This window comes from Pecten maximus, chromosome 18, assembly GCF_902652985.1.
Source record: "Pecten maximus chromosome 18, xPecMax1.1, whole genome shotgun sequence".
Taxonomy (NCBI): Eukaryota; Metazoa; Mollusca; class Bivalvia; order Pectinida; family Pectinidae; genus Pecten; species Pecten maximus.
In genome coordinates this window covers 28,070,998-28,215,176 of record NC_047032.1, presented here as the reverse complement: position 1 = coordinate 28,215,176, position 144,179 = coordinate 28,070,998, and the positions used below count along the sequence as shown (strand labels likewise).

The 144,179-nt window shown below is 36.8% G+C and overlaps 9 protein-coding genes and 3 long non-coding RNA genes across 20 annotated transcripts; 6 read left to right on the top strand and 6 right to left on the bottom strand.

Moving 5' to 3' along the window:
• Positions 1–15,505: 15,505 nt before the first annotated feature.
• LOC117316347 (protocadherin Fat 4-like) lies at positions 15,506–22,767 on the bottom strand. Its single transcript, XM_033870887.1, has 9 exons — positions 22,755–22,767; positions 22,525–22,713; positions 21,629–21,825; positions 19,828–20,035; positions 19,135–19,381; positions 18,312–18,680; positions 17,988–18,091; positions 16,374–16,446; positions 15,506–16,133 (listed from the first exon to the last, which is right to left on the bottom strand). Exons 1-9 carry the CDS (start codon positions 22,765–22,767, stop codon positions 16,118–16,120), a joined length of 1,416 nt encoding a protein of 471 aa, XP_033726778.1. The 3' UTR covers positions 15,506–16,117.
• A 22,324-nt stretch (positions 22,768–45,091) lies between these two features.
• On the bottom strand, positions 45,092–71,962 carry LOC117316346 (protocadherin Fat 4-like). The gene is made up of 19 exons (XM_033870886.1): positions 71,914–71,962; positions 70,285–70,368; positions 67,369–67,536; positions 66,806–66,884; positions 65,981–66,141; positions 65,089–65,253; positions 64,375–64,493; positions 64,033–64,195; positions 55,553–55,714; positions 54,197–54,334; positions 53,088–53,210; positions 52,421–52,609; positions 48,666–48,862; positions 48,026–48,233; positions 47,230–47,476; positions 46,743–47,111; positions 46,205–46,308; positions 45,816–45,888; positions 45,092–45,602 (listed from the first exon to the last, which is right to left on the bottom strand). Exons 1-19 carry the CDS (start codon positions 71,960–71,962, stop codon positions 45,587–45,589), a joined length of 2,814 nt encoding a protein of 937 aa, XP_033726777.1. The 3' UTR covers positions 45,092–45,586.
• A 13,418-nt stretch (positions 71,963–85,380) lies between these two features.
• On the bottom strand, positions 85,381–88,913 carry LOC117316142 (MORN repeat-containing protein 2-like). Its single transcript, XM_033870646.1, has 4 exons — positions 88,783–88,913; positions 87,227–87,313; positions 86,624–86,867; positions 85,381–86,186 (listed from the first exon to the last, which is right to left on the bottom strand). The coding sequence occupies exons 1-4, from the start codon at positions 88,790–88,792 to the stop codon at positions 86,081–86,083; spliced, it is 447 nt and encodes a 148-aa protein (XP_033726537.1). The 5' UTR covers positions 88,793–88,913; the 3' UTR covers positions 85,381–86,080.
• Positions 88,914–89,059: 146 nt separating this feature from the next.
• Positions 89,060–105,498, top strand: LOC117316141 (dihydrolipoyllysine-residue acetyltransferase component of pyruvate dehydrogenase complex, mitochondrial-like). Its single transcript, XM_033870645.1, has 11 exons — positions 89,060–89,238; positions 90,282–90,591; positions 91,111–91,389; positions 92,171–92,317; positions 93,092–93,177; positions 93,559–93,699; positions 100,935–101,016; positions 101,568–101,648; positions 102,662–102,736; positions 103,179–103,243; positions 103,755–105,498. The coding sequence occupies exons 1-11, from the start codon at positions 89,123–89,125 to the stop codon at positions 103,882–103,884; spliced, it is 1,512 nt and encodes a 503-aa protein (XP_033726536.1). The 5' UTR covers positions 89,060–89,122; the 3' UTR covers positions 103,885–105,498.
• Positions 105,499–107,207: 1,709 nt separating this feature from the next.
• On the bottom strand, positions 107,208–120,078 carry LOC117316724 (U11/U12 small nuclear ribonucleoprotein 25 kDa protein-like). 9 transcript variants are annotated; one of them, XR_004529986.1, is made up of 8 exons: positions 119,961–120,078; positions 117,922–118,155; positions 109,621–109,744; positions 109,244–109,349; positions 108,353–108,427; positions 107,759–108,190; positions 107,566–107,676; positions 107,208–107,529 (listed from the first exon to the last, which is right to left on the bottom strand). XR_004529986.1 is itself a non-coding variant. In XM_033871479.1 (6 exons), the coding sequence occupies exons 2-6, from the start codon at positions 118,123–118,125 to the stop codon at positions 108,133–108,135; spliced, it is 567 nt and encodes a 188-aa protein (XP_033727370.1). In that variant the 5' UTR covers positions 118,126–118,155; positions 119,961–120,078; the 3' UTR covers positions 107,208–108,132. The 9 variants fall into 9 exon arrangements, 4 of the variants coding, with proteins under 4 accessions (XP_033727370.1, XP_033727374.1, XP_033727373.1 ...); XR_004529983.1 differs by having other exon boundaries at positions 107,566–108,190; XR_004529985.1 differs by having other exon boundaries at positions 107,594–108,190.
• On the top strand, positions 112,899–113,182 carry LOC117316728. Its single transcript, XR_004529990.1, has 3 exons — positions 112,899–112,938; positions 113,008–113,052; positions 113,123–113,182. It is a non-coding gene; the product is annotated as an uncharacterized LOC117316728 (long non-coding RNA).
• On the top strand, positions 113,494–114,557 carry LOC117316727. Its single transcript, XR_004529989.1, has 3 exons — positions 113,494–113,609; positions 113,680–114,378; positions 114,519–114,557. It is a non-coding gene; the product is annotated as an uncharacterized LOC117316727 (long non-coding RNA).
• LOC117316726 lies at positions 115,062–116,775 on the top strand. Its single transcript, XR_004529988.1, has 4 exons — positions 115,062–115,243; positions 115,594–116,057; positions 116,128–116,686; positions 116,757–116,775. It is a non-coding gene; the product is annotated as an uncharacterized LOC117316726 (long non-coding RNA).
• A 46-nt stretch (positions 120,079–120,124) lies between the features above and the next one.
• Positions 120,125–123,704, top strand: LOC117316824 (DNA-directed RNA polymerase III subunit RPC10-like). Its single transcript, XM_033871602.1, has 3 exons — positions 120,125–120,269; positions 121,297–121,384; positions 122,554–123,704. Exons 1-3 carry the CDS (start codon positions 120,159–120,161, stop codon positions 122,679–122,681), a joined length of 327 nt encoding a protein of 108 aa, XP_033727493.1. The 5' UTR covers positions 120,125–120,158; the 3' UTR covers positions 122,682–123,704.
• A 7,681-nt stretch (positions 123,705–131,385) lies between these two features.
• Positions 131,386–140,562, top strand: LOC117316769 (androgen-induced gene 1 protein-like). Its single transcript, XM_033871536.1, has 6 exons — positions 131,386–131,558; positions 133,274–133,423; positions 135,814–135,915; positions 136,757–136,872; positions 137,774–137,925; positions 138,629–140,562. The coding sequence occupies exons 1-6, from the start codon at positions 131,400–131,402 to the stop codon at positions 138,676–138,678; spliced, it is 729 nt and encodes a 242-aa protein (XP_033727427.1). The 5' UTR covers positions 131,386–131,399; the 3' UTR covers positions 138,679–140,562.
• Positions 140,563–141,040: 478 nt separating this feature from the next.
• Positions 141,041–141,835, bottom strand: LOC117316344 (saposin-like protein 11). Its single transcript, XM_033870885.1, has one exon. The coding sequence runs from the start codon at positions 141,833–141,835 to the stop codon at positions 141,041–141,043; it is 795 nt and encodes a 264-aa protein (XP_033726776.1).
• Positions 141,836–141,880: 45 nt separating this feature from the next.
• LOC117316343 (periaxin-like) lies at positions 141,881–143,479 on the bottom strand. Its single transcript, XM_033870884.1, has one exon. The coding sequence runs from the start codon at positions 143,477–143,479 to the stop codon at positions 141,881–141,883; it is 1,599 nt and encodes a 532-aa protein (XP_033726775.1).
• Between the last annotated feature and the right edge of the window lie 700 nt (positions 143,480–144,179).

Below are 144,179 nucleotides of genomic sequence, written 5' to 3'. Positions count from 1 at the left end.
GATGACAGCTGCGCAATGACACGCAGATGACAGTTCCTACACGACACGCGCCATTCTTCCACGATGATGCAGGTGTTCTTAAAATTTACATCAATGGCGGATAGTTTTCACTTGATAAACGTTGTGTATAGGGTCAAATTACTTTGTTATCAAATTATCTCTTGTTTAATATTATTTTATACGTTATAAATTAATCACAGCAATACATGTGTATAAATTTCCTAAATAATGTATCATCGGTAAGTTATATACTAACCACAGGTACATTTATGTGTATCAATTTTACTAAATAATTTCTCATCGGTAAGTTATATGATATGACAGAGATAGCTTATGTGTATCCATTTTACTAAATAGCTCTGGTAAGTTATATACTAATTACAGATACATGGATACATGTATACACTCTAACGAAATAATAGTACGCGATAGTGATAAACCTAGGATGAATGGAATAATGAGACGAAATATAAGAAAAGAGATCGACTTAAAGAATAATGTTTAATAATAATAGAAATAATAGCCCTAAGACATATTGGAAACTTCTGGGAAACCTAATCACAGATATATCTCCTCTACTAGATAGTACTACAAACGAAATGAAATACGACCACGATATGAACTACTTTAGCTGTGTGTGTACTTTATCAGATAATGTCATAGATAAAGAATTACCATGTTTTGAAAGGAAGACAGATTCTATTCTATCAGAAATACATATAGTTTCCAGTGAAGTTGAAGACATTATAACAAGAGGCCCATGGGCCTTAACGGTCATCTGACTAAATCATTGGTGATTGTTTACTTCATTGAATATCAAATAGAAAAAAAACCCTATGGGCCTAAATCGCTGATTGGCATGGAGGTTTTGGTTGAGAAGTTGTTTGAAGACTTGAGACTTGTAATCTTAAAAGGAGGTCAAGGTTATTCGCTTGAACAAACTTGGTAGCCCAATGCTACAGATCCAATATCAACTCCCTGGCACTCTTGGTTATTGAGAATAAATCGTTTAAACATTTTAGCCTAAGCAACCCCTGTGACCTTGAATATAAGTCAAGGTCATCCATTAAACAAAAACACTTTGTAGCCCTTCACCCAAGCATGGTACAGGACCAATACCAAATCCCTGGGACTTTTGGTTATTGAGAAGAAGTTGTTTAAACATTTCAGCTTATTTGACCCATGTGACCTTGAATGAAGATCAAGGTCATTCATTTGAACAAACTTGGTACCACTTTAACCACCAAGCTTTTTACAGGCACAATATCATGAACCTGGGCATATCGGTTATTGAGAAGAAGTTGTCAAAAGATTTTAGCCTATTTGAACCATGTGACATTGAATGAATGTCAAGGTCATTCATTGGAACAAACTTGGTACCCCGGTCAACCCAGCAAGCTACAGGCCTAATATAAAGCCCCTGGGCCTATAAATCAGGTTATTAAGAAGAAGTCATTTAAAGATTTTACATTATTTGACTCCCGTTACTTTGAAAGTAGGTCAAGGTCATCCATTTGAACAAATTTGGTACCCTTTCACCCTAGCATGCTACAGACTCTATATCAACTCCCTGAAAATCTTGGTTATTGAGAAGAAGTCGTTTAAACATTTCAGCCTATTTGACCCCCATGATCTCGGAAGTAGGTCAAGGTCATCCATTTGAACAAACTTCGTAGCCTTTCAACTCAGCATCCTACATTCCTAATATCAAGTCCCTGAAACTCTTGGTTATTGAGAAGAAGTTGGTTGAAGATTTAAGCCTATTTAACCGCTGTGACCTTGAAAGTAAGTCAAGGTCATTCATTTTAACAAACTTGGTAGGGCTTTGTCCAAGCATGCTACAGGCCCAATATCAGTACCCTGGGACGTCTGGTTATTGAGAAGAAGTCGTTTGAATTAAAAGTTTACGCATGACGCACGACGCAAACGCACGACGCAAGCGCACGACGCACGACTAAGGACGAAGCATGCTGACTATAGGTCATCTTTCGGGTCAGGATGACCTAAAAATTATAGATGTTAATGGGGCGTCAGGCCCTGATGGTATTAGCCACAAAATGTTAAAATTATTATCCAGTGAATCCTCACCGCTATCTTATATTTAATTATTCTCTGTCCTCTTGTATATTTTCTGGCAACCGGAAAGTTACCCATGTCATGCCTAATTTAAGGCCAATGACGGTATAGCAAAGCCTCTAACTAAAGACCCATATCTCTGCTAAATTGTATAGGCAAGCCGTTTGAGCGTGTAGTTTATAAGTATGATTATAATTTCTTAATCGAAAATGGCCTCATTTATTAATATCAGTCTGGGTTTCTAACAAAGCTTTCCACTACTCATCAACTTATTGATCTATATCATTCAATAATTACTTCATTAGAAAATTATGAACATTCTATTTGATTTGTTATGATTTTTTTTTTTACCGTGTGTGACACAAAGAGTCTAATACACAAGCTTGACAATTATGGTATCTCCGGACCTCTTCGGTGGATAACTAGTTATCTTTCCAAAAGAAAACAAGCTATTTTCATTAAAGATTCAATGTCTTCGTTTAAGACTATAAATGCTGGTGTCCCTCAAGGTTCAGTTCTCGGTCCACTTTTCTTCCTATTATACATAAATGATATTTCCTGTGATCTGTCTTCTCTGTCTAGCTTTTTGCAGACGATGCCTCTCTTTCCTACTCGTCTAATACCTTATATATTATTGAGTTGAGGCAAAAAAGTGATATCAGAAAATTTGAAGTTTGGTCCAATGAATGGCTGATGTCCTTTAACCCTACCAAAACTGAGGTCCTAGTTATCTCAAATAGACAACGTCCAATTGTTCCGTCCTTCACATTTGACAATACCCCAATCCAAATCACTAACCAGCATAAACACTTAGGAGTTATCCTTACCAATGATTGTAAATGGAACATTCTTTAGAATACATAGTTAATAAATTAACTAAGTATATACATGTATCTACCCTTACTCAATTAAAACTCATCTAATAAATTTATACGACATCGACTTGAATATGCATGCGAAATATGGGACAACTGCGGTACAATGAATTCATTGTTAATAGAAAAAAATAAATTTAGAAACTTCGAGAATAGTAACAGGGCTAGCCCATATTTAAAAACCCCAGATTTCCTATACGAAGGAACCGGAAGGTTACCTCTTGCGAAGAGAAGAGACGCTCGAAAACTGTCTTTATTTTATTCCATAGTTAATAATCTGGCACCAGGTTTTTTGATCGACTTATTGCCAATGTATATTGGCAATGTAGTTCATTATAATTTACGAAATGCACATTTATTTAGAGAACAATTCCGTTTACCACTCCCAAAAATCTCTTTCTTTCCTTCTACTTCAATACTTTCGAACCACATGCATAACAATATTAGAAACTCGCCTTCTCTAAGTTCCTTTAAGTGTAATGTAAACAAATCTATGACAGTAAATAATATATGTAACAAACATGTTATTAGCTATAGTCCCAGAACACTAAATATTCCTTACAGTCGACAACGACATCGAGCAAGTTATTTATTTTTATTAATGGAGATTTGAATGTTGACATGTTCACTATATCGCTACAACTGTCCGATATAATATCGACTTTTGGTCTTATTAATGTCATTGATGAACCTACTAGAACTGGTCATACCAGGTCTAGTCTGCTTGATCCGATCTTTTTTGACGAATAAATCAAATATCGTGACTCATCAGTTATTACTATTGAAAGATCATTTAGTGACCACGATTGTGGTCTAGTATCTATTGAAATTCCATCTTCAATTGTAACTACTTATAAACGTAAGGTATGGGTATACAAGCATGTAGATTTTAATAAATTCAATGATTTAATATCAAATTTTGAGTGGGAGAATATGATAACGAGGTGCGGGTCAGTTGATATTGCTTGTGAAAACTTCAGCAAAATTTATTTAGATTTTGCTCATATATGTATTCCATACAAAGAGATTACGATTAAACCTAAAGATAAACCGTGGATGACATCGGAATTAAGGAAAAACATAAGGATTCGTGACAGATTACATCAGAAAGCTCATTCTTCTTCTCTTCAGCATGATATAAACACATTTAAGGCTCAGCGAAATAAAGTCAACAATATGAAGAAACATTCTCGTCAAATTTTGTTATGACAATGTTAACGGACTAATTGATCAGTATTCTTCTTCTGATCCTAAAACATACTGGAGATTAATTAAGAAACTCATGAAATCCTCGGGTAACTCCCAATCTATTCCTACTCTTATAGATCTAGCTTTAGGAAATATAGTTACGAACGGCGGTGACAAAGCAAATATTTTGAATAAGTATTTTTGCTCTATAACCGATGTTGATGATAGTAATTCAGATATTCCTACTTTAGAACAAAAAACTGATAAAGCATCAGAAATTATTGATATATTGAAAGTTTTGAAATTAGGTAAAGCCTCTGACCATGATGGGATAAGCCACCATATGTTGAAACATACTGCACAGTCAGTTGCTAAGCCGCTTGAAATTCTTTTTATCCAAATATATAGAACATGGCCACCGTTATGCCATTGTTCAAAAAAGATGATAGTCACTCTACGTCTAATTACAGTACCAATATCTTTATTATCAACCGTAGGTAAAGTTTTCGAGCGTGTTATTTACAAATATATCCACAATTACATGTACTTTATAGAAAATTCTCTCTTCTACAAGTATCAATCAGGTTTTATGCCTGGTCACTCCAGTGTTCATCAACTTATTGAAATATATCACAATATCTGTTTAGCCCTTGAGGAGAAAAAACACGTTTGCTTAGTATTTTGTGACATATCAAAAGCATTTGATCGTATATGGCATAAGGTTTAGTTAATTAAATTAAAATCCTACGGTATATCTGGTAAATTGTTGAAATGGTTAAGTAACTATCTTACAAACAGATAAAAGAGTATTCATATCCAATTCATTCTCTGATACTGGTAATATTAAGGCAGGAGTACCACAGGGCTCTATCCTTAGTCCCCTACTATTCCTGATTTATATAAATGAGTTTGCTGAAGTTCTGCTTTCTGCTTCACGTCTTTTTGCTGATGATACCTCACTTATGAGTACATCTCTTGTAACGAAATTGAATTAAATATTAACCACGACTTGGAATCATTAAGTTCTTGGGCAAAGAGATGGTTGGTGGATTTTAATCCACGTTAAGTAGAAGTGATTTTTATTTCGAACTCTAACAATTTGAATTGGAATTCGAAAACAGTTTTTAAACTTAGTAATAGCCATAGACATTTGGGTGTCACTTTCAATTCGAAAAGGAAATGGAGTGACCATATTGAAAATACTTATAAGTCTGTTCTTAAAAAGTTCAATGCTCTGAGAAAATTGAAATACATGCTTAAACGTGATACATTAATAAGAATATATAAAACATTTATCTTACCGGTTTTGGAATATGCGAGTGAATTATGGGATGGGTGTAATGTGTTAGAATCAAATTTATTAGAAAGGGCCCAACGTGAAGCGGCACGTATTATAACTGGTTTACCTTCATATGCTAGTAGCAATTCTTTATACATTGAAACGGGTCTAGAGCCAATTTCGGATAGACGTAATAGAAGAAAACTACAATTACTGTATAAGATGAAAAATAATCTAACTCCAGATTTTTTAAATATTCTAGTGCCCCAATCTGTTGGTGAAAACATCCCTTATGCATTGAGAAATAGAACTAATTTTGTTATTCCCAACTATAGGCTTTCTAATACAAATTCATCCTTTTTACCTTCAACTCTTCGTCTATGGAATGAGCTAGATCATAATATTAGATCTTCTCCTTGCTTGAGCATTTTCAAAAATGCTATTTCACCAGATATAAATACATTAAAACCTGTTATTATGGTTTTGGTGATAGGAAAATTAATGTAATTCATACTAAGTTAAGGTATCAAAACAGTTCTCTCAAATATGACTTATTTCGTTTTAACCTGGTAGAAGATGCTGAATGTATTTGTGCTAACCCCTGCGAAAATGCCTTTCATTATTTCTTTGAGTGTCCAAATAACGATATACAGAGGCAATTACTTTTTCTTAGTCTTCAAAATGTAGATATTGATGCAGTTATAAACTTACAGTTACTCCTATGTGGAAATGTTCATCTGCCAGTAGACACTAATTTAATCATATTCAGAAATGTGCAAAAGTTTATAAAAACAAGCAATAGATTTTTAAATGCATGCTTATTGCTTGTTCTGTACTTCCTGCCTTTTGACTAATCGGAGAGCAATGTTACAAAAATATTGAATTTGTGACCTTTAGTCTTTAGTTTGTCAAATATTGTAATTTTGTATTTGTTTTGGGAAAGGTGGTTGCTAAGTTGCAAAAACGTGTGCCCAATCCCTTTGTACGTTTTGACGATAAAATATGTTTGAATAAAAAAACCTCTCGTTCCAGTGTGCAAACTGTCATTATCACTGCAGTCCAAGCAATAATTCATTCCTCGCCAGTTATCGTTGACGGTGACAGAAATTTAAAAAGAAAGATACTTTGCAGCCCCGTTTCGCCATTGGAACTTGACACTGAAAATAAAAGACCAACTATTATGGATTCGCCGATATCATCTGTTCTTACGCAGTATTTGAACGCACCACCATTTACTTCGACAATCACGAATATTAGCACTACATCATGTAGTTTAGCCACTGTAGCCGGTGAAAACGACCCATCTGCAGGTCCTAGCCTCGGCTACATTCAATGTATAATGATTATATATTGGATTATTGACAGACGAGGATAGGACCTGTGGCCCGTCTATCGCCACTATGCTTAAAACCAAATTTAGCTCTGAGACTTTCCTTATTCAAACCTTGCCGACAAAATTGCGCCGGTTATTGCTAACACAATCTACAGCATGGTAGATAATATGCTTTCTACAAAACTGACACCATTGGTTCTAGTTTGCTTCGTGAAACCGTTGACCAACACGTAAGAACGGCCATTCATCATCTTGCAAATGTCATTAAACAACAGGAAACTGATATAAAGTCACTTCAAAGTCGGCGCCATGAAACTAAAAACTCCCCCGAGGAACAACACTGGTAAAAAATCAAGCTGAATTAAACTGGAGCCAACAGCTGTAAGTCAAAAATCAGTACACATATCAATCGGTGAGAAATCAACTGGCTTTAATATTGCATACTCAGCCTTCATTCTACAGCTGTTATGATAAGAAATCAAAACAACAAGTTGATATATTTATGATATTTATCTACAAAACACATGCGTTTTACACAATTAATTATCATCAAATGGCACGAGAAATTGTTTACTCGTAATCGATACCTGATACAGAAAAACAGCTGATTGATTCTACCGGTGCGCATGCGCACACTGTGAATAGAACATTTTTTCTACACATTCAAATTGATAAGAAAATCAAAATGAAACCACACTTCTAAATAATGTAACAAAAGAAGTATTACCAAACCAGTCACTGATAACATTCACAGCTTTTAACAGCGGCAATTAGGTGTACGTTTTGTTTGTCCCGAATGTCTACCGAAGTGTGAAAAGAGTAAAAAACTCATCGTCACGAAAACAACAAACTCCAAACGCACAGTGCTCAGTCGCATATTCGGTCCAGAAATTACTTCTGACACCATTAAAGTGCTTACCCCACACTTACTCGCAGGCAGGATGGTTTACCTGTACTTTGTGCATATGAATGATGTCAAGTGTTGTCTAAGAACATCATGGGCACACTCCTATGTCCTGCGTAATAGTAAGAATACAGTTTCTCTACACCTGCGCACAACCTCCTGGGTGTCATGCTATAGAACCCCCAGTTCTAGGTCCCACAACCCCTAATCCCAAGTCTCCGTAGTCGTAGCACATATGTACTAGATGATTTACGTCACCAATCACTACGGAATGTGACATAGTATACGTACAATCAATTAAACTGGACTATAGCCTGCTAGCTTTTATCCAAAATAGCACCCCACCTCGCAATGATTGGAAGAATGGCTGCTGATTCTTAAAATGCTCACCATCAGGCAAGTATAAATCACACAAGTTTGACATGAGATCGTGCTTCCATAGTTTGGAGAAGACACTACCGTGAAAATTCTCTTGTAGCAAAGCATTGAATTGAGAATATAATTGTATTCCTTAACTGGAATGTCATCTTTATGTGTCCTGGTTTTCCCCCAGGAAACAATTAAAAACCGCTACATAATTGATGAAGGATGCATGAAACAAATCTTCAATCAAACTGGTAAAATTGGCCATAACACACTCACGTCATTGCCACTCACTTGTAAACAAACAACTTCAGGCTTATATCTGCATGTGAATGTCCGAAATATGATTTTGGAGCGTAGCAATCCTAAGATATCTTATGTCAAAATACAAAGTTGAGAGGCTAACACAGTGCAGGGTCGTTTCTGACGTGTCAGTATTCTACTCGTTTCTCATCATAAATAGTGAATATTTGGAAACACTATATAATAATCTCATATGTTATATCATATATCTTATATCTTATATACGATAGGATACGCTGTTGGTCATTGTACGAGAAGAAAACAACATTTCGTTTCAATTTAATCTTAAAGAGGTTTGCCCGCAGAGAGATCAGAAAAATTGGCTAATAGAAAAAGATTTTTTACACATGACAGATTGTTGGAATTGTTGAGTTTTTCATTTTATTTTCCTTATAAAACGCTGAAAAGTGATATTAAAATCTCATTTGTTAAATATTATTTATTTAATCGCAACCCGCAATAAGTCCCCGCTATAAAGTGGAGTCTAATTTGATTGACAAAGAAACAAGCACGTGCACAGTGCCGCACAGTGATAACTTCAAAGGCAGCGGCGATTTACAAAAAAAAATTGCCGTTATATTCCATACATTTCCCTCTCAGGTTGAGTTTTAAAACGTCTTTTAAATACATATTCTGTAATGGTTTTCAAGAAATAAAGTCGGAAAGCCTCTAATTTTGTCACATAGAAACGTGTACTGAAGTTTATTTAGTGATCGGAGATGTGCCGTTTACCGGTCCGTCTGCGGGTAAGCCTCTTTAACGTATTGTCTGTAGCGCCAAATGTATCTCTATCCATACATATCCTAGTACTTATTCACCATCATCAATATTCCACTTCGTATAGTGAAAATTACTGTACATTGCCGTTTTCCCTTGCAGATATAAATACGGAAAATGACAAAGATCTCTCGGAAGTAAGTTTGGCGATCAGTAAAGTTTATGGTGATTCCGGGTTCTGTAATCAATAGCGAAAGCTAAGCTGACCTGTGTGTCCATGAATGAATTCAGAATCTGACTGGAGAATATCGGTACAGCCATGTCAAATTTCGGTATTGACTACAGACTGATAGGAAGTATTGCAGGTCTGGCACATTTTACAATGGTTACGTCTAATGAAGCAATGATGCAAATTCTTTCTAATTGTGGGGCGTTACAGTAATAACTGTGTTCCCCAAAACCACTTGCAGTTTCTGATGGATCAATATGAAAACATATCGGATGAGTCCGACTACGGTTCATTAAAGACGGAACGTTGTTAATACCTCCTATGTCAACGTCAATATCAAGCTTCATTGAATACGATGAAGACACAAAGGTACACTTTCAAATAAAATTCCAGCACCTATGCTTAACACTTCGGGGAACATGAACGTGTTGAATCATTACATGCAAAGCCCCCAACTAACGGCAATGATGATCCATATTGTAACAGGGCCGTCAAATTCATTCTTCACCAGAGAGGAATTTAGACCAGGAATATTTGCAGTCAATAAATTCGGCACTGTTGTCTATATCCCTTTTCATATGACATGCAGAGGCATGTATTAAACGCAATCACTTCTTTGGCTGGCCTTCCAGTGATTTTATATCAGAACAAACTAAAACATGGGTGCTACGCTGTCCCGGTCGGAAGAAAAGTATATCAGCGTACCTACCTGGATTGGAGACTGTCGTTTGTACTTGTTGAACAGGCGTTTGTTTGGGATTTCAACACAACTAAGCTTAAGTGTCTATTGATACGGAAACAACAAACAACTAAAAAAGTTCTCGTTTGAGAAAGAAATTGATGACATAATATCCTATATCCTGAAAACCATTATTTTCCTATTGATAGAGGAATGTTCTCTCGACCTCTGGGTCCCACATCGACTTTTCACAGCAGTCTAGGTGTGTCTAGATAGGCTGATCGCATCCGTACGGAATGACTTTTGTCCCAATTATTTCATTCGTACCTGTAATCTCGTGGTAACGCGGTACAACGCTACAGCAAAACTGACCGTTCTTCAGGTATGTCATAGCTGTGTGACACTCCGCCATTCAATGAAATATTCCGGTCTAAGAGGTAACATTTAATTCTGTAGATAACGAGTTCTGGGAGTTAGAAGTGTTTTCGACAATGCTTAGGATTATAAACATGGTAATCAGTTGTATACATTTTGAGGAAACCCTTATCGTGTCAGGTTTAATCGAAAACCCCAATATTGTATATTGAATATTGTAACAAAAACATGTTATAGAATTAGGAAAGCTTGTTTTAAAAATGGTTAGTCAACTGAAACAGCTCATGAAATTACGACTGAAATAGACATGTTGTGTGAGCGATTTTTGTTGACAAACACCTATCTGGAAACAATTACTGCACCACAGTGTCCGGGATAGATTTGTAAAAACTGACGATATCATGGGGAAAAAATCACTTTTTGTCATCTTAATTCAGGAGAAAACTCAAAACTGAAACAGTTACCATACATTCGATTACAAGCTCTTGCAAGTGCATCGGTTACAGGAAAAAAATAGTAGTATCGTAGAATTCTCTCGTATCACATATGTTACATTTACCAGATATTGTGTTCCTGCGATTTGAAATAGACCTCCTTCCTATGCCTATACAATTGGAAATGATTCCACTCCAACAAGAAAACGAACATTATGCGACAGACAGTTGCTGTAGATCCTCTCGTGTACGCGTGCTTCCTCAGGTTCTGGTGTTGTATGAAGTTGGAGCAGAACATAGAGATGCTGAAGGCACGTGGCGACATGGTGTGGTGCTGCAATCTTCCAGAGATCACAAACAAAGCCGTGGCCTTCAATTTACTCGAGTTCTGCCACAAACAGTTGGAGGAATACCAGGACGCCTTCACGGCCTTCTGTACGGCATGGAAGCAACGTCCTCAGAGTAAAACCACACTAGCACACATGTTTGCCTTCCGTCACCACAGGTAGTACTAATGATGGTTACCGTCACCCCAGGCGGTACGCATGATGGTGTTCTCCGTCACCGCATGTGGTACTTTTGATAGTATCTTCCGTCATCGCATGTGGTACTTTTGATGGTGTCTTCCGTCACCACAGGTAGTACTCATGATGGTGTCTTCTGTCACCATAGGTGGTACTTTTGATGGTTTCTTCTGTCACCATAGGTGGTAATTTTTATGGTGTTTTCCGTCACCACAGGTGGTACTTTTGATGGTGTCTTCCGTCACCACAGGTAGTACCTATGGTGGTGTCTTCCGTCACCACAGGTGGTACCTTTGATGGTGCCTTCCGTCAGCACAGGCGGTACACGTGATGGTGACTTCCGTCACCACAGGTGGTACTTTTGATGGTAACTTCCGTCACCACAAATGGTACTTTTGATGCTGTCTTCCGTCAACACAGGTGATATTCTTAATGATGTCGTCTGTCACCGCAGGTGGTACTCGTGTTTATTCTCCGATCGCTACCAAATTGTTGAAATCTATAAATACCGTCTAGTGGCCTATTGCTCAAAGGTCCCTTAATCGTATTTTACTGAAGATAAATCAAAGGGATTAGCCACAGGTTTTTACAACTTACTAGGTCCGCTTGCGAAAAAACAATATACAATGATATTTATTACATGTGATGACAGCCTCTTAACTAATAATCAATATGCATATTGATATGAAATATAGGAAAAAGATGGGCAATGTGAAAGTTACTTCTTCTTGGATGAAACAAACAATGGTGATAATTAGAAACGAATTCATTGTTAATCTTTTAGAACACAGACTCGTATATATTTTAAAGGTACCCATTAATCCAATGTACAGTGGTGCAGTAGAAAGAACAGACACGCTTCTGGAGTTTCCTAACTGGACCCTTCCCAACACATGGGAAAGCTTGTAAGATTAACCATCCCAGACACAGAAGGCATATTCAAGTTGGTAAAATGAGGTATATGTATGATTATGATGTAAACATCCTAAGGTGCGAAATAAAGTAATTTGCTCAGTGTAGGAGAAAAACCACATCCAATGCTATACGAGTAACCAAACAATTTCTTGGAATGATATTTTTTCGTTTGCTATTACATTATTTTGTATTGTAAAATAAACTATATGAACAGCTTTTGATATATCTCTGGGGTAATCTATTCACAAAATAAGGAAGCTGTGTCGATAACAGTCTTAAGATGGAGATGGAGATGATATGTTATCACCAGAAAAAAATTACTTCATATTTTTTGAGAGGAAAGATACGTAGAAAAAGATTGATGTTACACAACGTTAGCATATATTGTATATATATGTATAACGACTTAAATAATGAGGATGTCCCCTTTGGGTTTTAATTCGTATCATATTGACATCACGACAATACACAAGAGCGGCTTTTGATGTATCTCGAGGAAGATCTATTAATGAAGTAGGAAAGCCGTGTCGATAACAGGTTTATTTTACTTACAATGGAAATAAAGTATCATCACCAGGAAAATATTACTTCATATGTTTTTGGACGATCAGGGTACTTACATAGTAGCAACGATGAATGTTACACAATGTTAGCATATATTGTATATATACTGACTTAAATAACGCGGATGTTTCTTTTGAGTTTTAATTCGTATCAGACCGACAGCTTAGTCTCGCCTCAATCACATATGTAAATCAACATAGATAAACAGGTTTGCTTACATACAATATCAGGCCATGGTTTCCTATATCAAAATATACATGCAGCAGTTTTTTTTAATATAAAAACAAAAAGGTATCCTCACTTGGCAAAACCATGCATCAAAAATGAACAATATTTACTCGGTCCCGGATTTATCCCTAAACGGTAAGTATCACTCTGCAATCTTTCTTAAATAAAACAAAAATAAAATAATATAAAATAGATAAAATACAATGGTTTTCAATAAAAAAAATAAAAAATAGATAAAAAACAATAGTTATTTATAAAAAGAGAAAAAGAAAGAAAGATAAAATACAATAATTATCTATAAAAAATAGACAAAAAACAATAGTTATCTATGATACTTACCAGCTACTGTACCAATAACTTCGAGTGTCGTATTAAACTAGAAATATTAGTGATGTAAATGATATTTTAATATACGAGGTGATATGGCCGAGTGCATTACAGTACATGCCATTTATGTGATATGTTGTTATCTTTAAGGGATAAAAATATCATTGTAAGTGTTTTTCATCTGTTAACGAGCATAGATCAAACTTGCTATAAAGATACCTTGTGAGTAAGATTTATAATACAATAATTAATACTGTGTTAGAGTATTTCTCCTGCTAATAAAATGTAAACCGGAGGCAGGTTTACCGATATGGTTAGAACAGAATTGAAACAGCGCATATAAATTTGAGCAATCATTAAAAAAAACCACACGGCACAAGTTACATCTTCAGCTATAAAAAATCTCCTCTCGAAGGAATCAAAAACTTAATATCAAAAGTGAAATTTGTTGTTTGTTTCAAATTTGCAGACACTTTAAGAATTAACAATATATCTATATTAAACATACGAGGGCTTATTGATAAGTTATGAGCCTGATATTGAAGTATTTGAATTTTGCAGAACATATTTTATTATTTTTCGACATAAACCCTTTCAGTATCTATACACTTTTGCCAGTGGTTTTAAAGTCATCCTCTGCATGTTAGGGTGAGGGATATGGTTTTAGGGTGCCTGAAATAGCGGTTTTCAGTTTTGGAATAGATGAAAGTTTGATGGAGCGAGATCAGGTGAATAAGGCGGATGCACAATCAATGCACAATAGTGAATGGCAGCCATGGCAATGACAGACTCGTCACCCTAACCCTAACCCTTACCAACTTTGTCCATTTTGCAAAAGCCGCTTGTCTCGTTTGCTTTTTACAGTGCTACCTCGTCGATATAAACTAACCAAATGAGACCAGTCCTTGGGTTCACGGTTCTATGTAATCAGAGAATAGTAGGACTTAAAAAGGATATCCTTGAGTACCTCCTTCTATACGAGACTCACAACATATCAATCGACCCTCGTAGTATTTCATAGTTGATAGAATCATTTTGTTCAGTTCATAATATTTATTTAAAAGTTATCTCACATTAAAGAATATTACAATCCTCAAAAGTGGGTCTGTTCTGTGGACAGAGATATCTCAACCCTCTTGTAGTGGCTATCTAGTACTCGGCCAGCCTTGAGTTGCTCAGCCAAAATCTTACACCCTGGTTGAGATGTACGATTCCATTAATTTATCAGTTGATGCTTGCAACTACATATTTAGTTAAACTATAAGTTATTTCACGGCTTTATCTAAACATGAAATACGATTAAAGGCAAAACTGAAAAACAGTGTTAAATGCTTATCATTGTTCATGATCTACAGGTATATTGTTTTCATATAAGGTCATTATTGGTATCAATGTTGTCGTAATACGTCATCTTTGGCCTCATGGTTGTCATAAGGTAACGGCCATGGTTCTCCACGTTTTCCTGATATGCAACTGATGTCATGCCATTGTGTTTAGAATAAGTCACTGGTGTCTTTTTTTCCTAATATTTATTGATCTCATAGTTTTTATAATAATCTTCTGGGGGGCCATTACGGTCAATAAATGCTGGTAAAATAGGTAAATAAACCCATATATGGTCATTTTATAACGTAAAAGACCAAAGGTCAAGGAAAACATATGTTAATACACGTTTATGATATCCTTAAGGCCATGACAGAAGTTAAAAGTAACTCACTCTGATTGTGACAAAAAATATATGTATTTTAGATATAAAATATTATTGAAACCAATAATAAGTGAAGTCTATTTAACCTCTCTCTAAAAGCATGCTTTTTTCTTTGTAGGAAATAACTTTTTCATTCTGTATCTAGATCTGGGTCTTAATTTTAAAAGATTAATAAATCCATTTGAAGAATTGTAGTTTTACATTTGTTATTAATACTTATTTAAAACATGTGCAAGATTTTCAGTAAATTTAATAGTTTGATTTCCCCCGCAATACATTAATTTCATACATAGAGAATTAGAGCTTGTACTGACTGTAGGACATTTGTAGTTGTAGGTTGTAGGTGGAAAATGGACAATTAATTCTATCAATGCAAATATATAGTCAAGCCATCTGTGGCGCAGAAATTTTAGCGTATGTACCTAGAAAACGGTACCTTTCAATACCAACGATATATATGAAAATCCTAGAACAGTTAGACGATGTATTAAACCATTATTTTTTATTTGTACACAAGTTCGACGTTAAGCCAAGGAACGAAAAACTGAATAATCTTTATTTCCTTCATATAATGTAATCATTACATAACACAAAATGTAAACAAAAGATGTAAACATCATATGGTTAACACAACATGCACATGTCTATATCATTATATTGTCTAGTCACATGACGCCGCTCGGCATTTTAATGTTTAGCATAATGGTACGCCATTGGTCACATTTCATTTATATTGCTGCACACAATAATCCACCTACCACAATTACATGCATCATGATTATAATCTCCATATTTTTCCTTCCGCAGTGCACATAGTAAACTTGTAGACGAAAAGACCTATCAATATGGTTACTATTCCCTACATATGATGTACGCATATTTTATTGATAATTTGTCTTCTCAATATGACAGAGTGTAGTCATCAAAACTTGAAATAAAAAACAATATACACAACTGCAATTGGTACAGTGATAATTCAGCTGATGGCAACGCAGAAAGCACAAAAGAAGCTAACTGAGAATGTCTATACTGTACGTTTACGGGATCATGAAAAATCACTGAAGTCTGGACCACACGCAATCAACTGCAAAGTTCTCTATCGATGCTCGACGCTGAAATGAAAATGTTTTAGTAAGTCCGGTGACATGCAAACTTCTCATTTGCTAACTAAACAGGGAAACGTTGTAGTTTAAGGGTGATAGCCACGCGAAAGAGAAGACAATTGTAGAACAATTGTTTGGCGGTTCCATTGATTATATTTGTGTTTAAACATAACCAACATATAAGAGCCACAGGCTGGATGTGTGGACAGTTTTTACACGTTGGTGTGAAAACTGATGTGTCATACTTACGCTTTGTTTCCGAAGTCGGAGTGGGACCAAATGTTCCATTCGTACTTCCCATCGTTTTTGTCTTCTTGGCGAACTGAATAATTAGATAAAGGTACATATTAGATTACCAAATCGTATAAACTATACACTGTGTAGAATTTATTAAACGAGTTCACTACATGTATATCCCGTGTCACACAGACAAGAACAAAATTAACTATCACATACCGCTATTTAACCAATGTCATGCGGAAATGAGCGAAAGTTTTTCAAAGTATCAACCCTGTTAAATGAAGATTCAGACGTCACGATAATCTATATTAAGTTCAACGGTGTATTTATTATACTGTATGAACTGCATACATTGTAGACTCATTGATTTCATTCTGACAAAAATACGATTTTACAATAAAATTTTAGATTGATATATCGCATACGCTTTATTTGATTTGTTTTCTAAAAGGAATGCTTTTAATGTTAGTGTTATGCAATGTTCATATTAATTATGTTCAAGTTGTTTAATCGTTCACGAACATACAACATCAGACGAAAGATCATTCCACAAATCTGCGGTTCTCTTCGTGAATACTTCCTGACATTCAACCGAGATGCAAATTTCAAAGATGTGCCACGTGTATACGTACGTGTATCTTCCAAATTTGAAGAAACCAACATCTTCACATAAGCTTATTATTTTGCAGAACATTACATTTGTGGTATTACCAGATAACGTAACATTTTGTGATTTATCTTGGTTTTTTGGAGACACCGAAGATGAACTCTTGAAAATGAATAAATGGCAATATATTAGTTAGTTTGGCGACCAGAAATTCAAACAAACAGTGGTATAATTGCTAGTATACTGTGCCACTCTCTTGGTCGACTTTCTTTCATACGAGTGTGAATATATCAAAGAACTTATCTGAATAGGTAATAGAGACTTACCTAGATATTTACTACCACAGGTAGAGCTTACAACTAAGATGTATGGTAGGCGTGATGATTTCAATTTCAGAAATGTTAGTTTTCCTTTTCTAGATAGTAACATCCCTGCTCCCCCTGCCTACGGTGTTTACATGTCCCAGTTGATTTGACATTCAACGAATTGTTTCAATTTTCACGAGTCCAGTCACAGATGTCGATTACTGAGGGAAAATATGGTTTCGTGAAACGCAGATTGATGGAGACCATGGGGGAGTCTTATGGTGGACATCATGCTCTCGTTTGGGAATATTCTTTATGCGATATGAAGTCAGACGTATTCCACGCTTGTTTATTATAACTATTGGTACCGTTTCCATTAACCTGGTTCTCATTTTGAGAATGTCACTTAACCTGGATTTGACCTCTATTTACATAGCGTTGTCGTCGACGAAGTAGAAGACGTTTACCCACCAGGAACACTTGGTCTTATTATCCGTGTGAACTTTTTCAATGTTCCCATGCAATCCTATATTTGTGTTGGTACGCACACGTGTTTTTTAATCCTTTTGTGGACTTGTGAGTTAAAATTTCGTCTTTGTTTCAATATAAGTATTACCTGTTGTTTCCCTATAAATTAGCATGATACTCCATATTCAAAGGTTTTCTTTCCACTCGACCAATTTTTGTACAATTATTGTTTGACATTCTTACCCCTGTTTTCTTTATTGCGTTTGCGTATGATCTTCTTTGATTTCTTTGTCTTGGTAGCCATTTTGCTGCGTTCTGGCCATTTACAATTTAATGATCTTCCTTTGCTGTTGAAATGGAATTTCAAAATTTTAAACTCATTGTAATTCAGTTTATGACAGAATCAATTGTGTGTTATCTTAAGGTAAAAAGAATATTTGCGTTTTAAAAATAATAGTAATAATAAAAGTCGGAAATGTAACTGTATATCTGCATAACTGGTGGACACCCATGACTTGTTTCGCTATCATAATAATTTATTATGTGTATATACATTCGAATACTGACCAAAGGTTTCCTAGTTTTGCAAATGCACCGGGGTTCCGTATACATCTATATATCATGTATCCAAGCAACGCCAACATGGCAGCCAGCAAGATCATTGTCGGGATAAACCAGCCCAGATTTTCTGGGTCGTCGAGGAAGTTAGAAATGCTCCCACTGCCACCAAAGTTTGGAAACGCTAGTGACGAGGCAGAGGCCGTGGTGGTGGTTGTAGTTGTGGTCGAGGCGGTTGTTGTGGTGATAGGATCAATTAGGATGACGTTAACTGTGGCCGTGTCTTTGAGGCCATTATTGTTAAGGGCGGTCAACGTCATTGTAAAGGAATCGCCTACATTGTGTGTTGTTGTGCTAAAGTTGACATTGTTGAAGACACTGAGGAGGCAATGAAACAATACATTCTTTAGCATTTATTGAGTTTCCGGAATCGGATATAAACGGGAGACCAATAAAACGTGACGTAAAGGATATAAACGGGAGACTAATAAAACGTGACGTAAAAGATATAAGTTATTCTTAACTTTTATTAACAACAAATCTATTTGAAAACAAGCTTTTTCACCCAATCTGCCATCTACATGTATCATTTGTGATCTATGAAAGCGTCTTTGGTGTCACGATCAGGGATAAACCCAAATTCAAGAAAAGTACAATGCATTTAGAATGGATATAACTTTAAAAAAACATGTTGTCACGTTGACAAAAGTACTTTACAGGTGTAAAGTCACGAATAAGTGTTATAGATATTGTTATTGATTCTAATATATTCTTATATTCTTTGTCAAACTCCCCCTGGTGGGGTGTTAGACAATAATACTAGTTCTTTTACCTGCAGCAGTCCGTTAAGCCGAACAGACCCGATCCTCCGGTCAGTGTGTACGTAGTATCTGTGTGGTCTGTAAGCACGTCGGCGTCAGTGGAGGAAAACGGACCGAATTGTGACCCCGCCCCTGTGTTGATGGGCAGGAAGAACGTGTACGTCTCCTTGTCCAGCACGGGCGGGTTGTCATTCTCCTCGTTGATGACGATGTTTAGGTCGGCTGTTACAGTGTGTCCTGCTTCGTCGGTTGCTGTTACTGTTTCCAAAACATGATATATAATGTGACTTACCATAGCAGACGAAATCTCAATTTGTTTTCTTGTTACATAATGGTAAACTAATAATACTTATTGCTGTATTGTCTTTGATGTGGAAGATTAAAATCATGTTTTAAAATGACGAATGTATGACGGTATATGCAATACAGTTTTTACCATTCTACTACTGCGTTCAGGCTCTCCATATGAATGTTAGGGATACTATTAGGGTTTTTTTCACACACGAGTTCAATGGAGATCAGGACATATGTTAAAACAGTTGTTACTTTAAGAACAATATTTATTAGCATCATTATTGAAAACTAAGATTCATTCCAACGAATCTACTGATATATGATGATCTATGTTTTTGCATGTCATTATTGAAAAACAGGGGATTTAATTTACCAGGCTGGATGAACCGTAACAGTTTGAATAATCTCACCAACACACGCGACGGTATCTGACGTCTGTTGAGTAGCGTCAAGGTCGTACTCCGCTGTCTTGGTGACGCGGCCCGTGCTGGGGTCCATGGAGAACAACCCCGTGTTGGCCCCACAATCCATGGTCAGCGTCTGTGTGTCTCTTGTGTCGTCAGGATCGATCACAGATTTGGCCAACGTAGGACTGAGGTCTGCGAAGGTCGTGGTGGTCTGAAAAGGAAGGCCGTCATAGACGTATAAACGACATAATGTCTCAGAATCGCAGACAAAATATTAACAAGCCATTGATTTACACAGAAACATTAAGGAATGGAGAATGATGCAATACGTTCCGTGTCTTAGAGAGTAAACCGTGCTTTGCTTAACCAAAACTGAAAAAATGGTCAAGTGTATGATTTGCATATATATCTTGCTTGATTTGGGGAGGCAGGTGGTCTAGTTGTAGGACGCTGTTTGGTTTGGTCTGTTTAACGTCCTATTAACAGCCATGGCCATTTTAGAACGTGCTTGGTTTTGGATGTGGAGGAAAGCCGGAGTACCGGAGAAAAACCACCGGCCAACAGTCAGTACCTGGCAACTGCCCCACGTAGGTTTCGAACTCGTAACCCAGAGGTGGAGGGCTAGTGATAAAGTGTCGGGACACCTTAACCACTCGTCTACGACGCTGAGTAGGGTTATCGAATGGTCGTTAGTTCGAGTCATGGCACGAGAGCTGCAGTGTACTTTGCCCCTCTGTGTTCTAGTCAAATGTGATAGGTATTATTGGAATTGTCATGTGTAAGCCGCTAATGGGCATCTAAATAGCAGATCCAATGATAGCAATGCTATTTTACAAACCAATAAATCACTGCTTTTGTGAAGTTTAACTTGAAGTAACTTGATCAATTTTAGTATGTATTAAGGCTAACCATGATCCTTGCTGCTGACACAATGAGTTCATATGCATCACAACATATGCATGCCGTTTTGCTCACAAGTATCTATAGCACTACACAGGAGCATTGGTTTGATTTTATAATAGGTATAAAGACTGATTCTATTTTGACCTTGAAATGCAAATTGCGGTTGTGAATATCACACAAATAAGGCATATAAGAAGGCATTTCAAACATCAAGAATGCTCTTATTAGGAAATTATGTTCAAAAACATAGTTTGGGGTATAAGGTGCATATTTCTGAAAAAGGTCAAAAACTCACCAGTTTAACTTAATTTGATATAACTTAATTTAAAAAGTCCTTCTTACTTTGATAAGATATATTATAAGTATGATATGGAAACATTGTTATTGATTGCAGCGCCCCCATTTATGCCATATTTCTGTAATATTATTCAAAGCCATTATTTGCATTTCAAGTTTTAAACAACAAAAGTGCCTAAAATCAAATACGGTCAAACAAGAGTTCCTATTGTGTGGTATAGACATAACGGTTTGGCTTTTCATGTTTGATTATTTGTGTGACTTAGAATTAATATCTGCTATATCTTACCACAAAGTAACCCTACAGAAGAAACTGTTATCATACACAGCAAACTAACAGTTATTTAAGACACTACGTGTACATGTACAATCATTTTTGCATATTACATGTCTATTTTTGTACAAATTTGTAGATTCCCCTTAACAACAAATGACAGCTAAACCTATGATGTAAATTGAATGGAGAAAGACGATGGTTGGTCGCTAAAGACGCAAAAACTACGAATACTAGTTTCTGAACCGTTGTACTAAGACGGCAATAAATTTCCGGATTATTAATTATATTACAAACTAAAATATCAAGAATTTAGGAACAACATCGTACCTCTAATCCTGAAATTTGATACGTTGCTTGCGAAAACCCCGTTTGTTGCTCGTTGACGTCAGTGACTGCTAATGTGAAGAACTTAGTGACCGAATCCTCCCGTCCATCATTGGCTGTCACGGCGACAGTGAACGAAGTTATTCCTTTACCAAGCAATTCCTCATAATCAATAACTTGTGTTGGTCTGATAACGCCAGCTATATATATTTATAAAAAAGAACAGTAGATAATAGCTACATATTTTTATTGTTGTGCTGGAAATGGATACACTTGTAATCAAAACAGTACCATACTACAAGAAAACTCTTTATTATTTAGCAATTTATTTTTCAAATATTGAAATCGTTTATAATATATCTAGTAGAATAGGGAGGACATAACATAAATTGCAAGTTATTTTTTTCCTTTTCTTTTTAAATAGTAGACGATCTAGTACATGTGAATCCACGTACTAGAACTGGTTGCATGAAATACAGATAAAACGGAAACACAGCTTGCATAGATCCACTTACAAGAAAAAAAACGTGTATGTAATAATTCGTATTCTTTTTGTATCTTTCTATCTGTTTGCATTACAACAATTGACAAAGTTTACCATTAAGCTTGACCATTAAATACAAAAAATAAAGACAATTTTACATACGATTGCGTATCTATACGTTATTGTGTTAAGGAGTTTATGATACTATACACAAACGGACAGAAAACGATAACTCCACGAGACTACCCTTATCAAATATTTGTTTGTTAAACGAGATTTGAAGACAAATGTGTTCTGTATTTTTTGTTATTTTTATCAAAACTAATTCGCCAGGTGGAAAACGAATGTGTCAACCGGCCGCCACAAGATATTTGAAAATATAGGCCTGACACGATTGAAAAAATCACAGCCGTACTTCCGGTAATGATTCTGAAGTATGTTGCGCCCTCTGCCGGTGTGAACACCGCCGAGAACGTATGGGAATCTCCAGCATTCCCGTCAGTAACAGCTGTGTCCAGTATTGTTGTTGTAACAGCGGAGTTCTCAGGAATAGTTAGCGAAAGTCCAGTAGGTATGTTACTGATGACGGGAATGTCATTAATGTCTGAAACAGAACACGATCATTACTCAAAATGGGCTATTCACCTGTGGTTTGCATACCCTTAGAGATTAGATGAAACTTGATGTGATGTTTTGTTTTATTGGTGTTCTCAATCTATATAATATTGTTATCTTTGAGATAAATCATATTCATGCAATGCGCATGCTTGTACATACTTGAAATCGTGATAGACAAGGTTTCCGGTCCTACCAATGAATATTTGTCAAATATCCACACATTGACATCGTAGGCAGGTGTCTTGTGTAAATTCATGTCTTCTGTAGCCACGATCTTACCAGCTGTAACACAGAAAAATAATTGTATTGTTGATGTGGTGATTCTAGATACAAGGTCAGTATAAGACCCAGAATATGTTTAATGAGCAAAATATTAATGTTGTGGAATTATGTCTTTTTTGTTTTTGTTTTTGTTTTGTTTTGTTTTTGTGTTTTTGTTTTTGTTTTGTTTTGTTTTTGTTTTTTTAAGCTCGATCTCAAATATCATTGATCTTCAAGTATAACTTATGCATCACACAATTTGAATTTCATTTATTTTGTCATGTTAAATCTTCCAAACCCCGACAACGATTTGATTCAGGTTATCTCGTGTCCATTGGTAAATCCATGTCTGTCTAGCTGTATAACATTTTGAAACAAGATATATGCAGACTGACTTTTTTGTTTTTTGTTCTTTTTTGTTTTCGTTTTGTTTTTTGCTTTTTTGTTTTTTTTTTCAAATCCGAACGGAGATAAAGTTAAATAATAAAAAAAAGACCGAAATTATTATGCATTAGACTAAAATATTTAATTAAAATTTCGACCAGAAGATCATTAACACCTATTGGAAAAATTCATATAATTAAATCATTGCTCATTTCACAATTCAACCACTTGTTTATAACATTACCTAATCCAGATAGTAAATTTGTTGGCAAACTCAACTCATTATTATTTGAATATTTATGGAATGGGAAACCAGACAGAGTTAAAAGAGAAATTATTACTAAAAATATGCAGATGGGGGATTGAAGATGGTAAATCTTACTGCATTTATTAACTCTCTTAAACTTGCTTGGATCAGAAGATTCCATCAAACTAGTGAAAAATGGCAGGCTATACTTAAGACTTATATCAACACTGATCTTCTTTCAAATTGTAGTTCTGAATATATTAAAATATGTGAAAATAAGTGTAAAATAAATTCTGGTGTGATGTTCTTAAGGCATTCTACTTACTAAGTTAAAAAAAACCATGATAACACCCTTCAGGAAAACATATTGAAATCCTCCATCTGGTATAACAGTAAAATCAAGATAGGTGGAAAAGTGGTGTTTTATAAAAAAATACTACCAAAAAGTTATTTTTGTTATAAAGGATATATAAAGGAGGTTGACACAGATCTGTTTTATACATATGAAGAATTCATTGAAAAATACCAAGTAAATACAATTTTTTTTACAGTATCAAGGTCTTGTATCTGCTACTAAAGAATTTATTACTTCATCTAATGCACACAGAAAAGAAGTTGCCTATCCTTACATTCCTTTCAATTTGCTTTTTTTCTTAGAGACAGGAAAGGGTAAAAATTGTTTTACAACTCTATAATCGAATCAGACACTATACCATCTGGCACTAGAAAATGGAATACCATCTTCAACAACATAGACAACCAAATGTGGGGTAAAATATATAAAATGCCTTTCTGTGTTACAACAAATACAAAATTACAGTGGTTTCAGTTCAGAGTAATTCATCATATCCTAACAACAAACTCACTTCTTTCTAAAATTGGACTAGTTGTCTCCCCTCTATGTATACTATGCAACTCTGACCCAGAAACAATAACTCATATACATGTATTACTGGAATGTCAGGAAGTGCAAAATTTACTTGAAAGTTTTGACACATTATTTGAAGCTCTTTTAATTCCTTTCTCAGTAAACAAAGTATCTTTTCTATTTGGCCTTCTATATCAGAATTTCCTTCCTAGTAATAGAGTGGATAATTAAATCATAATTATCATAAAGCAGTCTTTTTTTAGAATGAGATGTTTGCATAAATCATTAAATATTAATGCTCTTATTAATTTAATAAAAGATAATTATATGATTCAAAAATACATTGCCACTGGCAAAGATGAAAAAACAAAACTTAGATTTGAAAACGAATGAAAAAAAAATGGGAAAAACTAATTAAGTTATAATGCTTAATTCATCTGATATAGTTATTCCTTTTTATGCTTCTATGTATTTATTCATTTATTGGTACTTGTACATAAAGTTATTCTTTTGTATGCTTCTATGTATTTACTCATTTAATGGGATTTGTTTAAGTATCGCTTGTGTTTTTTCTCAGCCTCAGCCCTTCAAAAAGCCGAAATGTTATCTTTGTAATATAGTTCTATAATGTGAAATACAATGTATACACGGACATCTATTTGTGTGAGTGTTTGTCTAGTACTGTTCCTCCATCTCAATCTCGCCCCAACCTACCCTGTTTCTTTTTTCACATTTCTCTATGCTGTCTTGTTCTTTGTTATTTTTCCTTGGCAGTTATCAACTCCAATTCCTTTTCTCTTATAAATGCAATGCAATGTACTTATTGTTTTTTTTTAATCTGCATTTATCTTCTAAAAAACTTTCTGCTACTTAATTAATTTCCTTATTTTAATGTTTTACTGATATCTCATTACTTCTCATTTATTATGATTCATAGATAGTAGACATGTGTGTGTGTTTTTTTGTTTTTGTTTTTCTCTCTCTCTCTTTATCATGCTGTATTATTATATACTTATGGTATATACATGGAAATAAGCAGAGATTTTCCAAGTGTGCTATGCATCTGTGTGCATATAAAATATGAAAACCTTGAGATGTATTTTAGAATGTTAGATCTGACATATGTTTGTTTATGTATGTGTGTTTGTGAGTATACAACTAAGATACACATCTATGTATTTCATACTGGATATGTGTACATGTTTATGAGCATATCATAGGAGGTGTGTAAAGGCAAGTATGTAAATGAGATATATGTTTATATACGATTGTGTGAGCATACAAGTGAGATATTTATATCTCATACATGATGTGTTCATGTTTCGATTATGGTTATGAAATAAGAAATGTGTATCATAGGATGTGTGTGGTATATATATGCAAATAATATATTTGTGTGAATTTCATATAGTGTTTCTGTATATATGTGGGAGAAAGCAAACAAGTTTTATAAATAGGGTTTTGTGTATGTATGTGTGAGTATGTGAAGGAGTATTTGTATTTTATGTACTATGCATAAACAAAAAACCTAAATAAAAAGATCATTATAAAAAAAATTATGCAAGTAAGGCAATTGTTTCTGGCCATAACTGTTTCATTGCATCTCGGTATAAAGACTCAAAATGCTAAAGGTATGATTATATGTCATTTAAACGGTATCTTATTCCTTAATGATAAATATGGTATTGTGCTCTTGTACATTTTGGGAAATACGTCTGGAAAATCTGATAGGCTGAAAATGCGCGGCGTGCAATTCGAAGTTATGTGTATTTTGACGGAACATGTCTTACACATCTGATTAGCTAAAATTGCGAGGCGTGCAATTCGATGTTATTTGCAATACCACGTGAAAGGATTTAGACCAATCAACATCCGATACAAACAATGTAATAATAGACAACAATTTCTGTGTTATATTCATTTCCCGTAACGATTTAAAGTAAATAACATTTACTCACAACTGAGGACTTGGAATGGACAGTTGGCAGGAGTACACGTCAAGTTATAAAACAAGTTAGTTGAGTCTATGTCCACTCCGTTGATAGAGAATATCTCCGTACTGGTCGTAGTGGTCAGAGTGTCCACCGTCGCTGTATCTACACCAAGAAAACCCAGTGGTAGGTGATTACTGTTATTAGAAACAATAATTATTCATGTTTTGAAAGTTATGCAATTGATTTACCATTATACATACTTATACATACAAGTTTTCCCAGTATATTTTCACAATCAAAATATCATTTTATTGAATGTTTCAATACATGTACATTGTATAATGTCTAACGATAATTTGTTATAGGATATCATATAGGCATGGAAATTATAACATCATATGACGTGATAGGGACACGATTTGTGATACAAGTAGTATGTAATATGATTCACAGAAGACTGTTAAACTATGTTAATAGATATGTGGTATACACTTCATGTATATAATACAAGAACTTAGTTATACGGTTTTTGTTTGCTGATCATCTTGATTAAGGGTCTATGTAGTATCTGGTGGACTCACTAAAACGATACAAATTGTCTGCAGCATGTTACCTGAAACATTATGTAACTGTCGTATTGTCCATGACACAGTGCGGTTTGTAATAACTATCGCGGTCACCAATATGATAGAATATTTTATGTTATACATGCCTGATATTTGGTTTTAAGATAAAGAAAAAACAATTATTGTCTATTCTTTATACAGACTATCCCCAAAAGTACGACATCAAACCAATATTTCCCCAAGCTAACGATATCCTGTTATTGGGCTATACTCTTGGAGGGTTTTCAATTCTATATTCATTGTAATCATAAATAACTTCAAGTGATTTAAAAACAAAATAATAACTTGCTGTTTGGTGAAATGTTCGAACTATGGTACCTTCGATGAAAACAAAGAAGTTCTCCAATTAGTCGCTTAACGCTATACCGCCGTTTTCCGCTATCATTAGATACTGTACACACATGGTTTGACACGAGTAGTGCTGGATGTCGTATTCTCCTCGTATTCCCCCCCCCATTTTACCCGATGATTTTTTCTGCAACGCTCTAGGATGTAATTTTGCTGTGGTATGACATGAAGCATGTGCTGGCAACAATTCAATGACGTCACAAAAAAGGATGTCAGGGCAGCAAAACTATGAGTCAAGTCGACAATTCAAATACGTCACGTCAAAAGTGTGTTGCACTGAGTGATTCAAACCTCAGTGTAAGCTTTCAAAGCTTTCTCGTGCACATTCACAACTACATATCATGTTTATCATCACATTTAAATGTCATGGAATGTTTTTGGTGTTATCATTATTCTGATCATAATTTGAACAACCAGACTCGGGGTAAATGAAGTAGTATGGAAGAAGAAAAAAAAAGTTATTTTCTGTTGACAGATAACTGAGATTTTAAAGGAGTGAATAGAAAATCCTAGAGCAGCGATATCCAATTTCTGTATGATGTAAAGTAAACTTCTCTTAAAAAGATGCAGGATGGACGTAGATTGTTAAGCATATAGTGAAATGCAATCTATATTAATAAAATCGAAAAAAATATTTGGGATTCACAATGTCGAATACGAGAAAAGAGTTAAAACATAATTATTTATGAGACAATCTAAAAAAGCATTTTTTTCTGGGAGAAATGGTACTTTAACTAGCAAGTCAGGAACAAGGTCTAAGAGCAAATGTTAAGATATAGTATAACGTGAAGCGAACTGATAAGGAAGTAAGATGACACAACCGTCAAATGTTTCAATAGATAAACTTTTCTTCCTACAAACAGGAGTTTACCAAAAACCTGAACGGGACTATTATATGACGTGAATCATCACGAGTACTTACTTGGAAGGTTGTCCATGGACGGGGATGCATTTTCTGTAATACTGACCACTACATCTCTGTTAGAAGACAAACCAAGGTCATCCGTGCACGTGATCGTCAATGTGTACTGGTTTTGTGTGTTGTATTTTAGATTGGGTTCACCATTCAGGAATAAGGCATATGCTAAAAACAAGCCACGTTCCAAATATGTATACATGATCAATGATACAAATCGTGCTTAATGTAAGTAATTGAATTCCAACTGTTCCAGGTCTATAAACTACTTATTGCCGCTTAAATAATGGACATGAACCACAAGGTCCAATAAAATATTAAACTTGTCTTTTAACTAAATCTCAAATAGACTAAAAACATCAAATAACAGTGTTTAAAACAACGAATGATGTCTCGTTGAGATGGCTCTAATACAGGTTTATACATAGATTATTGGCAACAAATGACTACCTTACTAAGATAAATATATATGATGATCCATCTTGTTCATTTTGTAAAGAAGAAGTTGAAACACTTTTACATATGTTTTATAAATGTGAACACGTTGAGAGGCTGTGGATATTACTTGAAAATTGGATATTTGAAAAAACTTCTATAAATTTAAATCTGTCAAAAAACAAATATTGTTTGGAAAAATAGGTAAACAATATGACATACATAACCTGATTAAAGTCATTGTTAAGCAATATATCTATAAACAGCGCGTTATAAGGGAACAACTCATGTTTGAAAGTGTAAAGAGAATACTTGTGGACTATTACAAATGGGAAAATATACATCCACCATAAATGGTAGGTACACCTTATGCACTCGCAAATGAAGGCTTTTTCGTACCCTTTTTTATCAATAGACAGAAAAGAATTGTTTCATGCATTTTGTCATCACCTCTGTCATATTATTTTATACCATATGCTGCCTTCTATGAAAGGTTTTTTCCCCATGTATTATTCACCTATTAGTTATAGCTTAGGTACATACTCTGTTTTCAAGTTATATATACATATATATACAGTCTGTGTAAGTAAGTGTGTGTGAAAGTTGTCTTTGTTTCTTTCTGTATCATGTAATTACTTTGTGTGGAAAATCTGAATAAAAAATGTCAAAAGTAAAAAAATCTCAAGTTGAATGAAATCCATAATCCAAGTATCAAAAGCTTTTATGAAACGGAAACTTATAAAAGGATATATCTATCACCTGGAATATTGTTGATGTTTTTGAAAATTAAACACAACCTAACCAGGCTGATATGAATTCTCCAACTGTCTGCCTCTATCTCTACAGTTATATCCGCGGTCGTGTTATATATATACTCTCCTCGGTAGGACGCTACCCCATATTTTTATCAAAGCCGATATAAAAACAACTTGATAAAATCGTAGAAATAACTCGCGAATGCTTAAACTTGCATAAAAAACTGTCTCCCATTAAAGTCACACATTATATTGGACAAAAGCGCAATATGATATCAAACTTTTGACTATTACAACTGTTATGTCGAACAAAAGAATCGGATTCTTGATAACTTATGTAACCCCCTTAAATAGTCTTTTGCATTAACAGACTTTCTCATTTTAGTCCCCATTTAGTTATATTTTATCAAATAGTTGCTAATGACGCATTGGAAGGAATGACGTTCGCGGAGCTATGTTGATGACGAACTTGTACTTCCGGCTGTTTTCGGCTGCACGTTGAAGGGTGCGGTGCCTGTGTAGGTACACGTGTATGTCTGTACGTCTGTAACTGTCAGGTCTTGTAAGTGGGTCTGGACAGTCACGTCTTCCCTCACACTAGCGGACGTAACCATGGCTGTCATATCCGGGGCCTGTACGTAAATATTGAAAGTTCTTATGTTACATGTAATATTAAAACTTTAACATTATATCAACATCATCTTACAATAAGAAAATTATTTTTTATTTTAAATATTTTTGCGAGACTGTGTCGTAGTACTTCATAAAACTGTATTGTTTTGGGTAGCATAACGGTGCTGAAAGTGTTTCTTTTGCCGTTCAGATATCTAGTTTTCCAAGGAATGGTAGGCAAAATTGCCAAAATTCTCACCCCAACGTACCCCCTCCAATTCTTACCATTTTCCTCAACATCTAAGGTTGGTTTGAACACGTTTAGCACAACTCTAAATGTCAAAGATCGAAAATCAAATTGAAAGTTAACTAAACCATTTTTTAATCAACCACTGACGTCATCATATCATGTGTTTTTCATCATTGAATTACGTGTACTCACGGTGTTTGTGATCTCCACAGTGAGAGTTCCGGTTCCGACATTACCACACTGGTCAGTAACGGTAAAGGTCAGTGGGTAGGTACCAGCCGTCCACTGACCAGTCTGGGGCTGTACTTGGTCTAACAGGAAAATATAGGTTTATTTCACTTTATTTATTAAATATATTTTTCAACTGTAAAATAAGCGCTCTTTTCTACTGCAACAAACTAATTGATTAATCAGTCAGCAAGTATAAAATTTAAAAAAAAGAACGAAAACAAAAAAACAAAAAACAAAAAACAAACGAGAAAAACCAACATGTTAACATGTAATCTTAGGAATTAGCTGAAAATTAAATAAATAACTGGGAAGCTTTTCTGTTGTGTGTCATAAAAAATTGTTCATAGAATCTGATTTATGGTTATAAACGTGTAATATGAGGAATCTCCTGAAAAACAGTTTTATTGTTTTCAGTTATGTTTTGGAATAAAAAATGATAAGAATATACCTACAAAGCGCATCTATTTGAAACTCGGTTGACGTGGTCGTCATGGCGACAGTAAGTACAGTATCTTGAGGATCGACGTCACTGAAGGCCAGTGTGAGAAGTGTGGTAGGTGGGTTGTCTGTGTCCAGATAGGTCAAGGTCTGATCAAGGTTTGTAAACGCCGGATTGGAATCTAAAAATAGAATCAAACAGATAAACGATCTTCATCTGGAATTTTTGGATTGTGCAGGAACAAACACTCTCCTAAATATAATTGATGCACTTTCAAATTTATATATATTTTTAAGTACTTTTAAAAAAAAATACTTTACTTCCTTCTGAATTTCCACACCAACATCACTAAAGAGTCGCCGAAGGATATAACAGTTGTATAACACAAGTTTTATACAGTCAAACCTTGTTTTTTTCAACGTCAGGCAAATAATAGGGAAAAAATCAAGTATCTTAGGAAACTTAGAACGTTTATTGTCGAAACTGATTTTTTTACTTCAAGTTAAGCAGAGTCTTAAAGTTATCAGAGTTTGAGATAATGCAGCTTTATTAATTAATTATTCGGCCAATTGATATACTACTTAATCAACGTGTTAATGTAATATTCGCTTGCATCCTCTTGATGATTTGTGACGTACCAGTTGTTCTAGAGAAAGATGTTGCGTTGGAGTAAGTGTGACGGTACTAGCTTTTCTAGAGAAGGTTGATATGTTGGAGTAAGTGTGACGGTACCAGTTGTTCTAGAGTTTTGTTTGGTTTGTTTTTGCTTAACGTCCTATTAACAGCCAGGGTCATTTAAGGACGTGCCAGGTTTGGAGGTGGAGGAAAGCCGGAGTACCCGGAGAAAAACCACCGGCCTACGGTCAGTACCTGGCAACTGCCCCACGTAGGTTTCGAACTGACACCTTAACCACTCGGCCACCGCGTTCTAGAGAAGGTTGATATGTTGGAGTTAGTGTGACGGTACTAGTTGTTCTAGAGAAGGTTGATATGTTGGAGTAATTGTGACGGTTTGTTGTGGCACTTTCACTTTTTGGGTGGGAGGCTGCCGACACCAATTACCTTAAAACAATTACCAGGTTAACTTATCGTATTTATAAGTTTTCCAAACCGATTGGACAAGAAGAAAGGCCAGTTTAAAATATGTGTTTTAAAGATTGTCAGTATAAAGTATATACATATTCTGAAGCAACAAAGGAAAGTTTTGAACATGCAACCACATTATTTCAAATCCATCCTTATCAAATCCAGGTACAATGGTAAGAACTGATATATTCATCTAATTACGTCTTAAAGATGTATACATACATTTTCATTTATTTTCCTCACTTAAAACAATGTTAATATTATTGAATTATAAAAACAACAATTCTTTTTATTTTTGTAGGTATATTATTTACAATGTTCCTTAGATATCTTAGTTACCTCGTAATGTGTTTATTTACACGACTCTACAATGAATCGCAGTACTCACTGGCAATCGTTTGAGCATTGATCCCATATGTCCTCAAGTTAAGCGAATTTGCTGGTCCCCAGTTAACTGATGATCCGATAGAGAAGGAAGGCATGCTGAGCTGTTTGTTACCAGATGCTTCCCCGGCTCCTCCATTGTACGAAATCATATCACTTCCAGCAACGTACCTGTAGCGAATAGAATATAGATGATCCTAACCGTTTACCTTGATCATTACCTTCACATACCTGTATATTATTCTACGTACATAATTTATCCTCACTAATAGTGGCCTAAATATATGTTTACAGATTTATTAAAACATGATCAAAAGGATCATCATGACACGGTACTTAGACATATTATTGAAGAATTAACTTCAATTTATGTTTGGTGTTATTGAGATATAACATAAAAATAGAAAGTACTCTTTAGCAATAAACCGCGAAGCGGGTTATGAAGAGAGCACACTCCGTATATTTATTTGTGTTTGTGTGTTATAGCTCCATAACATACAACATTCAAGTTTCATATATTCTAGTTAATCTCTACATTTATACTACTTTAGACAATCCCTGTGGAGATCCACTTAAATTGCTGAATTATTTCCCCTTAAAAATGACTAACCTGCTGCATCAGCCAGTCAAAAGCAATGTTGCAAACGGCGATATAATCTTTACGTTAATGGCTGATAAAATAAAGTTTAAGCCAATGAAAATGCCTGTTACAAGCAAGATTAATTTATTGGGCAAAAACTTGGTCGTGTTTGCATGAAGAGTTTGGACAGTCGTTTTAGTTTCAAGATACGGGAATAATGTTAAAACAAATGTATACTGTATGGGACATGGGACGTGTTTGTTGTTAGGGTTGTTTGTACGGCGAGTAAAATCCTTGGAACAGCCAAGAAAGCATGTACCTAGAAAACACCAACAATCAGGGTCATATTAGGACGGGTGTCAAGGATAGTCCAAAAGCCTGAATCGTACGAAGGCAGGTGCCGAGCGGACACCAACAGTCAGAGTCATATGAGGACGGGTGTCAAGAAGACACTAACAGTCAGGGTCATATGAGGACGGGTGTCAAGAAGACACTAACAGTCAAGGTTATATGAGGATGGGTGTGTAGGGGGACACCAACAGTCAGTGTTATATGAGGACGGGTGTCAAGAAGACACCAACAGCCAGGGTCATATTATGACAAGTTTCGAGGAGACACCAACAGCCAAGGTCATATGAGGAGGGTATCAAGGAGACACCAACAGCCAGGGTCATATGAGGACGGGTGTCAAGAAGACACCAACAGTCAGGGTTATATGAAGACGGGTGTGTAGGGGACACCAACAGTCAGGGTTATATGAGGACGGGTGTCAAGAAGACACCAACAATCAGGGTCATGTGAATATCGGTGTCAAGATTACACCAAAAGACTCGATCATATAAGGGCGGGGGTCAAGGAGACAGCAACAACCAGAGTCATGTGATGACGTGTGTCTAAGGGGTAGCATAAGTCAGGGTCGTAGGAGGATGGTTGTCATAGAGACACTAATTCTATAATTCTATCAATGGGAAATGCAACTCTCGTTTGATGTATAACATTATAATAAGATACTCACCATCCGATGACGTCATTCGGCTTTACTGTAATTGTCGACGCAGCTCCCACTGTCAAGGTTTGTTCCGCCAACTGGTCGGCTGTATTAAAAATGACAGTGCAGTAATGTAAACGTCACGCTCAAATCGTACACAGGTTAGGGTATACATATCAACGTAGTCTATATATCCAGTTCTAAATACATCTTAGATTCGTTCCCTTACATGAACGCCTTACCTGTGATTAACTTCATTACAGAGCCTTTGTTTGAATTTCTATTAATAAAACAATTTCATTGGGTAACGCGTGTGAGTATATTTGATCTGTCCATGGCCTTGCTACTTGTAACAAAGCTATAGACAAATGATTCTAATCATATCGTGTGTTCATGCCACATTGTCTATTTCCTTATGAAGCCAGACTCGTTGAATGCTTGTTGATATGCTTAGTGGTTCCGTAGTCAATACCAATTATATTTGTCATCGATAAATCTAGAGACGCTTATTTCCCCGGAGCACCTGGTCATATTCTCCTTATACTATTTCATGAGTCCTTATGCAAATGTATATTTTTGTTTATATTTTTCTTTTGTTTAATATATTTTGAGTTTAAACTAAAATATGGCTTCGTTATGCGGTATTCTGTTTCGCTTTCTGAAGCATGCAGTGCTATTCCTCGTCCGTCCGTTCCTCTGATTAAGAAGTGCAGAGTTCGCAATTCACTAATCCTATTGATGGTGATCGGCTGCTCTCATAAACGTTATATAGAGGATATTTCATCCATTATGCATCAAGAAACAAAGAATATTCTATTTATTGCATCTTAACCGATACTAGTTTAAATCATCTGTTGCTCTGTCTATTTTATTTTGGTGTTATAATATGCGCTGAATGATATCGTCCCGCATATGGAACACAAGTTCTGAAGAAAAATAAGTATAAAGTAAATAAAACACGTGCAATTCTCCAGCAATTTGATGCAAATATTCTAATATCAATAGATTATACTTTTTACCACTGTAGAATTATTAAAAATATTCGCGTAATATTATATATTTTAGGCCGACCTATTGAAGTTATTTGCAGACGGACAAGGAAGATGAATACAACAAATCTTGACTGCAAAGATCAAGATCTCTGTGTTATATTCAATCTGTGTTACTGCCAGGAAATAACCTGGTGCTTTCTAACTGGGGACGCACGTTAATAGTGACGATAAATGCATCTTAAGACTGGTTTGTTGTTTATGGAAGATGAAAGTCACTGCCCCATTCCAAGCGGATTACATTCTTATGTAAGTAGAAGAACATTTATACTGTAGATATTAAGTTTTACTTGTTGTTGTGCACGATTCTTGAGTAATTAGGTCTAGGGAAGATTGTTGGGGTTGATCAGGATTTGATGATGACATGGTATGGGAGATCTTGCGACTCAAATTGATGTTAATGTTACCGTGGTTATCAAAACTGTTTCCAGTCTTGTTTCTGACAGTAACACTGGTGGAAAATATACCAGTATTTGTCAGAAAGATGAAGATAGCAGACGACGGATATTTTATAATATTGTGTAAATGTAAAGAATGCCGAATGAAGTGATATAAATGTTTTCGTTTGAAAAAAAGTAATCTCGTCAAGGGTGATATTTTCGCTCCAAATACTGTGATCTGACTGGGAAAAACGAGTGAGAATATCAAAACTATCATTTTCACTAGTATAAATGCATTAAAGGGGGATTCCTTCGTTCGAATGTCCGATATGTATTGTACAGTAATTTATAAGGTTTATGAATAAAAGAAGCGTACACTCGTATTTATGATTAACTTTGATGGAATAAATATAATATTTTTACAGAAAATGCCGCTCTTCGTCCGCACTGAAATAATCAGCCACGCCTCCTACACTCCATTAAGATATCACGGGACACGATCAGTTCGCCAAAAATCACACCACTTCGGTAAAATCAAATCAACTTGGTAAAGCTTATCACGGCGGTGTGTTCCCCGAACGCCTACATATTTAGACCAATAGGCAGAGACATCAAAGGACGGGTAATTATAGTCTGTTTCATCCATGTTCTGTATTTACCTGAGATATTTTACCTGTATTTTACCTGTAGAAATCACTTGACAACTAAAGAAAACCATGACACTACCATATCAATTTCAACATTTTATTGAAATAGAATTTGAATTTTATAGTACAGTATTAATCACATTGATATATAAGTAATAAGAGCACTAGAATTCTGCAGGTTAATATAACTGTTCATTTTTTTAAAACAAAACTACCATAAAATTAATTATATATTGAGCATGGCATTAACTCATATACATAGAAAACTGTAACAGGCATGTAAATATACATGTACACAGTTGGAACAAATTAACAAATATATTATCACAGCATAATAAAATGACATGCCATCCCGTAGCCAGGGTTACATCACAGCTCATCGTTTTTTCTGATCTCGATCAGTAAAGTGAGCGGTTTTTACTTATCAACATCATTATCGTCAGTCGTTTTGATTAGTATTAGAGAAGTGTTCAAATGAGAAAAACGAATCGCTTGATTATAACTTGTAATAAAGAACAAAGCAAAGTATTTGATATACTTTTTAAGTTGATGAAATTGATAAATTCCAGTTCGTGAACTTGTCTGCGCATGCTCGTATTTAGAGTCGTTGGCCTTTATTTTTTAGAATTTTGTATCTCACGGTAAAGTTCATAACTTTTACAAGTTGAGAAAAAACAAGGTTCACGTTTTTGTTTTACAGCATAAACTCATTTCAACGATGGAATGCCCCAAATTGATTTTTTTTTCTTTCACCACCCCCCCCCCCCCCCCCCCCCCCCCCCGCCCCTTTAAATTTCGTCCAACTTTTGTGTTTAGGTCAAATTCAACCGAAGCAGGAGTATGGGTATACAACTTTCACAAGGATTCTTAGTTATAACATCCGGTTGGTTTTCTCTTTAATACTGCCCTAAACGCCTTTGGTTTTGGGTGATAATCACTTCAGGGTCACCGGATGCCTCTCGGACGATGACACAAATATACCCGGACTAGTATACTTAAAATGTATGAACTAGTGTGATACTTCATGATCTAGAAATGTAATTTATTTTTGGCTAAATGTCTTTTCTAGAAACGTGTTGTCGTATGATAAAAAAAACAACCCACATACCTGTATTAAAGGTGAAGATGTTCTCGCCCACAAGTTTGTATAGCGCGTTGTTCGGTCGCCATATTTGAAATCGTATCGTACCCAATTGACCAATCACAGTATGCCATTTGCTGACTAATCCACAGCAGTCAAAGGTATATTTGGTATCCGTGGCTATATACCCAATACCTGGAATCAAACGGATTAGTCTTATTGAACGACCATGCTATCGGAACCCAAATAGAATAATATATCCAGTATTAAGAATTAACTTTTATTTTTTGAATATGAATACCAACGGATTGTGCCATCGTCATATATTTGATATGTAATGATTTGTTGCTAAAAAACATATTATTTCTAACAAATTATCACGATAAAATTCTTTATGTCGATATTTCAAAAAAACAAAACATAAAATAATGTTCGTCTGTATATGGCAAAAGTCGTCAAAGAAGAAGACGCTTATCCTTTCGAAACGCCTAGGCTCAGTCTCAGTATCTTTTCAACGGTCTCTGTGTCGATTGTTTTCTCCGTGTCGTGTCTTCGTTACGGTTTTGTTCATGTGTCGGATTATCATGTTTTTTAATGCAATATATCTTATAAAGTTCACATACTATACTTCCTGTTTATATATGTTTTGTATGGATAGACCATGGGTTAGGATAGGAGCCAAGTCCATGTATACATTGTAGCACAGAAACTGGAAAATCGTGCCAAATTCCTGGGATATACAATACTCTTCTAGTAATACATATAATTTTTCATATTAAATATTAGCAAATAGTTATATTATTTTTTGAAAGATTAAAAATAAATAAATGATAACTGTTTAAAGTATTACCGGTTAAAGCAGTGTCCAGGCTGTTTTGGTAGCTGGCGGGCGCGGCCTCCCCAACAGTCTTTGTACCACAAGATTGTGATGTCGCTGAAGTCATAACATACATTATTTGGATATTTCTTTTTATATTATACAAAGCCTGACATTGAACACATATAAATGTAATTTCAAATTTTAACTGCAAAAATAACAGTCTTACTTTGTTACATACTGTAGCTGTGACATTCGTCTGTCCTATTATTCATGATTATCTTATACCATTGATGTAGACATCATAAATAACATTCCATAAACCATACCACTGATGTGGGAATATCATAAATAACATTCCATAAACCATACCACTGATGTGGGAATATCATAAATAACATTCCATAAACCATACCACTGATGTGGGAATATCATAAATAACATTCCATAAACCATACCACTGATGTGGGAATATCATAAATAACATTCCATAAACCATACCACTGATGTGGGAATATCATAAATAACATTCCATAAACCATACCACTGATGTGGGAATATCATAAATAACATTCCATAAACCATACCACTGATGTGGGAATATCATAAATAACATTCCATAAACCATAACACTGATGTGGGAATATCATAAATAACATTATATAAATCATACCACGGATGTGGGCATATCATCAATAACATTCCATAAACCATACCTCTGATGTGGGAATATCATAAATAACATTCCATAAACCATACAACTAATGTTGGAATATCATAAATAACATTTCATAAACCATACCACTGGTGTGGGAATATCATAAATAACATTCCATAAACCATACCACTGATGTGGGCATATCATAAATAACATTCCATAAACCATACCACTGATGTGGGAATATCATAAATAACATTCCATAAACCATACCACTGATGTGGGAATATTATAAATAACATTCCATAAACCATATCACTGATGTGGGACATATCATAAATAACATTCCATAAACCATACCACTGATGTGGGAATATCATAAATAACATTCCATAAACCATACCACTGATGTGGGAATATCATAAATAACATTATATAAACCATACCACGGATGTGGATATTTCATAAATAACATTCCATAAACCATACCACTGATGTGGGAATATCATAAATAACATTCCATAAACCATACCACTGATGTGGGAATATTATAAATAACATTCCATAAACCATATCACTTGTGTGGGACATATCATAAATAACATTCCATAAACCATAACACTGATGTGGGAATATCATCAATAACATTCCATAAACCATAACACTGATGTGGGAATATCATAAATAACATTCCATAAACCATAACACTGATGTGGGAATATCATAAATAACATTTCATAAACCATACCACTGGTGTGGGAATATCATAAATAACATTATATAAACCATACCACGGATGTGGGCATATCATAAATAACATTCCATAAACCATACAACTCATGTGGGAATATCATAAATAACATTCCATAAACCATACCACTGATGTGGGAATATCATAAATAACATTCCATAAACCATACCACTTGTGTGGGACATATCATAAATAACATTCCATAAACCATACCACTTGTGTGGGAATATCATAAATAACATTCCATAAACCATAACACTGATGTGGGAATATCATCAATAACATTCCATAAACCATACCACTGATGTGGGAATATCATAAATAACATTCCATAAACCATAACACTGATGTGGGAATATCATAAATAACATTCCATAAACCATACCCCTGATGTGGGAATATCATAAATAACATTCCATAAACCATACCACTGATGTGGGAATATCATAAATAACATTCTATAAACCATATCACTGATGTGGGAATATCATAAATAACATTCCATAAACCTACCACTGATGTGGGAATATCATAAATAACATTCCATAAACCATACCACTGATGTGGGACATATCATGAATAACATTCCATAAACCATACCACTGATGTGGGAATATCATAAATAACATTCCATAAACCATACCACTGATGTGGGACATATCATGAATAACATTCCATAAACCATACCACTGATGTCGGAATATCATAAATAACATTCCATAAACCATACCACTGATGTGGGACATATCATGAATAACATTCCATAAACCATAACACTGATGTGGGAATATCATAAATAACATTCTATAAACCATATCACTGATGTGGGAATATCATAAATAACATTCCATAAACCATACCACTGATGTGGGAATATCATAAATAACATTCCATAAACCATACCACTGATGTGGGACATATCATAAATAACATTCCATAAACCATACCACTGATGTGGGAATATCATAAATAACATTCCATAAACCATACCACTGATGTGGGACATATCATAAATAACATTCCATAAACCATACCACTGATGTGGGAATATCATAAATAACATTCCATAAACCACACCACTGATGTGGGAATATCATACATAACATTCCATAAACCATACAACTCATGTGGGAATATCATAAATAACATTCCATAAACCATACCACGGATGTGGGAATATCATAAATAACATTCCATAAACCATACCACTGGTGTGGGAATATCATAAATAACATTCCATAAACCATACCACTGATGTGAAAATATCATAAATAACATTCCATAAACCATACCACTGATGTGGGCATATCATGTTATATGCTATCAAACTATCTACCATTTTTCAAGACTGCAACACACAAGAGAAAAGATCAACGAAATGCACAATATGATATCTAAATGAAAACCATTCATGTTATTATTAAATTCATTTTTAAACGCAACACAGAAAAACAATCTATGCGTCCAAAATCATGATATGTTGTGACATGATGTGCACCTAAATATATGGTAACGATCAAGGTGTCTGTGTACAAGCCAAAGACTTTTGTCTATAAGCCGAAATACCTGCGAATTATAATTAACCTGACGCTTGACAATAAAACTAACCCGTTTCGGATTAATTCCGCAACGCTGCCATGTGCATTTTGTTGCTACATTGTAATACTTAATTGCCTTTGGTAATCTTTATCTAAACATCAAGAAATATAATTTATGATTTCGTATTATAAGGAAATGTGGTGTACTGTATAATTAGCTTGATACTATTTATACCATATTAATTATCTCAATGTATTTTGTCGTAGATATTAGCTGTTATATGGTTATTAAATTGTATATGTTTTATAATATTCATATACATACATATATATTATCAAAAAAATCTATTTTCATACAGTCTGTATAAATATTTCACTTACTTTTTCCTAGTACACAAAGCCACAACAGCAATGGAAACACACCCACCGCCATCATTATCTATCCCTCTAGAGTGAGAATAAAGAACATCGTATGTTCGATATTTATTTGATATATGTACGTCACTTATTTATCTGACGATTCTTTATATAGTATCGCATCAGTGAATATCGAATCCTTCCGCGTGGTCAAACCACTACACTGGGGATCGTACTTTGACGAATTATACACAACCGATATGTATTTCTACAAATATTAATGAATGTTTTCTTATACATGTAAGTTGCCTTCAATCGGGAATATTCCAGAACGCAAAATTATTATATTTATGGAAAGATCTCATTACAGAAATATACATACTCTATGATCAATATAGGGTATATGATTTATATTTTCGATTTGTAGGCTTAACATAGGAAATGCATAAAATCTGACATTATGAAATATATAATGAAGGATTTTATCATTTTCAGAGATAGACACCTACTTGTAAAACCCTATTGCGAAAAAACTAATTTGCTCTTGTGAGTTTAGTTCTATAGTATTTAAATTAAAGACACAGATAGGAAGACCAGGCCTTATGTTAGATTCCTCAGTATTAATATGCTCGGTTCATCTTGCCTGCTGATCATAAAAGTATTGACACAGACGAACATATAAAGGTATAATCAGGTACAAGATACTTAGTATCCGAGGGGCGTACGTTCATCCAAATCATACAAGCGTAAAATAGTAACCACGTCCTTACAACTGTCTACAAACGGTCAAATTACATTCATCGCACCTGATCGCGAAAGTGGTTAAGATTAGGCAGCTTCATTGACATCTTTGAAATTAAAAAACATTTTACAGAACATTAAACATGTTAGATATGTTCCCGATAACTTCGTGGTGGTGGGGTTTCCGGGTCCGATTACATGTAAGAGGTACAGTTAAATATGCAAGTCGGAAACGCATATCGTTATTAGATCGTGATTTAAAAACTCATGAAGCTGACAGAGTGGACGAAATACGCATGATATAACGACCACTTTTTCAGTTCTGTTAGATTAATTAGTATAACATTAAACGGATTATTTTAAACATGTCTTTTCCACATATTTAGGTAATAGTGTGAATAGAAAGTATGTTGATTACCGTTTTAAAATTAACATATCACTTTTCACTTTGAAATTTCAATACCTTATATATTTTTGTATAAAAGACCTTACTTTTCATTTAAAGCGCGTTATGCTTCAAATAACTGGACTGTTGATATTTCAGTCAGAACACGCAGTGTCGTATTGATGTAACACTGTCAACATGCCATAAACAAGTTCCATACCTACATCAAATATACATGAGTAAATTTATTTATCAACATGTATTTGAAAAAGATTTAAGACTGTATATTAACTGTGTGAAGTAAATTTATTCACTTTTAGAATATCCATCATTGTAAATAAACTTAACAGGGAGTCCGTTCGAGAAAATATTACAGATATATAATGTATAGGGATTTTAAAGGTAAGCTGATGAATATTCTATGTATGGCATTTGATAAGTCTAGTCTTCCTTTTCGAAATTCAGAATATTATTGAGATTTCTACCTCTAGTTTTTCGCTCCAAGAATTACTTTGTAAACATTGTTTTAGGTACGTGGTGAGGCATTTTATTTAATCTAGGGTGCTGAATATTTTTTCTTCGTATATTTTGTATATTGATTTTTTTCTGTATAACATTAGGATAATCTTTGTGGTGAAGCTTATTAAAATTTCATGTAATACCAAATAGGAGTATGTCCTCTGGAGGACACTTTACATGTCATGAGGATTCAAATCAAGAAAAAAAAAACACTTTCAAAATATTAACGTTCCCGACATTATCGAAATACAAACTTCATTAAATTGAACTTCGATTACTCGAACATCCTGCTTAACTAAAGTAAAATGCAGTTATTGCAGTGAAAAACGTTATAAAATGTTCCCCTTGAATACTAAAGATATCCCGAATTTGATTCATGCTCCCACTGTTTTCGAGATAATGAGGTTCGGATGCACGTTTGAAAATGAAAAACAACTTTAAGAATGTAAATGTCTAAGTCAACAAAAAGTATTTTCGTGATAATAGATAATCTAGTGCCGTCAATATATATGTACCACTAGCTCATAGCATAGAGCAAAAACCAGACTCGTGGATGTACAATCGAGGATAAATCAGCGACACTCAAAAACAGCCAGATATATAAACGTCAACTTGATATAAGACCTTAGGTCATTCAATGAAACTTTTTTGGACGAAATATTAATGTTAGTGTCGTTTGAAGAATATTGATTTTAGTACATTGATGCTATATATACGATATGTATATATCTTTTCTGCTAGAAACCCTTATTGAAATGAAAAGCATCAACATTTTTTTTATGGTTTGTTAATTCTACTTGACTAAGCAACACATCTATTACAAATTCGGTTATGATAACATTAAAATTTTTATTGCTATTGACATCGGGATTTTAATGCAGAGTTTGTATACTGTACACGTAATCGAATATATATGCTGGATATTTGGGTAATATTTAATGTGAATGCAAGTTTAATTGCAGACATAAAATGTACACACAGAATAAATTGGACATAATTTAGGTAAACACACAAACTAAGGTGTTTACTATGTACAGCGAGTGTTAGTATTGCACATCCAGTAATTTATCAAACCCTCTATGAACTGAAGTATAAAGTAGTCTATTTATGCTTCTAAAATATTTACGTAAGACAAACTTCGATATATTGAACTCTGATAACTCGAATACCTTGTTTAACTCGAAGTAAAAATTCAGTTCCGCTAGTAAAAATGATATGTAAAACGTAATCGGCTTCCTCGGATACTCAAGACATTTCAAAGTTTTTTTATGATGCCCACCAACTTCTAGATGACGAGATGTGAATGCAGTTCGAAAAATTGGAATAAATGCTGAATACGTGAATTACATACATCTAAATGGGAATTTGACATGTCGCCGAAGAAACAGAAAATGCTGTAACTTCCAAGAATACCTGGTCTGATGTACATTTTGTTAATATATTGTTTTCTTTTTATCTGCTGGTAGTACCTTCCTTTTTTTAATTTGCACCAAAAATTATGACAAGAAAAATTGAAGTAAAACAATACGGCTATTGCCTTTTTGTTAAAACATCAAATACGGAATATTCATATAACCATTCGACTGTTCTAATAAATGCTTTGCTATTTTCAACAATATGATATAATTGGTTAAAGAGGAAAATATATAAATGTATTGATTAAAATGAAATGCAAGCCTAGGATGTTGTTTCTTTTGGAACATTTTATTGTTCAGATGTCACTTAGAAAAGGAACATGGCAGCAAACTATTCATATGAAAGCCCTCCCTTCGTAATAGCAAACAGTAACACAACATAACTAGTTGTCAATGAGGAGATAACAAATATAGTATTAGTATTGTATCAGTTCATACAACATCAGCCAACTGGTCATCATTACTATTGAAGGTGGACAGCATGGACGAATTGTCCATACACTCCATACACCCCCTAAGTTCTGTGTTGATATCAGACTAATGACTCCAATGTAATTTGATATTTCCAGAAACTTGTTTCGAAGTATGGTTGATGAACTTGTTAATGAATAAAACGTTTATCAGCTCTATTCTAATATTAAATTAATGTTACCTTTGGATAAATAAGTATTTAACACCAAGGAAATTAACGTCTCCGTAAAATTTTATTCAGCTAATGTTGAAAACATTGGTTCTCATTTCCCCCAAGCTTTCATAGTATATGTCATTAGGGAATGAGAAATACTGTACAAAACAAAAATTACTATAACGTACAAGTGTTGAAAGAAATGATGAAACATTCTCTTCTCCTGATGCCTTTCCCATCGAGTCCAAACAATAGTATTTGTTTTCAGCAGTAGTAACTACATTTTCATTAATTAATGGTGAATATAAACAATGATTTGGTTATTTACAAAAATCATTTCGCACTAAATAAATAAGATCAATCCATTATCATAGCCGGTGATACGGTTCACATTAGTATCAACAGTATCGAATAACACCCATTAACACTGGGTTGTGGCTGATATTTCCCCTGGTGTTTACTGGAAACATACGACACAATTCGATATAAGGATCATCACGTCGTCTCCAAAGATCATTGATGTCTAGAACATCAGGCCATCGTCTCACTTCTCTAACGATGTTCGACTCTGGAAATAAAAATAAATCAGGGAGTTGTGTTAATTTCTGTGTGGCTGAAATCAACATTATTGTTGCGTATGCTTTGCTGGAAAATTAAATAATATGAAAATATCTATTTATAGTTTATTTGACAAACAACTTGGTCAAAATTCACGTACTAAAAATAGTATTCTGGAATGGTTCTCTAACGATATTTAGTACTTCAATGTTTTCTTACTTACGTAGTGTTTCCGAAATCAGCGTGAGACCAAATGTTCCATTCGTACTTAGAATCATTGTTTTCCAACTGGCGCACTAAAAACAATAGCAATTGAATAACACATCTCTGGAAGGTAGTTTTATTTTGTTTTAAAGAAAAAGAATGTGGATTGTACCTTTACACACCTGTTAGATATTAATTTTTGGCAATTAAATAGTATACGCGGAAGAATAAACATATAACTGGATCAAACAGCTATTTTGTCTCTTTTTTTTTCTTTTCTTTCCTTATTCCTATTTTGTCTCTTTATGACCAAACTTGGGGATCAACAGAATGGACATTCAGATCCAGAAGGGAAATTATCAATGAAATAAATAAAATGAAAAGATATAAACCCGTAAGAGCACTAACCTTTGTTTCCTTTTTTGTTTTTGACCTTGGTCTTCTTCGGCGTGTTGACCTTCGTGATCCTCTTACTACGACTTCGCCATTTGCACCTGAACGACCTTCCCTTGCTATAGCACAAGCAGAAAGAATTACTATCAAATCTACATTAGGTAATACCTATCTCTGTAATAATCGTAATATCGCCTGCTTTGACAGTAATGTCATGTATATACAAATATATCTATTATTACCGGTGAGTAGGAGCTTATTCAGACAGTATATCCTATATTTTAAGTTGCCATCGGTATCGAAATTAGATTTCGTGTTTCATAGAACAATGGATTAATGTGAGAACTATTTTAAATATAGGAGTGATCAGGTGGATTAATATAAGTGTCATAATGAAAATTGTGTTAAATCCTATCCGCCTTGTTGTTATTAAAACTTGATTTAAAAAAAATCGCAATGTCGATTTATCTCATAACTTTCTTATGATTCTCCTTATTTATTTCTACAAAACAACACAACCTAGGAGAGTACTACTAGTGCCTCGGATACAAACCATAACTTTCCAATTTTAGCAAAGGCTTCTGGGCTGCGTATACATCTGTAGATCATGTATGCAAGCAATGCCAACATGGCGGCCAGCAGAATCATCGTCGGTATAAACCAGGCAAGAGTCTCCGGGTCATCGAGGAAATTGGAAATGCTTCCGCTACCACCAAAGGCGGGGAACGCTAGCGAAGAGGCGGGGGCCGCTGTTGTGGTGGTAGTGGTGGCGGAAGGAGCCGAAGTGGTGACGGGGTCGATAAGAACAACGTTTACGGAGGCTGTGTCCTTCAAACCATTTGTGTTCTTGGCAGTCAATGTCATTGGAAACGTGTCGCCAACTTTATATGTGGTCGTGCTGAAGTTGACGTTGTTGTACAATCTATATATATATATAAAACAAATGTATTACATAATGCTATATCATAGCAACGCTTATTGAGGAAAGAGGATATGATGAGAAATTAGATATACCAGCCACAATGTACTACCCGATTTACCTGCATTGGTCCGTGAGGCCGAACAGTCCTGATCCCCCAGTCAGTGTGTACGCTGTGTCGTTGTGGTCAGGTAGGACATCAATATCCGTCGAGATACACCTGCCGAATTGTGTCCCCGCCGCTCTATTGATCGGCAAAAAATAAGTGTATGTATCTTTATCGAGTATGGGCGGGTTGTCGTTTTCTTCGTTAATAACGATATCAAGGTTTGTGGTGACTGTGTGTCCTGCTTCATCAGTGGCTGTCACTGTAACAAAGACTCACTTAAGTGACGTCATCAATAGTTAATTTTATCATTATTATTGATTTCTTTACCAAGGATTTCATATATCGTTGTATATGATATTGAGACTTAAGCAAACTTCTTAAAGTTTGTCGCATATATACCTTACCTTCAAACAGTTATGTAAGGGTTAACTTTAATATACACGTATTTGCTATGTTATAGAAACATAAGATAAAGACGGAGTTTACTCTAAATAAACTGAGAAGCTAATCCTTATAATGCAATCGACTGTACACAACCCTGTGAACAATTCTCTTAGGGATGAATTATTACGACACTGTATCAACCAATCAAAAGCGACGTTAGAAACGGCGGTGTTATTTTTTACGTTATGAACTGATTCAGTTTTTAAGCCAATAAAATTAAATGGCGGCGTCATTTTACTACGTTATTGACTGATACAATTTTTTATTTTAGCCAATAAAAATACTTATATCAAGAACCGAAATAAGAAAGAGTGTTTCCGTGAACACATCACTGTTGATAGAAATAACAAACTAAAACACTGACCAACACATGTGATCGTTTCGGACGTCTTTTTAGCGGCGTCAAGGTCGTACTCCGCTGTCTTGGTGACGCGGCCCGTGCTGGGGTCCATGGAGAACAACCCCGTGTTGGCCCCACAGTCCATGGTCAGCGTCTGTGTGTCTCGTGTGTCGTCAGGATCAATCACAGAATTGGCCAACGTAGGACTGAGGTCTGGGAAAATTGTGGTTCTCTGAAAATAACGTATATCTTAGTATGGAATTTGTCAAAAGACTTGTTTTGAGATGTTTTACTTTGTTAATACATCAATAAATAATGCTTTATTGTTGATTTCTATTGGTAACTACTAATGGAACTTAGTAAAAAAAATGGTGTTTTCCTTCAGAAAATAACAGAATACTAAAACTGTGTTTACTCTTAAACATAACAGAAGAGGTAAACTTGTACGCTGAGTATATTGAAACGTATATCAGTGGAAAAGTATCAAACAAAACGAAAATCGATAGAAAATATATTTAAGTCTTTTACATTGAATATCATATGCGAGTAAATCGGTTCGTTTAAGGAAACGGTATGATATCACATCTGGGAATGGTACCCACTTCGTTACATAGAGATTCAAGTTACATAATTCGCTTAGTTTATATCATTGAGTATGGCGTACCTCAACTCCTGTTATTTGATATGTTGGTTGAGAAAATCCCGTCTGTTGTTCGTTAACATCCGAGACTTCTATAGTGAAATACTTTGTCGTCGATTCCTCTCGACCGTCGTTTACTGTCATGGCTACATTGAATGACGTCATTTCCTTGGCGAGCAATTCTTCGTAGTCAAGTGCTACCTTTGGTGTTATGATTCCAGCTGTTGGAAATCAGAGATATTTACCATTTTTACAATAAAGCAGTTTGCAGCAGCTTTTTACCTTTCACTCTCACTGTAGAAGTTGTATTGTTGCCATGCGTTGTCGGATATTATAAAGGTGGGATTTAATTAGAATATACTTGTTCATCGTGCTTTTGTGACACTAATTTTTGAGTTATCGTTTGAATTCATGAGAGACATATTCATAAAATCGGAGGGTCAAACCGGATGCATAGATCGCTTTTAGTTCCGTTACTTGATGATGTCACTTCCTGTTTGCGTCATTTTCGTCCATCCGACAAATAAAACATGTGAATTTAGACGTTTAGCAATATTTCAGAAGTTTACATATTTTAAAAGTTTACGAATGTTGTCATTTTGATTCAGCATTTCCAAAAAGTTTTTGAAGAAATGTGTTTACAAAGCAAACAAAAGGAATCTTTGCATGGACCATAGAGTTGTGATTTCATTTTATATATTGTTCATTCCACTTATGTATTCAACGATTTGGTTAAATGATTAAAAAAGAGAGGAGTCACTAAGAAAAGCACACCTTGATGTTAAAAAAATATGATAAAAACACAATAAAACATGCTCGGATATACTTTGTGTTCAGCCCTTTATGTTCACGTGGTATTTCGGTAACACCTTCTTATGTGATAAATACAGTTGAGTGTAGACTAAAGGTTACACAAAGTGCACTCCGAGTGCACTCCGTTTGGACTTGGAGTGCACTCCGTTTGGACTCCAGGTAAACTTGGAGTGCACTCCGAGTGCACTCCAAGTTTACCTGGAGTCCTATCAGGCTCCAATCCTACCTGGTTCCACATGTATTACATGTACCTGTAACCTGCACGTATACATAAAGTTTATAGATAGATGTATACTCTTATACATTTAAGACTCCTTAAACATGTAACAATAAGATATGTGTTACTGTTTTATCTTTGTTTATAATATCTTATTATTTTGTTGGTTCATTTTTAGTTGGTTAACTAACAGCATCTAATATAATTGATTTTTTTCTATTAGTAAACTCTATATAAAATGAATAGATCTGGCACTTTGTTGAAAAATGTTTGATAGCATTCCTTTGATTTGAAGAGTTTTAACAAGCCACGTAAATTAATAGAAATTAAAATGTATTTGGCAAGTTGTTTGTGGTCTCTCAAAATGTACAGTTTGATTGTGTACTGGAAATATCTTGTGCTCGAAGTACTACTGGTTTTAATATTTCAAATTCTTTTCTTCCAACAGTTTTTTTATCACCTTGATAGCATATTCTGGATCCAATGCTTAATTTTGATTTACAGTTTAACATCAGACCGACTTACATTTCTATTTGGTATACCATTTATTTGGGTTTTTTTTGTTATACCTGCCTCGATCATTAAATCCAGGTCATACATGGAGTTCTTTTAACAGTTATATAAGATAAATCTCCCCCAAGTTGTTTGTGGTCTCTCAAAATGTAGAGTTTGATTGTATACTGGAAATATCTTGTAATCGAAGTACTACTGTTTTTAATATTTCAAATACTTTACCTCCAACAGTTTATATTTATCTTAACATACAATACAAAAGAAAGTTCTTGTTTTTTTATCACCTTGATAGCACATTCCGGATCGAATGTCTAATATTGATTTACAGTTTAACATCAGACTTAAATTTCCATTTGGTAAACCAACTTTTTTTGTTATACCTGGCTCATTAAATCCTGGTCATACATGGAGTTCTTTTAACAGTTATATAAGATACAATATCCCCCCCCTCCACAACTTCCAGACTTCCAGGTCAATATTTACCTGTATATCAAGCCTGATTACAGGGGTGTGGAGAAAAGACAGACTTACACTGACCTCTTCCTCCAAGTTTACCTCGTAAGGTGTGAAGATCTGGACAGGTGTACACACAGTCATCTAACTAGATAAAGACCCCCTTAATTGTTAGATGGAAACTGGTCATCACACCTTACCTTTACCTAGAGTTTCCTCTGGCCCTGACATCATGTCTGGTATGGTGTCAGGACTAGAGAAACTCAGGCTGACCTATACCAAGGTCATATAGAATATAGGTACAGACTTGTGACTGTCTATATCTGACACTTTTGAAATTATTTGATTGTCCATTCCTATTACAGTATTATTACAACAGTTAAAAGTCATTATTAAAAAAAAAATATTTGAAATAAAAGGATATTTTATTTCAAACTGGTTCTAATACTTTATGTCTTTGATATTATAAAGGAAGTATGTATAGAAAATAAGAAGTCAATATGTAAATCAACATAGATTAATATAATTTTCATGTTTGAGTTAAGTATATTCTTATCAAACATTCCATACACCAACTGCAGCTGGGCTTATGTCATTTTTTTTTTAAAGTTTGAACATTTAACTTGAACAACCATTGTACATTCATGACCTGTATCTGTTACATAAAATGTTTGGCAGGTCATTTCAATTCAAAATGTATGAGTGACACATATTATGATAGATATTGACTGAATGGGAATAGAAAACGATGTAGTTCCAACAGGTCAGTTTTACAGGTAAATGGTACATAGGATGCTGTGTCCAACTGCCCTGAGGCAAATTGTACCTCGGGCTCTATAATCTTATTTCCTGAACCAGAACAATGTGTGCTAATTACGGGTATAAGGCTATAGGTTGGTTCTGGGAAAAGGTGAATTTACATTTATTATACCATTTGGAATTACACTGATTTTTTTTTTTTTTTACTTTAATCTCTTTCTTTGCAATTAATTTTTAAAGCAATGTCTTTTTATTTTTTCAATATAACATTATAACATTATCATTTCTTAATTTGATTTGCATTATTTTTTTCTGAACTTATATATATCACTAAACATTGTACCTCTACATACCGGACACCTCCATAAACCGGCAAAGACTTACGGTTTAGACAGGTTAAAATGTAATGTGAAACAGCTTATCTTTACTATCTAATGACTTCATTTCGATAGTTTGTCTTCTTAAATCTGTTAACCAATTATTTGTTAATGGTTTTACAGCTTATCGTGACATTTCCACCTAAATTACACTGGTATTTCGTTTATATATGTAATTTTGGTCTGATTAAGGCCTCTCAGATGGAGATCTACAATCCTTTCCCTCAAGTCAGGAGATTATCTTACTGTTCTGTCAATTGGCCTGAGGTTATAACACACCCTGCTTTGCACAGCTTCATCATTTGAAGCCATACAGTGACAAAGTTGACATAAGTATTTCTGTGAACCCAGGACAGTACCTGTAGCTGGCTCCTAAAACTCACCTGGCACAGTTCTTTGTGTTCAGCCCTTTATGTTCACGTGGTATTTCGGTAACACCTTCTTATGTGATAAATACCTGTATGTACGGCACGAGACAAATTTTACATAAACTGCCTTAATTGTCTCAAAAACAATTCAGTATAATCGACAAGAATCCTTATTGTGTTCTATCTTAAAACACGGTTAGCCTAATGCAAACAGCAATTTTGTAAAACCAAAAGATCTTAAATGTAACTACATGTATCAGGAATCATCTAGTAACATACCCTTGTTATAGAGCCGGAAGTAATTGGCGCCCTCTGCCGGGGTGAACACGGCTGTGAATTTGTGTGTGTCTCCAGCGTTTGCATCCGTTACGTCTGCATTTATTATATACTTGGATAAGGCGGAGTTCTCAGGAACTGCCACGATAAGTCCACTTGGAATATTGTTGATCTCGGGTTTGTCGTTAATATCTTAAAGAAATCAGCAGTTATTTCTTTGATTTAAACATATTTCATTGGTTAAATCTAAAAATAGTATCAGGCACAGTTATTATTTGTTCGATGAAACATATTTTCTTTGTTCAATCTAAAAAAAATGGAAATTGGACATCAGTTATTTGTTTGATTTAAACATGATTTATTTGTTCAATCTAAAAGATGGGGTTATGCATCAGTTATATGTTGATTCCGCTTGATTGTATAACATATAACTGTACAGTACTAACGTGCTAAAGTATATTAAGCTTAGTCGAAGAACGTAACACCCCCTTGTATCATTTCATAATGTCTCTAAAATAAATGTTTTAAATTTCTTGTTCCATTCAATAAAATCTCAAAAATAGATGATTCCTGTATCGTTTCAAAATGTCTAGAAATATCTTCTTTACATGGTCTCCTATAATTATTTCGTATTATAAAACGAATGTAATGAAGGTCGGTAGATACATACTTGTAATTGTAACGCTCAGGGTTTCCGGTCCTACCAGTGACCATTTATCGTTTATCCACACTTTGACATCGTAAGCAGGTGTCTTGTGTAAGTTTAGATCTTCTGTAGCCACGATCTTACCCGCTGGAACATTAATAATACAATTTAGTCTGTGATGCTTTTGTTCGTTTAAGAGATGCAATAATGGCGTAACTTTTTTCATTCTTCCTCCATCAACTCTTTCACCACAGCTATGTTTTCATGTACTGTAAACGTGGTTATTTACGCGAGGGGTTAATTTCGCGATCAATCGATCCACTTGTATTTCGAGATCAGGCAAAAGGATATCAAAATAATAAGCGTGGGGGAAACTTTCGCGATCAAGAGGACTCCGCGTTATTTACCTCCAGTAAATTTCAACGTTTATTGTATTTCCTAATATTCTGGCGTTCTTTTAAGAGTGTTCGACCTAAAGCATCATGAAGGAGACCTAGAAGGACGAATTAACCGCATCATGCAATTTTATATCCTTAATTAGGCAAATATTCTTGATATTTAAAGGTAATGTTCTATTTTTTTTCAGACTTTTGTACATTCTTTAATTGTTTGATGATATGCTATGCCGAAGGACTTTAAATCCTCGAAATTTGGTGATAGGCTCTGTCGGAGGACTGAGGACTCCTGACATCCACACTTCCCCAAGCAATACTGTATAGTTGGTAAAATTGACGTAGGATTTATTTCCGCTTTATGCGTGGTCATCAAATTTAGCGCGAATATAAGTAGTTATGGGATATTTCTATGTTCACACCAAATATACTCATAGGATATTTACAGACCAATTTATAGAAGTGTCAAGAGCAAAATAATTTACAAAGCCTGGTTGTACAAAATTTGATACCGACAAACTAACTTAACCGAGACAACCACGATAAAATAGTTCCGTGAAATGTAACCCCTTTGCAGTATGAACTAGTCCTACAAGGTCGACACAAACGTATGGAGCAGTTTGATGCTAAAGAGTGTATTTTCAACGTTTCTATGTAATATATTGGTGTTTGGCGGGGAACACATTTGAGCTATTGTTATGATAACGATAAATGTTCCTATTGTCTTTGTGTTTTACTCACAGCTGAGGATTTGGAATGGACAGTTTGCAGGCGTACATGTCATGTTATAGCCCAGATCTGTTGAGTCTGTGTCCACACCAATGGCAGTGAAAATCTCCGAACTGGTCGTTGTGGTCAGTGTATTCACATTTTTCGTATCTAGTAATAAATCAAGGGTGGTCAGTTAAGAACAACCTACAGAAGTTACCAACATATACACGACACTAATTTCAATCAATGTCGATAGAGGACAATGTTCGAACAGGATATATACCTTGACATGTATGCCCTTAGAACGATTCCTAAATAATCAGACCAGGTGTTCCGGACGAGTGCGCGTCTTGCAAATGTTCCTTTATCATTATTGCCAATTCGACAATTTTAAAGGGAAGTCAATGTCGACGTTAATTTACATTATATCATATTAAAGTGTTTCTAACGCGATCTTTTATATATAATAGATAATGTAATCATTATCATATAGCGGATGGCACGTTACAATCCTCCAATGAAATAATGAATAAAAATGATATGCATTCAATTCACTTTTGGCTCAAAGAAAGATAAACCGTAATTTGTATTGAAAAGTGTTAATATTATGTGTACATTACAAAGCTATAAAACCATAGTTCAAACGCAAAATCGATGAAAAAGAGGGGGAAATATCAACTAAAATATAGATTTGCATGGAGACTGAACAAGAACACGTAAAACAAGACCATGTCTTCCGGAATAGTAAGCGTCTTGTGCTTCATCAACGACACCCGTCATACAAATCTAGGTCACGACGACACCCACCATACAAATCTAGGTCACGACGACACCCACCATAAAAATCTAGGTCACGACGACATCCGCCATACAAATCTAGGTCACGACGACACCCGCCATACAAATCTAGGTCACGACGACACCCGTCATACAAATCTAGGTCACGACGACACCCGCCATACAAATCTAGGTCACGACGACACCCGTCATACAAATCTAGGTCACGACGACACCCGTCATACAAATCTAGGTCACGTCGACACCCGCCATACAAATCTAGGTCACGACGACACCCGTCATACAAATCTAGGTCACGACGACACCCGTCATACAAATCTAGGTCACGTCGACACCTGCCATACAAATCTAGGTCACGACGACACCCGTCATACAAATCTAGGTCACGACGACACCCACCATCCAAATCTAGGTCACGTCGACACCTGCCATACAAATCTAGGTCACGACTACACCCGTCATACTATAGCTATAGATGACAACATCGATTAATAGAGACATCAGTAACACACGACACACATCCTTACCATTACCACAACACTCAGTAGTATACATGTACATATACATATTGCTCTATTAAATACTTACTTGGGAGATTATTCATGGATGGGGGTGAGTTTTCTATGATGCTGACTACAATGTCCTTTGTACTGGATAGACCCAAATCATCTGTACATGTAATAGGTAGAGTGTACTGGTTCTGGGTGTTATACTTTAGGTTCGCCTCGCCGTTCAGGAACAATGCATATGCTGCAGAAAATAATGAATACTATATCGTAACATAGCTTTGCTGATACCATTAGGACAGTGGTGTTGATACTATTAGGACAGTGGTGTTGATACTATTAGGGCAGTCGTGTTGATACCATTAGGACAGTCATGTTGATACCATTAGGACAGTGGTGTTGATACCATTAGGACAGTCATGTTGATACCATTAGGACAGTCGTGTTGATACCATTAGGACAGTCATGTTGATACCATTAGGACAGTCGTGTTGATACCATTAGGACAGTCGTGTTGATACCATTAGGACAGTGGTGTTGATACCATTAGGACAGTCGTGTTGATACCATTAGGACAGTCGTGTTGATACCATTAGGACAGTCGTGTTGATACCATTAGGACAGTCGTGTTGATACCATTAGGACAGTCGTGTTGATACCATTAGGACAGTGGTGTTGATACCATTAGGACAGTGGTGTTGATACTATTAGGACAGTCGTGTTGATACCGTTAGGACAGTCGTGTTGATACCATTAGGACAGTCATGTTGATACCATTAGGACAGTGGTGTTGATACCATTAGGACAGTCATGTTGATACCATTAGGACAGTGGTGTTGATACCATTAGGACAGTGGTGTTGATACCATTAGGACAGTGGTGTTGATACCATTAGGACAGTCATATTGATACTATTAGGACAGTCGTGTTGATACCGTTATGACAGTCGTGTTGATACCATTAGGACAGTGGTGTTGATACCATTAGGACAGTGGTGTTGATACCATTAGGACAGTCGTGTTGATACCGTTATGACAGTCGTGTTGATACCGTTAGGACAGTGGTGTTGATACCATTAGGACAGTGGTGTTGATACCGTTAGGACAGTGGTGTTGATACCATTAGGACAGTGGTGTTGATACCATTAGGACAGTCGTGTTGTTACCACTAGGACAGTCGTGTTGATACCATTAGGACAGTGGTGTTGATACCATTAGGACAGTGGTGTTGGTACCATTAGGACAGTCGTGTTGATACCATTAGGACAGTCGTGTTGATACCGTTATGACAGTCGTGTTGATACCGTTAGGACAGTCGTGTTGATACCATTAGGACAGTCGTGTTGATACCGTTAGGACAGTCGTGATGATACCATTAGGACAGTCGTGTTGATACCATTAGGACAGTCGTGTTGATACCATTAGGACAGTCGTGTTGATACCATTAGGACAGCCGTGATGATACCATTAGGACAGTCGTGTTGATACCATTAGGACAGTCGTGTTGATACCACTAGGACAATCGTGTTGATACCATTAGGACAGTGGTGTTGATACCGTTAGGACAGTCGTGTTGATACCGTTAGGACAGTCGTGTTGATACCATTAGGACAGTGGTGTTGATACCGTTAGGACAGTCGTGTTGATACCATTAGGACAGTGGTGTTGATACCGTTAGGACAGTCGTGTTGATACCATTAGGACAGTCGTGTTGATACCACTAGGACGGTCGTGTTGATACCACTAGGACAGTCGTGTTGATACCATTAGGACAGTCGTGTTGATACCGTTAGGACAGTCGTGTTGATACCATTAGGACAGTCGTGTTGATACCGTTAGGACAGTCGTGTTGATACCATTAGGACAGTCGTGTTGATACCACTAGGACGGTCGTGTTGATACCACTAGGACAGTCGTGTTGATACCATTAGGACAGTCGTGTTGATACCATTAGGACAGTCGTGTTGATACCATTAGGACAGTCGTGTTGATACCACTAGGACAGTGGTGTTGATACCACTAGGACAGTCGTGTTGATACCATTAGGACGGTCGTGTTGATACCATTAGAACAGTGGTGTTGATACCATTAGGATGGTCGTGTTGATAGCGTTAGGACAGTCGTGATGATACCATTAGGACAGTCGTGTTGATACCATTAGGACGGTCGTGTTGATACCATTAGAACAGTGGTGTTGATACCATTAGGACAGTGGTGTTGATACCATTAGGACAGTGGTGTTGATACCATTAGGACAGTGGTGTTGATACCATTAGGACAGTCGTGTTGATACCGTTAGGACAGTCGTGTTGATACCACTAGGACAGTCGTGTTGATAACGTTAGGACAGTCGTGATGATACCATTAGGACAGTCGTGTTGATACCATTAGGACAGTCGTGTTGATACCATTAGGACAGTCGTGTTGATACCACTAGGACAGTGGTGTTGATACCATTAGGACAGTCGTGATGATACCACTAGGATGGTCGTGTTGATACCATTAGGACAGTCGTTCTTAACTCATAACCGATTGTAATGTAGCGGTTATCTTTATTTAGAGCTTTGAGTACTTAAACGTTCCGCTAAGTTATCATTGGGATAGAGCTAATTGATAATGCACTGATATTTCAGTGCTTCAATGTAAATAAATGTATAGTATAAAAGTCAGCGTGTGTCTGGGCTACATATCTTACCTGATTTAAATTAACATGAAAACATGTGGCCAATCTTACCATCATACTAACCAGCTTAAACAGTCATAATGGCATCAATTCAGAACATATCTTTTAAGAAGCATACAGTGGTATTGATTGTAAACTAGCGTATATTGGCACTTACTGACGTATACATTAACAAATAATCGTTATTTTTTTCATTGAGAGTTTGTCAGTATATTTTTGTGAGGTACATATTATTGTAACGCAAACAATTATCCAAACAATAAAACCTAAAACCAGCGAGGCCTTGAAGTTTTCAAGAAATACAGTTATAACCATACTTGGTATGTCACCGTAGGAATCCCGATCGTAACCCAACACAAATATATCATGATTCCAATTTACACAGGGTTCATACGGATTATGTCCGGCCAAATTCAAGGCCATTTCAAGGCTTTTTCAATGTCTTAATTAAATATCCAAGGCCCATTTTACCCGCCATCTAAGTAAAATTGAGAGGAAACAAGAGAACAAAAAACAACTCATAACTATTCACTTGATCAAAATACAACTTGACATGGTAATTACAGAATGAAATTCAGGGCACTTTCAAGGCCCAAGGTGAAATTCAGGGCACTTTCAAGGCCCAAGGTGAAATTCAAGGCCCAAGGTGAAATTCAAGGCTTTCTCAAGGCCCGTGTTAACCCTGCTATAAATCTAAATCTTATTCAGTAGAAAGTTCTTCGACAAGGACAAATCAGACTTTGATTAACAGTTTTGTTTTTTCCTTCTTCTGGATTTTTCGCCCCGTGAACAGCCAGAGTCTTTTTTTAGGAGGGTATTTCTTTGTAGTAGTTGATGACTACTTAACTAAACAACATACGGGAGGCCCGTCGCATGCCGTCCAGAACAATTAGGGCAGAGTGTAACAACCACAAAAGCACAGACCTGTCCGTTTCTCGGCTTCCCGAGGAACACAAAACGCCACGGGTAGGGAGCGTCGTTCCACACACCTTGGATCTTCACCTGAGGTTACATGGCCGGCGTTACGACTAAGCTAACACCAAACCCCCCCCCCCCCCCCCCCCCCCCCCCCCTCCTCGCTCATAATTTAATTTAAAAAGAGAGACACAAGAGGCCCAGGGGCCTTAACGGTCATCTGACTCTCAAGACCATTATACTATTGTAGTTTGCGTTATCTGTAGCGAGTAAAGTGGCACTTTTGGCCATGGTGGCCATCTTGGATTTTGGTTCAACCCAAATAATATCAATGCTTGGTCAGAACCATCTCAGGATCATTTCTGGTAAGTTTGAGCTGAATCCCACTGGTGAAAACTTGAGAAGAAATTTGAAATAGCTGTTGTTCAGGATAACCATGATTGCGCAATGATGTTACAAAATGGCCACCATGGCTGCCATGTCAAAAGGACTTAATGGAGATGATCAGCAGATGGCAGTAACAGACAGGGGAAAAGCCGAAGCCCTAGCCATTTTTTTCAGTAGTGTTTTACCAAGGAACCCCCCGGGGCCCTACCTGAGTTTGAAAACAGGAATCCAAGCTACCCTTTTAAAGAAATTGTTTGTAATCAGAATGTCGTGGAAAAATTACTTGGGAACCTAAATGAAAACAAGTCACAGGGACCAGATAGAATGCACCCAAAAATTCTAAAAGAGATCAGAAACAATATAAGTTCACCTTTGGAAGATATTCTTAACAAATCATTATCAGAAGGAAAACTACCCCAAGCTTGGAAAGAGGCAAACATAACCACAATCTACAAAAAAGGATCCAAATCTGACCCGGGTAACTACAGACCTGTAAGCCTGACAAGCATAATAGTTAAGACACTCGAAAAATTAGTGAGAGATAGCATTGTTGAACATATAGATAAAAATAACTTTCTAAGCCCCAGACAATTTGGTTTTATATCTGGAAGGTCAGCTCAACAACAATTGCTAACAGTACTGGAAAATTGGACAGAGATAATAGACAAGGGCGGGGAGCTAGATGTTATATACATGGATTTCATAAAGGCATTTGATAAAGTGCCACACCAACGTTTATTGAGGACATTGTCAGGATATGGTGTTAGCCTTCAGGTTGTTAATTGGATAAAAGACTTCTTAAGAAATAGATGCCAGCGAGTAATAGTCAACGGAGAATCCTCTAAATCGTACCCGGTAATGAGTGGTATCCCCCAGAAAAGTGTATTGGGCCCAATATTATTTGTATATATCAACGATCTACCAGAAATACCAGTGTCCCAATCGCCGCTCTTTGCTGATGATACCAAATTTTACAGACAAATAAGCAATAGCGAGGATGTTAAAATACTCAAGAACGATTTGGATAATCTTCAAAATTGGTCCGACGAATGGCTACTGAAATTCCACCCTAACAAGAGGCCCAGGGGCCTTAACGGTCATCTGACTCTAAATCAAAACCCTTATATTATTGTAGTATGCATTCTCTGTAGCAAGTATATAGTGGCACTGTTGGCCATGGTGGCCATCTTGGATTTCTGACCGACCCAATAAATAATAACACTTGGTCTGGACCATCTAAGGATAATTTCTGGTAAGTTAGAGCTGAATCCCACCGGTGGAATTTGAGAAGAAGTTTGAAATAGGTGTTGTTCAGGAAAACCATGATTGCGCAATCATGTTACAAAATGGCCGCCATTGCTGCCATGTCAAAGTTTTTACGAGGCCGAAAAATTAACAACACTTTGTTGGCCCTCCTTCCTTAACATCCTCACCAATTTCCAGCTCAATGGCACCAGTGGAACTGGAGAAGAAGTTTAAAATGTGTTTTTTAAGATGGCCGATATGGCGGCCATCTTGGATTTCAGACCAATCTAAAAGATAACAACCCTTGGTCGGGATCATCTCAGGAACATTTCAGGCAAGATTCAGCCCAACAGCACTGGTGGAACTTGAGAAGAAGTTTAAAATGTGTTTTTCAAGATGGCGGCTATGGCGGCCATCTTGGATTTCGGACCGACCCGAAAAATAACAACACTTGGTCGGGATCATATCAGAATCATTACAGGCAAGTTTCAGCTCAATAGCATTTGTGGAACTTGAGAAGAAGTTTAAAATGTGTTTTTCAAGATGGCGGCTATGGCGGCCATCTTGGATTTCGGACCGACCCGAAAAATAACAACACTTGGTCGTGATCATATCAGAATCATTATAGGCAAGTTTCAGCTCAATAGTATTGGTGAAACTTGAGAAGAAGTTTAAAATGTGTTTTTCAAGATGGCGGCTATGGCGGCCATCTTGGATTTCGGACCTACCCGAAAAATAACAACACTTGGTTGGGATCATATCAGGATCATTTCAGGCAAGTTTCAGCCCAACAGCACTGGTGGAACTTGAGAAGAAGTTTAAAATGTGTTTTCAAAATGGCGGCTATGGCGGCCATCTTGGATTTCGGACCGACCCGAAAAATAACAACACTTGGTTGGGATCATATCAGGATCATTTCAGGCAAGTTTCAGCTCAATAGCACTGGTGGAACTTGAGAAGAAGTTTAAAATATGTTTATCAAGATGGCGGCTATGGCGGCCATCTTGGATTTCGGACCGACCTGAAAAATAGCAACACTTGGACGGGATCATCTCAGGATCATTTCAGGCAAGTTTCAGCTCAATAGCACTGGTGGAACTTGAGAAGAAGTTTAAAATGTGTTTTTCAAGATGGCGGCTATGGCGGCCATCTTGGATTTCGGACCGACCCGAAAAATAACAACACTTGGTTGGGATCATCTCAGGATCATTTCTGGCAAGTTTCAGCCCAACAGCACTGGTGGAACTTGAGAAGAAGTTTAAAATGTGTTTTCAAAATGGCGGCTATGGCGGCCATCTTGGATTTCGGACTGACCCGAAAAATAACAACACTTGGTCAGGACCATCTCAGGATCATTTCAGGCAAGTTTCAGCTTAATCCCACTGGTGGAACTTGAGAAGAAGATTGAAATGTGTTTTTCAAGATGGCGGCTATGGCGGCCATCTTGGATTTCGGACCGACCCGAAAAATAACAACACTTGGTTGGGATCATCTCAGGATCATTTCTGGCAAGTTTCAGCCCAACAGCACTGGTGGAACTTGAGAAGAAGTTTAAAATGTGTTTTCAAAATGGCGGCTATGGCGGCCATCTTGGATTTCGGACTGACCCGAAAAATAACAACACTTGGTCAGGACCATCTCAGGATCATTTCAGGCAAGTTTCAGCTTAATCCCACTGGTGGAACTTGAGTAGAAGATTGAAATGTGAAAAGTTTACGCACGGCGCACGGCGCACGACGACGGACGAAGCATGATGACTATAGGTCATCCTGACCCTTCGGGTCAGATGACCTAATAAACGTAAAGTTCTTTCGCTTAAAGCAACTCAAAAACGAAAATACTATATGGAAGGATCGGGAGGAGAAAGAATCCAACTGGAACATGTCAAGAACGGAAAGGACATTGGTGTCACCATACATGTAGATGAGGATTTAAACTTCAAAACGCACATACAGTTAATTGTCAATAAAGCTAACAGTATAGTTAGACTGATAAGAAGATCTTTCGTGTATCTGGACGAACTCATGTTCAAAATGCTATTTAAAGCTCTAGTTAGACCCCACTTTGAGTATGCTGCAAGTGTTTGGAACCCATCAAAAGTAAAAGATATAGAACTCATTGAAAATGTGCAGAGAAGGGCAACAAAACTGATCCCTGGATTTAAAAATATCTCGTACCCGGAACGGCTACGAAGGTTAAATCTTCCAACGCTACAGCACCGTAGGACCAGAGGAGATATGATTAACGTTTTTAAGATAGTAAATAACATATACGATAGTAGAATAACAAAAAACTTTTTTTCCTAATGGACAAGATAAGTAGAACCAGAGGTCACGATAAGAAAATATTCAAAAAGCGATGTCGTCTTGATGGAAGGAAACATTTTTTCAGTTACCAAGTTATTGATTTATGGAATAGCTTGCCACAAATTGTTGTCAATACTGATTCTGTCATACATTTTGAAATAATGTTAGATGATCATTGGAAAAATAACCGTTTTTATTCATGAATGTACAGAAACTAATATAAAGCCATTAATTACATAGGGAATATTTATATTGTATTATGTATTGATATTGATATGGATATAGAGGCTACAAGCCTGCGTCCATTATTTATGCTAATAAATGCTAATAAATGCCAAAGTTTTTACGAGGCCAAAAAAAAAAAAAAAAACTTTGTTGGCTCTCCTTCCTTAACGTCCTCACCAATTCCAAGCTCAATGGCACCAGTGGAACTGGAGAGGAAGTTTAAAATGTGTTTTTCAATATGGCTGCCATGACGGCCATCTTGGATTTCTGACCGACCCGATAAATAACAACACTTGGTCAGGACCATCTCAGGATCATTTCTGGTAAGTTAGAGTTGAATCCCAATGTTGAAATTTGAGAAGTTTGAAATAGGTGTTGTTCAGGAAAACAATGATTGTGCAATCATGTTGCAAAATGGCCGCCATGGCTGCTATGTCAAGTTTTTACGAGGCCGAAAAATAACAACACTTTGTTGGCTCTCCTTCCTTAACATCCTCACCAATTTCAAGCTCAATTGCACCAGTGGAACTGGAGAAGAAGTTGAAAATGTGTTTTTCAAGATGGCTACCATGGCGGCCATCTTGGATTTCTGACCGAACTGACAAATAACAACATTTGGTCAGGACCATCTCAAGATCATTTCAGGCAAGCTCCAGCTCAATCCCACTATTGAAATTTGAGAAGAAGTTTGAAATGTGAAAAGTTTACGCACGGCGCACGACGACGGACGAAACATGATGACTATAGGTCATCCTGACCCTTTGGGTCAGTTGATCTAAAAATCCAAATAATCGGAACTCACTTGTACTTCCGGTTTGTTTTGGCTGCACGTTGAAGGGGGCGGAGCCTGTGTAGGTACACGTGTATGTCTGTACGTCCGTAACTGTCAGGTCTTGTAAGCGAGTTTGGACAGTCAGGTCCTCCCTTACACTAGCGGACGTAACCATGGCTGTCATATCCGGCGCCTGTACGAATTATTCAGAAATCTTACATTGGTATTAAAATCAGAATGCATTGTATATGACAAATAAGATGTATCAAACTCTTATATAACTTGCATTATTAGAATCTAACTGCTTTCACAAACATGACCACTGACGTCATCATATCATGTGTCTTTCATCATTGAATTACGTGTACTCACGGTGTTTGTGATCTCCACAGTGAGAGTTCCGGTTCCGACATTACCACACTGGTCAGTAACGGTAAAGGTCAGTGGGTAGGTACCAACCGTCCACTGGCCAGTCTGGGGCTGTACTTGGTCTGATAGGAAAAAGCGTAACCAATATTTTTTTTTATGGAACGAACGTTAATTTTATCTTTGTATACTAATATATAAAAACACGAGTACTACGTAAAGACCTATTAGGTAATTTGATACGCCATTAATGGTTTTGATCGGTTTAATGAAATATTTAGTAATGTAACTCTGTGTGCACTTCTGTTTGTAAGCGAGTTGCTTCCTTGGTAAGGACAAAGACTACAGATCATTCACCAATTTCTAGGTTTCGAATCATCTCGTGTTCATATGTAACATGTATGTTCTGTAATTTATGTAGCAGTTCAAAGCTTAGTTTATATAGACGATGTCATTGTTAAAAGAGCCTCGTTATATACATGTATATGTATATGCATCCATCAAAATTAATATTTTAACCAATCAACTTGATGTAACATATTAACTAGTCCATTACTAACATCTCTGCCATAGAATACCCACGAATGACTACATATTGTATCTCGTTGTAGTCTTTCTGCTGGTAGAGATAGTGTTTCATTACAACACGTGTAAATGTATGTTAATTAACTTTAAACTGTGTTCTTTATGCGATTGTTAATTTACCTAAGCCAAGATTACCTGTGGTTAATTGAAACTCGTTTGACGTGGTCGTCATGGCGACAGTAAGGGTGGTATCCTGTGGGTCGGCGTCAGTGTAGGCCAGTGTGAGAAGACTGGTGGGCGGGGTGTCTGTGTCCAGATAGGTCAAGGTCTGGTCCAGGTTTGTAAACGCCGGATAGGAATCTAAAATTAGACACCAATGGATAATGAACGTTAGTGTCCAAGTTTACGTTATTTCATTGATCGACATATGCAGAACCATTGCATAACATTTACTGGGTAGAGTTTTGATTTCACAAAAATCAAAGATACACAGGCAAAATGTAGTAAATTTGACCTGAAAAAAATACTGATCTGAAAGTGACCTGAAAGTGACCTGAAAGTGACCTGATTTTGACATGATATTTTTGCCTCATGTCAAATTCCAGTCAAATTCTTGACTTGAATTGACTATTTTGTCTTTTAAGACAATTTGACAGGAACCTTTTCACACGAAATTGACCTGAATTGACATGAAGTCATTTTGCCTGTGTAGTTCTTCGACTATGACTTATGTCGGGATATCGGGCTGACCATTACTGCGCCATTGAAACGTTCCTTTTTAAGAACGTGGATGTAGCTCAGTGGTATTTCCGGCTAGGCCATTGGGTACCGTAGATCGTGAGTTCGAGGCCCGGTCAGGGCACGAGTTATAAAGTTGTCTTCCTTCGTCAGTTGTGCTGCTATGTTATATTGATATATAATTCTGTTATTGTTGATGAATAGTTTACACATATTTTGCATACATTTGTGTTTATTTGCAACTAGGTTTCGTTTCAGGTTATCAATGCAACTTATATTTGTTTCCCTTCTGGATTTTCTCTTCGAAACAAAATAATAATCTAACGACAGAGATCATTTATATACTCACTAACTCCTGTTAGAGCATTAACTGCATATGTGCGCACACCAAGAGTTGCTCCAGGTGTCCAGTTTACGGAATCGCCTGTAGAGGGCGCTGCCATCGTCAGCTGAACGGCACCGGAACCAGACACGCCTTTGTATGGTATTATGTCAATATCGGCACTGTACCTATACAAACCATACAGCAATAAACAGACGGTTCATTTTGAAAATAACTAGTCACAATCATAACTTAACCTACTCTTTTCTTATTTGGCTCATTTTGTCTTGAAGTGAAGTACTGAACAGAAATCTAGAATATATTTTCGAAACAGAAATTCGTATTTAAGGGCAAATGAGTTAGTAGTATTAATATAATTAGTAATGTGTGCATGATTGTTACATGTATTAGTTGAAATTATAAATACATTTTTTAAGTAGTTGGCTCATGTCGTCTCAATATAACCTCTATGCTTGAGGTAGAGAGAGTTTTGCGCTGAGCCATCTCATTATTGTACGTTTGTTAATTTATGTTTACTTTATCATTTTTCCTTTATTCTTCTCATATTTCTTATTTCTGTCGATACAGATATTTCTATATGTGTCTTTATCTATGACAGTTGACTTTTTTCTATGTGAAAACTTTTTATTATATATATTATCCGTTATCCGTTGTTGAATAAAGTATCGCGAAAATAAACATTTATTTGAAATAAAGGACTATAATTTCTTGATTTATTTTATCATATTTATTTCACATGACACTGTTGAATTTTATTCCGTGAAAACTATCTAAGCATATGATTCTACGAAAGAAAGATCCGACACAAACATCAAATACACATATACTGACCATCCGATGACATCATTTGGCTTCACAGTAAGTATTTCACCAGTGGACACACCGAGAATCTGCTCTGTAAGTTGGTCCGCTGTGTATAAATTAAAACAAAACATGTGTCAATGTACTACACGCCGAGATAATGAGATAAGTTTGTATTACACATTTAGATGAGTGTTATCCATCAAAGTAAGGACGCTCATACTTCCGGATACCCTGGTCGTATAACGTATTACACTAGTTAAGGTAAACATTTAGATGAGAGTTATCCATCAAAGTAAGGACGCTCATACTTCCGGATACCCTGGTCGTATTACGTATTACACTAGTTAAGGAAACCGAGAAACATTTGCAAGCGCTCGACTCTAATATTCGTTACAAAAATGAAAGGTGACAAATAAGCTTTAGCTTTGTTTCGATGGTAACAGGAAATTAAGTACATTTGTATTTGTTCTTATCTCTTATCAGTATATATAACTTTCCCCTCTTAATTTGCGTGTACGAACGTGTCATTTTTCCTCCTCGTGATAAATATAAAATGTAGCATGGTCAAACATGTCCCTGTTGCTACTTACCCGAGTTAAATGTGTACTCATTTTCGCCAATTAAATCGTAGTTCGCTCCACTTGGCCGCCATATTTGGAATTTAACAATGCCCAAAGCGCCGATAACAGCGTGCCATTTAGTAATTACTCCGCAGCAGTCAAACGTGTATTGAGTTGCCAGGTACCCGACTCCTGGAGCTAAAACATCATATTCATAAATTACCAAAACCATAAATAAAACAATAGGAAACATTTCTATCTATTTTACTTTAGTTTACACCTACAACCTGCAAAGTATCGATTTATACGCTCTATTGAGAAACACAAGATCTTAGAGATGTTTAATATATTTCGATTTATTTTGTTAGATTAGTTCTTAGTCCTGCAATCTGAAAACCTTTACCAAGACAATCACATACATTAGCATGTCAGCTACATCAAATACTTAAGTCAGTCTACATTTATATTAACATACAACATCTAAAATGGCTAACATGTGTATGTGTGTAACCCCTCCTTTACTTACAGGTTCGTTTATTTCCTTGTGTTACAAGACACATTGGAGAGTAGACATAATATAATGCAATAATACAATAATACAGATAGTATTGGACAATCATACCATTATATCAATTAACAAGTCATATATCGTTCTACAGAAGAACGCAACGCAAGGTATATAATTTACAGTATACTTAAATGATGTCATTCATATCAAATGATAGTTACATATGTATCATAGTGTTTATGTACTGATACTTCATCATTCATTTCATTAACTACTATATTTTCTATTCAGAGCAATTCATAAGAAATTCTTGATACACATCCTTGTTATAAGCCCCAGAATAACAATTATATGAATACTGACATATAGATTAAGCATATATATATATATATGTAATGTTTATATATCATAAATGCATATTAAATATATACTATATACAATACGCTTCATTTATAATAAATGCACAATATACTAGTACCATAGAAACGGTCAATAATACCACTGTTTACTTCAATTACGTGTATTATATATACAATTTTACATGTTGTATTATATTAGCTTAGTAAGGACCACTAATGGGTAGCTAAGAAGTACTGTTATATAATCATTTGGTACCCTGTATTTTTTCTCTTAATGGAGATGATTATAATCATGAAAGATTCGATGTTGTTAATAATTAAGCTGGCAAGCCAACTGCACTTTCACCTATCCCCTCTCCTGCACAACCTCTCCTTCTAGTAGATAATATTAAGCTCTCTCCCTCTCCTGCACAACCTCTCCTTCTAGTAGATAATATTAAGCTCTCTCTCTCTCTCTCTCTCTCTCTCTCTCTCTCTCTCTCTCTCTCTCTCTCTCAGATTTCGTTTATTGCTGTCCATCTCAATAATGTAAATTCCAATTGAAGGAAGCGGACTAGTATAAGCTTTCAAGCTTGTTTCCATATCCTGTCTCTGTTTTTAAGATACAAAATGTTGTCATATACTCTATCAAAAGAAACGAAATAAAGTTTACATTAAATACTGTTATATATACTTTTAGTTATACAATCTGAACCATTCGACATGTCTGTAGACTTATGTAGGATTAAAATGAAAGTTAAGGCAAAATTATATATACTTACAACGGCGCTTGAAACTGAACCTAACCTATCTAATTCTCCAATAGCTCGGGTATTCAACAGAAGAATCAACTTTAAAAAAAAACAACATTGGGACGTCTTTAATAATATGGCTTGATATACGTTTTGCCTATAGCCAGTGTAGCAGCTGCACATCAGTAGAATATGAAATTCATCTTCAAGTCATTAGCATTACATACTTCACATAACCTATGATCTCTCTGACGGTTTATATACCTTCCTTGTTCAATATTCAAATTATATGAGCTTAGTCTAAAACGTGCTATGTCCATTTTGTAAGAACTATGAATAGGTTTGGTGAAATAAATTTTATGGGTAAAATTATATACAAGATGTTTGTAAAGAAAACACTTTGGAAATGCTTGTATGTTTGATAAAAGTTCTTGACGACAAACATCGTAAAATCTCACTTAACCAGAGGTAAATACCTTAGTAAAAACTAAAGGATTAGGGCGTTCGGGTATTGCAGTAGTTACACACTTGCCTTTCACTTGGGCGGTCGGCGTTCAAATGCATTAAATTAGTAATGATACGTTTACTAGACGATTGGAGATAAGCCATATCATAATGAAAACTTTAAAGGGGCATTCCTTCGTTTGAATAAAGTTAAGGTCGTCAAAAATAAACTTACTGGAAAATATGTATTTCTTCCAAGTAGTAAAAGTTATAATCTTGACATTAATAAGGCAGTTTTACTCTCAAGATAAACCAAAGTTCTTTGAGTATTAAGTCCTGAATCTTTTTAATTCGACCCGAAGTATCACTAATTACCGCAAAGACTTATAGTTTTTGTTTACGATACGCATTTTTCTTGTACATTTCGGCTTTATTTCATTACATGTAAGCACAGACACTGATATAATCATCGCTCGGACATATACCGGGCGGTATTTCATCATTAGAAATTGAGCATGTTTCTGATGTCCGAACAAAGGAATGCCCCTTTAAGATACTCAGAAAACTAACATTTGACAGGTTTTAGAGTAAAAATGTGGAGCATACAATCAAATGGAGACAACATTTTTGTTGCGCCATTCACAATTCATGACGTCACGTCGCTGTCCATAATATGTCGTCACAATCGATTTCTGAGTGGCGTAGCCAATAAAAACACCCCAAGGTACTATTACAAAGGCGAATCACCGGGTAACTTACACGGTGTATATATGTTGTTGAAATGTATAAGTACATGTACATACTTATGATTCGTAAGGCTCCAAGTTGAATAGACTATTGAACTATTAAATGATAAAAGAATATTTAGATTAATGTACGTGTGTCGCTTTGCGTCATCACTTACTCCTGGCCACAGTATCCAGGTTATCCTGGAAGTTGGCGGGAGCAACTTCTCCAACATTCTTTGTTCCGCACGATTGTGAGCTCACTAAAGAACAAAAGAAAAAGACATTTAATTCAATACATTCTTCTGTGCCAAATTCATTTAATTGAGATAATAATCTTGACTTATATCTAAAGATTCAGAATAATTTCTAGCTAGAAGTCATCACGATTGATTATCATGATTAGTCGATTTGTCAGAATGGATTTTGACGAGATAAATATCTCTTTTTTAAATTTTAAAATCACATCAACAGCTACAGCTATTTCAGGATGGAACCGCTAGGAATAATATGTCATTTTCGAAAAGTAACATCAATATCCATTCATCTATTTATTTATTTTTGCTTTATTTTTTTCATCTTATTTTTTTTAATTTTGTTTACTTGAGTGTCAAGTTTGTAAGTGTAACGATAGTTTTGATAAGTTATTTGATGTATATGTATAGTCATTTTAATTCACAAATACATATGCATATTATAGCTAATTGATATTAGAATGTTCTGTCCTATCAATTTTGTTATCTGGATATTGTTGAATTACGTTTAGGTTGCATGCCTGTTATGAACTCAAATCCTTAAAATGATATTCTAAGGAAGAATCCGTCCCTAATTCTGAGGGCTATATTTACAGCCCAACATGGTATACTACATGTACACCAATTAAATAGATGACGTCCCATGCCACGTAGAGAAAGGAATTGAACATTTTCACAATGTTATAGTGTTTTGTGATAAAGCTCATCATCACTTTAGTGTTAAATATAATTTATCATTTAGATAAATAAAAATTCATATGTCACTTGCCTGAAACCTCATTGCATGTGGACTTATAAAAAATCGTATTTCAATGGCTATGAAGAGAGATTTGTTATTAATGGTTTTACAGATGTAGTTGTTTGATATTCAGACATTTTATTCGAATACTTAAAAATTATGTTTTCTTATAAACAGCTTAACATATTTAGTCCATAAAATTAGAACATATGTATTCAATAGTTAATAAAAATTAAAAAAAAAACAACTCTGTTATGTATCTCACTCTTTGTTATTATCATAATAATGAGGTATAAAATTATTAAATTACATGTACATAAGAAATGTTAACACGACATTTAAAATCTCATTTTTTTTTCATTCTGCAGGATAGCATATATCACATTCTTCCAAGAATCATAAATACGACACCTAGAATATCAGTTTTTCATTCTGTGACTTTAAACATCAATAACAGTTGTATTCGTTTTCAATAGTGTAACATACGGCCTCAGTAGTAATGATAAGTTAAAACGTTTTGTTTGTTAGCCCAAAAGACAAACGTGTTAATAGCATGTTAATTATGACATATGCTGTTTACTTATTTAGTTGTTAATGCCATTTGACAAAGATTGTTTTAATCTGATAAAACAGTTATCTGAAAACATACAGTAAGTAGTAATATTAGTCTTACAAACGTGTTAATAGCATGTTAATTATGACATATGCAGTTTACTTTTTTTTTTTTTAGATGTTAATGCCATTTGACAAAGATTGTTTTAATCTGGTAAAACAGTTATCTGAAAACATACAGTAAGTAGTAATATTAGTCTTACCTTTAGCGGCAAACAGTGGTAGGACGAAGAGAACGGCAACCCACGCCATCCCTAACTTTACACAAGAATAAGTGTTTTTGAAGAGAGATAAAGTAATTTTTATTTACGTATTTACATATGTACGTCATTTATTTAGATTAACCTATTTGTGTTAACACATCGGTAGGTATCAAATCATTCTACCTGAGCTCACCGTCCTACTTTGACCAGCAGCGTGGAGAACGAATCAAATTCAATTTGTCTGTTCCCAATATTCATCAATTTTGTATACACAGTCAATATTTTCACGGACTGTCTGTAGATATGTTGTTACGCCATACCTGACATATGAATATATATCAGTATAGCGGTTTGACCTTATAGATTATAAAAGGAGCAATATCATGCGGACAGATACAATAAAAGAAATGTTTACCAACATATAATGTGTGAGGACAACACTATTGTTCGAGGGAGATGAACTCAGGGCTTCCCAACTCTGGCAACTCCTACCAATTAAGGATGTGAAAAAAATGTAATAATCATTTATCTATTATATAAATATAAAAATCTGTAAAACAAGGGCAAAATAGTAACAAAATATATCAATATAGGCTTACACAAAGAACATGGAGGGATATAGTACTATTTATTTATTACTGTTTTTTTTTATTATTGTTTATTTGTGATTATTAAGCTGTTATTACTAATTAGTTATTTGAAAATTACGAAAAAACATGGTAAGGCTGCCCGGCAAAATGGACGGCTCTAACGAACAAACAAGAGTATTTATTTAGATTTGTACTGTTGGTAAAAGCTAACATTTCTTTTTACTGAACAAAGGTTACATGCTTAATTAGCAATAATAAAAACAAGAAAAAAAGTATTAACCAATAGGTACTAACAAATAGCAGTAATGAACAAAGGCCAACAAATAAATGCTAACTAAAATGTCCCTCCAGGGCTTCTGTACAATGGAAACTGAAGAAAAAAAATTGATAAAAAAAAATAAATTAATAATGACAAATACTCCAGGGCCCAGTTGTTCAAAAGGTGATTAGCTTAATCATTTGATTAGTGAAAAATTAATTTCTCATTTAACGCAAAACCTGTAAGTATGCATCGTTGAATTAAGCCAGTTGGAAGAGAATTAAGAATCACAGAATTTCATAAAGTTTTGTCAAACTAGTTCTACCGAAAATCATCATATCAGGATTTGTAAAATGTTGTTAAAATGTGATTAGCCTAATCACCTTTTGAACAACTGGGCCAAGATGTCTCAGAGTGGTAAGCATTTTCCGTTTCGACGACCCTTGCTCAGCAAAAATAAGTCAATTTTAAGTAATGCCATGTTCTGGAAACAGGAAACGCGAAAATGGAAGCATCGCGTCGACTATCGTGGGACTACGTTATATACAGTAATACGTGGTATGATTTATATTGTAATCCGTTGTGGCTTATTTGAAAACAAAATTATAAGGCTTAATATATAAATATAAAGATAAGAAAACATCTAAAAAAAATAACCGCTCACTGACACATCCAGTTTATCGCCGCAGATTTTTTTTTTATATTTAAAAGAAATTTACATGAAAAATGTATAGAACACCCGTTCAAAGACGCATAATGTATAAATCATACTTTGGTCATAGTACCCGGTGACACATAAATATGTCGATAACACACTTGGTCCGCTGATTGCGAACATTTAAGGCTTGGGTTCACAGTTCCCAAACATACACAGGTACAATAAAATACAAGATACCTATTGGTACATCTGACGGGGCCAGCTTTCATCGCTATAACGAACTTAGAAATAACTTCCGCTTCTCTAGATATGTCTACAAAAGGTCAAAAATCTCATTCATAACGGCCTGGTCGATCATACAGATATAATCTGTCCGGTTTGGATGTACGTAGATTTGTCACCTTACCTATCAACCACTACAAATACGTTCATGGCTAGTGTTTAACATGGCTAGTGTTTAACATGGCCGTTCAGAATTAGTCTTCATATTATTTGGAGTCAAATGGTGGAGAAGTTTCTAGTTAATGTCACAGTTAGATGTTTTTGTTTGACCTAAGAGGAGAGTTGGATGTTCTAGTTAGCGTCATAGTTGGATGTTCAAGTTAGCATCAGAGTTTGGATGTTCTTGTTAGAGTCAGAGTTGGATGTTCTAGTTAACATAAGAATTGGATGTTCTTGTTAGCGTCAGAGTTGGATGTTCTAGTTAGCGTCAGATTTGGATGTTCTAGTTAGCGTCAGATTTGGATGTTCTAGTTAGCATAAGAATTGGATGTTCTTGCTAGCGTCAGAGTTGAATGTTCTAGTTAGCATCAGAGTTGGATGTTCTAGTTAGCATCAGAGTTGGGTGTTCTAGTTAGCATAAGAATTGGATATTCTAGTTAGCATCAGAGTTGGATATTCTAGTTAGCGTTAGAGTCGGATGTACTAGTTAGCATCTGAGTTGTATATTCTAGTTAGCGTTAGAGTTGGATGTTGTAGTTAGCATAAGAATTGGATATTCTAGTTAGCATCAGAGTTGGATGTACTAGTTAGCGTTAGAGTTGGATGTTCTAGTTAGCATCAGAGTTGGATGTTCTAGTTAGCATCAGAGTTGGATGTTCTAGTTAGCATAAGAATTGGATGTTCTTGTTAGCGTCAGAGTTGGATGTTCTAGTTAGCGTCAGATTTGGATGTTCTAGTTAGCGTCAGATTTGGATGTTCTAGTTAGCATAAGAATTGGATGTTCTTGTTAGCGTCAGAGTTGAATGTTCTAGTTAGCATCAGAGTTGGATGTTCTAGTTAGCATCAGAGTTGGGTGTTCTAGTTAGCATAAGAATTGGATATTCTAGTTAGCATCAGAGTTGGATATTCTAGTTAGCGTTAGAGTCGGATGTACTAGTTAGCATCTGAGTTGAATATTCTAGTTAGCGTTACAGTTGGATGTTGTAGTTAGCATAAGAATTGGATATTCTAGTTAGCATCAGAGTTGGATGTACTAGTTAGCGTTAGAGATGGATGTTCTAGTTAGCATCAGAGTTGGATGTTCTAGTTAGCATCAGAGTTGGATGTTCTAGTTAGCATCAGAGTTGGATGTTCTAGTTAGCATCAGAGTTGGATGTTCTAGTTAGCGTTAGAGTTGGATGTTCTAGTTAGCATCAGAGTTGGATGTTCTAGTTAGCATCAGAGTTGGATGTTCTAGTTAGCATCAGAGTTGGATGTACTAGTTAGCGTTAGAGTTGGATGTTCTAGTTAGCATCAGAGTTTAATATTCTAGTTAGAGTCAGAGTTGGATGTTTTTTGTCAGCGCCAGAGCTGGGTGTTCTAGTTAGCGTTAGAGTTTGATGTTCTTGTTAGAGTCAGAGTTGGATGTTCTATTTAGCATAAAGATTGGATATTCTAGTAAGCGTCAGAGTTGGATGTTCTTGTTAGCATCAGAGTTGGATGTTGTAGTTAGCGTCAGAGTTGGATGTTCTTGTTAGCATCAGAGTTGGATGTTCTAGTTAGCGTCAGAGTTGGATGTTCTAGTTAGCGTCAGAGTTGGATGTTCTAGTTAGCATCAGAGTTGGATGTTCTAGTTAGCATCAGAGTTGGATGTTCTAGTTAGCGTCAGAGTTGGATGTTCTAGTTAGCATAAAAATTGGATGTTCTTGTTAGCGTCAGAGTTGGATGTTCTTGTTAGCATCAGAGATGGATATTCTAGTTAGCGTCAGAGTTGGATGTTCTCGTTAGCGTCAGAGTTGGATGTTCTAGTTTGCATCAGAGATGGATATTCTAGTTAGCATAAGAATTGGATGTTCTTGTTAGCGTCAGAGTTGGATGTTCTGGTTAGCGTCAGATTTGGATGTTCTAGTTAGCGTCAGATTTGGATGTTCTAGTTAGCATAAGAATTGGATGTTCTTGTTAGCGTCAGAGTTGAATGTTCTAGTTAGCATCAGAGTTGGATGTTCTAGTTAGCATCAGAGTTGGATGTTCTTGTTAGCGTCAGAGTTGAATGTTCTAGTTAGCATCAGAGTTGGATGTTCTAGTTAGCATCAGAGTTGGGTGTTCTAGTTAGCATAAGAATTGGATATTCTAGTTAGCATCAGAGTTGGATATTCTAGTTAGCGTTAGAGTCGGATGTACTAGTTAGCATCTGAGTTGAATATTCTAGTTAGCGTTACAGTTGGATGTTGTAGTTAGCATAAGAATTGGATATTCTAGTTAGCATCAGAGTTGGATGTACTAGTTAGCGTTAGAGATGGATGTTCTAGTTAGCATCAGAGTTGGATGTTCTAGTTAGCATCAGAGTTGGATGTTCTAGTTAGCATCAGAGTTGGATGTTCTAGTTAGCATCAGAGTTGGATGTACTAGTTAGCGTTAGAGATGGATGTTCTAGTTAGCATCAGAGTTGGATGTTCTAGTTAGCATCAGAGTTGGATGTTCTAGTTAGCATCAGAGTTGGATGTACTAGTTAGCGTTAGAGTTGGATGTTCTAGTTAGCATCAGAGTTTAATATTCTAGTTAGAGTCAGAGTTGGATGTTTTTTGTCAGCGCCAGAGCTGGGTGTTCTAGTTAGCGTTAGAGTTTGATGTTCTTGTTAGAGTCAGAGTTGGATGTTCTATTTAGCATAAAGATTGGATATTCTAGTAAGCGTCAGAGTTGGATGTTCTTGTTAGCATCAGAGTTGGATGTTGTAGTAAGCGTCAGAGTTGGATGTTCTTGTTAGCATCAGAGTTGGATGTTCTAGTTAGCGTCAGAGTTGGATGTTCTAGTTAGCGTCAGAGTTGGATGTTCTAGTTAGCATCAGAGTTGGATGTTCTAGTTAGCATCAGAGTTGGATGTTCTTGTTAGCGTCAGAGTTGGATGTTCTAGTTAGCATAAAAATTGGATGTTCTTGTTAGCGTCAGAGTTGGATGTTCTTGTTAGCATCAGAGATGGATATTCTAGTTAGCGTCAGAGTTGGATGTTCTCGTTAGCGTCAGAGTTGGATGTTCTAGTTTGCATCAGAGATGGATATTCTAGTTAGCATAAGAATTGGATGTTCTTGTTAGCGTCAGAGTTGGATGTTCTGGTTAGCGTCAGATTTGGATGTTCTAGTTAGCGTCAGATTTGGATGTTCTAGTTAGCATAAGAATTGGATGTTCTTGTTAGCGTCAGAGTTGAATGTTCTAGTTAGCATCAGAGTTGGATGTTCTAGTTAGCATCAGAGTTGGGTGTTCTAGTTAGCATAAGAATTGGATATTCTAGTTAGCATCAGAGTTGGATATTCTAGTTAACGTTAGAGTCGGATGTACTAGTTAGCATCTGAGTTGAATATTCTAGTTAGCGTTAGAGTTGGATGTTGTAGTTAGCATAAGAATTGGATATTCTAGTTAGCATCAGAGTTGGATGTACTAGTTAGCGTTAGAGATGGATGTTCTAGTTAGCATCAGAGTTGGATGTTCTAGTTAGCATCAGAGTTGGATGTTCTAGTTAGCATAAGAATTGGATGTTCTTGTTAGCGTCAGAGTTGGATGTTCTAGTTAGCGTCAGATTTGGATGTTCTAGTTAGCGTCAGATTTGGATGTTCTAGTTAGCATAAGAATTGGATGTTCTTGTTAGCGTCAGAGTTGAATGTTCTAGTTAGCATCAGAGTTGGATGTTCTAGTTAGCATCAGAGTTGGGTGTTCTAGTTAGCATAAGAATTGGATATTCTAGTTAGCATCAGAGTTGGATATTCTAGTTAGCGTTAGAGTCGGATGTACTAGTTAGCATCTGAGTTGAATATTCTAGTTAGCGTTAGAGTTGGATGTTGTAGTTAGCATAAGAATTGGATATTCTAGTTAGCATCAGAGTTGGATGTACTAGTTAGCGTTAGAGATGGATGTTCTAGTTAGCATCAGAGTTGGATGTTCTAGTTAGCGTCAGAGTTGGATGTTCTAGTTAGCATCAGAGTTGGATGTACTAGTTAGCGTTAGAGTTGGATGTTCTAGTTAGCATCAGAGTTTAATATTCTAGTTAGAGTCAGAGTTGGATGTTTTTGTCAGCGCCAGAGCTGGGTGTTCTAGTTAGCGTTAGAGTTTGATGTTCTTGTTAGAGTCAGAGTTGGATGTTCTATTTAGCATAAAGATTGGATATTCTAGTAAGCGTCAAAGTTGGATGTTCTTGTTAGCATCAGAGTTGGATGTTGTAGTAAGCGTCAGAGTTGGATGTTCTTGTAAGCATCAGAGATGGATATTCTAGTTAGCGTCAGAGTTGGATGTTCTAGTAAGCGTCAGAGTTGGATGTTCTAGTTAGCATCAGAGATGGATATTCTAGTTAGCGTCAGAGTTGGATGTTCTCGTTAGCGTCAGAGTTGGATGTTCTAGTTTGCATCAGAGATGGATATTCTAGTTAGCATAAGAATTGGATGTTCTTGTTAGCGTCAGAGTTGGATGTACTAGTTAGCGTTAGAGATGGATGTTCTAGTTAGCATCAGAGTTGGATGTTCTAGTTAGCATCAGAGTTGGATGTTTTAGTTAGCATCAGAGTTGGATGTACTAGTTAGCATCAGAGTTGGATGTACTAGTTAGCGTTAGAGATGGATGTTCTAGTTAGCATCAGAGTTGGATGTTCTAGTTAGCATCAGAGTTGGATGTTCTAGTTAGCATCAGAGTTGGATGTACTAGTTAGCGTTAGAGTTGGATGTTCTAGTTAGCATCAGAGTTTAATATTCTAGTTAGAGTCAGAGTTGGATGTTTTTTGTCAGCGCCAGAGCTGGGTGTTCTAGTCAGCGTTAGAGTTTGATGTTCTTGTTAGAGTCAGAGTTGGATGTTCTATTTAGCATAAAGATTGGATATTCTAGTAAGCGTCAGAGTTGGATGTTCTTGTTAGCATCAGAGTTGGATGTTGTAGTAAGCGTCAGAGTTGGATGTTCTTGTTAGCATCAGAGATGGATATTCTAGTTAGCGTCAGAGTTGGATGTTCTAGTTAGCGTCAGAGTTGGATGTTCTAGTTAGCATCAGAGTTGGATGTTCTAGTTAGCATCAGAGTTGGATGTTCTAGTTAGCGTCAGAGTTGGATGTTCTAGTTAGCATAAAAATTGGATGTTCTTGTTAGCGTCAGAGTTGGATGTTCTTGTTAGCATCAGAGATGGATATTCTAGTTAGCGTCAGAGTTGGATGTTCTCGTTAGCGTCAGAGTTGGATGTTCTAGTTTGCATCAGAGATGGATATTCTAGTTAGCATAAGAATTGGATGTTCTTGTTAGCGTCAGAGTTGGATGTTCTGGTTAGCGTCAGATTTGGATGTTCTAGTTAGCGTCAGATTTGGATGTTCTAGTTAGCATAAGAATTGGATGTTCTTGTTAGCGTCAGAGTTGAATGTTCTAGTTAGCATCAGAGTTGGATGTTCTAGTTAGCATCAGAGTTGGGTGTTCTAGTTAGCATAAGAATTGGATATTCTAGTTAGCATCAGAGTTGGATATTCTAGTTAGCGTTAGCGTCGGATGTACTAGTTAGCATCTGAGTTGAATATTCTAGTTAGCGTTAGAGTTGGATGTTGTAGTTAGCATAAGAATTGGATATTCTAGTTAGCATCAGAGTTGGATGTACTAGTTAGCGTTAGAGATGGATGTTCTAGTTAGCATCAGAGTTGGATGTTCTAGTTAGCATCAGAGTTGGATGTTCTAGTTAGCATAAGAATTGGATGTTCTTGTTAGCGTCAGAGTTGGATGTTCTCGTTAGCATCAGAGTTGGATATTCTAGTTAGCGTTAGAGTCGGATGTACTAGTTAGCATCTGAGTTGAATATTCTAGTTAGCGTTAGAGTTGGATGTTGTAGTTAGCATAAGAATTGGATATTCTAGTTAGCATCAGAGTTGGATGTACTAGTTAGCGTTAGAGATGGATGTTCTAGTTAGCATCAGAGTTGGATGTTCTAGTTAGCGTCAGAGTTGGATGTTCTAGTTAGCATCAGAGTTGGATGTACTAGTTAGCGTTAGAGTTGGATGTTCTAGTTAGCATCAGAGTTTAATATTCTAGTTAGAGTCAGAGTTGGATGTTTTTGTCAGCGCCAGAGCTGGGTGTTCTAGTTAGCGTTAGAGTTTGATGTTCTTGTTAGAGTCAGAGTTGGATGTTCTATTTAGCATAAAGATTGGATATTCTAGTAAGCGTCAAAGTTGGATGTTCTTGTTAGCATCAGAGTTGGATGTTGTAGTAAGCGTCAGAGTTGGATGTTCTTGTAAGCATCAGAGATGGATATTCTAGTTAGCGTCAGAGTTGGATGTTCTAGTAAGCGTCAGAGTTGGATGTTCTAGTTAGCATCAGAGTTGGATGTTCTTGTTAGCGTCAGAGTTGGATGTTCTAGTTAGCATAAGAATTTGATGTTCTTGTTAGCGTCAGAGTTGGATGTTCTAGTTAGTGTCAGAGTTGGATGTTCTTGTTAGCATCAGAGATGGATATTCTAGTTAGCGTCAGAGTTGGATGTTCTCGTTAGCGTCAGAGTTGGATGTTCTAGTTTGCATCAGAGATGGATATTCTAGTTAGCATAAGAATTGGATGTTCTTGTTAGCGTCAGAGTTGGATGTTCTAGTTAGCATCAGAGTTGGATGTTCTAGTTAGCGTCAGATTGGGATGTTCTAGTTAACGTCAGAGTTGGATGTACTAGTTAGCATCAGAGTTGGATGTTCTAGTTAGCGTCAAAGTTGGATGTTCTAGTTAGCGTCAGAGTTGGATGTTCTAGTTAGCGTCAAAGTTGGATGTTCTAGTTAGCGTCAGAGTTACAGAGTCCCTGTTAGAGTCAGATGGCTGATGTTCTACTTAGCTTCAGGGTTTGATGCTCCTACAAATCGTCAGAGTTTTATGTTCTAGTTAGCTTCAGGGTTTGAAGCTCCTACTAAGGGTCAGAGTTTTATGTCCTAGTTAGCTTCAGGGTTTGAAGCTCCTACTAAGTGTCAGGGTTTTATGTTCTAGTTAGCTTCAGGGTTTGAAGCTCCTACTAAGTGTCAGGGTTTTATGTTCTAGTTAGCTTCAGTGTTTGAAGCTCCTACTAAGTTTCAGAGTTTTATGTCCTAGTTAGCTTCAGGGTTTGAGCTCCTACTAAGTGTCAGGGTTTTATGTTCTAGTTAGCTTCAGGGTTTGAAGCTCCTACTAAGTGTCAGGGTTTTATGTTCTAGTTAGCTTCAGGGTTTGAAGCTCCTGCTAAGTGTCAGGGTTTTATGTTCTAGTTAGCTTGAGGGTTTGAAGCTCCTACTAAGTGTCGGGGTTTTATGTTCTAGTTAGCTTCAGGGTCTTATGCTTCTACTATCTAGTTAAGATCAACCCATTACAATTTACATATAGTCCCATTTTGTTTTTGATGACGCATTTTGATAATTTAGTATGTATACACGAGCTGACACTGTCGTATGAAAACCAGATTAAATATGATTTTGTGCCACTCTCGGTAATGGGTATCGAACCAAGCACCTCGGATCTTCAACAGAGCTAGGTATCGCGACCCATTGTGTAGTCTAGGGTAAATACATATAGTTGAAATGGTCAATCACTAATGCAATATCTATATTTGATCTCTTCTTTTAGCTTTTAGTTCCATCCTATGTAAAATAAACTCTGTTCAGAGTGGTAGCAAGTTTTGTGTGTGCACCGACTTGTTACTTACAGTCCTAATCGATTAACAAGCGCAGTACAGTTTACAGGTATTCTGTTAATCACAGCTACTGTAGGATCATATTGTCCACAGCCACTGCCACCGAATGCGGAAATCACCTTCGGTATGAAATCAGCACGTGTTGTCGGAACAAAATACCGGTTGCATCTATAGTGAGTGCAATTGGTAATACAACTGAAGCGAGTGAAAGTTTAATTACTCGACAATTACACTCTCAAATCCTTAATGCTGTCAATAATAAGTTACATTGGCAACTGGATTTCTACTGGTCCGGGATTCAATATGCTTCTACATAAATGTCTGCATGATTGGCTTCAGTTATTGCGTCTCCATTCAGCCGTAGAGTTTGCGAAAGACGGATCGGAAGTCGGCGGGATTTTCTTCTTATTTATCAGTAGAATTCCACTAGGAACCTGGACGAAGCTTCAGCTTTTAGCCTTCTGTGTAGCTAAGTGAGGTATCAGGTATTACCGGACCTGGTGATCGACAGGGCCTGTGTGGTACGGTGAGACTTGATATAAACCGGAGATGCCAAGATTGAGCAGAACATATACTGTATAAATCTGCACTTCACTTATTTTGTCTGTCCCGAAATTCCCATTTCTAATTTGAAGGCGTATGTGGTTTCTGGTGAAAAGCAGTGGGCCTGGCCAACTGTATTTAAATAGGATCTGTCTTACCTCTTTTAACCAGTTTTTAGGCTTCCGTAGGGGTAATTTTGAGCTTTCTGTGTGCAATCGTTCACTCCACAGATCTAGGCAGTCTGGTATTTGCACCATATTGAAAAATTACCCTTAATTATAATAACGTTGGTGATGACAGCTACAAACAGGACGAACCGTAGTTAACCCCTGAATATCTTCGGGTTTCCTTGTTTTTGAAACAGCCTTGAGTAATCACTCATAAAGTTTATAAGCTCAAAGAATATGCAGCGCACACAGTTCAGCAATTGAGTCGACACCGAAGCTCTGTGCCTTTCGTAGTTCCTGTTGTATCGGTGCATAAATAGACATGAAATGATGTTACAAATTAAAATTAGACAATTCCATAATAACTTTAGTTCCTGACCCCAAGTACATTTGTACCTGTGAGCTGTAACAGTAGTACGTTGTGTCCTATACCAGCTTACCCCTATGTATGCCTATTGTTCTATTCTTTCTGCCAATTAGCGCATCCTGGCCTTCTTCCTGTGTAACATGCACCGGGAGAACAACGGAGCGGTCGCCCATCCAAACTTTACATGGACGGATGTTAACTTAGTATTTGAAGTATTCTTTTATTTGTAGCTGTCATGGTACACAACGCAGTTATGAACTGTCAACTATACGCAACTTCATGGTTCTGATATACTTAGAAATATATTGAAAATGTATGCTTGATAGTCCAAGACTATATATAAATATATATATCAAGCTATGATATGTGTTATACTTAGTAATTGTTTTAATCAATGTGGAGCATGCTCAATCGTGCCGATGACTCAGTAGACGTGGCAAGAGTTGATATGACCAACACAGAAGCGGAGCCCTTGGCATGATTTAAACTAAACTTCGGTACATAGACACTCAAACTCACTGCCACAAAAGGTAGGTATATGGGACTATGCAGTTGAAGAAGTTCTTATCTAAATATGAACCTTCACGTTACCCCCTTCGCCGATGAGTGTCGTCCCGAAGCTCTCGTTGATTCAACATGCCTAAAACAGATGACAATGCTTATTATATATGAGCCATCGGTCTCTTTGACGCTTTTCAGCAACAGCCAGTCTTACAAATCCGATAGCATCTCCAACTATCTTTAATTGCTTGTTTACGGTTTCATTCCAAACTTAGGGATTTCTGGTCGTCCTCCTTGTTTTCTTTCCTGCTTTCAGCAGCTCTCGGCAGAACACGAGTCGACCCTGTCCTATGTTGCTTTCCCAGTTTTAAAGTTTATTATACCCATGTTAGAGTCAACAGTCCAGCATTATGGTTTGGATTAACTTTGACAGTTCTTACTTCTTACACCAATATGGCTCGATAAGTGTCTTTATCAATCTTTTCTCATGAGGACCCTTTCTTTTCTCACGTCCCCCCCCCCCCCCCCCCCCCTCTCAGGTGTCCCTTCAGGTGAAATGAACCATCTACTTTGCCAAAGATTCATCAATATTCCTTTAGTTAAGGAAACTCCTTAACTTAAAATCTTCCATAAAAAAGCATAACAGAATTAAGGAAAAGTTCCTTAGCTAAGATTTCCCCTTAATGTCTGTAATATTTTCCTATTGATAAAAAGTTAAATATACATTCCTTCGTTTGGATAACGGTTAATTTAAGGTCGTCAAAATTAGACTTACTGGAAAATATGTATTTTTTCCAAGTAGTAAAATTTATAATCTTGACATTAATAAGGCAGCTTTACTCTCAAGATAACCCAAAGTTCTTCGAGTATTAAGTCCTGAAAATTCTTAACTCGACCGGAAGAATTACTAATTATCGCAAAGACATACGGTATTTGTATACGATACATCTTTTTTTTGTACAATTCAGCGTTAATGTCATTACTTGTAGGCACACACTTTCATATAATCATCATTCGGAAATAGATTTCATCAATAGACATGGTGCATGTTTCTGATGTCCGAACGAAGGAATGCCCCTTTAAGGAATTTCCATAACTTAAGAAAGGTTGATGAAGCCGGACCCCGAACTGGACGATAGTCAGTTACGGTGGTCAGTTACAATGCAGGCTAGAGGATCAAGCACTTTAACATTATTTATTTGTGTCCTATAGATTCTTTAGGACTCTAGTCTACAGTGTTGCATTTCCGACCCTGTGGATATACGGTATTTACGGAAGCTGTGTAAGCCCCGTGCCTAATCTTCATTCTTGGACAAAGCCTTTTAGGGCTCGCAGCCTTCTGTTATTGTTCCTGGAAAGGATTTCTTATAACTACAGAATAGGTGGAGGGGAGGTATTTGAATTGTCTTTTGTACCATACCATGTGAACAGTATAAGTGACAATTGGTGGATTCCGAGTGGAATTTGAAATCAGCTCTGACATCTAATTTCAGTATAACATCAAAGCAATTGTGATTGAATATTGATTATTGTGTTCCATGACTTTGGAATTGAAAATGAAAGCATTCCATTTGAACAATTTGTACACTTTTTTAACCTCTTTATTCCAAAGCATTATAGCAGTGGCCTTTAATGAAAAATTTATCTTTATCAAGGATTTTGATATCATAGTACAAATGTACATGTATGTAATTACGTTTCGTGAAGTTAAACAATACTCTGGCCAATGTTAAATCTCCACATTGTTATGCATAATTATCCCCATCCAAACTATACACACGAGGGGGGACAACTCTTAATGTCAAACAATGGCTTTCAAAACATAATTTCATAACTTTAAGATAGGAACGGGAATTGAAATCACATCGATTGTGACGTGGAAATAATACATCACGCTAATAAAATTGTGAAATTCAAAGTTAAAATTGTTTAATTTTACAAATAAAACTTTATTTGTGACTTACATATTTGTATACATGCTTTTTGTATCATATTGTTTTGCATATCGAAATGCAATACTTCATAATTTATAATCAAATCTGAAAATTGGAAATTATTAGATACAAATAAGAACATCTAATGAAAAATTAATATCATTATTTAAGAAATGAATTTCTATGAATTGACCTTGGCTTTGAATCAGTTCCTGGTATCATACCCATTGACCTATAGTATAACACTTTATCTAATTACTGTTAGCAGTTGAGAAAATAAGTTGATAATTATTATTAATAATGTCCTTGAACTAATTGATATACAATTTACTTTATTTCTATAAACATTAAAAGCAGTATTGGTCATATATAATCTATGAACCCTCAAATAATATCAAAAGCTTTTTTTTTTTTTTTAAAGATATATACAGATGTATGTACTCACTTTAAGTTTGTGTATTGTATCATGTTTTATTGAAATCTGTCACAATGAAGTTGTGACATGACATTGATTCAGAATGGGATGGGACAGATGTAATATGGGACGAGATTTGAACTAAACTTTATTTGGTTTAAATATTTTGTTTTTAGCTTTTTATCAATACACTTAATGCATATCTAATCATTGTCAAAGACAAATTAAAAGAGAGAACAAATACTTGGTACACATGTAGTTGATATATATTATAAGTTGAAATAATAATTTAAACCTTAATGTTTTACCATGGAATGTAATCTTTGGATCTACTTAAAATGCTTAATGCTGACTGCATTTTACTGCATTATCATGTTGTTGACTACAGCAATAAATTATTCCCACCAAATTAACCATTATCACACGGTGAAAGTAATATGAATGTATTCCATATATGACAGCAGCAACAGTGTCAATAAAGTGTTGAGATAGTCAGTACTAAATCCTGTACACTCACTTGGATTTCACAGTGACAAATTCAGACAAATGATGTTTTCCCCCTTGTTCACTATCACATAGCAGGTTCTATACTCCAAGATGCTTTCTCAATCAGGACATACAATCCATGATGACTTAATGCTTGTTCATTATGGTATTCTTGTAATGATTATTCAGTCTAGATTGAGTCTGAACTTGAGTCCTGGTGCAGCCTTGTATCTGAATGTTCCGACCCACACTTGACCTTCTGTGTCTGTAAATTGTCCATCACCCTCCATCCTGTGGACATAAATCAATTGATATGGCAAACATTATTTCCTTGTAACATTTAAAATAGATAAACACTATCATCATTATAAAATAACAAATACAGCATTCTTCTTAAAAGATTTTACTCACTGTTGTTCTTTTTACATTACTCGTTTTGACATCAAACTTTTATAAGCATTGACAGAAATAATTCAAAAGTTATTATTTCAGATTTGAATTTGGGATGACGACTTTGTATCAAAACGGGTATGTATGCGACTGTTCAATATTTATTTTATTCAAATAATTTCAGCATTTCATAATTTCAAAAACTTTTTATCATAATTATTTGTGTTTTCTTGGATAACTTAGTATCAAAATCATTAAATGAGATATGGATGATGTAAAAGTTTAATAATTATTATTAGATTTGATCTTTATGACATACTTATAATATTCTACTGTACCTGTTCTCTTGGAAGTCCCCCTCATAAAATGAGCTGTTTGGCCAAGTGTATTTCCCACGACCATGAAACTGGTTGTTATTGAAATATCCTTCATATACTGCCCCAGATGGATTGGTCAATTTTCCTTGTCCATTCATCTTATCAGACCCCCACTGACCACAATAAACACTTCCGTCTGTAGTGGTGTGCACTCCCTGACCTGACCTCTCTACTGATCCATCATTACCATGGATAAACTCACCTTCTGAAAACAAAATACATAAAATGTACGTTATGTTTGAAGTGATTGATCTAATTTTCGGATGTCTCTTTGAATTTTTTTTTAAATTAAAAAAAAAAAAAAAAAATGATAAGATGTTTTGCTACTAAGAGGATATGATTTGTAATTAAAGTTATTTTCACACTCCAATTAGACTTTTATCAGTTTTGCAATTTTGTGGAATTATCATTTTATGTTTGTAGGGATTATTGCAGTAAGCCTACATTACATTTACATAGCATTTTAATTGTAAGTTGCTTTTCATAATGTCAATAAGTTAATGTTGTGTTGGCTTTGGATGGGCAATGAATATAAAAAAAAATCTCTAGCTACATGTACCATACCATATCTGTCTCCATTTGGGAAGATGTAGATCCCAGAGTGGATCACTGGCTTGTCATCTTCCTGTTGTTTCTTGTCTTTTTTACTTTCTGTCAAAATAGTTTAAGGTGAATCATGACACTTGTACTTCCCATGGTATGCCAGCATAAACTTTGATACTAGCTAGCTGCTGTATCACAAAAATTCATTATCATCAAATATAATAACACAATGCTAAAAGAGTATAGAATTATTACATTTATGCCAATTAGTTTATATTGATCAATAAATGATATAAAAAAATATAATATGTAATTGGCAAAAAATTTTTGCATGCAAATTTGAGAAATTTATCACAAATCATAAAAAAATCTCAAATAATATAACTGTCACAGTGATATTTGTCCATCATATTATTACTGAACCATTTATAGCTACATGTATTATATATTTATGTATCCAATTATTATTTTCACTTAACCTGTTGTATTTCTATTTAACTATTGTTATCAATATTGTAATGATGTTGTAAATAATGTACATTTTACTTGTAAAAGACGAGTCGTTGACTCAATATGTCATCAAGAATAAATAGAGCCTATTATCATTATTATAAATTTGACTAGCCGACAAATGCTTAGTCTGGATGGCAATGCTTGTGCAAAGGTAACAAGGTGGTCTAGGTCAAAACTAAAGAATTCAGAGAGCTTATCTAAAATTGTATTAGTGTTTATCTATGTCGTGTCATGCTTTCTGTCATGAAAAACAATGTGAAAAAGCTCAAATTGGACAGTTTATTATGTGGTTTACATGAAAATGAATAGCATTTTTTATCATGAAAATCTTCAATACATCACTATTTTGATCATTTTAACAAAAAACAAGCCTAGCACGACATAGATAAACACTAATACAATGATATTGTTGTAACTGTTTCACACAAAAAAAAAAGACAAGCTCTCTGAATTCTGTAGATTCTGATTATATACCAATTATAAACTACAAATTGTAGGTCATTTTATCTAAATTTTATAATTTTTTATTGAAATTTCGTTTTTTAATGTTTATGTATCTAGAATCTAACTAAAAGTCTATGTCTTAACAAAATTTAATATACCACATCAAAACATTTTTGGAAGAGTTCATCATTGATTACGAACCGTTTGGTTATTTCTTAGCCCGAGTTTCCTCTGGCCCGTGACACCATACATTGTGCCAGAGAAAACTCGGGCTATGCTAGGCTAGTTATTTCTCAAATCTTACTCAGCACAAGTGTACTGAGTGAATCTGAAACACCTTAAATGGATTAAGCTCCAAACAAACAATTGACAACAATATTTGTAACCGTTGTGTTTGAAAGAATTCAGTTCAAACCAACGACCTACAAATTAGATAGCCATGTTTTGCTTCAATCAGTGTCAATCCAGTACAGTACAGTACAGTGTACAATTTGCATGTACTTCGCAAAGACACATGACATATGATGACAAATAAACAAGAATCACTGACACTACTGTAAAAAGAGAGGGAAACTAAAATGTATTCACAATAGGTATCAAAACCATTAAGCAGTTCTTACCTCCAGGCATGACTGAAACTATATATATGAAGCTCTAAATTAAGACGAACTTCAATATTTCAATTCAGGCCATGGGAGCAGCCATTTGTAATCAAAACCATGGAGACGAGAATCTCGCGTTAACTTAAAGAATACAGTTAGTTTCGTATAAATATTTTTTTTATAAAATGATAAATTTGTGTACTGTTAAAACATTGTGTTATTTACAAAACATGGTTCCATCAAAAATAATATGTTATATACCTTATTGTGAATAAATACGAAACTAAATAGAGAAGTCAATCTTTTTGTAAAAGTTGACATTGGTGCTGACATTGGGGCACGTTGCTCCGAGGTTATAATGTATCGTCCTCCACAGATCGCCCGTATTTTCCTTCGATGTAGTCAGTCCAACAGACATGCGGTCCGATGCATCAGTAGCCGAAGTAGCCGACTGCAAACCTGGCACAGAATAAGGTATACACATACCGGTACATACCCCCTCCCCCAGTCATCCGGCCCCTTAGCTTAATCGACCTTCCTCACACATATACTCAAGATATGTATATCGTCAGTTTTTAGATAGTTAAATAGAATGTCAGTTTTATAAAATGCTTCTCATGGAAGAGATTGTTATACTATATTGTCGATGTCATGACATGATGACAACATGTGCCATATTAGAATAACGTATAACTTATACATTGTATCTGTCCGATTGCCTTCCACTGTGTCCAATCCCAACCAATTTTCTTCCCGTTTTGATTAGATATTGCATTATATTCCTGATTCTCGTTTTATAAATATGACGTATGAAATATAGAAAATTATCAAAGTAATAAAGCTTATATTTTCACTGCAGCGATGAATAGTGAAAATATAAGATTTTGCAATGAAAATATAAGTTTTGCATGCGCAGTGAAAATATCAGGTTTTCGTTTTTTGACCAATCAGAGCAAACCTTTGTATTCACCTCATTGAATCTTGCCCGTTTTTCCAACCGAAGCAAAGATGGATGAATTGGTTATTTTGCTGTATTTCTGAAATATTCAGACTAGTTTTGTTTTAACTTTTTGACAAAATACTCATTGATCACTTGACGTTAGCTGCGATAGCATAGCTCTGGACGACGGACGGACAATTTCTGACAGATGGTCGCTGGAGAGCAGTGTAGGCAGGGTATGAATATTCGTTCTAACTTGACGTTAGCTATTCATGCACACATTCTCTGATAACAGTAGTAGAAAACGCTTGAATTGCGTTGATCAGTCCTTTCAAAATGGCGCAGACAAGTTGACGTGGAGTAACATCACAAAGAGATGAAGTCATCAATTATATAATTGATTTCCGTACTTTTTATCAGTAATTTTTCACTGTTTTTGATTTTGTATGACAGAATATTTCAATATTTTCCACTTATGCTTCGCACTCATGAAAATATCAATATTCTGCCATACTCGTGAAATATATGTTATATTAAACAGGAAATCAATATCCTTTATATACTTTACGCTCTTCAGAAAATCTACTGATGATGTGAGCACAAGACATCAACAGTTGTTTCGCCAAAAGCCAGTATGCTCTCTAAAGAGGTTTTACAGCGCAGATTTGCCAACACACTACAAAATCAGTCTGCCAGCGTTATCACCCACTATGGAGGCAGGCACCATTGTAAACTGGCAGAAGTCCGAGGGAGATCGGGTAGTGGAGGGGGACCTTCTGGCTGAGATAGAAACTGATAAAGCCACCATGGGGTTCGAATCTGTTGAGGAAGGTTACCTTGCACGAATCTTCCTGTCAGCAGGAACTAAGGACATCCCTGTGGGCAAGGTAAAGCAAGGCCAACAAACATCAAACTTCAAATGACTGAATGAATGAAACCTCTGACTCAACATGCATCCTTACAGAATATATTAAAACGTTCAAAGGATTCTTCTATCATTTTGAAAACTATAGAATACACAAGCACCCCAGTAGAAAACCTATGAAATATCTAAGGTTTCAATAAATTCAGATAAAGAAGCATTCATTTCTGGCACTTGGGTAGTTTTTTTTTGGACTACATGTATATGTATATACAAATGTATGCCGCTACTATTATCATGATTTAGATGTAGGGTCATAGAGTTTAATCTATTGAACTATTGAGACTTAACGACTATTTTCCTTTGAAACTGCATAGGTTAGTTCAAATGACAATTGCAAGTTTATATATTTAAAGTGAATTGTAAATAGTGTGTGGATGATATGAATCTCGTGGTTATTTGGTCCTATACTAATATAAAACAACTGTATATTTAACATATTAATGTGACCAGCTATAAATGTTTATAATATCTGTATCCACAGTTGTTGTGTATCATTGTGGAGGAGGAAGGGGACATTGCAGCATTTGCCAATTATGTAGAGACAGAGGAGGATGCACCTCCATCAACAGCTGCTGCCCCCACCCCTACACCAGCACCCCCACCACCCCCACCAGCAGCAGCCCCTGTGGTTGCTCCACCTACCCCAGCCCCTGTGTTTACCCCACCTCAGGCCCCTGCTGCTATGGCTGCACCTGGGGGTAAGGTGCAAGCCTCGCCCCTAGCGAGGGAACTTGCCAGGCAGAAAGGCATTGATCTGACAGTAAGTTACTTCAATGAATTTAGGCGATTCACTTTACACACCAGATCTTGTTCTGTTCACACAGAGAAAATTGTATCAATTGACAGATTTCTAGTGTTTTCTACACTGTTTAATGAGTCATTTTAACATGGCTATGATAAAAATGCAATATGATTGTAACACTGTGATTCAATCAAACACTGCCATGTATTTTTCATCTTCTGTACTGCATAGTATGATATTGTAGTTTTTTCAACTGAAATACTTATCATTACTACGGTAACAGTGTTTTTCCTGTCTATATAACTGGATGCACAAGACAATTTTTCTCAAAAAGAAATTAAAAATTCCCATCAGTGTCTGTGATACAAAAAAATCTAAAAACACAGGAAAATATAATGGCAAATATGACACAAAATACGTGAGAAGAAAGGTTAATGGTCGAAATTGGCATATGCCATCATATAAATCTAGAATTTACACTGCATTGTAAAGCAGCTAATTATATATAATATAAGCATGACACTCAATAGACATGAAACAATTATAAGCATAACATAAGTAACGTGTAAATTTTTCCTAATTCAGCCAGGAAAAACACTGCATTACCAAAATCTTTTGTCAAGTGGATATTGACTTGCATTCATTGTTTTTTTTCGATCCATGTAAAATATAAATCACAACTTTAGAATGGCATTTTTTCACCTAATGAATTATTTTCATCAAAAGTGTTTAGGGACTATTCAAATACCAACTCTGTTTAACTATCTAAAATCTGACATATCCTTCACTTATTACACAGCAAGTACAGGGATCTGGGGCTGATGGTGAGGTGAAAGCAAATGATGTGAGGAACTTTGTCCCTGGTGGAGCCGTTGTGGCCCCTACAGCTCCAACTGCTGTTCCCGGAGCTGTTTACATTGATATCCCTCTCTCCGCCATGAGACAGGTACGTGTTAAGTTGTGATAAATTAGTGGGAAATTTTAGCAGGGCTTTAATTTGGCGGTTTGGTGGGAACATGTATAGATCACCAAAATTTTACCCGTCAAAACGTCACCAATTCCGACCATCATTTACCTTGGATAACTCCTGTTGCTCCAATAACTCCTGAGAGTAACTACTTTACAATACACAACAACCTTAATCAACATGGATAGGATGTATGGACATAATATGATTATACCAGTAGGTAATATATATGCTCAATACCAAATTAACACCCTGGATTAAAGGGAAATCACCAAATTTCAACCCAGTATCATTTAACTTTCAGTTTTCAGGACCATATCGCCAAATTTCATGACTGTTAACAATTCTCGCTATTCAGTATTTCTAGGAGAAAATGGAGCACATTTTGTATGCATGTAAATCTTTAGATGGTAGAGTGTAGTACTAGAATACTAGAAGTAGGTCACGGTAACTGATATGTTAACTTTGATCCCTAGTTTTTGAAAAAAATAGTCCAAGGCATATCTCAGATATTGTTATTTTATTTGTTTACTTAATTCTGTGCAGTAAACTAAGTAGCGACCTTTAGCCTCTCAGTAATTGGAGGGGAAAAAATGTTCACAACATATTTGTTTTGCCAGTAGTTAGCTATAGGACTTTACCTTGAGTTGAACTTAGATTTCCATAATGTAATATTATCTGAAAAATGTATTTATTTCAAAACAAGCAGCAACTGAATTGAATGTAAAAGTCCATGTTTGTACCTCTTTCCAGACAATAGCCAAGCGGTTACTCCAATCCAAACAGACAATACCACACTATTATCTTACAGTTGATCTGAATGTTGACAATGTGTTAAGGTGAGTTGTAGAAACTAAAGATGGTAAATCTCCTGTCCAGATATCAGGACTTTTGAAAAGAAAGAATTTGGAATTACGCAATGACTTTTTCTATTAGAAAATTGGCAGTGTCATGCTGGAGTTTTTAACAGAGTAACCAATCAAGTAACCTGCCTATGTGTCGAATAAAATTGATACAGGTCTTCATCTAGCCACTTTTGGCTGGGAACTGAAGTGGCCAGATTAACAGAGCTGGACTGTATTGTGTCTGTTTGATAAAATAAAGGATACTACTAGTTATAGTGTCTTCTGTAAAAACAAATATCTTTTATGAGAATACAACACTTTTACAAGTGTGATATTTCAAATTAGTTTGTAATGACAAATGTTTATGTATTTTAGATTAAGGCGAGATTTGAATGAAGTTCTGGCGAAAGACGACATAAAATTGTCTGTAAATGATTTCATCATCAAAGCATCTGCCCTCTCATGTCGCAAGGTTCCTGAAGCTAACTCCTCATGGATGGATAATTATATTCGACAGTAAGTCTTCATACAAAATACCACTGATCCCTCATATCCTACAGTCATATACAAAATATCGCTGATCCCTCATATCCTACAGTCATATACAAAATATCACTGACCTCTCATATCCTACAGTCATATACAAAATATCACTGACCTCTCATATCCTACAGTCATATACAAAATATCACTGATCCCTCATATCCTACAGTCATATACAAAATATCACTGACCTCTCATATCCTACAGTCATATACAAAATATCACTGACCTCTCATATCCTACAGTCATATACAAAATATCACTGATCCCTCATATCCTACAGTCATATACAAAATATCACTGACCTCTCATATCCTACAGTCATATACAAAATATCACTGACCTCTCATATCCTACAGTCATATACAAAATATCACTGACCTCTCATATCCTACAGTCATATACAAAATATCACTGATCCCTCATATCCTACAGTCATATACAAAATATCACTGACCTCTCATATCCTACAGTCATATACAAAATATCACTGATCCCTCATATCCTACAGTCATATACAAAATATCACTGATCCCTCATATCCTACAGTCATATACAAAATATCACTGATATCTCATATCCTACAGTCATATACAAAATATCAATGATCCCTCGTATCCTACAGTCAAATACAAATTATCACTGACCTCTCATATCCTACAGTCATATACAAAATATCACTGATCCCTCATATCCTACAGTCATATACAAAATATCACTGACCTCTCATATCCTAGTCAAATACAAAATATCACTGACCTCTCATATCCTACAGTCATATACAAAATATCACTGACCTCTCATATCCTACAGTCAAATACAAAATATCACTGACCTCTCATATCCTACAGTCATATACAAAATATCACTGACCTCTCATATCCTACAGTCATATACAAAATATCACTGATCCCTCATATCCTACAGTCATATACAAAATATCACTGATCCCTCATATCCTACAGTCAAATACAAAATATCACTGACCTCTCATATCCTACAGTCATATACAAAATATCACTGATATCTCATATCCTACAGTCAAATACAAAATATCACTGACCTCTCATATCCTACAGTCATATACAAAATATCACTGATATCTCATATCCTACAGTCATATACAAAATATCACTGATCCCTCATATCCTACAGTCAAATACAAAATATCACTGACCTCTCATATCCTACAGTCATATACAAAATATCACTGATCCCTCATATCCTACAGTCAAATACAAAATATCACTGACCTCTCATATCCTACAGTCATATACAAAATATCACTGATCCCTCATATCCTACAGTCATATACAAAATATCACTGATCCCTCATATCCTACAGTCAAATACAAAATATCACTGACCTCTCATATCCTACAGTCATATACAAAATATCACTGATCCCTCATATCCTAGTCAAATACAAAATATCACTGACCTCTCGTATCCTACAGTCATATACAAAATATCACTGATCCCTCATATCCTACAGTCATATACAAAATATCACTGACCTCTCATATCCTACAGTCATATACAAAATATCACTGACCTCTCATATCCTACAGTCATATACAAAATATCACTGATCCCTCATATCCTAGTCATATACAAAATATCACTGATCCCTCATATCCTACAGTCATATACAAAATATCACTGACCTCTCATATCCTACAGTCATATACAAAATATCACTGATCCCTCATATCCTACAGTCAAATACAAAATATCACTGACCTCTCATATCCTACAGTCATATACAAAATATCACTGATATCTCATATCCTACAGTCAAATACAAAATATCACTGACCTCTCATATCCTACAGTCATATACAAAATATCACTGATATCTCATATCCTACAGTCATATACAAAATATCACTGATCCCTCATATCCTACAGTCAAATACAAAATATCACTGACCTCTCATATCCTACAGTCATATACAAAATATCACTGATATCTCATATCCTACAGTCAAATACAAAATATCACTGACCTCTCATATCCTACAGTCATATACAAAATATCACTGATCCCTCATATCCTACAGTCATATACAAAATATCACTGATCCCTCATATCCTACAGTCAAATACAAAATATCACTGACCTCTCATATCCTACAGTCATATACAAAATATCACTGATCCCTCATATCCTAGTCAAATACAAAATATCACTGACCTCTCGTATCCTACAGTCATATACAAAATATCACTGATCCCTCATATCCTACAGTCATATACAAAATATCACTGACCTCTCATATCCTAGTCATATACAAAATATCACTGACCTCTCATATCCTACAGTCATATACAAAATATCACTGATCCCTCATATCCTAGTCATATACAAAATATCACTGATCCCTCATATCCTACAGTCATATACAAAATATCACTGACCTCTCATATCCTACAGTCATATACAAAATATCACTGACCTCTCATATCCTACAGTCATATACAAAATATCACTGACCTCTCATATCCTACAGTCAAATACAAAATATCACTGATCCCTCATATCCTACAGTCATATACAAAATATCACTGATCCCTCATATCCTACAGTCATATACAAAATATCACTGATCCCTCATATCCTACAGTCATATACAAAATATCACTGATCCCTCATATCCTACAGTCAAATACAAAATATCACTGACCTCTCATATCCTACAGTCATATACAAAATATCACTGACCTCTCATATCCTACAGTCATATACAAAATATCACTGATCCCTCATATCCTACAGTCAAATACAAAATATCACTGACCTCTCATATCCTACAGTCATATACAAAATATCACTGATCCCTCATATCCTACAGTCATATACAAAATATCACTGATCCCTCATATCCTACAGTCATATACAAAATATCACTGATCCCTCATATCCTACAGTCATATACAAAATATCACTGATCCCTCATATGCTACAGTCATATACAAAATATCACTGACCTCTCATATCCTACAGTCATATACAAAATATCACTGACCTCTCATATCCTACAGTCATATACAAAATATCACTGATCCCTCATATCCTACGGTCAAATACAAAATATCACTGACCTCTCATATCCTACAGTCACATACAAAATATCACTGATCCCTCATATCCTACAGTCAAATACAAAATATCACTGACCTCTCATATCCTACAGTCATATACAAAATATCACTGATATCTCATATCCTACAGTCAAATACAAAATATCACTGACCTCTCATATCCTACAGTCATATACAAAATATCACTGATCCCTCATATCCTACAGTCATATACAAAATATCACTGATCCCTCATATCCTACAGTCAAATACAAAATATCACTGACCTCTCATATCCTACAGTCATATACAAAATATCACTGATCCCTCATATCCTAGTCAAATACAAAATATCACTGACCTCTCGTATCCTACAGTCATATACAAAATATCACTGATCCCTCATATCCTACAGTCATATACAAAATATCACTGACCTCTCATATCCTAGTCATATACAAAATATCACTGACCTCTCATATCCTACAGTCATATACAAAATATCACTGATCCCTCATATCCTAGTCATATACAAAATATCACTGATCCCTCATATCCTACAGTCATATACAAAATATCACTGACCTCTCATATCCTACAGTCATATACAAAATATCACTGAACTCTCATATCCTACAGTCATATACAAAATATCACTGACCTCTCATATCCTACAGTCAAATACAAAATATCACTGATCCCTCATATCCTACAGTCATATACAAAATATCACTGATCCCTCATATCCTACAGTCATATACAAAATATCACTGATATCTCATATCCTACAGTCATATACAAAATATCACTGATCCCTCATATCCTACAGTCAAATACAAAATATCACTGACCTCTCATATCCTACAGTCATATACAAAATATCACTGACCTCTCATATCCTACAGTCATATACAAAATATCACTGATCCCTCATATCCTACAGTCAAATACAAAATATCACTGACCTCTCATATCCTACAGTCATATACAAAATATCACTGATCCCTCATATCCTACAGTCATATACAAAATATCACTGATCCCTCATATCCTACAGTCATATACAAAATATCACTGATCCCTCATATCCTACAGTCATATACAAAATATCACTGATCCCTCATATGCTACAGTCATATACAAAATATCACTGACCTCTCATATCCTACAGTCATATACAAAATATCACTGACCTCTCATATCCTACAGTCATATACAAAATATCACTGATCCCTCATATCCTACGGTCAAATACAAAATATCACTGACCTCTCATATCCTACAGTCACATACAAAATATCACTGATCCCTCATATCCTACAGTCATATACAAAATATCACTGACCTCTCATATCCTAGTCATATACAAAATATCACTGATCCCTCATATCCTACAGTCATATACAAAATATCACTGATCCCTCATATCCTACAGTCATATACAAAATATCACTGACCTCTCATATCCTACAGTCATATACAAAATATCACTGACCTCTCATATCCTACAGTCATATACAAAATATCACTGATCCCTCATATCCTACAGTCATATACAGAGGAGCCCACTTATTTGCATATCGGTTATTTGAATATCCCGCTTATTTGCATAAAATTCTCAGGTCCCGATTTTTTTCTTCTTTATCTTTGTATTTTAATCCCGTGTATTTGCATCGACTAAAACACCGACTCCCGCTTATATGCATATAAAAATTCCAAAAAAATCGAAAAATTTTAATTGATTTTAGGGTATTTTTGTGATTTTCCCGTAATAAAAGTTTTATGAAAAGTGTTTTTAACTTACATATTGATTCGACACGATGTACAACGTTAATCATTGGTTCCCACTTCGTCAAAACAGGTTATGTTCGATGCATCGATATCGACATTTAGTTATTATCCAGACCATATCAGTAGCATTGCGAAGAAGAATTACTGAATAAAATATTGATATGTCTCATCTTTTGATGAGATTTGTTTATTTATTATAGCATCGATCCAAACCTGTGTTCTGTGCACTTGAACACTCGCTGAGGCAGGTTGCGATCGCCATGATTGTTTACTAGGCGCGTTGCATTGTGGCGGCATATGTGTAAGGAACGACAACTCTTTGTGTGTGTGCGCCATTTTCCAAAACAAACCCAAACGACAATGCACATCTCACGGTCATTTAAGACAGTCTATTGCTTAAGCAGTTCATCATCTATGATCAAACAACTAATATACTCATAGCAGGAACAAAACACATCTCAAGACGATAATGAATGTTTATTGAAACAATCACATTGTACATCGTTGTGCCAACCCACGTGTGTATGACCGATATCGGACCCAGAGACTCGGAGTGACAAGTAGTAAACGATGAAGTACAAATGTATATGCAAATATTTGTACATTTACAAAGAATAACAACCCATTTATTTCGTATTTACTCTTATATTTTAAATAATGTTTTTTTAAAATATGTTTTTAATGCAAATAACGTAAACAATCATATAGCGCCCGTTTTGAGTACCTACCTGACGATCTACATAGTGTATAAGAGGGGCCAAAACCCAACTCCGCCTATACGAATACTCCGGTTATTTGCATATTTTGTCATGGAAAAAGGGCTATGCAAATAAGCGGGTTGCTCTGTACAAAATATCACTGACCTCTCATATCCTACAGTCAAATACAAAATATCACTGACCTCTCATATCCTACAGTCATATACAAAATATCACTGAGCTCTCATATCCTACAGTCATATACAAAATATCACTGACCTCTCATATCCTACAGTCATATACAAAATATCACTGATCCCTCATATCCTACAGTCATATACAAAATATCACTGATCCCTCATATCCTACAGTCAAATACAAAATATCACTGACCTCTCATATCCTACAGTCAAATACAAAATATCACTGACCCCTCATATCCTACAGTCAAATACAAAATATCACTGACCTCTCATATCCTACAGTCAAATACAAAATATCACTGACCTCTCATATCCTACAGTCATATACAAAATATCACTGACCTCTCATATCCTACAGTCATATACAAAATATCACTGACCTCTCATATCCTACAGTCATATTGAAAATAGCACTGATCTCTCCTAGGCAACAGTCAAACATATTAGAACTTTTATTGACAACTATGGCAACAAATGACATCTATTCTTTTGGAAAATAGCACCATTTTATTTGCTATCCCTCAGTATGTCAATTTTGACCAATCAGAAGCCTCCATTGTTTCCATAGTAATGGACCAAGTTTGAATAAAATTGATCTAAGAACTGATAAGATATTGCATGTTTCCATTACCTATACTATGTATAGTGTCCTGATTACCCGTGGCAACCAATATTTATGAAAAAATAAAATAAAAAATCTAAACATGGACCTTAGTATTTCTGTGTTGTTTCCTTCGATTGGTTAAACATGTTTGTAGGAATTGTCCAGACAAGATACCAAGTTTGAACAAGGTCTGTTTCACTAGTGGCTAGTACTGAAATGCTTCTGTGCCATTTGAACTTTGACCCCTTGACCTATACAAAGTTTGTCAGAAGTGTGACCTACTTTTGAACATCCATGCTTACAATATTTCAGTGTACATGATAAATAATATCTATACAAAATACTATTTCAAGATGATTAGCCATTACAGCATCGACTGATTGTTTCACTTGGTGAAATCAAGAGCCATAACATGTCAAGGGTCAACTGGGAAAAATTTAAGGAACTAATAAATGAATTTTTGCAAATTATTGTTAAAATCCATTAAATTCTTGGAGGAGTATAGTGGTACAAAAAGTCATATTCTCTCTCTCTCCCCCCCCCCACCCCCCCAACTTCATTGCAGATGGTACATGTATGTATATCATTGATTGCTCATATCCTACATTCAAACAAAATATTATTGTATTACATATACAGATATTTATCACTATCATACAAACAGTCAATAAAATGTTCTATTCTCCATGTTTAAAGATATTTACATCCTCAGTGTAATTTGCTCTACAACTGTTTGCCGTGTGTGTTAACTTCTGTTGTTGTTCTCTATAGGTACAATGCAGTAGATGTTAATGTGTGTGTGTTAACTTCTGTTGTTGTTCTCTATAGGTACAATGCAGTAGATGTTAATGTGGCGGTGGCCACACCCAATGGTCTCATCACTCCTATTGTCTTCAAAGCAGACATCAAGGTAAAGTTCTCACAACACTAGTTTGGTAGATCCAGTTATAAAAGGATATTGATATAAACTAAATCTGCAGCTTTTGGGTAAAAAGTAACTAAAAAAACCCGACATAATAACAAAAGGATAATTCAAACTCAAAAATTGTTAAACTATTGATGGCGAAATATAAACAAAAATATAGATTTGCATGAAGACTCCTGAAAAAGCACTATAAAGAGAATATATATGTAAGACTAGGTGAAACAAAACCAGGTGGCTAAAAGTTGCTAATTACTTGGGTCTGGGGGCTAGCATTGGATTATTAGTACATGGATTCTCTCTATATTTGGCGCTAGTATTTCCAAAACTGAAGCTGTCCACACTGGACATTGGCTACATGTACATAATCTATTGGATATTAACTGCATCCTTTTTTTCTGGATACATATTTTTCTCAGTCTTTTGGAATTAAAAAAAATAATGGTTGACTGTAGATTGTTCCATTCAAGCTAGGAACACACACATAGATGTGGTGATGATATACAAATGTACATGTATGTTTTGATACTATTTTCCAGGGTTTATCTGACATCACTCAGGATGTCAGTAGGCTAGCAGCAAAGGCCAGAGAGGGCAAGCTTCAACCACAGGAGTTCCAGGTAGGTAGTTATCATAGAACAAGCTTCAACCACAGGAGTTCCAGGTAGGTAGTTATCATAGAACAAGCTTCAACCAAAGGAGTTCCAGGTAGGTAGTTACCATAGGACAAGCTTCAACCACAGGAGTTCCAGGTAGGTAGTTACCATAGAACAAGCTTCAACCACAGGAGTTCCAGGTAGGTAGTTACCATAGGACAAGCTTCAACCACAGGAGTTCCAGGTAGGTAGTTACCATAGAACACGCTTCAACCACAAGAGTTCCAGGTAGGTAGTTACCATAGAACAAGCTTCAACCACAGGAGTTCCAGGTAGGTAGTTACCATAGGACAAGCTTCAACCACAGGAGTTCCAGGTAGGTAGCTACCATAGGACAAACTTCAACCACAGGAGTTCCAGGTAGGTAGTTACCATAGAACAAACTTCAACCACAGGAGTTCCAGGTAGGTAGTTACCATAGGACAAGCTTCAACCACAGGAGTTCCAGGTAGGTAGTTACCATAGAGCAAGCTTCAACCACAGGAGTTCCAGGTAGGTAGTTACCATAGGACAAGCTTCAACCACAGGAGTTCCAGGTAGGTAGTTACCATAGGACAAGCTTCAACCCCAGGAGTTCCAGGTAGGTAGTTACCATAGGATAAGCTTCAACCACAGGAGTTCCAGGTAGGTAGTTACCATAGGACAAGCTTCAACCACAGGAGTTCCAGGTAGGTAGTTACCATAGGACAAGCTTCAACCACAGGAGTTCCAGGTAGGTAGTTACCATAGGACAAACTTCAACCACAGAAGTTTCAGGTAGGGAAATATTTTGTTCTTTTACCATCATGTTATATCCTATATGGTGGTAACATAATTTTTTTTTGTTATATACATTAAATCATTTGGAAACAGAGTGTGATTAAAGAATTCAGTAGCAGAAAATTAACTGTTATGATATGATTTAGGGACATCCCAGAGGAGAAAGAATGTACTACAATAAGAGATTCACAGAGGCCATACTTGTAACTTTGTTTCAGGGAGGAACTTTCACCATCTCCAACCTTGGCATGTATGGGATAAAGTCCTTTTCTGCTGTCATTAACCCTCCACAGGTAAGTAGACTTACTCACATAAAGAAACACAGATAAGGAAGGAAGATAATTGCTGACTCATACACTGACTGGGCTTTGAACTCAAAGGAACCAAATGAAAACAATGACACTTTTGACATTATATACACATGAAAAAGGTCATTTTTTCCCCATCAGTCTGGGATTTTTTGTACGCAGAAAAAATAAGGTATTTCAGTGGCATGGGTGTTATACTAATTCGAAAAGTAAGTTAAGAATTAATTATACAGACTGATAATGCCGTCAGATTTTCTTGTAGTATTGAATGAAGAAAAAGCATAGAAGATATATTTGTACATGTTTATAGTTTTATGTAAAAATAAAATTTCTTGTTATGCTATGTTTTGTTGGACATAATTGTGTATGGGTATGTCAAGTGTACCAGTATCAGGAAGATATGTGACCGTTTCCTTTTCCTTGACAGGCATGTATCCTGGCAGTAGGTGGGGCAGAAAAGCGATTGGTCGTAGACGAAGACAGCAATCAAGGGTTAGTAGATCATACTTAAAGAATCAATGTAAAGGTCATCAGGGTCAATAAAAGGTCATAAATGTCATATCTGGAACTAAGCTAAGTTTAGGTTTATAAAGAAGCAATATATACTGATATTTTGTATTTGGTTACCAGGCTTTTTCTGAGGGCTTTGGTTTTTTGGGTCATAAATGGGCCCCATTTCCAATTGAAATTATTTCATATTTAAGCCAAATTCCTAAAACTAGACATAAAGGCCCCATCCCAAACCAGTGAGAAAAATCACTGGGTTAATCAGTAAGCCATTCAAGCACTAATGATTTTAAGCAATCTCACAGAATTTGCTAAAGAAGTAGTACGTAGAAACTGAGTTTTAAGCACAATCATGTTTTTGCACAATGTCTTCATAATGAAAATAACATAACCGCAAAAATATGTAGGTTTACATAAGATTATACAGTTTACCAAGTATCAACAAATAGGCTTATGATACCTTTATAAACATTATTTACTCTTATACTTTTCACAGGTATGGTCAGGCCAGCATGATGTCTGTTACTCTTAGCTGTGACCATCGGGTCGTAGATGGAGCTGTTGGTGCCCAGTGGCTTGCAGAATTCAAAAAGTTCATGGAGCGACCCGAGACCATGCTCCTATAAAGAATAATATAGGCTATTAATTAATAAAACAGGAAAAAGTGCTGAGGAATGACGTGCAATGATTGGGACACGAATATTGAACAGAAATAATAGCAATGCCATATAGTGCATTTGTATTTCTAGTTGTTCTACTCTGTAACAGTGCGTGGAAGTCTACAGCTGAGAGTGAACAAATATGATCCTAGATGAGTGCTGTTTGGTACTACAAACATGTTTATGTTGATAACGCAACAAGAAGTACTGGGTACGTCTTCGAATCTGATGTCAGATAGGATTCAAGATTTACATATCATGGGACAAGGCTCATTTGTTTGTGATATCTACTTCTTTGCAGAATCTCTAGGTTTATCTTGATCCAATTTGGAATAGTGTTCCCTTTCGACGCCCTTTCTTTTAGATACTGTATACATGTACAGCATTTCTTAGAAAAAGAATGGTTGGGGTACTGGTTTCTAAAGAAAACGTTTTAGTAGTTTTCCTTAGAAAAAGAATGGTTGGGTACTAGTTTCTAAAGAAAACATTTTAGTATTCCTTATTTACATGAGACAAATTGGCAAGCAAGTGACAATACTCAACTAATATTTGAATTTAGGGTAGAGGACTTGATATTCAGTAGCACCACATCAAAAAATACTGATACGCTAAACTTTTGGTCAGTTCGAGCGAAATAGAATAAATATTGTTGAACCTGTTCAATTTATATGAATTATGCTTCAGAAAATAAGGATTATTTTGGGATAATAATCTATTTCTGTCCAATTATTTGGTGTAAAATTATATACAATAATCATGATTTCTTTAAAAGAGATCATCTATTCTGTCTTCATATATACTGTATTTTCTATCTGAAAATAGTCTTCATAGATAATAACTGATTATAATACATTGTCTGTATAAGGTATATAATTCAGTGCAAGTATTGAATTGAGAAGTGGACAATGTCCTGCAAATGAAATACTTGAGATCTTTGAAATTAGTTAGATTCAGCCCTTTATAAAGAGACAATGGCTTAAACTTTACTTGGACTAGATCTTTGAAATTAAGATTCAGCTAACATTACAATTTACAATGGCCAGCTGGAATTTCAAGGTTGTCTTATCAGATACTCTTTATACTGTTCAACCTTTCAATTATGTTACAACAAAAGTATTTTGGAATCGTTCCTGTCTTAGAGTTTTAATATTGGCTGGCTATGTTATCATGTCAAGCTATTTGTTTTAAGTCTTTACAACATCATATCATCAAGCTTTTATTTTCAAATTTGGAGTTTCTCCAGACCTATACTACTTATTTGCTTTTGTCTTATCAATGGTAACAATGGTATTTATCTCAAATCAATCAATGCTTATATCTGTAAAAGCTGATATCAGGCAGCACATTAGATATAATTACCCCCAGAAGTGTCTATAACAAACATGACAAAGGTGTTCCAGTATGGTAGTTATGTGGAGGTACGGATCTTTTTATGTTATTTATATGATTATTAAGATGTTGGAGTGAGTACCATAATTATGGTAAAAATGTTAAAAGCATTTATAAAGGGACATTGTTGTGTTTTAACCATTCATGTATGTTTGTAAATAATTTATTCAAATTAAATGTTGTAAACCTCTATTAGCAGATTATGTTTTTTGTTTTACAAGATTCTCCTCGGGTATCAAATTAAACCCAACCTTATAATTATCAATCCAGCCACAACAAATCTTGTTCCACTCTGTCAGGCCATGTTAATCCAGCTACCACTGACCTTGATGTTAAACTCGATCTGACCTTGTTAATCCAGCTACTACTGACCTTGATGTTCAACTGGATCTGACCTTGTTAATCCAGCTACCACTGACCTTGATGTTCAACTGGATCTGGCCTTGTTAATCCAGCTGCCAATGACCTTGATGTTCAACTGGATCTGACCTTGTTAATCCAGCTACCACTGACCTTGATGTTCAACTGGATCTGACCTTGTTGAATCCAGCTACCACTGACCTTGATGTTCAACTGGATCTGACCTTGTTAATCCAGCTACCACTGACCTTGATGTTCAACTGGATCTGACCTTGTTAATCCAGCTACCACTGACCTTGATGTTCAACTGGATCTGACCTTGTTAATCAAGCTTCCAATGACCTTGATGTTCAACTGGATCTGACCTTGTTAAACCAGCTACCACTGACCTTGATGTTCAACTGGATCTGACCTTGTTAATCCAGCTACCACTGACCTTGATGTTCAACTGGATCTGACCTTGTTAATCCAGCTACCACTGACCTTGATGTTCAACTGGATCTGACCTTGTTAATCAAGCTTCCAATGACCTTGATGTTCAACTGGATCTGACCTTGTTAATCCAGCTACCACTGACCTTGATGTTCAACTGGATCTGACCTTGTCAATCCAGCTACCACTGACCTTGATGTTCAACTGGATCTGGCCTTGTTAATCCAGCTTCCACTGACCTTGATGTTCAACTGGATCTAACCTTGTTAATCAAGCTTCCACTGACCTTGATTTTCAACGCGGTCTGACCTTGTCAATCCAGCTACCACTAACCTTGATGTTCAACTGGATCTGGCCTTATCAATCCAACCATCTCTTATTAAGGTCACAATGATATAACAGTGCATTATGTGGTGCAAATATTCATTCACTTGAATGTAGGTCAAGGTCATTCATTTGAACAAACTTGGTAGCCCTTCATCCCAGCATGCTACAGACACAAGGTCATTCATTTGAACAAACTTAGTAGCCCTTCATCCCAGCATGCTACAGACACAAGGTCATTCATTTAAACAAACTTAGTAGCCCTTCATCACAGCATGCTACTGGCCCGATATCAACTCTGTTGGCCTTGTCATTTAAAGATTTTAGCCTATTTGACCCCTGTGGCCTTGAATGTAGGTCAAGGTCATTCATTTGAACAAACTCGGTAGCCCTTCATACCCGCATGCTACAAGCCCGATATCAACTCCCTGGGCCTTTTGGTTTTCGAGAAGTTGTTTAAGGAATTAAGCCTTTTTGCCGTTCATTATCCACTCCGTAAACTTCTTAGCTGTTCACTATCCCCTCCATAAACTCCTTCATATGTTGAATTGACGGAGTCGATAATGAACACATTATTTTGATTATATTGGTGAATGACGATGCTTTGGCATACTGTTTTGGTTTTGGAGTAAATGTACGTGCAAGTACATCTCTAAAATGTCCTCAAGGCCTCTCGCTGCAATGATAATACTCAATAGGTATTAACTCTATAGCTATCATGTTCATTTAGGTCAATTTAGTATGGATGTTTTTGTATCGATAGAATCTGATAAACAACAATGAAATATTTTGATCTGTACATCTTTAATAGTTAAAGTTGATTGACAGATTATAATGCTCACAATGTTTTCTGGTCCTCTATCAAGGATCCCAGAGATCCAACTATTCCCTCTGTGTAAAAATATTAATTGAATACCACTGTATACACTGTTACATTAAATACTTAAAAAGTGGGTACAGGTCTTTGAACACCTTCATGTGAACAGATATTATGAACACCTTCCGCTGTGTATAGATCTCTGAACACTTTCAGATGTGAGATCTCTGAACACATTTAGTATGTACAGGTCTCTGAACACCTTCCGATGTATATAGATCTCTGAACACCTTCCGATGTACATTTGTATATAGATCTCTGAACACCTTTCGATGTGTATAGATCTGTGAACACCTTTCAATGTGTATAGATCTCTGAACACATTTAGTATGTACAGGTCTTTGAACGCCTTCTGTTGTATATAAGCCTCTGAACACCTTCTGATGTATATAGATCGCTGAACAAATTCAGTGTATATAGGTCTCTGAACACCTTCAGTGTGTACAGGTCTCTGAACACCTTCCGATGTATATAGATCTCTGAACAAATTCAGTGTATATAGGTCTCTGAACACCTTCAGTGTGTACAGGTCTCTGAACGCCTTCCGTTGTATACAGGTCTCTGAAGGCCTCTCGATGCGTACAGGTCTCTGAACGCCTTCAGTATGTACAGGTCTCTGAACGCCTTCAGTATGTACAGGTCTCTGAACGCCTTCAGTATGTACAGGTCTCTGAACGCCTTTCGATGTGTACAGGTCTCTGAACGCCTATGATATGAACAGGTCATCAGGGCCCACATATCCCTACAGAACATCTCTGACCCAGCTTGTTGGTTAAATGTTAGTCCAGTCCTACATGAAGTAACATTACATACACATACTAGGCAAGTTGTAATCAGCGTTCCTTCAATTTCTTCATGAATGTCACCTCATCCTTATTTCTTATCTGGTATCTGTCAAATAAATGAAAATAGTTGATATTTAATTAATCTAAACAATAACATTGATAATTGAAATACAAGATATAGCTTTTAAATATTTACCATGTTACCAATTTTTAAACCCTCCATAAGAAAAAAATTATCATACATCACATATGATATCAATTGACCTACTGTTTTAAAGTTTTTCTGTCATCTGATAGTTTCTGAGAGTTGAAGTATAACCAGTACCGCTTCCAAATATATTTCCTGCAAAGAGAGAAGAGCTGAAATATGACGAGTTCCTAGCAGGACAATTTTGCACACAGTCATATATGGTAAATAGTAATTATTGTATTCAATATATGAGTGGATATTTAACATAATATCCATAACTGAATCTGGAAGTTTAGTCTATCAATCTGGAAGTTTAGTCTATCAGTTTTATGCTGGGTGGTCATACTGTTGCATGTGATCAGCTAGCTATGCAATGGAAAGACACTAAACCTTCACTCTGATGGCCAAGGTTTAAATCAAATGTGAAAAGCTGAAGGTGTCATCTACTTCCCTAGAGTGTACCAGCATGTGCCTTTTTCCTCAGTATCCAGGTTTCCTCCCACATAAATCTTTTATGAATTCTTGCACCTTTTCATACAGGCAAATTAAATTACTCAACTTTCCAGTTCAGGTGATGAACCATTGTGATTTCATTCTAAGGTTACCATACAATTATGATCTGCCACATTTTCTCAGCATAACCTTGCACAGAGGTTTAAAATCTTTGAAGTCCTCAAGTGACATAAAGTCTATGCCGGTAAAATACCTACCAACAGCAGGACTCCAGGTTTGTCAAACAGGGACCATCCATGGCCAAAGAAGTAAATAATCAAAATAGTATCATATCGTTTATATTTTTATAATAAGCCACATTTTCTCCAGCACCCAAGTAAAACGTAAAGAATTTCTTTTATTCTGGATTTTCCTGTTGGATATGTCTTGTACTGGAAGAGCCTTAAGTAATATCCCTGGTGTAATTTAATTAGCTAAACTTGTACAGATGGCTATGTATATGTATGTATAACCTACCAGCTGATGTGCTGCTTCCCTCCATTTCGTGTCTGCCTCAAAATAATGTAGCGCTTGATGGAATGCTTCAAATCCAACACTGTTGCATTCTGGGTGACCACTACCGCTACAACATAAGAATTTAATCTTAGAAAACTTGTTAAACAATAGTCAACCTTTGTTACTTTTCATACTGATGTAAATTATCAAATACTTATTAATCATATTAGCAGTGGGTAGTGTGATGATTGATAAGCAAGTAGCATAAATTGTTGCTTTGTGTATTAAAGTTAATTTAATTGTACTGACCCGATATGAGGTCATACACAATTCTGAATAGGTTACATCAATTCTATACAGTACATGTAAATATGAGGTCATACGTCTGATGCTCTTACCCATAACCTCGTCATCGGCCCGCCTTACATTCACCACCATTGCTTGTCCATATTCCAGGGCTATACAGGAATTTACTTCTTCTAAGGTCACCTGAGGTGGAAGGTCAGACAGCAAAGGGTCTTCCTAGGGTCAAAGGTTAATACATGTATTACTTGTGTACAATTGCTCATTTAAGTAATAGCTAATCCATTGCTCCACTTAAGGAAGAATGATAGACCTAGGAAGCATCAGGATAAATACATGATGTAGCACTCTTGGTAATGAATCAATCAACATTTTATCATTGTATATGATTACCATAGGTGAACCTCAGGGCTTTACACTGAACATTCTATAAATGGGGTCCTAAATGGAGTCCCTTTTATAGAGTGATTGGATGGACATTCAGAAAATAAGTGGGATACCTACATCATTTTCTATGTTTCAAAAGGCTGTCTGGCTTAAATGTAATCTCTGAACCTACAAATTATAGGTAGCTTAAGGTTCATGTAAATATCAAATCTCTGTACCTACAAATTCTCTCACTGCCTGGTAAAGACAATTGTGAGCATAACAGCATTTTTTTGTGCAATATATCTGATCTAAGTGAACTTTCTGTGTTTTCCTAAAACTTGCATTTTACGGATGTTTTGCTGAAATTTACAGCTAGCTTATAATTAACAAGTTGCATGTCAAAAGCACGACCCATGGATAGCCATCCATGACACAAATTAACAATTGGTCAAGTTACTTCTGTTTCATTGCACAAGGAAAGTGATCTATACGCTTGTAAAATATCACACGATTTGCTATTTATATTAACCTCAAGTAACAATTGTTAGAAATATAGGGAATGACTAAGGAATAGGATGCAACAGTTACCCTTGGACATATTGCTCCCTAGTGGTGTCACGATTTAGAGTTGTATCTAGAGTTGTATCTAGAGGTGTATCTAGAGGTGTATCTAGAGGTGTATCTAGAGTTGTATCTAGAGTTGTATCTAGAGGTGTATCTAGAGTTGTATCTAGAGTTGTATCTAGAGGTGTATCTAGAGTTGTATCTAGAGGTGTATCTAGAGGTGTATCTAGAGGTGTATCTAGAGGTGTATCTAGAGTTGTATCTAGAGGTGTAGAGGTGTATTTAGAGTTGTATCTAGAGGTGTATCTAGAGTTGTATCTAGAGTTGTATCTAGAGGTGTATCTAGAGGTGTATCTAGAGGTGTATCTAGAGGTGTATCTAGAGGTGTATCTAGAGTTGTATCTAGAGTTGTATCTAGAGGTGTATCTAGAGGTGTATCTAGAGTTGTATCTAGAGGTGTATCTAGAGGTGTAGAGGTGTATCTAGAGGTGTATCTAGAGTTGTATCTAGAGTTGTATCTAGAGGTGTATCTAGAGTTGTATCTAGAGGTGTATCTAGAGGTGTATCTAGAGTTGTATCTAGAGGTGTATCTAGAGTTGTATCTAGAGGTGTATCTAGAGTTGTATCTAGAGGTGTATCTAGAGGTGTATCTAGAGTTGTATCTAGAGGTGTATCTAGAGTTGTATCTAGAGGTGTATCTAGAGTTGTATCTAGAGGTGTATCTAGAGGTGTATCTAGAGTTGTATCTAGAGTTGTATGTAGTGGTGTATCTAGAGGTGTATCTAGAGTTGTATCTAGAGGTGTAGAGGTGTATCTAGAGGTGTATCTAGAGGTGTATCTAGTAGTATTCCAATTGTTTCCAGTATGTACATATGTAGTGTGACTGGAGGTCAAAATGAGTGCTACTGGGCTTTCTCTAATTTGTCTTAAATGCAACTTGGATGTTCTTTGATACAGAACCTAAGTTTAGTTCCCCTCTGATATCCCCCATGTATTGTAAAACAGCTTTGTGCATGTGCTGCTGAAGCATTTACCATTTGTGACAAGATATGGAATCTTCTGTCTTTACCTGAACATTGTAGGGACAGCTCAATGAGGGTAGGGAGTGGGTGTGGAAAGGGATGTGGAGAGGAGGTGTTGGGGGAGAAAACGGGAGACTGGTGTAGTGTAACTTCTGGTAAATGAGATAACCGCCACTATCTACACTTGTGACATGACATCTACGTAACTCTCTGTATTTTTCATGTAGTTTCTGTACATATGTAAGGATACTTTGATGTTTGTTGAAAATGAGGTGTGGAAAGGGATAGGGATGTAGCGGTATTGGGAAAAGGACAGGAGGAAGTGGTAACCATGGTGATTTGTAACTTATTAGGGGTGTGGACAGGAGGTGTTTGGTGGTAGGATGGGAGAAGGTGTTACCTGTGGTGTAGGGTAACTTATTGGGGCGTGGAGAGGAGTTGTTTGGTGGTAGGATGGGAGAAGGTGGTACCTGTGGTGTAGGGTAACTTAATTGGGCGTGGAGAGGAGGTGTTTGGGGTAGGATGGGCAGAACGGTGGTACCTGTGGTGTAGGGTAACTTATTGGGTGCGTGGATAGGAGGTGTGTTGGTGGTAGGTATGGGAGAAGGTGGTACCTGTGAGTGTAGGTGTAACCTTATTGGGTGTGGAGAGTGAGGTGTTTGGTGGTGGATGGGGAGAAGGTGGTTACCCTGTGGTGTAGGGTACAACTTATTGGGGCGTGGAGAGGAGGTGTTTGGTGGTAGGATGGAGAAGGTGGTAACCTTGGTGTAGGGTAAACTTATTGGGGCGTGAGGAGGAAGGTGTTGGAGTAGGATGGGAGAAGGTGGTACCGTGGTGTAGGGTAACTTAATATGGGGGGGTGGAGAGAGGTGTTTGGTGGTAGGATGGGAGAAGGTGGTACCTGTGGTGTAGGGTAACTTATTGGGGCGTGGAGAGGAGGTGTTTGGTGGTAGGATGGGAGAAGGTGGTACCTGTGGTGTAGGGTAACTTATTGGGGCGTGGAGAGGAGGTGTTTGGTGGTAGGATGGGAGAAAGGTGGTACCTGTGGTGTAGGGGTAACTTATTGGGGCGTGGAAGGAGGAGTTGTTTGGTGGTAGGATGGGAGAAGGTGGTACCTGTGGTGTTAGGGTAACTTATTGGGGCGTGGAGAGGAGGTGTTTGGTGGTAGGATGGGAGAAGGTGGTACCTGTGGTGTAGGGTAACTTATTGGGGCGTGGAGAGGAGGTGTTTGGTGGTAGGATGGGAGAAGGTGGTACCTGTGGTGTAGGGTAACTTATTGGGGCGTGGAGAGGAGGTGTTTGGTGGTAGGATGGAGAAGGTGGTACCTGTGGTGTAGGGTAACTTATTGGGGCATGGAGAGGAGGTGTTTGGGGAGAGGATGGAAGGGGGTGGTAACCATGGTGAAGTGTAACTGATTGGGGTGTGGAGAGGAGGTGTTTGGTGGTAGGATGGGAGAAGGTGGTACCTGTGGTGTAGGGTAACTTATTGGGGCGTGGAGAGGAGGTGTTTGGTGGTAGGATGGAGAAGGTGGTACCTGTGGTGTAGGGTAACTTATTGGGGCGTGGAGAGGAGGTGTTTGGGGAGAGGATGGAAGGGGGTGGTAACCATGGTGAAGTGTAACTTATTGGGGTGTGGAGAGGAGGTGTTTGGTGGTAGGATGGGAGAAGGTGGTACCTGTGGTGTAGGGTAACTTATTGGGGCGTGGAGAGGTGTTTGGTGGTAGGATGGGAGAAGGTGGTACCTGTGGTGTAGGGTAACTTATTGGGGCGTGGAGAGGAGGGGGTTTGGTGGTAGGATGGAGAAGGTGGTACCTGTGGTGTAGGGTAACTTATTGGGGCGTGGAGAGGAGGTGTTTGGGGGAGAGGATGGAAGGGGGTGGTAACCATGGTGAAGTGTAACTGATTGGGGTGTGGAGAGGAGGTGTTTGGTGGTAGGATGGGAGAAGGTGGTACCTGTGGTGTAGGGTAACTTATTGGGGCGTGGAGAGGAGGTGTTTGGTGGTAGGATGGAGAAGGTGGTACCTGTGGTGTAGGGTAACTTATTGGGGCGTGGAGAGGAGGTGTTTGGTGGTAGGATGGGAGAAGGTGGTACCTGTGGTGTAGGGTAACTTATTGGGGCGTGGAGAGGAGGTGTTTGGGGAGAGGATGGAAGGGGGTGGTAACCATGGTGAAGTGTAACTTATTGGGGTGTGGAGAGGAGGTGTTTGGTGGTAGGATGGGAGAAGGTGGTACCTGTGGTGTAGAGTAACTTACTGGGGCGTGGAGAGGAGGTTTTTGGTGGTAGGATGGGAGAAGGTGGTACCTGTGGTGTAGGGTAACTTATTGGGGTGTGGAGAGGAGGTGCTTGTGGATAGGATGGGAGAAGGTGGTACCTGTGGTGTAGGGTAACTTATTGGGGCGGGAGTGGAGGTGTTTGGTGGTAGGATGGGAGAAGGTGGTACCTGTGGTGTAGGGTACCTTCTTGGGGTGTGGAGAGGAGGTGTTTGGTGATAGGATGGGAGAAGGTGGTACCTGTGGTGTAGGGTACCTTATTGGGGTGTGGAGAGGAGGTGTTTGGTGGTAGGATGGGAGAAGGTGGTACCTGTGGTGTAGGGTACCTTATTGGGGTGTGGAGAGGAGGTGTTTGGTGATAGGATGGGAGAAGGTGGTACCTGTGGTGTAGGGTAACTTATTGGGGCGTGGAGAGGAGGTGTTTGGTGGTAGGATGGGAGAAGGTGGTACCTGTGGTGTAGGGTAACTTATTGGGGTGTAGAGAGGAGGTGTTTGGTGATAGGATGGGAGAAGGTGGTACCTGTGGTGTAGGGTAACTTATTGGGGCGTGGAGAGGAGGTGTTTGGTGGTAGGATGGGAGAAGGTGGTACCTGTGGTGTAGGGTAACTTATTGGGGCGTGGAGAGGAGGTGTTTGGGGAGAGGATGGAAGGGGGTGGTAACCATGGTGAAGTGTAACTTATTGGGGTGTGGAGAGGAGGTGTTTGGTGATAGGATGGGAGAAGGTGGTACCTGTGGTGTAGGGTAACTTATTGGGGCGTGGAGAGGAGGTGTTTGGTGGTAGGATGGGAGAAGGTGGTACCTGTGGTGTAGGGTAACTTATTGGGGTGTAGAGAGGAGGTGTTTGGTAATAGGATGGGAGAAGGTGGTACCTGTGGTGTAGGGTAACTTATTGGGGCGTGGAGAGGAGGTGTTTTGGGAGAGGATGGAAGGGGGTGGTAACCATGGTGAAGTGTAACTTATTGGGGCGTGGAGAGGAGGTGTTTGGTGGCAGGATGGGAGAAGGTGGTACCTGTGGTGTAGGGTAACTTATTGGGGCGTGGAGAGGAGGTGTTTGGTGGTAGGATGGGAGAAGGTGGTACCTGTGGTGTAGGGTAACTTATTGGGGCGTGGAGAGGAGGTGTTTGGTGGTAGGATGGGAGAAGGTGGTACCTGTGGTGTAGGGTAACTTATTGGGGCGTGGAGAGGAGGTGTTTGGTGATAGGATGGGAGAAGGTGGTACCTGTGGTGTAGGGTAACTTATTGGGGTGTGGAGAGGAGGTGTTTGGGGAGAGGATGGAAGGGGGTGGTAACCATGGTGAAGTGTAACTTATTGGGGTGTGGAGAGGAGGTGTTTGGGGAGAGGATGGGAGAAGGTGGTACCTGTGGTGTAGGGTAACTTATTGGGGTGTGGAGAGGAGGTGTTTGGTGGTAAGATGGGAGAAGGTGGTACCTGTGGTGTAGTGTAACTTATTGGGGCTTGGAGAGGAGGTGTTTGGTGGTAGGATGGGAGAAGGTGGTACCTGTGGTGTAGGGTAACTTATCGGGGCGTGGAGAGGAGGTGTTTGGTGGTAGGATGGGAGAAGGTGGTACCTGTGGTGTAGTGTAACTTATTGGGGCGTGGAGAGGAGGTGTTTGGTGATAGGATGGGAGAAGGTGGTACCTGTGGTGTAGGGTAACTTATTGGGGCGTGGAGAGGAGGTGTTTGGTGGTAGGATGGGAGAAGGTGGTACCTGTGGTGTAGGGTAACTTATTGGGGTGTGGAGAGGAGGTGTTTGGTGGTAGGATGGGAGAAGGTGGTACCTGTGGTGTAGGGTAACTTATTGGGGCGTGGAGAGGAGGTGTTTGGGGAGAGGATGGGAGAAGGTGGTACCTGTGGTGTAGGGTAACTTATTGGGGCGTGGAGAGGAGGTGTTTGGTGGTAGGATGGGAGAAGGTGGTACCTGTGGTGTAGGGTAACTTATTGGGGCGTGGAGAGGAGGTGTTTGGTGGTAGGATGGGAGAAGGTGGTACCTGTGGTGTAGGGTAACTTATTGGGGTGTGGACAGGAGGTGTTTGGTGGTAGGATGGGAGAAGGTGGTACCTGTGGTGTAGGGTAACTTATTGGGGCGGGAGTGGAGGTGTTTGGGGAGAGGATGGAAGGGGGTGGTAACCATGGTGAAATGTAACTTATTGGGGCGTGGAGAGGAGGTGTTTGGTGGTAGGATGGGAGAAGGTGGTACCTTTGGTGTAGGGTAACTTATTGGGGCATGGAGAGGAGGTGTTTGGTGGTAGGATGGGAGAAGGTGGTACCTGTGGTGTAGGGTAACTTATTGGGGCTTGGAGAGGAGGTGTTTGGGGAGAGGATGGAAGGGGGTGGAAACCATGGTGAAGTGTAACTTATTGGGGCGTGGAGAGGAGGTGTTTGGTGGTAGGATGGGAGAAGGTGGTACCTGTGGTGTAGGGTAACTTATTGGGGCTTGGAGAGGAGGTGTTTGGTGATAGGATGGAAGGGGGTGGTAACCATGGTGAAGTGTAACTTATTGGGGTGTGGAGAGGAGGTGTTTGGTGGTAGGATGGGAGAAGGTGGTACCTGTGGTGTAGGGTAACTTATTGGGGTGTAGAGAGGAGGTGTTTGGTGATAGGATGGGAGAAGGTGGTACCTGTGGTGTAGGGTAACTTATTGGGGCGTGGAGAGGAGGTGTTTGGTGGTAGGATGGGAGAAGGTGGTACCTGTGGTGTAGGGTAACTTATTGGGGCGTGGAGAGGAGGTGTTTGGTGGTAGGATGGGAGAAGGTGGTACCTGTGGTGTAGGGTAACTTATTGGGGCGTGGAGAGGAGGTGTTTGGTGGTAGGATGGGAGAAGGTGGTACCTGTGGTGTAGGGTAACTTATTGGGGCGTGGAGAGGAGGTGTTTGGTGGTAGGATGGAGAAGGTGGTACCTGTGGTGTAGGGTAACTTATTGGGGCGTGGAGAGGAGGTGTTTGGGGAGAGGATGGAAGGGGGTGGTAACCATGGTGAAGTGTAACTTATTGGGGTGTGGAGAGGAGGTGTTTGGTGGTAGGATGGGAGAAGGTGGTACCTGTGGTGTAGGGTAACTTATTGGGGCGTGGGGAGGAGGTGTTTGGTGGTAGGATGGAGAAGGTGGTACCTGTGGTGTAGGGTAACTTATTGGGGCGTGGAGAGGAGGTGTTTGGTGGTAGGATGGGAGAAGGTGGTACCTGTGGTGTAGGGTAACTTATTGGGGCGTGGAGAGGAGGTGTTTGGTGGTAGGATGGAGAAGGTGGTACCTGTGGTGTAGGGTAACTTATTGGGGCGTGGAGAGGAGGTGTTTGGGGAGAGGATGGAAGGGGGTGGTAACCATGGTGAAGTGTAACTTATTGGGGTGTGGAGAGGAGGTGTTTGGTGGTAGGATGGGAGAAGGTGGTACCTGTGGTGTAGGGTAACTTATTGGGGCGTGGAGAGGAGGTGTTTGGGGAGAGGATGGAAGGGGGTGGTAACCATGGTGAAGTGTAACTTATTGGGGTGTAGAGAGGAGGTGTTTGGTGGTAGGATGGGAGAAGGTGGTACCTGTGGTGTAGGGTAACTTATTGGGGCGTGGAGAGGAGGTGTTTGGTGGTAGGATGGGAGAAGGTAGTACCTGTGGTGTAGGGTAACTTATTGGGGCGTGGAGAGGAGGTGTTTGGTGGTAGGATGGGAGAAGGTGGTACCTGTGGTGTAGGGTAACTTATTGGGGTGTGGAGAGGAGGTGTTTGGTGGTAGGATGGGAGAAGGTGGTACCTGTGGTGTAGGGTAACTTATTGGGGTGTGGGGAGGATGTGCTTGTAGAAAAGACAGGAGGGGATGGCAGCTGTGGTGTGGTTAACTAACTGGGGTGCAAAGAGGAAGTGTATGTTGAGGGGACAGGAGGGGGTGGTAGCCATGGTGTGGTGTAATCTATTGGGATGTTGAGAGAAAGTTTTTGTGGAGAAGATGGGAGGGTAGGGTCACCGTGGTGAAGGGTCACTTATTTGGATGTGGAGAGGACGTGTTTGTGGAGGATGGGAGAGGATGGTTACCGTGGTGAGATGTCACTTATTCGGTGTGTAGAGGAGGTATGTGTGGAGAAGACGGGAGGGTATGGTAACCATGGTGAAGTGTCACTTATTTGGATGTGGAGAGGAGGTGTTTGTGGAGGATAGGAGAGGATGGTTACCGTGGTGAGGTGTGACTTACTGTTATGAGATTGGCCATCACTCCCTGTACTTGAGACATGGCATCTATATGACTCAGTGTCTGATCAGTTGAGGGAAGCATGGCTGAGGTAGAAGCTGGGATGAAGTCTGTCACTAAAGTTGATTCCCCATCGTTGGTTGTCTCCCCTTGGTTTTTATCATCCATCTTGGATATCTCTACATCTTTCATCCCTGTAGGATCCATGGTCACATGGACTGATGGAGACAGCTTCTTCTACAACACAGATCTGAAATGACTAAATACTAGTGATCCCTTGCTTTCTGAACCAATGCCCTGCCATATACACAGTATATATATTGTTATTGTATAGCAGTTAGACAAAAGGAATTCCATCCAGTTGCATTAAGCTTTGGTTTTATTATAGGAAAACTGTGTACTCTGAAGTTTAAACATTAAAAAAATAGCAGGTAAAAACGAAATGCCTTTTAGAAACATGTCTGCTACAATATAATCTATAAACTGAAGTGAATGAAGCTACATTTAGCAGATTTAGAAGGCTTCTAATGGCCTGTTCTGTACATGCTGTCATATGGCTATGTCATAAATATTGTGAGACATTTGTATAATACCGTAACACAATTGCCATGTCATATAATTTATGATGCCACAACAAAACATGAGCTTGCATATACCATCACTGATTCGAAAGTTGCCTGTTCCATATAAAGCTGTCTAATTATATAGAAATTAATTAATCTGACAGTTTTCAATGTTATTCTCATTACAAAATAAAAGAGACTCTCACACTTGTGGAATTATTAAACTTGTTACATTAGTTGATATGCCACTCACCTGAAAATGATTAAACTTGTGTAATAACCCCCCCCCCCCCCCCCACCCCCCCCCGCCCAAAAAAACAAAAAAACCTGGTAGCCATGGCACTCGGGTAAGATCCTCTACCAAAAAATGTCCAATATATAATCAGATCACAGGAATAAGATATTCAATAAATAAATAATAAAACACTAAAGATAACGGCATGATATAAAACAAGAGGTCCAAGGGGCCTGTAGCACTCACTGCTTCTAATGCAACTTTTAACATTGATCTTGAGTCTAGACCTGAAAACTATGTACTTTGTTCAAGTAATATCTGAATGTAAATCTATTCATTTAAACAGAATTATAAACAGCAATTCATCCAAGCACACTACTGGCCCAATATCATGGCCCTACATCTACAATGTTTCACCTATCTTTGATTACATGAAAAAGGAAATTAAATACATATTTGATTGATCTATTTCATCAAATTTTCAATGGTAGCCTTAAACTTTCATAATAGCATATATGAGTTTTTTATGGTCCTGATACCATGTGATCATGGGCCTTAGTTTTGGATATTGGAAATTAAGGCTTTGAAATATTGAAATGGAAAGGCTGACGATGGACAGACGGACTACAAAGATAGTTTCACAGTCACAGGGGTTCGTTACGAATGATATTTGGGTTGAACTTATAACTATGGAATGCCAAATTAACATATTTTCAATTAATTGAACCTACAAATAATTGAAGATAGGTTCAATTCAATTAAAGATAGGTTTAATTCAATTAAAGATAGGTTTAATTCAATTAATAGAGATATGTTCAATTAAATTAGAGATAGGTTCAATTCAATTGAAGATAGGTTCAATTTAATTAAAGAAATGTTCAATTCAATTGTACCTATCTGTTGAATAATTGGACCTATCTTCAATTGAATTGAACCTATCTTCAATTAAATTCAACCTTATCTTCAATAATTGAACGTATCTTCAAATAATTGAATATATGTTAATTTGGCGTTCCATACATTTATACAAGGGTATTTGAAGCTCTGACTGTAAACTGAGATATAATACCATATAAAAAATAAGGGTATTTATCTCAGTTTACAGCCAGAACTTCAAACGCCTGTGATTTATATTACTATATACATCATTCATAGCGTGATGTTTGGTTACTTTGCATTGTAGATCTAGGTGCCTACATGTATTCTATCATCAAAGCATTATTTGACACGTTTGACTGTCTTACATTTATGAATCAAATAAGCAGCACCTGTTTTAAGGTAGATCTTTGAGCCTTATCCAGCCAAACAACCAGTTACGGCATATTGATAATTGATGATAGCATCACTATACTATTATTATTACTTGCCATTCAAACACTACACTGATCACGATAAATCAAGCGCCAGATAGACAAACTTCCGGTTATGTGAAATCGTCAACAATGTTGATGTTTTGTCCGACATGTTCTAATGTGTTAGTTGTTGAAGAGGGGGAGACATGTTACCGATTCGCGTGTAACACTTGTCCTTATATACAGAACATAAAGAGAAAGGTAAATCAACATGAAATTTTAAAGTCTTCGTTTGAGAGTAACTTATGTTTGGTCCACGACCCCCCCTCTCCCCGGCCACATTAAAATTAAAAAAAGTGTCATGATTTAATTATTTCAACCAAAGCATTATGTTTTGAAATGATTTGACATATTAATATTTTATTATTCTTAAATATTGACATGGCTGTGTCTTGATAATAATGCAATAATAGTACATTATATATATTATTATATTACGATTTTCCATATATTGCATCATTTAGGATTTTATCAGAGGTACCTAGTTAATCTATCAATTAACCTATTCTTCGATCCGTAAATCGCGGGATGCATTGTGAATTTGACAGGCGAGACTACTATTTTCTTTTAATGTGCATATTATAATGTATAGTAAAATTTGAAGTTTATTTACAAACAGTATACATGTACGTACAATAATGTACTTTGTAGTAATTAGTGGTACTAGATTCTTGCTGATACCATCAATAAACATTTCTGATTGATCATTTACGATTGAAACCAGAACTTAAACCTTCTTATTGAAAATATCAGTTTGATAGCCAGTTATTGTTATTCTCAATGTGCACATGTATGAGTGTTTGTTTTCTATAATACACAAAAGTAAAAATAACCTAAAACATTTATTGGTGTTATTGTCACTGCTATACATTTTCTGTGCAGCTGAAGTGTGTATTATGGCAAGTGAAAGAATCTTGCAGCATTAACATAGACAGTCTAAAATTCTAGATCTGTGCAGTGCTCTTGTTTTGTTAATTTTGTAGCTAGTGAATATCTACTATTTACATGTGCATGTTCTTTGTCCCATTAACAATACTATAATTTGCTCCTGCCTTGACCCTGTATGTATACGTATGTGTATACCTACAAGAGTTTCCTAGATTTCTTTACTATTATTGACTTTGACTTTCAGGAAAATGGGTATTGATTTTACATATGTAAAAATTCCCTGTTAATGTGTGAAATTATCTGAATTTTTGTTTGTTTTTTGTTTTGTTTTGCTAAACAGATTAGCAATAGAAAGTACCCAAAGTTGAAGGAGGTAGATGATGTGTTGGGTGGTGCAGCTGCCTGGGAAAATGTGGACAACACAGAGGGTAAGTTGGTTTTACTTATCAAGATAATCAACAGGATATAAAAAAAAACCTTAATAAAACATCATGATTACTCGGAGTAGATATTTTATAGTGCAGTTACATGTATATGACCCATTAAAAGAAGCCTGGTACTTTTTTTTATGCAACAAAGATTAAGATACTGTAGCATGTGGAAATATTCAAAAATTATAGTTAACTTGAAAAGCGTTGGAAAAAGTACTTTAGATATATCGCAGTAACTTTTAATTGATTTTTTTTTTTGAAAATGAATAAAAAAAAAGATTAAATTTTTTTTTTTTTTTTTAAATTTAATTGAAATCAAAATTGTTGGAGTTGTTTAGAATAATTGTTGTTTTGAGATTTGTAGATTTTCTTCGAAAATATTTTCTTCACAATATAATATTTAGCTCACCTGCTTGAAGAGCAAAACTAAAGTGAGCTGATGCGCTTTCCTTTCAAAGAACTTTGTCTCAATGGCCGAGGACCATGATCAAGATATTTGTCATGTTGCATGCATGCTAGGCTGAAGGCCAGGCCTGCTAATAAGTTGTTTGAATAACGACCTTGACTTGTTTTCGAGGTCAAAGGGGTCAAATATCTTTAAATAACTTCTTGTCAATAACCAAGAGGCCCAGGGTCACAATATTGGGCCAGTAGCATGCTGTTATTAAAGGCTATCAAGTATTTTTCCCCAAATGAACAACATTAACCTTGACCTGCTTTTAAGGTCATAGGGGTTAAATGTTTTAATTTCTTTAAATGATTTTGTCTCAATTAGTTGAAGTGAATGGCCTTGACCTACTTTCAAGGTCACAGAGATCAAATCTGAACAAAACAGCAAGGGTAACAATACTTGGTACAGAGTATGCTGGAATGAATGTCTACCAAATTTGTTTAATGATATAAGGTTTTGGCTACTCTTGTTTGAATGAAGAATCAGCCTAGCATTTTTATAAATGATCTAGATGAACTTTAAAGATGCCTTAGTAGCAGGTGAGGATACAGGCCCCTTGGACTGCTTGTTTATTTATGAGTCTACCTTGTAGTTGAATAAAGCAGATTCTCACAACTTGTGAGAGTTTCACAGGAAAAGCACTAGTCCATGCCTTTGATAATTATAAATAACTGTGTCTCAAAAGTCATTATCATTTCTTCATTTTCTTTTTCAGAAACCTGTCCAAGATGTGCACATAACAGAGCATTCTTTATGCAGATACAGACTCGATCAGCAGATGAACCCATGACAACGTTTTACAAGTGTTGTAACATGAAGTGTGGCCATAGATGGAGAGACTGATGACTTTACTATATGATGTGATATAGAACCAACCATAGTGTTCAAAAGTGTACTGTGATCTAATGGATTACAAATTCATGTGCGGTGCAGCAAATGATTCCTTTTAATCAGAAAACTTCAACAATACACAGTAGTTATTACTTAAGTGATGAAGATTAATATGAAACTAAAAGTGTGTATTGTACATGCTGTTAATTTTCCTGGAAATGACATTCATTGGATACACATGTATAAAATAAACAATATCTGATGGAATAAGTGAGTGTGTGTACAAATATATTGAGATATATATCACAGTGTAAGATTTGTAATAGGAAGGAATGATTAAAAAGTGACAGAGTCTATATTTATGTACACACCAACACTCTCCTTTTACAGATTGATACACAGTACATCAAGTGAATCCAGTAATCAGATGCTGGATGAAGTGAGTTAGGAGTCCATATATAAAATGCATCTGATTTCTTTCAGGACGCCGTAATTTTGTGAACAGGATTCCTGGGAAACAGTTAGTTTTATATCAGATTATCCATATACAGATGTATAATATTTGAAGAGACTGGGTTCAAAATAAAAGCTGGATCGAGTGTTGTGTCAGAGATTATCTCAGATAGCTGGATAGATATTGTTTCTGTTCTGTTGTTTTGTCTGATATGTTCATGAATTTAGGATGTGGAAATTATACAGTATGTAGCAGAAATAGATCGTTCGTGGAGAAAAAGATGTTTAATTGTCAGAGCTAATAAGTCTACATCTACATCTTTGCTAATGATGCTGACATATAGGAGCAGACATGCTGGAGGTGCATATAGGAAACCTACATTTATTTGATAATACGTACATACCTTGGTAAATGTATATATACAATTTTTAGTAAATGTACATGTAATAGAAATTGTGTTAATTATGTGTTTTATTGTACAGATTGGTACATGTGCCCTCAGAGATGTATACATATGTATGTCTGAGGTAGCCTGTATAATCCCCAGTATGATTCAGAATTAAATATGGTGATTCCTGTTGTGTCATTTTGATGTTTCTACTCGGGTCAGAAAAAGCTTTTTTTTATAAGTCACACATTTAATCTAATAGTGTAAAAATGCATTAAAAAAGACCAAATTAAATCATTCAAATTTATATACATGTAGATAAGATTAAAGGCAAATTAAGTAATTGCTTAAAAAATAATTCAATGATAGGAAGAATAGGATCAATATAGATTAGACTATTGTGAATCGAATGAACATGCAAAAGTACTTTATGACAGCTGGCTGTAAAATAAATTATAAAAAAAAAATCCCCTATTGTCCGTTTATACATAATTAGGTCTCTTTTATCTAATGATGCTCTAGACCAAATTTCATCAAAATCCAGTTGTGTGATTCAGGACCACAGTGCTGATTAAACGGCTTTATCTCCATTTCCCCTATATTGGGCCTCCATCTCTCCGGCCTTAAGGGTGCCACGCCCTCCATGTATACATTAGATCTCTGCAAGTCTGTCCAATAATCATTTATTTTAAATTACATCAAAATCCATTCAGGCGTTCAGGACTATAGGCTATTAGCAACCTAAATGAAATGTTGACGGATGATGGTCGGACGGACGACGGACGCTGCGCCATGGCATAAGTTCACCGGCCCTTAGGTCCAGGTGAGCTAAAACGAGTTGCCTTATTCTGAAAGACCACATGCATATACATTTTGTACATGTATATAAATCCAAGCATTCTGATGGGTCCAATTATTCTAACAAGTTACTAACACCCCCTATAATGACAAAACCTGTCGACAGTACAGATATCGGTACTTCAGCCATGATTATTTATCGTTTTCTGCATGCAACGAATCGAACAGCTTTACCAATATATCCGGTAAAAGTGTTGGAACATTCCCAGGGATGAACATCTATGGTATTTCAATGACTTCATGTGTAGTATAAGAATAAATACCGGCATTGTATCTGAAAATCTGTTGTCATTACACAGTGTATGCAGTATTGGTTTCTACATGTACGTTCTATGCTTCAAAACTTTTCCACATTAGGTTAACAACCTCATCAACTGGAACTTTTACAACATACTGGATTAATACTAGAGATGCTACAATGGCATTTAGTAGAACTTTATAAAACAATCCATGGAAAATCTCAAAAAATCTTCTAGATATTGATTTAACTGTTGAGCAAAGGTTTCTAAATTTAAAATGAGTTACAGAATAACTATAGATATATCTATACGTGTACATTATTACATGTATTCAGACATAACTTATCCATTCTCAATAAAATGTATTAAGCTATATTCATGTGTATGGTAGGCCTATAAAGAGAAATTTTGATCGTTTCGGAAATGTAATACATGTATATTTGATAATGACCCGAGAGACATGTAAGTGTGCAGTCAAAAATAGCTAATTCAATTTTAAGTTGTTGAAAACATCCTTAACTAGTGTCAACATATTTATATACAGTTAATGGAAAAAAATAGATGATAGATGTTCTGAGAATCATTCTGAAAGCTACTTCTCAAGATGCATGGAAGCACAACTTTATAAATGAGGGAGATTTTGTCTACGATGCACATGTCATAAAGCAACCACACCCGTGCGGAATAACAAACTGGCAAAATAATAAGAAATAAAATTAAGAAACTAATATCAATGGATTTAGAATTATTCATCAATTTCGTTTTCATTTGATGGAAATGAATGCAAGACATTATTTACATCAACAAAATGCCTCAAATACCCTCATTGAAAATATCTGCCAAATATTTCACTCCGGTTGATATTTTTATCGCTGTTTCTCGTAATGTTGTTCACCGATCTCCCTCAGATTTTATCTTGGTCCATCAGTTGTGCATGTTCCATTTTGAGATTGATCGGAAAGCAAGACAACTGACAGACGACCATTTATGATTTTGACAGTTGAAGATTTATATCACTATTTTCACAAATCATATGTAGGGTCTGTTGATCCTATGTTGTGCACGTTTCGTTTTGAAACTCATCGGAAAACATGACAGGCGGTCATTTTGACGTTTGTTAGTTGAAGTTTGTCATCACTCTTTCCTGTATAATTCTTCATGGATCTTTCTCAAATTTCACTTGTAGGTTCCCCTTGGTCACCAGCTGTATATGTTTTATTTTGGGACTGATTTGAAAACGAAATGGCAGCCAGGTGTCTATTTTGAATTTTGACAGTTGAAGTTTACTTCCGATATTTTCTTCATGGATATTTCTTGAAATTAATTTAGATTTTTCTTGTATTAGTTGTTAATCCCGTTTCTTAGAAAGTTCTTTCTCGGATTTAATATGTAAGTTCCTTTTGTTTTCAAATGATTAAATCTGGAAATTGTGGAATTCTTTGCCAGATGCAATAAAAAGTGATCCGTCCATAAAAATGAAAAGTTATTTAAATGAATCCTTAGCGGGATTCCAAACGATTATCAAGTTGATATTGATGGTTTCGACTCCCATGTGGTACCTAGGAAACTTACCAATACTACTCAAGGTGGCGGTATTGTAGTCTTAATTGATTCTAAATTGAAACAACATATTTCTGTTTGTGACATAATTCACGATTCGATTGTATGGCTGAAGATAGATAAATGTTTATTACTAGAAACTGAGGATGTCTATTTAGCAGGGCGTGTACATACCACCCGCAAATTCTATTTTTTACAGCAAATATAACTGTGATTTATTTTTTGAGCTTGAAGCTTGTATTAATCGCTATAGTAGCGAAGGTAAACTTATGTTAATCGGCGACTTTAATAGCCGCACAGGCACAAAATCTGATTTTGTTCAAAATGATAATATCCATGTCAGTTTAGAGAGGCAACTCTCTAATATGTTCCACTACATCCCTGACGATGAATATTGTACACGGTCCAACCCTGACGACACTGTTAACCAGTTTGGCAATCGGTTAATTGATTTATGTAAATCTACTGGAATACGCATATTTAACGGTAGAGATGTAGACGGTTATTCTAATGATTATACATATTGTGGTCATAATGGTATGAGTGTTATTGACTATTTGATTTTAAACCCATGCCTTATAAACTTAGTTAAAAAATTCATAGTGTGTAATTTCAATGTTTTGTCTGACCACGCCCCCTTGCACCTGGAATTGTCTACACGATTCTCATTGGACGAGCGCGACACCGCGTATGCGGAATCAACCGAACACAAAAAAATCCCGAATTATCGCTGGAATGAGGAACATAGTGGTCAGTTCTTAGATAACCTTACTAGTAATCTTGATAATATTAACGCGTCCGTTGTAATTTCGGGTGAGGTCACTCAACATTCAATCGATTCCTGTGTAAGTCGCTTTACCGACGAATTCACCCGGACGATGCGCCCGTTTACTCTGACTACTCGTTCGTGCGATACACACACCAAAGGTGCAACAGGGCATGACCAGACGAACCGAACTAGAGGTTCACACGTGTGCGAGGACAAACCCTGGTTTGACACAGAGTTAAAAAAAATGTTTTACAATTATAAAAACGCATTGAATATTTTCAATAGATGTAAATCCATAAATAATCATAAAATATTAATTGATAAGAAAAGGTTATATAAATTAGCCGAACTTACAAAGAAAAGGATGTATATTAGATTTGAAGGGGATATGCTTGAATACCTAAGGAAGTACAACCCAAAACAGTTCTATAAAAAGTTTTCATCTTCCAAGTCATCAGGTCCAGAAATGAATATCAGTACATTGTTTGAACATTTCAAAGGTTTAGCCACCAATGATGGTGATGAAACTGGTACCTTTTGTAATCACGATTCTGAAGAAAATACTGTCCCATTATATGAGGAATTAGACAGTCCAATTAGTATTGATGAAATTAAGAAGGCTATTAATAATTTAAATCATGGCAAGTCACATGGAATAGATGGAATTTTGAACGAATGTTTTTTAGTTGGAAAAGAAATAATTATGCCTGTTTTATGTACACTTTTTAATTCAATTTTGAACTCTGGTTACTTCCCAACCGAGTGGTCTGTGGCAATAATAACTCCTGTTCATAAAAACGGTGTAAAAACTGATCCCAACAATTTTAGAGGTATCAGCTTGCTAAGTTGTTTGGGCAAATTATTTACGTCCATTCTGAATTTAAGATTGATACGTTGGTCCGAAACTTATGAGACAATTACAGATGCACAATTTGGATTTCGTAGTGGATTAAGCACTGTAGATGCGATTTTTGCCTTACACTCTATTATTACTAAATCCTTAAGTGAAAATAAACGTTTGTATTGTTGCTTTGTCGACTTTCGCAAGGCGTTTGACTATGTGAACAGAATTAATTTATGGTATAAACTCTCGAAATTAGGTGTCAGGGGCAAGCTTCTTCAAATAATTAAATCAATTTATGACAATGTTAAATCTTGTGTCAAATTTAAAGGTTGTTTATCTGATTTTTTCTCAAACGATATTGGTTTAATGCAAGGCGAAACTTTGTCGCCGATATTATTTTCCATGTACGTAAATGATTATAAATCTTTTTTTATATCGAAATGTAACCAAAATTACGATTTTGGCGAATTAAGCTTATTTCTGATGCTGTATGCTGACGATTTAGTCTTGTTCTCTGAAACTGTCGAAGGCTTACAGGAATTATTAAATAATCTCGCAACTTATTGTGACAAATGGAAACTAACAGTCAATATTGAGAAAACAAAAGTTATGGTTTTCCGTAAAGGCGGGAAAATCCGTAACTGTGAAATATGGTCTTACCGCGAGAAAAAACTTGATTGTGTTGACGATTTCTCCTATCTTGGCGTAAACTTTAGATACAATAATAAATTCACGAATGTACAAAAAAAATTGTCTGACCAAGGACGTAAAGCTATGTTTGCTTTGTTTTCTAAATGTTTAAACATGAATCTAAATTGTAAAACCATGCTGAGTATGTTTGACACCTATGTAAGTAGCATTTTATTCTATTCATGTGAAGTTTGGGGGTCGACCAAAGGGTTAGATATTGAACAGGTCCATTTACATTTTTGTAAGAGATTACTTAAAGTTAAAAAATCTACAAATAATGCAATGGTATACTGGGAACTTGGCCGTTTCCCTTTAGAATACACAAGGAGATATAGGATAATAAAATACTGGTTCAAACTACTTGACACGAAAAATTGTATTTTAAATACTGCGTACAACTTTTTGTTAACTAAGAACACTGGGTCATGTTTTAATTGGGTACAATGTGTAAAGGATCTGCTTTGCTCCTTAGGTTTTGGTGATGTATGGCTCTGCCAATCATCACATAATTCTAAAGCTACTTTATCTTGTATACGTCAAAGAATTTTTGATCAAGCTAGGCAATATTTAAGAGATCTCTTAGAAAAGTCTTCTAAATGCTTTTTATATCAGTATATTGTGGACAATTTTTCCATTCAATTTTACTTAACAAAATATATACCTATGAATTACAGAATATGTTTATCGAAAATTCGTATGTCTGCGCATTCTTTAGCAATCGAAACCGGCCGCTACAAGAATATTGATCGACATAAGAGATATTGTATAATTTGTAAGTCAACGACTGAAGTAGAGGATGAATACCATTTTATATTGAAATGTAACATGTACAATAACTTAAGACGTCGTCTCATTAAAAAATATTACTGGCAGAAACCTTCAATGTTTAAATTGATACAGCTATTGAATGTAAATAATATCAAACAGCTAACTCGTTTAGGCAAATTTATTTTCGAAGCTAATAAGATTCGAGCCGCATGTCTTTAACTTGCTCACTTTCCCCTACATTCGCTCCATATATTTTAACTTGATACACATAAGTATTTCACCATACAATCAGATCTGCCTGATCTCAACGGGGGATGTGCGAGTTTCTGGTAGGGGTATCCCCAACCACTCTCGCATCTCCCTCACCGTTGAGATCATTCATTTGGATCAAATACATAGCTTTTAATATACTGTTATTATATCAATATTATATGTAACCAATAGTACATGATTTGACTAAGTATAGACTTTTATATTTAATATAACTTATGTCAGTGAATTGTATATGCAAATCTTATTTTCGAAGCCAATAAGATCCTGGCTATATGTACAAACTCTGAACTCGTTCTCCACTTTGTAATTTCTATTGCTGTTCACGTATATTATGACTTTGTATATTAAAATATGTGCTAATGGGCAATATGGCCCACAGTCAATAAAGAAATTGAATCACGCCACAAAGTCCCATCTTATTTCCTTAGCGGTATGAATCACGCCACAAAGTCCCACCTTATTTCCTTAGCGGTAGATGACTGGGTATAAGATTGATCATGCTACAGACTGAGGATGGAGTGCAGTCCACTTATTTTTTATCTATTTCATAGAAATCTTATAGATAGTCCTCTATGCACGTGTAATCAAGAAGATGAGACCAATTTTGAACAGTTTATATAGCGTTGTCCGCTTTTTGCAGTTTCGCTTACGTTGTTTTAGTGCTCTAAACTATCCCTTATCCACTGAGATACTACTCTTCGATGATAACGAACTCACAAATGACGAAAATGTTTTTTGATTTTTCCCCCCAGTGTTCAGGATTTTATAAAACGTTCTAAAATATTTGAATGATTCTGTTTTCTTGTCCATTACACAGCTGTAACAGCAGTTTGTATATCTAATGTCATGTCATAGACAAAATTCATCTTATTTCTTCTAATCTTTTCATCTCTCCTCTTTTCTCAATTTTCTCATTTTTCATCCATAGGAGTATTACATTACATTGCTCACTTATCTATTCTCCCATTTGTCGCCGTTTACTTAATGCGTCATAAAAAGGAGACGTATTAATATAAGTTTACAGTAATACCTGTTTCTGAATCCCATTCAAATTATGATTGTATGATATTAAAGCAGACTTGAGCTTTGTTTTTTTCTCAAAACATGAAACCATACATTCATATACTGAAAAACGGCTGTTTGTCACGTGTCAATACGATATGTAAGATAATTTAGTGATGATAATCATTCTGGAATGTTAATAAAAATAAATTATCTATTCCGTTAATTGCATGCTATGTAGAATCTTCATAAGCTAATTAAGGTGCAGTATTAAAGTTTCTGGATTCATAACTATGTGTCTCTATCTGTTAGTAACGGCGTAGCGAGATGACATCGAGCTAACAACACTACCTTATTGTGAACCACTGTTCTCCAAAACTTCTCGTCCAATCGTTTCGATTTTTGAATCTATAAAAGCTGAATAAATTCCATTTGCATGCAGTGATTCAGTTTTTTGTAGCGAATGATTTTGGTTCAAATTTTGCATAAATAATAAATGCTTTTATGTCATGTCCGCTTAGTGTTCGTAGTTGATAAAAAATATTATCGAAATATACTACCAATCCTCATTGTGAACCATTTTCTCCAAAAATGCTAGTCCAATCTTTTTCCATTTTTGGATTAGTAAAAACCTGAATAATTTCCACGGACACTGATTAAGTTTTTGAAACAATTTTTGTTATAAAGTTATTGAAGTTTTGCGTCAAATATGGTTTATATTAAGCATTTTCTCCAATGTGCTGTGTATGCCCTGGTATTTTTTTATCAATACGTTTACGTATACCCTATCTACTTTCAGTACTTTGATTCAAATTCAGTCGGAAAAAAATGATCATGCCTGGGTCTAAATTTACAATATATATTTACTTCCGGTTTACAACAACGATGTCTGTCTTACCGGCTTTTTACCACTTGCTTGTTTTCATATTTCTAGCGTATTCTTTAACTTACAACCTTTTAAATGTTAAGGATGATCCAGGAACCGGCATGTTTACCTACCGGGGATACGGAGGGAAATTCAAATTTCTTACTTTTTGGCTTTTCGTAAGTAGATCATGGGTTGACATGACTGAACTGTCTGAAGAGATCAAAGTACAATCAACGTGATCAGCAGGCATTTACTGTAGTAATAGGGTGTTACATTCTGATATGAGTGCAAATTTCGCAAAGCAAAAAAGGAGAGAAAAACATACAAAGTATAAGATAATTCCTGCTGTTTTAGTTGTATTAAAAAGAAATTATTTTTCATGTTGAGTGGTGTAGGAAAATCTACTGTAGAGGCACAGAGGGCCTGTATTGCTCAGTTGGCTATTTCATCATTTGAAAATATGTACCAGGACATTCTCTATCAAAACGGAGACTTCAATACTGACATTCAATAAGGGTCCACACAGTGATTAAAAAAATCCGTTAGCCCTTTTTAATTGTATCTGCAGGCAGGCGTTGACACTAACTTTACCTTGACAGACTGCCAGGTTTTGGAATGAGGCAACCTACAGTGTATATATATAGCTAACCTGCCAAAGGTGATGCCCCTCTTGGGGGATTTGGCGGCATTATCCCTCTAGCACCTAACCCCAACACTGAGGGAAGAATTGAATATTCTAGATGCGGTTTCCTGCATTCTAGTTCATTCTGAGCATAAAAATATTAAATCTTACAATATGTACATCAAAGAGTTTCATGAAAAAAGTTTTGAAAATAAAATGATTGAAGTACACTTGTAAATGAAGAAAACTTTAGCTGGACATAATACATTTGACTGAAAATGTTGGCAGCCCATGGCTGCTGGTCTGGACATTCTGGCAGCCAGACCAGATTACAGGCAGCCCAGGGCTGTCGGGGGCTACTGTTAGTGTCGATCCCTAGCAGGTCATCCAGATATCATTTTTCACTAGCCTATATGTTGTGAGAGTGCTGTATGTTGCTGAATGATTCCAATTCTCACAGTAATTTTACTTGACAATTAGGCAAATCTATAGACGGGCAATATAAGGCCTGTAGAAACACCAAAGACGCACTGTAATCTCTATATAGGAATATTCATACCCTGCCTATACTCTCTGGCAGGTTACTGTACCAGGCTATTGGTAGCCATATCGATCAACAACCATCTGTCAGAAATCATCCATACTGTGTCTAGAGCTAAGTTATTGCAGCAATGTATTGTTACATATAATGCTCCAATGTAGCTTTGCCCAGTTGACTACCTCTTTACAAGATATACAATGTACATGCATACATTTTGTTTCTTTTAGCCTAATACATATATTCTCCAGCAGATTTCTCTACCTGACTGGATGCTTAAAAATCACAATAAAAGAATTTAACATAGACTCCTACTTAGATCCCTCTTAGTAATTGATTTATATAATTATACCATTTAGCAAGTATTTCTCTTAAACAATACAGACTGGTATATTGTGTACGTGGTGGTCAGGTGGTTCAGTGGTAACACATTTTCCTTTCACTTTGGTAGCAATGGTTTGATTCCCAGATTGGATGCGAAAAGGTATTGTCTGGGTAATTCAGTTTCCCCCTACATTAAGACTGCTTACGCTTTTCTATCCGAGCCAACAAGACTGATTAATCTAAGTTGATATAACTCGTTTTGCTACTGTCGTAAATAAATAAAGTTTATATTGTTAGTACAGACTGGCATTAAAGCTCTCTTTAATCTCTATGCATGTTTACCTGAAGAATACACCCAAGCCCTTCAATTGTTTGCCTCTATTTTAAACATGTTTTCCTTTTTACAGTTACTTCAGACATTCTACTTTGGATTTTGTTTAGTCAATGACATTTTTGGATCCAATAGTCGACCTTCACAGTCCAAACGCTTTCATCCATCTAGATTGCAAAGATGGAGGGATGTCCTTTTGTCTAGTGTTGTGTTTCCAGTAGGAATGGTAAGTTGCTTGTAGACAAGGCAGATTAATTTAGAATAAAAAAAAGATACAGGTGTATGAGTTATTTCAAAGATTTGGAAATTTAAAATCAAATCTATATATCAAAAGAAATTATACGAAGATTTTTCATATATTTCTTAAAACATCTACATTTTTAGCCCACCATCATCAGATGGTGGGCTATTCAAATCGCCCTGCGTCCGTGGTCCGTGGTCCGTCCGTCCGTAAACAATTCTTGTTATCGCTAATCCTCAGAAAGTACTGAAGGGATCTTTCTCAAATTTCATATGTAGGTTCCCCTTGGTGCCTAGTTATGCATATTGCATTTTGGGACCAATCGGAAAACAACATGGCCGACAGGCAGCCATCTTGGATTTTGGCAATTGAAGTTTGTCAGAAAGTACTGAAGGGATCTTTCTCAAATTTCATATGTAGGTTCCACTTGGTGCCTAGTTATGCATATTGCATTTTGAGACCAATCGGAAAACAACATGGCCGACAGGCAGCCATCTTGGATTTTGACAATTGAAGTTTGTTATTACTATTTCTCAGAAAGTACCGACGGGATCTTTCTCAAATTTCATATGTAGGTTCCCCTTGGTGCCTGGTTATGCATTGCATTTTGAGACCAATCGGAAAACAACATGGCCGACAGGCAGCCATCTTGGATATTGACAATTGAAGTTTGTTATCGCTATTCCTCAGAAAGTACTGAAGGGATCTTTCTCAAATTTCATATGTAGGTTCCCCTTGGTGCCTAGTTATGCATATTGCATTTTGAGACCAATCTGAAAACAACATGGCCGACAGGCAGCCATCTTGGATTTTGACAATTGAAGTTTGTTATCGCTATTTCTCAGAAAGTACTGAAGGGATCTTTCTCAAATTTCATATGTAGGTTTCCCTCAGTGCCTAGTTACCGTAAATATTCGCGTATAGTGCGCACTTTTTTTCAAAAATTGACAAGTGAAAAAGACCTCTGCGCACTATACGCAAGTACAAGCCTTTTCCCCAGTCAGAATGAATGTGATTTGACGGAGATTTGCGATCGTTTCCTTCCGAAGCAGGATTGATTTAATACTTATATATATATATAACATATATAAAGCATTAAGAAAGTAATAGTTAACAAATAATCAAAGAAATGAATAGTTATCTTGATGTTTAATTCCTTGAAATTGTGTATTTATCAGCAATTACGTGGATATTTAAGTCGATCGTGAGCCACACGTTCCGTACACATACGATCTCACTTGAGCATGTTCTCGTATTCAGGTCCAAAACGATGTATAACATCTCAATTAACATCAAACAAAACTTGAAATGATATAGCAGTACTTCGTTATTTCATACTTCTAAATTAATAACAGAGTACTGCCAGAAACTGATAACGTTCAACTTGTTTATTTATGGAAGCTGTAACAGCACGCATGCGCAATTAGGCAAGGGTAACACTAATGCCTTGATCTTGTGCGGCAGTCACTGGCCATATAAAATACGATCTGACTGTGAAAACTACCGGGGTACTCTTATTTATCGTCTGCACTGTAGATTTATCCATTACACATGTTAATTCATTGATATAAAAGTTGTGACCACCACGACGACAGCAGACTTGTTTCCGTACTGTATACAAAATGGCGGCCTGTGTTACATTACGTAGCAGTCAGCTTACTAGTCAATCGTGTTATAATTGAGCTTAATTAGCTTTGTATGTTCGTGGACAGATACCACAAGAGATCATACCTGCATGAAAATCACAAGGTAATTGAGGGTAGGATTAATTATTTTGTTTGTACAACAGCGGAGATGGGACCGCTACAATTTGCAAGCTGACTAGGCCTGTCGCGGTATAATGTAAACAACCTGTCAATCCAATGTGTCAAATCTGATCAGTGATTCCAATTAAATGTGGTAAATAAGCTTTCATACGTTACAAATTCCTATCATCATATGCTTTAGAATTCATCTACCGCTCAGTTGAATATTGAAAAAAAAAATTGTTCATTTTTTTTTTTTTTTGAAAACGAACCTCAAAAACGTACCTGCGCACTATACGCAAGTGCGTACTATACCCGAATATTTACGGTATGCATATTGGGACCAATCCGAAAAACAACATGGCCGACAGACAGCCATTATCGCTAAATCTTAATTTTATATATAGGTTCCCCTTGTTTGAAATGTACTAGCTATAGAGGGCTGTTTATGAAAATACACAGATTAGTAAGAATTAGAGGAAGGGAAAAGTAGAGAAAAGATCAATCTGACATGGAACCTATAAAGATCATTCAATGGTGGGCGCCAAGATCCCTCTGGGATCTCTTGTTTTTTTTGTAATTTTTTGTTATGGTCTGTTTCCTTAAACCCTATGCTTTTTCATGTTTCAGTTTGTAGTTTGTACCTTCTGGGGGATATACTTTGTAGACAGAGAATTAGTTTATCCTAAAAAACTTGACAAATTTATTCCATCTTGGCTGAATCATGTTATGGTAAGTATCTAATTTTACATTTATCTAAATTTCTATATTTCTTATAAAATTTCTATATTAATTCACTTGGATACTACTGTACACACAAATAAATTAATTTCCTGGAACCGTATAGTATGGTTGTTCCATCTCATCAGTTTTTCTGAGTACAGTATAAGCTGGTACAGATCAGAGACATATAATACAGATGTGTGATGTCTGTACTTTTTAATGTTTTTATACAATTTGTTTCACCAATCAATGTTAAAGGATTGAATGTCAGACTTACCGCTTAAAAAAAATATTAAAAGTTACTAAGTAAATAAATACATATTACAATGTTTACTCATTTGGGGGTAGAGGTTAACATTGTGGTCCTGCTCACTACTAAGTAAATAAATACATATTACAATGTTTACTTATTTGGGGGTAGAGGTTAACATTGTGGTCCTGCTCACTACTAAGTAAATAAATACATATTACAATGTTTACTAATTTGGGGGTAGAGGTTAACATTGTGGTCCTGCTCACTACTAAGTAAATAAATACATATTACAATGTTTACTAATTTGGGGGTAGAGGTTAACATTGTGGTCCTGCTCACTACTAAGTAAATAAATACATATTACAATGTTTACTCATTTGGGGTTAGAGGTTAACATTGTGGTCCTGCTCACTACTAAGTAAATAAATACATATTACAATGTTTACTCATTTGGGGGTAGAGGTTAACATTGTGGTCCTGCTCACTACTAAGTAAATAAATACATATTGCAATGTTTACTCATTTGGGGTTAGAGGTTAACATTGTGGTCCTGCTGACTTCTATCAACAATGTCTTTTTTTCTCTTTTTTTTTCCAGCACACCACAATATTGCCGTTCCTGTTAGTAGACATGTATATTGTCTACCACCATTTCCCCACACGCATGAGAGGGCTGAAAATCCTCATGAGTTTTGCTTGTTCATATCTTGTGTGGTGAGTAAGATACCATAATTTTATTTGATCTGTTGTTATCCAAGGGGAGTCAATGTATCAACTTTGATGTAAAATCAGAGATAGGCTGATTCACCTTAATAGACAACAATCAGGTTAAGTTTTCTATGGTATTAAAGGTGACAATCGTCAATCGAGTCCATTTCATGATTTCTGTCATTATTTGAATTTGATGTCTTGTTTATTGTAAGTATTATAGAAGGGGGCCGCGGTGGCCGAGTGGTTAATGTGTCCCGACACTTTAACACTAGCCCTCCACCTCTGGGTTGCGAGTTCGAAACCTACGTGGGGCAGTTGCCAGGTACTGACTCACTGTAGGCCGGTGGTTTTTCTCCGGGTACTCCGGCTTTCCTCCGCCTCCAAAACCTGGCACGTCCTTAAATGACCCTGGCTGTTAATAGGACGTTAAACAAAAACAAACCAAAACAAACCAAGTATTATAGAAAGAATTATTTGTTCCACTGTCTTCAGCCAATACAGTTTCTAGCTTATTTCTTGAAAACTGTCTTAGGTAGAATTCAATGAACTTTACATGAATGTTCATGTGTGACTGGCAGTGGGCTAGAGTATTTTTATTTTTGATTGGTCTTCCAACCAGTCAGTCCAACTAAGTTATTCATATTTATTGAAGACTGAGGGTTCAAGGTTATTGGGGACATGGAACGGTGCCTGTTACAATAAGTACTTTGTCCTGTTCTATGTTATATTAACATCTCAATTCGCAATGTACAATATACGCTGCTAGATTTACACTTTAGTAAAATCTTGAAAAAATATATATTTCCTGAAAAAAATAAAATTTACACATAATTTGTTAATAGTGTTAAACTGATCAATACCTGAATTTTTTATCTAATTGTTTGCTTTTCTTTTTTTCCTCTAGGATACTATGGGTAGCCTACCATGCTAACATATGGGTGTATCCAGTTCTTCAAATTATGGCACCACATGAAAGAGTCATCTTCATTGCAGTACTTATCGCTCTATTTGTTAGTATTTACCTGGTAGGGGAAGGCCTGAACAAGTTCTTATGGGGTAAGTACCAGGTATACACAGGTAAACTTTGTTAAATTAGGAATTCAGGATATTTCTGAAAAATTCAGGTGAAGACGTTAATGTGAAATGCGTCATTTAGATAAATGTGTAATACCTGGAAATTTGGTAAATGGATAGAATCTTAGACTGGTAGTAAATTCTGGTGAACGGATGGTACCTGGCGAAATTTCTCTTAATACAGTTTTAAATGGTAGTACATCTGTACCTGATAAAGTGCTCAGGTGAATTTATACAGGTAAATGTTTGTAGAAACTGGTAAGAGTTTTAGATAAACATTATTCAGTAAAACAGATACTAACTTATTCAGGTATCAAATGGGAATTACATAGATAGGTTGAGTATGTATAAGACTTAATAAGCATTTGATTTAAATGTGTGATTATGAGAATTTGAAAAACAAAAGATGTAATTCTATGTAAAATCCAGAATAGTTGTTTAGGTACAAGAATATTTCTACTTTGTCTTAAATGATTAACAAATGGTATTTTACAATCTTGCAGTCAGCCTTTTACATAATTAATGTGTTGGTCCCTCATTACACAGTTAATACAGTATAAGATAGTGTTTTATCAAGGGAATGCCTGGACACACAATGATGTATTTATTATTTGTTTGAAATCTCATTAGGTTCTTTATAAGAAACATGCATTATTATATCATAACTTATTTATTCTTCCAACAGGGAAGGAAAGAAGACACTATCAAGTAATGCTAGGAAAGTCACGGAGTTGATATAGCAGCAAATAGACTTACAGAGTCCCTGTACAAGCCACTGTGATATATAAGTGATACAGAGCTGGCAGGGACCAATTATTATTACAATAGCATTGCCTAATATTATTAATATCCTGAGCTAATAGTATAATTATGTTGTGGCAATTTTAAGACCATTTTTGATGAGGTTATAGTCATAATTACAAGTGAAAGCACTTTTGATTTATTTATGATGTTGAGAGGTAAACTAGTTATGACAGCCACATTTGGAAACTCATGATAAGGACTGCTACATTTTGTTAGCCCACTATCATAGTATCATCCGATGGTGGGCTATTCAAATTGCCCTACGTCTGTGATCCGTGATCCGTCAGTCGTCCATCTGTTTGTCCGCAAGCAATCCTTGGTATCACTATTTCTTGAAAAGAACTGCAGGGATATTCCTCAAACTTCATTAGTATTGTGTAGGTTCCCCTTGGTCCCTAGTTGTGCCAATCAAATTTAGATTTTTTATCAGGCAGCCATCTTGGATTTTGAGAATTGAAGTTCTTGAAAAATACTGGAAGGATATTCCTCAAACTTCAGATGTAGGTTCCCCTTAGTCCCTGGTTGTGCCGATCCAGTCAATTTTTGATCAGAAAACTAAAATGGCCTACAGGGGGCCATTTTAGATTTTGAGAATTAAAATTTGTTATAGCTATTTTTGAAAAGCACTGGAGGGATATTCCTTCTTCATGCATGTGTATGATCCCCTTGGTCCCTAGTTGTGCCAATTTAATTTTGCTTGGAGTACTGGAGGGATGTGTCTCAAACTTCATGTGTAGGTTCCCCTTGTTCATGTTATTAGATTGTTAAGAGGAAAAAAAGAAATAAGAAAGAAGGAAATAATAGAGAGAAGATCAGTCTGTCTCAGAACAATGGTGGGTGCCAAGATCCCTTTGGGATATCTGATATGAAAAATACATTATGCAATGCTGATGAGGAACTGACTCAAAAGCAAATACCACTGTGTGATAACAATAGTAATACATTGAAATGTGCAGATTTTTATGTTATATCTTTTCAAATTTTCGAAGTGAAAATGTTTTGGAATGCGTTCAACACTTGAAATTGTTTAAGATTACAGATAAAATATTTCAAATGTCAAATGTAAAAGAAATAAAGAGATGCATTCATATTTTAACAAATGAGCCTTCTAAGTGGTATATAATGACTGTAATATGTTGAGCCAGTAAACTTATGCCTTGATAATCATGTATCATACTGCCACTGTCTTAAGACTTATGTTTGAGTGTATCTTATTTTGATTTTGAATTATGAATGTAATGCATAGTTGAGAGAAAAGATGATTTTGTAATGTGGAACATTGTATAATCTGTAGTCCTTGCTATAGTGTGTATCAATCCCGTTGTCTCCCCCAGAGTGATAGTTCTTAGAGTGAAGTTATCTTTGTGAAAAGTTATCTCCCCTTATGTGATAAAGTCAAAAGCAACTAACACCTACTATTGAAATCTATACAGCCTGATTATAAAAGTACACAAATACTATAAACATCTAGTTAGTTTACATATGATAGAAAGTTGTGTAATTTAAAATCAGACCTTTGTAGGTTAGTATACTGTGTTTTACTCAGGTTTATCACTAATTATGTTCACATTCCTCAGTATTAAATTGTATGATCGTGATGACATATTACTTTCATCTCAGTCTATGAATATATCTGTGAAGTGTCCATCCAGTACTTGTACCAACCAGTCTTTCATCCGGATGAAAACTTGACAGGGAATGAATTAATTGATTTTGATTCAAAGCTTTTTGTTAGCATTGTTTATATTGAATGTACATGTTTACTTAATCATGTGGTAAAAGAATAAATAAATTAAAATGCAAATTACAATAATCCCAGTGCAGTCTGTGGAATTTTTTAAGTTATTTAAAACAAGAATTGTGCATTATATGTCACATCTGTCGCCAATGAAACCGTAATTGTAACTTAAAAAAAGGGGGGGGGGGGGGGGGCGATCGGATTTAAATCAGCGCAAAATGTGTATTTGAACACAGGTTTCCTCATTCTCCGCCCCCAAGCCCCAATCGGCTGTCCTGCTATCCTTAACATTTCCAAATGACATCATGATGTTCACCATGAAACGTTCTTGGTCTTCATCAACTTGCAAGACCCCAATGTAGCCGCCTTTTGTCACAGAAACCACCATAAACAATTCCTTGGACACTCGGTAGGGGCTTAGTATGACACTCGGCAGGGACATAGTCGGACACACGGTAGGGGCATAGTAGGACACACGGTAGGGGCTTAGTCGGACACTCGGTAGGGGCTTAGTCGGACACTCGGTAGGGGCTTAGTCGGACACTCGGTAGGGGCTTAGTCGGACACTTGGTAGGACACACGGTAGGGACATAGTCGGACACTCGGTAGGGGCATAGTCGGACACTCGGTAGGGGCATAGTCGAACACACGGTAGGGACATAGTCGGACACTCGGTAGGGGCATAGTCGGACACTCGGTAGGGGCATAGTGGGACACACGGTATGGACATTGGGACACTCGGTAGGGACATAGTCGGACACACGGTAGGGACATAGTCGGACACTCGGTAGGGACATAGTCGGACACTCGGTAGGGACATAGTCGGACACTCGGTAGGGGCTTAGTCGGACACTCGGTAGGGGCATAGTCGGACACTCGGTAGGGGCTTAGTCGGACACTCGGTAGGGGAATAGTCGGACACTCGGTAGGGACATAGTCGGACACTCGGTAGGGGAATAGTAGGACACTCGGTAGGGACATAGTCGGACACACGGTAGGGACATAGTCGGACACTCGGTAGGGGCTTAGTCGGACACACGGTAGGGGCATAGTAGGACACTCGGTAGGGACATAGTAGGACACTCGGTAGTGGCATAGTCGGACACACGGTAGGGACATAGTCGGACACTCGGTAGGGACATAGTCGGACACTCGGTAGGGGACATAGTCGGACACTCGGTAGGGGCATAGTCGGACACACGGTAGGGACATAGTCGGACACTCGGTAGGGACATAGTCGGACACTCGGTAGGGGCTTAGTCGGACACTCGGTAGGGGCATAGTCGGACACACGGTAGGGACATAGTCGGACACACGGTAGGGACATAGTCGGACACTCGGTAGCGGCATAATCCGACACTCGGTAGGGACATAAGTCGGACACTCGATAGGGAATTAGTCGGACACTCGGTAGGGACATAGTCGGACACTCGGTAGGGGCTTAGTAGGACACACGGTAGGGACATAGTAGGACACTCGGTAGGGACATAGTCGGACACTCGATAGAGACATAGTCGGACACTCGATAGGGACATAGTCGGACACTCGGTAGGGACAAAGTCGGACACTCGATAGGGAATTAGTCGGACACTTGGTAGGGACATAGTCGGACACTCGGTAGGGGCTTAGTCGGACACACGGTAGGGACATAGTAGGACACTCGGTAGGGACATAGTCGGACACACGGTAGGGACATAGGACATTCGGTAGGGGCATAGTCGGACACTCGGTAGGGGCATAGTCCGACACTCGGTAGGGACATGGTAGGACACTCGGTAGGGACATAGTCGGACACTCGGTAGGGACATAGTCGGACACTCGGTAGGGACATAGTCGGACACTCGGTAGGGGCATAGTCGGACAATCGGTAGGGGCATAGTCGGACACTCGGTAGGGACATAGTCGGACACTCGATAGGGACATAGTCGGACACACGGTAGGGACATAGTCGGACACTCGGTAGGGGCATAGTCGGACACTCGGTAGGGACATAGTCGGGCACTCGGTAGGGGCATAGTCGGACACACGGTAGGGGCATAGTCGGACACTCGGTAGGGGCTTAGTCGGACACACGGTAGGGGCATAGTCGGACACTCGGTAGGGACATAGTAGGACACTCGGTAGGGGCAAAGTAGGACACTCGGTAGGGGCATAGTAGGACACTCGGTAGGGGCAAAGTAGGACACTCGGTAGGGGCATAGACGGACTCACGGTAGGGGCTAAGTCGGACACACGGTAGGCGCATAGTCGGACACTCGGTAGGGACATAGTCGGACACTCGGTAGGGACATAGTCGGACACTCGGTAGGGACATAGTCGGATATTCGGTAGGGGCATAGTCGGACACTCGGTAGGGACATAGTCGGACACTCGGTAGGGGCTTAGTAGGACACTCGGTAGGGACATAGTCGGACACTCGGTAGGGACATAGTAGGACACACGGTAGGGACATAGTCGGACACTCGGTAGGGACATAATAGGACACTCGGTACGGACACTCGGTAGAGACATAGTCTGACACTCGGTAGGGACATAGTCGGACACTCGGTAGGGGCATAGTCCGACACTCGTTAGGGACATGGTAGGACACTCGGTAGGGACATAGTCGGACACTCGGTAGGGGCTTAGTAGGACACTCGGTAGGGACATAGTAGGACACTCGGTAGGGACATAGTCGGAAACTCGGTAGAGACATAGTCGGACACTCGATAGGGACATAGTCGGACACTCGGTAGGGACAAAGTCGGACACTCGATAGGGAATTAGTCGGACGCTTGGTAGGGACATAGTCGGACACTTGGTAGGGACATAGTCGGACACTCGGTAGGGGCATAGTGGGACACACGGTATGGACATATTGGGACACTCGGTAGGGACATAGTCGGACACTTGGTAGGGACATAGTCGGACACTCGGTAGGGACATAGGCGGACACTCGGTAGGGACATAGGCGGACACTCGGTAGGGGCATAGTCGGACACTCGGTAGGGACATAGTCGGACACTTGGTAGAGACATAGTCGGACACTCGGTAGGGAATTAGTCGGACACTCGGTAGGGGCTTAGTCGGACACTCGGTAGGGGCTTAGTCGGACACTTGGTAGGACACACGGTAGGGACATAGTCGGACACTTGGTAGAGACATAGTCGGACACTCGGTAGGGAATTAGTCGGACACTTGGTAGGGACATAGTCGGACACTCGGTAGGGGCATAGTCGGACACTCGGTAGGGACATAGTCGGACACTCGGTAGGGGCATAGTCGGACACACGGTAGGGACATAGTAGGACACTCGGTAGGGACATAGTCGGACACTCGGTAGGGGCATAGTCGGACACTCGGTAGGGACATAGTCGGACACTCGGTAGGGGCATAGTCGGACACACGGTAGGGACATAGTAGGACACTCGGTAGGGACATAGTCGGACACACGGTAGGGACATAGTAGGACATTCGGTAGGGGCATAGTCGGACACTCGGTAGGGGCATAGTCCGACACTCGGTAGGGACATGGTAGGACACTCGGTAGGGACATAGTCGGACACTCGGTAGGGGCTTAGTAGGACACTCGGTAGGGACATAGTAGGACACTCGGTAGGGACATAGTCGGACACTCGGTAGAGACATAGTCGGACACTCGATAAGGACATAGTCGGACACTCGGTAGGGACAAAGTCGGACACTCGATAGGGAA

Coding starts and splice junctions, on each gene's coding strand:
- LOC117316824 (XM_033871602.1), top strand. CDS start 120,159: ATGTTGATGTTTTGTCCGACATGTTCTAATGTGTTAGTTGTTGAAGAG. Junction 120,270..121,296: donor TACAGAACATAAAGAGAAAG/GTAAATCAACAT, acceptor TTTGCTAAACAG/ATTAGCAATAGAAAGTACCC. Junction 121,385..122,553: donor AAATGTGGACAACACAGAGG/GTAAGTTGGTTT, acceptor TTTCTTTTTCAG/AAACCTGTCCAAGATGTGCA.
- LOC117316346 (XM_033870886.1), bottom strand. CDS start 71,962: ATGGCGTGGGTTGCCGTTCTCTTCGTCCTACCACTGTTTGCCGCTAAA. Junction 64,196..64,374: donor CTGTGGAGATCACAAACACC/GTGAGTACACGT, acceptor TAATTCGTACAG/GCGCCGGATATGACAGCCAT. Junction 55,715..64,032: donor AAAACAAACCGGAAGTACAA/GTGAGTTCCGAT, acceptor TATTTTCTGCAG/CATATGCATTGTTCCTGAAC.
- LOC117316347 (XM_033870887.1), bottom strand. Junction 19,382..19,827: donor AGATACCGTCGCGTGTGTTG/GTGAGATTATTC, acceptor TTTTGGAAACAG/TAACAGCAACCGACGAAGCA. Junction 18,681..19,134: donor GGCTTAACGGACTGCTGCAG/GTAAAAGAACTA, acceptor TTGCCTCCTCAG/TGTCTTCAACAATGTCAACT.
- LOC117316343 (XM_033870884.1), bottom strand. CDS start 143,479: ATGTCCCTACCGAGTGTCCGACTATGCCCCTACCGAGTGTCCGCCTAT.
- LOC117316724 (XM_033871479.1), bottom strand. CDS start 118,125: ATGGATCCTACAGGGATGAAAGATGTAGAGATATCCAAGATGGATGAT. Junction 109,350..109,620: donor GGCCGATGACGAGGTTATGG/GTAAGAGCATCA, acceptor CTTATGTTGTAG/CGGTAGTGGTCACCCAGAAT. Junction 108,191..108,352: donor GACAGAAAAACTTTAAAACA/GTAGGTCAATTG, acceptor TTTATTTGACAG/ATACCAGATAAGAAATAAGG.
- LOC117316142 (XM_033870646.1), bottom strand. Junction 86,868..87,226: donor CCCAAATGGAGACAGATATG/GTATGGTACATG, acceptor TTTTGTTTTCAG/AAGGTGAGTTTATCCATGGT. Junction 86,187..86,623: donor GGGGACTTCCAAGAGAACAG/GTACAGTAGAAT, acceptor TTATGTCCACAG/GATGGAGGGTGATGGACAAT.
- LOC117316344 (XM_033870885.1), bottom strand. CDS start 141,835: ATGCCGCTACCGAGTGTCCGACTATGTCCCTACCGTGTGTCCGACTAT.
- LOC117316769 (XM_033871536.1), top strand. CDS start 131,400: ATGTCTGTCTTACCGGCTTTTTACCACTTGCTTGTTTTCATATTTCTA. Junction 133,424..135,813: donor TTGTGTTTCCAGTAGGAATG/GTAAGTTGCTTG, acceptor TTCATGTTTCAG/TTTGTAGTTTGTACCTTCTG. Junction 135,916..136,756: donor CTTGGCTGAATCATGTTATG/GTAAGTATCTAA, acceptor TTTTTTTTCCAG/CACACCACAATATTGCCGTT.
- LOC117316141 (XM_033870645.1), top strand. CDS start 89,123: ATGTATCGTCCTCCACAGATCGCCCGTATTTTCCTTCGATGTAGTCAG. Junction 93,700..100,934: donor ATGGATAATTATATTCGACA/GTAAGTCTTCAT, acceptor TGTTCTCTATAG/GTACAATGCAGTAGATGTTA. Junction 103,244..103,754: donor GACGAAGACAGCAATCAAGG/GTTAGTAGATCA, acceptor TACTTTTCACAG/GTATGGTCAGGCCAGCATGA.